This window comes from Canis lupus, chromosome 4 (genome assembly GCF_011100685.1).
Source record: "Canis lupus familiaris isolate Mischka breed German Shepherd chromosome 4, alternate assembly UU_Cfam_GSD_1.0, whole genome shotgun sequence".
Lineage (NCBI taxonomy): Eukaryota > Metazoa > Chordata > Mammalia > Carnivora > Canidae > Canis > Canis lupus.
Genome location: NC_049225.1, coordinates 49,861,512 through 50,005,690, shown reverse-complemented (window position 1 = coordinate 50,005,690; position 144,179 = coordinate 49,861,512). Strand labels below are relative to the sequence as shown.

The window sequence follows — 144,179 nt, the reverse complement described above, 5'->3', positions numbered from 1 at the left end:
TTCTTTATCTCTCCTTCTATTTTGAATGAGAGCCTTGCTGGATAGTGTATTCTTGGCTGCATGCTCTTCTCATTTAGGCCCCTGAATACATCCTGCCAGCCCTTTCTGACCTGCCAGGTGTCTTTGGAGAGGTCTGCTGTTACCCTAATATTTCTCCCCATATAAGTTAGGGAATCTTGTCTCTTGTTGCTTTAAGGATTTTCTCTTTATCTTTGGGATTTGTTAGTTTCACTATTAAATGTCGAGGTGTTGAACAGTTTTTATTGATTTTAGGGGGGATCGCTCTATCTCCTGGATCTGAATGCCTGTTTCCTTCCCCAAGTTAGGGAAGTTCTCAGCTATGATTTGTTCAAATACACTTTCTGGTCCTCAGTCCCTTTCAGCGCCCTCTGGAACCCTAATTAAATATAGACTTTTCCTTCTGAGGCTGTCATTTATATCCCTTAAACCTTTCCTCATGATCTTTTAATTGTTTTTCTCTTTTTTCCTCTGCTTTGTTCCTTGCCATCAACTGTCTTCTATGTCACTCATTCATTCTTCTACCTCGTTAACCCTCATCGTTAGGACCTCCAGTCTGGATTGCATCTCATTTAATTGATTTTTAATTTCGGACTGATTATATCTAAATTCTGCAGTCATAAAGTCTCTTGAATCCTTTATCCTTTTTTCCAGATCCACCAGTAACTTTATAATTATGCTTCTGAATTGGCTTTCTGACATCAGATTGTAATCCAAATCTGTAATTCTGTGGGAGAGAGTACTGTTTCTGATTCTTTCTTTTGTGGTGAGCTCTTCTTTCTAGTCATTGCTCCGTGCAGTGGCTAAAAACAAGTTATACTGGAAAAAAGAAGAAAAAGAAAAGAGGGGAAAAAAGGGAAAAACCAACAACAACAACAAAAAAACAAAGAATGAAAAACAAAAACAAAAACGAAACAAAGAGGGGTATCCTCTGGTTTTATATACTGTAAATCCCTCGACTTCCCTTGGATTTTTCCAGCGCTGCTCGGTCAAGAACTTGCTCTTCCCCTGTCCTTCCAGCTGGTCTTCTGGGGAAGGGGCCTGCTATGCTGATTCTCAGGTATGTGCACCTGGGGGAGCTGCCCCACCCCTTGCCAGGTGCACGGCTCAGTGGGAGCTGTTTACCCTGTGAGGCCCCTGTTCCCTGGCAGCTCCACTCCGTACCAGGCACAGGGTGACACCAGGAGAAACAACACTGGTGGTGGCTAGCTCTCCAGCCCTGGTGTCAGCTCCCGCAGTAACTACCACAGTATCTCAATCCGCACTGGCCTGGATGCTCCAGGGGCGGGGGGGGCGCTGATTTGCACAGCTCTGGGGCGCCAGCAGCAGGAGCATCCTTGCTGTCCTGTGCCTTCCTAGCCTCCGCCTGTCCTGAGGGGAGCGCAGGATCCTGGGCTGTGTCCCTCGGCGCCCTGGGCTCCAGGGCTGCGCCGCTGGAATCGTGCTCCCGGGCTGCACAGCCCCCTCTGCGCAGAGCCACAGCCTGAGCTGCTCCTGAGGCCCCACCAGGCGCCTGCTCCAGCCCTTTTCCTAGCTCCGCGCAGTGTGTGGGGTGCTCTCCCACCGGCGCACTTTCTGTTAGTGACCCCGGGAACCTGGAGGCTCCACTGCCCCTCCTAGGATTCTGCCTGAGTTCCCTGAGAGCGCCTTTCCCTCTGGGAAGATTGTTAAAGCTCCTGCCTCTCCGGGGCTGGGCTTTCCTGTCCTGGAGGCTCTCGCCTGCTGGCCTTCGCCCGGCTCCTCGCGGGGGCCCTCCCGCACCGGATTCTTTATTTATTTATTTATTTATTTTCCATATTCCTACCTTGTTAGAAGCCTGAACTCTTCTCTCTGTAGCATTCCAGCTGTTCTCTCTTTAAATCTCAGGCCAAATTCGTAGGTTTTCAAGATGATTTAAAAGTTATCTAGGTAAGTTGATGGGAGAATTGACTTGGGGACCCTACTCTTCCCCAGAACTTATTCAACTTAAAACTGAAAGGTTGCTCCCTTTGACCAGCATGTCCCCATTTCCCCTACTCACCACCCAACCCTTGGCAACTACCATTTTTCTCTCTGTTTCTGTGAATTTGGCTTTTTAAAATTCCACATATAAGTGAGATTATACAATATTGTGTCATTCTCTGACTTAATATAATGCCCTCAGGTTCCATCCATGTCAACAAGTGGCAAGATTTCCTTCCTTCTCATGACTGAATATAGAGAGTTAAACATATCTTCATCTATTTATCTGTAGATGGTCACTTAGGTTGTTTTCATATGTGGGCTGTTAGGAATAATGCTGCAGTGAACATGGGAGGGCAGATATCCTGATTTCATCTTTTTTAAATATATATCCAGTTGTAGGATTACTAAATCATATGGCAGTTCTATTTTTAATTTTTTGAGGAATCTTTATAATGTTTTCCTTAATGGTTGTACCAATTTACATTCCTACCAGTAGTGCCCTTTTCTCTACACTCTAGCCAAAAATTGTTATTTTTTAAACTTTTTGATAATTGTCCTTCTGAAAGGTGTGAGGTGATATCTCATTATAGTTTTGATCTCATTTCCCTGATGATTAGTTGTGTTGAGAACCTTTTCATATGCCTATTGAACATTTGTATTTCTTCTTTGGAAAAATGTCTATTCAGGTTCTCTGCTCATTTTCAGTTGTTTGGGATTTTTTGGTTTTTGTTAAGTTGTATGAGTTACTTATCTATTTTGGGTATTAACCCATTATCAGTTAGACCACTTACTGATATTTTCTGCATTTTGTAGGTTGCCTTTTCATTGTATTGATTGTTTCTTTTCGTGTGCAGAAGATTTTTAGTTTCACATAGTCCCACGTTGACTTTTGCTTTTGTTGCTTGTGTTTTTTGTGATGTATTCAGGTGATCATTGCCAAAACCAATGTCTGGGAGCTTTTTCCTCGTTTTATGCTAGAGGTTTTACATTTTCAGGTCTTTAAGTCTTTAATGCATTTTGGGTTTTCTTTTTAAGATTTTATTTATTTATTCAGGAGAGACATAGAATGAGAGGCAGAGACATAGGCAGAGGGGGAAGCAGTTGGGGAGCATGATCCCAGGAATCATGACCTGAACCAAAGACCGAGCCACCCAGGTGCCCCCATTAATGCATTTTGAATTAATTTTTGTAAGTGGTGTAAAATAGGGGTTCAATTTCATCATTTTGCAAATGCTTATCCAATTTCCCATTACTGTTTTTTGAAGAGCTTGTCCTTTCCCCATTAAATATCCTTGGCTCCCCTATCAAATACTAGTTGACTATATATACAACCATTTCTTTTTCAGATATTTCATTGTTGATATTCAGCTGTGCTTAAGTTAAATAATCCATATGACCAAATGGGTTTTTTAAAATAATAAATTTATTTTTTATTGGTGTTCAATTTGCCAACATACAGAATAACACCCAGCGCCCATCCCGTCAAGTGCCCCCCTCAGTGCCCGTCACTCATTCACCCCCACCCCCCACCCTCCTCCCCTTCCACCACCCCTAGTTCGTTTCCCAGAGTTAGGAGTCTTTATGTTCTGTCTCCCTTTCTGACATTTCCCACCCATTTCTTCTCCCTTCCCTTCTATTCCCTTTCAGTATTATTTATATTCCCCAAATGAATGAGAACATATAATGTTTGTCCTTCTCCAATTGACTCATTTCACTCAACATAATACCCTCCAGTTCCATACACGTTGAAGCAAATGGTGGGTTTTTGTCGTTTCTAATGGCTGAGTAATATTCCATTGTATACATAAACCACATCTTCTTTATCCACTCATCTTTCGATGGACACCGAGGCTTCTTCCACAGTTTGGCTATTGTGGACATTGCTGCTAGAAACATTGTCTACAGCTATACCACCCTGAACGCGCCCTATCTCGTCTGACCAAATGGTTTTACTTCTGAGAACCTCCGTTGAAACTGTTGGCCCTGGTACAGAGTTGAGGCCTTGAGATTGAGAAACCTGGAAGAGTCTCAGGGTTGGTCAGATTAAAATATATGCATGTTTCTTTAAGGTAGAAACAAACATGACAAACACCTAAATCCTGTTTTTTTGTTGCCTTTTTTGTTTTTCCTTTTTTTTTTTTTTTTAACATAAGAAAGTCATCTCTGCCTGAGGTAAACATTTGTTTATGAATTGCCTTCCTCCCCTTTGAAGTCTTAGACCCTCTCACCCCCTTCTCTTTAGTTCAGAATGGCAAATAAACCTCAATTACCTGTCAGTAAGCTTCTTGTGTCTTTATGGGACTCAGGTACACATGAAATTAAATTTACTTTCTCCTGTTATCTGTCTTATGTCAATTTAATCATTAGGCAAGCCAAAGAACCTAGAAGGGAAAAAAATAAGTTTTCCTCCCTACAATACCAAAGAGATAAAAGGACATTCCTGAGCCTTCAACATAAAGCACTTTATTCATGCAGCCTGGCACCAGAGGATGAAATATCAATTATTACAAACACATTCTGGGCACTGAGAGGCATTAGTCATTCTTTGATGTGGAATGGGAATTTGTGCTTTCAGGAGAAAAGAGGGAGTTGGCAGATGCAATGAAGGTGTTGCAGTAAAGCTTTCCCTTATGAAGAGAGATGATGTGTGTAGAGAATGTGTGCAAAACCTCCTGTATAACGTAATCCATTTCTCTTTGGGGTGGAGAAGCCAGTTTACATTTTCCAGTGAGCCATATCCTATGACGATTGCTTTGATTTCATTGTACAAGAGGCTTAACAAACAGCCAACAGATTTATGTTTTAGTGGAATGCACAGCATAACCTTCAACAGAAAACCTCCTTCAGAAAGAAACTATGTGCTTAGGCTGCCAAATACATTTAAATGTTGCAACAGTCTAAGAAAACAGGACATCTGTGTGCCATATTCACCAGGCTGAGAGTCCTCTGAAATACCCCCTTGGGGACAAGTCCACACACAATAGCGGTCACATGCTCCTTGATCTTAGCAACTTGTGCATCTCTGTAGTTGGTGCCACAGAGACTGGACAGAAACTATTTGATGTTAAGATTTTTTTCTCCCCCATGAGGAATTTATGCCTTTTAAGAGATGTTCTTATTTAACATACACATTTTGCTCTTTGTTGAGGACAAAAGCAAAACAATAATGCAGATGATAACACAATATATCATTTGAAAAGATCATTTAAAAGAAAGAAAAGAAAAGGAAAGATCATTTTCCCTGATTATAAAATTTAAATTGTGAATACTACAATCTTAACTGTTCTAGTGAGATATGATTAACATACAAAAAGCTGTAAATATTTAATTTCTACAACTTGATGTGTTTGAAGATAAATATACACCTGTGAAAACATTATCAGGATCAATGCCATAAACTTAATCCATCACTTCCAAAAGTTTCCTCTAGGCATCCCCCTATTTTTCCTTTTGTAGATAGAATGCTTAAAATAAGATCTATACTCTTAGATCTATTAATTCTATTCTATACTTCTTTGAGTTTGACTCTTTAAATTCCATATATAAATGAGATTATGCAGCAGTTGTCTTTCTTTGTCTGGCTTATTTCACTTAGCACCATATCCTCCAAATCCACCCATGTTGTCATAAATGGTATGAGTTCCTTTTCTTTTAAGGCTTAATAATATTCCACTGTATGTATATAGGACATTTTTCTTATCCATTCACCCACTATGGACATCTAGGTTTATATATCTTGTTGTTTTGATTATGCTACAATGAAGAGAGGATGCAGATATCTCTTCAAGATCCTAATTCCTTTAGATATGTACCCAGAATTGGGATTTCTAGGATCAAAAGGTAATTCTATTTTTAATATTTTGAAGAACTTCCATATTATTTTCCATAATGGCTCTACCAACTTACATTCCTAGCAAGAGTGTATGAAGATTCTTTTTTCTCCACATCCTTAGCAACACTTAATAGCCTTTGTGTTTGTTTTGTTTTTCTGAAAATATTCATCCTAATAGGTGTGAAGTGGTATCTCATTGTGGTTTTAATTTGTATTTCCATGATGATTAGTGATTAATCTTTTGGCCATTTGTGTGTCTTCTTTAGATAAATATCTGTTTAGATCCTTTTCTCATTTTTAATGGGGTTATTTGTTTTTTGTTATGGTATTGAGGAGTCCCATATTTATAGTTTCCATATTAATTCCTTTTGCAATATATGGTCTGCAAATATTTTTTCCCATTCTGTAGGTTGCTTTTTCATTTTGTTGTTTTCTTTGCTTCACAGAACCGTTTATTTTTATGTAATCCCACTTGTCTATTTTTGCTTTTGTTGCCTATGCTTTTGATGTCATAGTCAAGAAATCATTACCCAATCCAGAATCAAGGAGTTTTTCCCTAAGTTTTCTTCGAAGAGCTTTATTCTATCAGATTTTATATTTAATCTTTAACACATTTTGAGTTCATTTTGTATATGCTGTGAGGTAAGGATCTAGTCTCAATCTTTTGCGTATGGATATCCTGTTTTCCCAACACCACATTGAAGGGAATATCTTTTTTCTATTGTGTGTACTTGGCATCCTTTTCAAAGATCAGCTAACTGCAGGTTTTTTCTGGTCTATATGTTTAGAATTCTATATGTTAAAAAAAAAAAAAAGAATTCTATATGTTTGTTTTTATGCCATAACTATACTGCTTTAATTACTGTAGCTTTGTAATATCTTTTGAAACTAGGGTGTATGATACCTCTAACTTTATTCTTCTTGATTAAAATTGCCTTAGCAATTCAAGGTCTTTTGTGATTCTATATGAAATTTAGAATTTTTTTCTATTTCTGAAAAAAAAAGTGCCATTAAGATTTTGATGAAGGAGTGCACTGAATCTACAAGTCACTTTGGGGAATGTGGAAACTAAAAAAAAAAAAAATACTAATTCTTCCAGTCCATGAACAAGGGATGTCCTTCTATTTTTTTGTTTTGTTTTGGTTTGTGTGCGTGTGTGTGTGTGTGTGTGTGTGTGTGTTTAATTGCCTTCATCATTGTTTTGTAGTTTTCAGTGCTCAAGTCTTTCACCTCCTTGGTTAAATTCATTCCCAAGTTTTTTGCTCTTTTTGATGCTAATTAATGTAAATGAATAATTTCCTTAGTTTTCTTTTCACATTTGTTGTTAGTGTACAGAAACACAACTGACTTTTGTGTGTTAATTTTGTATCCTACAACTTCACTGATTTACTTATTAGTTCCAACAGGCTTTTCTTGTTTAAATGTTTGTTTTTTTGTGTGGAATATTTATATAGTTCATCTGCCAATGAACTATATACATTTGGAAAATGCAGAACAATATAAAAATACTCCAAAAGTTACGTATAATTTTACCACTAAAGATAATATTTTATTTCTTTTATACATGTATATTTGTCTATATATTTATATACTCCTATATAAGTATTTGTATGCAGATGCATGAGTACACATGTTTATAAAAACATACCACATTATAGCATGTTTTCTTTACTCTTATACCTTGCAAATTTTCTCTTGTCAATCTAAGTTTTTCCAAAGTTCATTTTTAAATGTTTTTATGCCATCACATCATATTGTGAACCCATATACTTATTTATGGATAAATATCTTATCTGTGTCTTTCCTAGCAGACACTGACATCCTCTGCTCCTATGTTTAAGTGTTTCTGTTAATAAACCATAAGAAAGAACAGTGGGCTGTGTTAATACTTTTTGTTCCTTTTATCCAGGAGCCTGGCTTGTTTTAGAGAATGCCCAGGTGACAGAAAATAACAGACCAGGGGAGAAAGTCAGCCTTTCTGACAGCTGACTAGAAAGTAGACTCTATCTTTCAGACTTCTTCCCTTAGGAGAGATACTCTTTGAAGGTCTTCTTCATCATTACATTCTGAATGAATTTTCGGGGATTTTAGATGTCTACCTGAGAGAGCCAAGCAAAAGTGAGGGAGTGCAGTCTACAGGCAACACAAAAGTGGAGTCCACTGAGAGCCTGTGAGGGGGCTGCAACTTTGGACTTACCAGAGCAGAGTGATCTGGTAGTCCCTTTGGGTATGTTTAATCATATGGATTCCACATCAATAATTTATTGTGTACAGGACCATTATAATGAGAAGAGGCAGAAAGAAGAAAGAAAGATCTAGCATTACTTAGTTGTGCAATGGACAGGGAAACTGTGGATGCGGTGCCTTGGCTAAGTTATCTCAGCAACTCATTCTAATAGCATTTTTGCTTGCTTGTATTATACAGATGGCATCATAACGATCTGCTTTATTTTTCAAGCAGGAACACTATCTTTGGAGCAATGTCAGGAAAAAAAATACAGAATCACATGTGTTTTCTGTGGATCGGTTCTATTCTATATAGGTTAATGCAGACACATTATTTTACACTCTATAGACAGAGGGAGAGGAAAGTTGAGGCAAAAAAACTTCTTAGTCCTTGATCTGATTTATAAGCCTTTGTATTGAAGGTCTGCTCTATGGGCATAATCCCAGCTATGATTATGATTAGAAAGTACCTGTTTTCTGTTCCTGCAATATTCTGATATAAAATATAGGAATAGACACATGACTTATTTATTTTATATTTGGCCATGTGTGAGAACTTTAAGAGAAAGACTTTTTCCTTTTTTTTTAATTTGTTTTTATTGAAGTTCAATTTGCCAACATATAGTATAACACCCAGTGCTCATCCATCAAGTACCCTCCTCGGTGCCCATCACCCAGTTACTCCAACCCCCCAGTCCACCTCACCTTCCTCAACCCTTTATTCATTTCCCAGAGTTAGGAGTCTCTCATGGTTTGTCTCCCTCTCTAATTTCCCCCACTCAGTTCTCCTCCTTTGCCTTATAATGCCTTTTACTATTTCTTATATTCCTCATAAGAGTGAAACCATGTGATGATTGTCCTTCTCCGACTGACTTACTTCACTCAGTATAATACCCTCCAGTTCCATCCACGTCTAAGCAAATGGTGGGTATTCATCCTTTCTGAAGATTTTTTATTTGTAAATAATTCTTAAAATTATTTTTTAAGTCACTCATTTTTCATAAGGCACCTTAGCATCTTCAACACATGGGCATTGTGTGTTGTAACTTTGCCCCTGCTGTTCCTTCTGTCTGGAACATTTCTTCAAAGCACCACAGGACTTTCTCCCTCACTTACTTCAAGATGTTGCTCAGCTATCATCTGCTCAGTGAATCTTCTATGGTCCCTCTACTTAAAATGTCACCTTCATATCCATATTTCCTATACTCCTTTTTTGCTTTATTTTTCTCTTTACCTCTTAATACCTTTTAACCAAGTATAGAATTTTTATATTGTTTATGTGATCTCTTTCCACTAGGATGAAAGTGCTTTGGGCTACTTTTTCACTTTTACTAACCAGCACCTAGGACACTGTCTTACACATAATAGGAATATATACAGGGATGCCTGGGTGGCTCAGTGGTTGAGTGTCTGCCTTCAGCTCAAGGCATGATCCTGTGATCCAGATCAAGTCCTGCATCAGGCTCCCAGCAGAAAGCCTACTTCTCCCCCTGCCTATGTCTCTACCTCTCTCTATGTGTGTCTCTCATGAATAAATAAATACGTAAAATTTTTAAAAAGGAATATATACAAATATGTTGAGTGAATGCTGTTAATGCAGAAAATTTTTCATGGATGAATTTAACTACATGCTTAGATTTAGTAAACTGCACATAAACAGAGACTCTAATAAAAGTGACAATGAGGATTTTTGTCTAAATACTTATATTATAATTACATATTTAGACAATGATTTAAAAATTAAATAGGCTGCATGAATTTTAAAATGAATAATTTATCATTGATTTGGGCATCAGTTCCTGAAATCTTTTAAAATTTCAGTTTTGCAAGTTATATTTTGGCTCTCAAAATGTTTTCCCAATAACAAAAGAGGATTTTTCTTCTTTACATTTTAAAAAGATCCAAAAGAAAATATCAGAGTTTTACTTAGTTTCATTCACTAACTCAAAACACCTGAAACCGAAAAGAGAAAAACAAATTACATCCTGAAAAAAGTAACAACATTGTAGTTTCAGATTTCATGACTTTTTTTTTTCCTTTAGCCCCTTCCCTCCTACCTGTGTTTATACACCTGTATTCACTGGCAGAGAATCTAGCTTCATAGGATCTGTTTTCAAAGAGACACTAGCAATCAAACCTGATCGATGAGTTTGTTTTCCACGTTAAACCTAACTAGGAATTAATTGCTCAATAAAGGGTAACACATTTAATTCATCCTTCATTTATTCATTCAGTATGTACAAAACACCGAACTAGGCTTTGTGTTTCTCAAGAAGAATAAAACATGGTCTCAGTCCTCAAGCAACCTACAATCTATGGGAGATAACAATTTGACAATCCCGGTAGTGTGTGGTGATACCCTGACACTTGGGAGCTGGGTGGTGCTTCACATTATTGTCCTCTCTACTAGGACCCTATCACTGTGAGGTGCACAAGTGGTCATAAGTATCCATAAGTCTTGGCCATCATGGAAACAACTTATCACATAAGGGGACTATGTGTGCCTTTACACAGGGGTGATCCATGGGCTGTGCTAGCGAATTCTGACCCAAGGACTGCAGAGTGGGAAGGTGGGTGGCAGAAAACTGCAAGTGATGGGAATTTTTTTTTCCAAAGTCGGGTAGATTATTTGGTTTAAGCAAAGTACTTGGACATGAAAGGTAGAAGAGATTTTATAGATCACTTCTATTTCTGTATCTTTGTTTTAATGATCAGGAAACAGGTTCGGAGAAAAGAAGGGGATGTGACCAAACTTACAGAGCTAGCTAAATGTAATGCAGAATTCTGACCTCATTTATTAACTGTTTCTTACTGTCAAATATTATTTTCATCCTAGAATCTTTTTTTACTTTTAAATGACACATCTTTCTATCAATCTCTTGATAATTAAAGTAGTCTTGGAATTGCTGTGTGATAAAATACGGAAAACTTAGATAAGATTGTATGTTAAAAATCTGCTTCAGGAAAGAAGACCGTTTAAACAATCTACAAGCAGTTTTCCTTAACTAAATGAATTTAAACTTATGATTCTGTATTTTCTTAGTTTCTTCTTATGCTTTAAAAAATGTGACCATCGCAGAAATAGCATATCTGAGCAATACTGAAGGGGACTAATTTATTTAGAGATTGTGAGAAACTATTTCCAACGAAATTAGGAATTTCTTTAAATCCTTTAAGTCTCCTGTGATAAGAATAAAGCTGAGAAAGTTTCCTCAGGAGGGCATAAGTTAGAATGTATACCTCCTTGATTTGGGTCCCATTTCTGATTTTATCCTCACTTTCCTCTCTGCATAGTAGCTTCATTAGGAAAAAAAACATGTCATTTAAGTATGATTTACTTAAAACTGGAAAAATAATCATAAAATTAAACATCATTTAAATCACCTTTTCAATTCAAAAGTCCACATTCAACAGCCTGCAGATAAATAGCCTTTGAATCTTGAATTTACATTTACCCATGTTACCAGGAGCTGAGAGTATTCATATTTTATAGGCACATGTATTTTAGAGTAAAACTTCATCAGCTCAATGTAAATAATATCCATTGATAATGCCAGCTTTTCTTCCTAGTCATCAAGAAAATGTTAAACCTGACTCATTAATCATTCAACAAATATTGTTGACCACATACACTGAAGAGAAGGTGCAGAGTGTGAGGCAGGACATATAGGGGGTGCTTTACTATATGCACCTGGCATTCTTCCTTCATTTTCATCAATTTCTCTCTAAATCCAGTTTCAGCTTGCTCTTTAAGTAATCAGTCTACATACTGCAAAATTACTTTTTCTGTCTCTCATTATTCCACATGAGTATACAATGTGAAGTATAGTACTTCAGGCCTGGAAACCATGTGGATAATGGCTCTTCTTTAGACATTATCACTGACTCCAGACAAGAAAATTCCCATTTCTGATCTCAGAAGCACATAGCATGTATTTCTATAGATGGAGGGAACAATCAGATTTCTGTTTGACTTATTTATTTTCACCAAGTCTAAGCAATGTCATATTATGTCACTACTTTGTATGTGCCTGTGTGTCTGTGTGTCTGTGTCTGTGTATCTTGCCTTATTCACAATGTAATAAGCATACAAAAAAGGACAATGTTCCATACTTAATAATGTGCATCTTCCTTGGCAAGCAGTTAAAACTTACCTGTTAAACTGAATTGAAAATGCCATTTGAAAAATATTAAAGGGCAGGGCTTACTAATCAAATCAATTTACATACCTGAAAAAAGTTATCAATCTGGAATATAAATGATAGTAACTAAATTTTTAAAAGATTCTAGTTCTGGTGAAAGCATGCTTGAAATCCAGAAGCATTATAAAAAGATTAAGTAAATAAAATCTTTTGTTAAATTGCTGCCTGCCTCACATGTAAATCCATCTCATTTAAGGGACATTGAATTAACTGTAGTGCCAGATTAACACACTGTTTATTACCTTGAATATGGATTTCCAAAAGTGTTCATTATTTTATGACATTAATGAAGAGGAAAACTATTAATTTCTATGTGTCATATTTATTTTTCTATTAAATACAAAGTTGAGAGAATGAGAAATAAAATATTAATGGCAGACATACTTGAACAGTAAGATTATCATTTTAATTTTTCCATGTTTCAATTACTTAAATTTTCACTATGTTAGGTTTAGTATGTGTTGCATCCATTTAGAAAAACAACCATAATTTTAAAATAGGCAAAACAACAATGAAACTTAAACAAGTGATTTCTGAAAACACTCCTTGGTAGATTTTTTTATTTCCCTCTATGTAATTTAGAACCAGATAGAAAGTTCCTGAGGATGCCTTGTAAAAAAAAAAAAAAAAAAAAAAAAAAAAAAAATTAAAAAAAGGCACAAAATAATTAAATAATTAAAAACTTACAATTTAATGAAACATTAATTAAAGATGACAAATTTAGTGACTTATTTGTACACTAAAATGTGCCAGCAACCCATTATGCCTTTGAGGCTTATGGGACCCTTAAGTATCACATGAAGTCTTCACATCTTAATCTAGGGGTTTGATGTCTTCACATCTTAACCTAGGGAAGATAGGAAAGGTGAGCAGTGATTCAGCAGATGGCACTCCTGTCCTTAGGTATAGATTAAAACAAAACCTAAAGATGTTTGTTTAACACTTCAGTATAGAAATAGTACTTAGAAAACTAAAAAATTTATTAATCATAATAGTAGCATGGACCAATGCAATCCCAATGAAAATCTCAGTAAGTTATTTTGTAGATCTCGACAAACTTATTCTAAAGTTCATGAAAAGAGGCAAAAGACCTAGAATAGCCAACACAATATTAAAGAACAAAGTTGGAGAACTGACATTCCCCAACCTCATGACTTAACTATAAATCAGCAGTAATCAAGACAGCATAATATTGGCAAAAGAATAGATCAATAAAACAGAATATAGAACCCAGAAACAGATCTACATAAATATAGTTAACCGATCTTTGACAAAGGAACAAGCAAAACAGTGGAGAAAAGTTAATCTTTTCAAAAAATGGTGCTGAGAAAAAAAAAAAAAAAAAAAAAAAAAAAAAAAAAAAAAAAAAAAATGGTGCTGAGATAACTTGGAACCTACATGAAAAAAAAAAAAAAAAGAACACAGACACGAACCTTACACTCTTTATGAAAATTACCTCAAAGTTGATAACAGATCTAATTTTTTTTGAAGATTTTACTTATTTATTCATAGAGACAGAGAGGCAGAGGGAGAAGCAGGCTCCATGCAGGGAACCTGATGTGGGACTCAATCCCACGTCCTCAGGATCACATCCCAGGCTGCAGGCGGCGCCAAACCGCTACGCCACCGGGGCTGCCGGATAACAGATAGAATTTGAAAGCACAAAAGTATAAAACTCCTAGAAGATAACATAGAAGAAAACATAGATGGCCTTGGGTATGGCAGTGACTTTTTAGATATCACACCAAAGGCATGATATATGAAAAAATAGTAAGTTGGACTTTATTAAAATTAAAATTTTCAGCTCTGCAAAAGACACTGTAAAGAGTGGGAATATAAAATGGCACAGCCACTTTGGAAGACAGTTTGATGGTAGGTTGCAAAACTAAATCTCTTATCATAGGATCCAGCAATCATGCTCCTGGGTACTTACCCAGAAGAGGTGAAAACTTACATCCACATAAAATTCTGCACATGAATGTTTACAGCAGCTTCATTCATAATTACCAAAACTTGGAAGCAACCAAGATGTCTCATAGCAAGTAAATGGATGAATAAACTTGGCGCATCCAGACAATGGAACATTATTCAGTGCTAAAGAGATATGAGCTATCAGCCATTAAAAGACTCGGAGGAAATTTAAATGCATACTATTAAGAGGGAAAAAAAGACCCATCTGAAAATGCTACATATGAACTTTGATTGATAATGATGTGTCAATGTAGGTTCAACAATTGTAACAAATGTACCACTCTGGTGGAGAATGTTGAAAATAGGGGAAGATTGTGCCTATGTGGGAGTAGGGGATATTTGAGAAATCTCTGTACCTTCCTCTCAAATCTGCTGTGAACCAAAAAAATAAAGTTCTTTTTAAGAAAACTACTATAATGCTAGCATGTGCACCAAGTGTTTCTAGGAAGAGTGGGATGGAATGGGTGAAGAAGCTCACGTGATCCTTAATAAGTAAATGGTATGGTTAAACTATATAAATATAAAAACTATAAAAATATAAAAGCCTGGAGTGTAAGAATGTTCCTTACCACTTTCAAGAACAACCTTCCACTGACCTTTATGCAAAGACAACAATTATCATAATTGGAGAAACTTACAGTCGACTGTGGTTTAAAAAATTTTAAAGATGTTGACATATTCAGAGTGACGCTTATTCTTCTTTCTCTAAAATATTCTCAAATGCCCATTAAAGAAGGATCATGTGAAGAGACACTAGAAGGTACAACATGAGGGCAAACATTTTTCTCTTTTTAAATGTTTTTTGTGTAGTGACATGGGATGAAATACTGACAATACTTTTCAAGGCATTAATCCTATGATACTATGATACTAGTTTCAACAAGTGGTTGGAAGCTATAGGAAGACCCTAAGGGAGAAAATCAGAATTCAGACTATTTCTAAAATACATACTTTGTATTGTTATGTCACAGTGATATACTTATGAAAGCTAAAAATATATGTACATATAAATTGCAGAGAGTTTTGTATTATTTGGTCAGCATTATGCAAAATTTGAAGTTTTCTCACTCATGTGGTACCACGCTAATACACATAATTTGCCAATAGATAATGTTTTTAAAGCAATCCAATAACTCTGAACTTTCAAAGTAAGAAAGGTAAGAGACATTCACTTTCTGCACCTTAATGCAACATACATTTACAAATGCTAGTGAAATAATTTCAGGAACAAGACTTGAGAGCTATATTTAAATTATGACAAAAACATTAGGTAACATCATTTAAATTTTTAGTCATCCAAATGTTTTGACTACACAACACTTAAAAGAAGGAAGATAAAGATTATTGTTGAATAATAAGAAAAATACTACATGACATCCTTCTTATTCAAGGGAAGAATTAATAGCCTAACCAGCACCTACAAAGCTCATGGTAGTCCTCCAGATCTCAGACACTTTGTCTGAGATCCTTCTTTACTGAAGAGAACCATATTTCCAACATTCAGAAATTAGCCACATGAATTCTGCAAAGAATTAGTATAAGGTTTGTGGAGCATGCTATCAAATACATGAAAGTCATCATAGCACAGTGATCAGGAGCACATAATCAAGTTCCCTCATTTAAAAGCCTCTTCCAGGAAAAGACAAAAAAAATGAGTGGGAAATATCAGAAAGGGAGACAGAACCTGAAAGACTCCTAACTCTGGGAAACAAACAAGGGGTGGTAGAAAGGGAGGTGGGCAGGGGGGTGGGGGTAACTGGGTGATGGGCACTGAGGTGGGCACTTGATGGGATGAGCACTGGGTGTTATGCTATATGTTGGCAAATTGAACTCCAATAAAAAAAATAAAAATAAATTTTAAAAAAGCCTCTTCCACATCATAGCTATGTGAACTTGGGCAGGTTGATTGTTCTGTGACTTAGCTATTAAGTTCCCTTAGCTATTAAGTGGAAATATATTACATAGTACCATTGTCCATAAATACCATAGTAAGTGGTACTTTTCTCTTTGTGTTGACATGAGAATTAATTAATAATTATAAAGTTTCTGGAACATTGCCTATACATAGTAATTGTTACATTGAACATGTTAAATAAAATATGTTTGAGAATGCTTATACAGTAGCTCTCTAGAGTTATAACATACAAGTCTATTAAAACTTGACAGCACAACAGCTGTGTTATAATGAACAGTCACAAAATCTCAATAGCTTATAATGACAAGCATTAATATTTCACTCATCATATGTAGACTAGTTTCAAATATTCTTTTTCAAATATTCTTATACTCATGTGATGTGACTTTGGACAAGTTACTTATCTGTACCTCAGATTCCTCATCTGTACAGTGGTATTAGTAATCATGTGAATACATCAGGAAGTGGTTATGAAGAATATATGTTAGCACATGTAACATACTTAAGCAGGCTGTAACATTATAGGCACATGTTAACTTTATGATTGAAAGTCTATTATAGGTAAGAAAATTATACCTCAAAAAGATGAGGTGTTTTAAACAAAAATCACATAACTAGCAAATGATGGATCACAGACTCATACTAAAATTAATTAGAATTAAATCTGTCCTTTTTTTTTTTACTTTATATTACTGGGAAATTCTTGTTGTTAGAAATACCTATCAATATCCTATTAGAAATATTATCAAGAATTTGGAAAGAAAGAACTTTTTTCTGAGAGGAAGCATATAAGTTTGCAAGAAATAACAGTGTTGGCCAACATCAGTGTGATTTTGTCTTTTTCTTAGTCCTCACTAATCCCAGGGAATACAAGGAGGGAAACTAACATTTATTGGTACTGATCAGGTTTCACACACTATGCTGCATATCTTACACTTCACTTAATTCCTAGAACAGCAACCTTGTAAAATGGTCTCATTATCTATAAATTTTAATCCTGAAGCACTCCAGTATTGTTTCTGGATTGGTGCTTGCTGACAGTCTTCTAATTTAACTATATAACATTTGTCACTTTGTTAAAATCTTCCTAAGAAAGACTTTATTGGTCAAGTTGTAGAAAAAAGACACTGCTTGAGTCATATCATGTATCATTGTCTGCAGTCTGTCTGCAGTCTGTCTGTCTGTCCATCATCAGTGGAAGCTTAAAAAATGCAGAGGTATTATCTGTCTTGGTCGCTGCTTAATCTGCACCGTCTAGAACAGGGCCTGCATGAACAAATGAATGAATTTGTGAATGCAAAATTGAATGAATGAAGCTAGGAGATTGTTAAGGAATTTATCCAAACAGTTACAGCTCGTAAATTGTACAACTGGAATCTTAACTATGGATTTGGTTCCAAGCCCTGTGGACATCCAATTGTGCCAATTGTTTCCATCCTGTTTCCAACATTTAATGTCACCATGGCCATGAAAAGCAACATTATGTAATATCAGTTTGAAGCATATGGATTTGCCTTTCAGAGTCAAGTGGCTTTTAATCTCTAAAATGAAGCATAGAACAGTCACTAGAAGGGAGGACATCTTGTGCAAAAGAATCAGTAAATTCAAACCCCCATATTTTAGGGAAGAGCACGGTTTAGTCTACAGACTGAAAAACAGCCAGCATGGTCGGAAATTTGTGAATGACAAGGAGAGTGTTTGAGAAGTAGGCAAGATATAGATACTGCATGGTGCTATAGGTTATGTAAAGGAATTCACATTTTATTCCAAGTACAGTAGGAATCTACTGAAAGTTTTATACTAGAGGAGTAAGATGAACTGATTCGAGTTTTTAAATAGTCACTCTAGCTATTGTGCGAATGAACTAGGAATAGGCAAAATATACATGCATGCACATATACTTTCACACCCCACATGCTGCCTTTGGATTTATAGGATGGGGAAAAAGGATTTTACACAGCACTAGGCACATAGTGCCACTGAAGTTAATGATTACATCCCAAGTCTCTCAACACCAAATATATCTCTGTTTTCCTGTCCAGCTGCTTGCACTCTGAAGCAGCATGAGCAGCCTCACATGGAATGGGATCCTACCATTCAGATGGCAACTCTAATATGAATGGAATATTGAACTAGATATAATTTCATATGCAAAATATTCAGTGTGTAACAATGACATATAATTTCTATTGTTAATATGTATTTTATTCCTGTATATTATAAAATTGTTAAGTGTGATTTTCTTTAATTTTTTTTCTGGAACTATGTGATTCTTCCATCTAATGTTCTTTATTAGCTCCCCCATTTTCTTTTATTTTACATGATAAAATACAGGCATTTAAAGTTCTTCATGATCTGGCCCCTATATTCCTCTCCATTCTCAGATTTACAAGCAATCCTGCTCAACCATTTTACAGGTATACATATTCTGTGCTGAGGCAGTAGCAAATATATTCATCAGATTCTATTATTTGTCCTATACTTCTATGTCTTTGGTACTTTCAGTTTTTGGTCTAATAAACTTCTATTTATTTTTAAAACCTTGGTTTGTTCTCTTCCCCAGAAAGCTATCCCTGGTACTTCCTTAATTAGAGAGTCACACTTTTTTCTAAATTTTCTTGACCCCTTATTTATGAATATATTAATGAATTTCTTGACTAGATTTTTACTATTACCAAAATGAGTTTCCAGTTGAGGGATTACTTTTCATTTGTTTTATGCTTCATGTGTATAGTAGCATTGGGTTTGAGATAGTTCAGCCATTAAACAAATATGTTCTAGGTTGAAATCTGCTTTTCATATATGCAGATGTTCTGAATAACTACTATTAACGTAGAAATAAAGTAAATTCACAATATGCAATAAGGAAACCAGGATAATTCTTATTAATCATTTGTCAAACTCCAGTGGCAAAAAGTATTGCCACTTAACCAAAGGGAAATAAAACATAGATCCTTAGTGAGATTGCAAACATTCTTAAGAATTTTAATAATTTTTGTGGTTTTGGAAGTCTATACTTAGATACAGAACAAAACAAAGAATAAATTAAAATCAATAGAAGTTTTATTGTCTAAAAAAATAGAATTTGGAAGAAATGTGTCAATATATTATAGTAATCACCTTCTTTATGGTTTTGATTTAAGCACTTTAAAAATAATGTTTCCACTGAGGGCCTCCACCACAATTTATAGGGGTTTTTGGTCTTTACTCTTTTATTCAGAATGCTGCTGACCTTTGAAGTGGAGAGATGGAAGGAAAGAAATACAGTATTTATTATTTGAGGAGGCAGCGTACTACTAGACTGCTTTCAACCCTGACAAACAAGATCATACTTGCAAAGGTCCTTGAAAAAATTTAAAAAAAAAAAGCAATCTCTATTCATAACACTGGTAACAATAATGGAAATGACATACCTTCTAGATTCAAGATCCCAGAAATTAGTACATTTGTTAAAAAGTATAGGCTTCAGTGGATATATTTATTATTCTGTTGAATATTATAATTTTCTGCTCACATTTCCTCACCTCCTTCCACAAGGCCACTGGAATATCTAAAAATAGCATAAATGACAGACCTCCATGGTTATATGAATTCCTGGAGTCTGGATTGTTTTTCTTGTTCCCTCTGTAAATCTTGCACCCAAAATAATGGGGCAAACAATGCAGAATCCCAATATTTGTTAGACTAATAAATGATATATTCATACCCACCTTAATTTTAATGGAAATAATTCCATTTTTCCTAATAGTTATGTATGCTTCAATATTAGTATGTATGTATCTACTAGATCTTCCAGTTGTTAAATTTTGCCAAATTTGTTTTGTCTCTCAATTGATCTCTCTCTGTATATGAATTTGTAGCCATTATCTTTTATCTCTTTCTGAAGTTTCAAGAGTAAGATGTGGACATAGTGTCCCCTCACTCCAAATGATACAATGTTTCTGTTCTCCAAACAAGCATACTTTCTTGAATAACAATCATATAACCTTCCAAATCAGGAATTTAAAATTAGTACAATAAGACCATTTAAGCCCAAATTGCCATTCAGATTTTGTCAGTTGCCCCAACAGTAACAACTTTCCCATTCTGGTTCTGATTCTGGTTCCTATCCAGGACACCATGTGACTTTTAATTGTTAGGTCTTTTCTGATTCTTCCATCCTGATTCAGTCCCTCAGTGTTTTGCTGTCTTTTTTGTCTTTGACAAGTTTAAAGGGATCAGGCCTTCCATTCTATATAGCATGACCTTCAACCTGGGTCCATGTGTTAATTTTCCTTCCTAACTAAGCTCATGCACTTTTGGCAAGAATTCCTGCCAAATGTTGCACACTTCTAGGTGCATGACCTCATGAGACACTTGTGAAACAATCTTTTCTCTGGTGACTTTAACTGAAACAGTGGGTAATATTGGCCTTTGCCAGTTTTTCTACTTTACAGTCACCATTTCCCCAGTTTAACTTACTAGAGTAATGTAGGGAAATATTTCAAAATAATTCCTAAGTCCATTCCTCATCAAACCACCACCAAATACCTTTTGTATCTATTGACAGCATCTACTTAATTAACCATGGTCTCTGATAGTTGGCAAATGGCAATTCTCTATTTCCATTATTCCTTCAAAAATTTTTGGCATTCTGTTGTAAGGAACAATTGTATCTCTACATATATTTTTGTATATAACTCTAATAGAATATACATTTATATAAATAAAATCCATCTATAATAGAATATGTAATAGAACCCATAATTCTATTCATTTATTCACTCACTTATTATCAGTATAATATCATGGATTCTTAACTTATTCAATGGATTGCAACCCATTGTTATTGCTACTTATTTTGATACCAAAATCATCCCATTCAAACTGGCTCCTATGTGCTTTAGAGATGTCTTCAACATTCATTGAGCATTACCTTAATTTCAGGCACAATACGATATACAAAGCTCATCTCCTACTCTCCCTGTCCTAGTCCTAGGAAAAGTTAATACTTTAAGAAGCCCTGGTTCCTTTTAGTGAGGTCAGCATTTAGAAAACCATTATCTTAGAACTCACTGTACTTATTGTTACAAGAGTATATATGCCTTATTAGTGGGCAGAGCTGGAAGTATATGTATGTGAATACAACTACAACTACAACTACTGTACATATAATGGCGTATATATGTTACAAAATCATAAGTCTATACCAAAATCTTTAATTTTAGTACAACATCTCATGTTTCTTTCCATCATTTTACCTTTCTTTGATAATTAATACCTTCTCTTGCATCCAGAGGCTTCTTTCTCAATATGTTTACTTATTTGCTCAACGTAACTGAACTGTAGCCATGCCAGCCATCTTTTCTGTCATCTCATTACTCCCATTATTGGTTATCACATTTTCTAGTCTGCTCAGCATCCCTGACCATCCATTTGCCATATGTTCTCCTCTACAAAGGGAAGAGGAAGGAAAGAAAAACTGGTAAAGAATTTTTAACAACATCTCTGTCCACTGATAGGTACTTCACAAAAGATTCATTAAAGAAATCCTATACTGCACCCACATGAAAAGAGAAAGGAAAAGAAGGAAGAAACAACTCTTTCTGGTTGCTCCATGGGTTACATATTTAAAATTGAGTTATCTAAATGATTCTAGGGGCTCCTGGGTAGCTCAGTCAGTCAAGCATCTGACTCTTGGTTTTGGCTCAGTCATGATCTTGGGACTGTTGGACAGAGTGCCATGTTGGGCTCCATGCTCAGTGCATACTCTGCTTAAGATCCTCTCCCTCTGACATTCCCCCAACTCATACTGTTTCTCTCTCTCTAAAATAAATAAATACATCTTAAAAAAAAAAGAAATGATTCTATACTTGTGCCTGAAATATTTCTTTGCAGTTCTACACACCACCCCCAAATTATGTTAAATTAAAGGTGTTTATTATAGAATTTAAGACATCTGCCATTTATAAACCCTGGTGTTATAATAAAAATGTTGTATTGTGGTACTAATTATATCAACAGTTCTAGATTTGTATCTAGAGAATATGCATGTAAAATTGTATGATTTTTTAAAATTCAGTAAAAACAACTATATTTTCTAAAAAGCATGGTCCTTATATGAGAGCATATATGTAGGTAGCGCATATTTACTGTCACCATTTAACAAAAAAGGACACTTAGGCTAAAGGATCAAATAGTTTCCTATAATCTCAGAAGCATCCAGTTCTTCAAATTTCACCATATCACGCCACTGACTTTACGAGAATATGAAGCATATACCTAGAGAATATTTTGCTCTTCTCTTCCAAAAATATACAGTTTTGTGACAATATCTCAGTGGATGATTTTAGCCATAAATAGTAGAATATCCCATTAAAAGGAGATTAATTATGGGGATATATATTACCTCACATAATAGGAATTTTAGTGTCAATCACTGTGAATGGTCTGAAATATTACTTTACCTATGAGCTAAAATAATTAGCCTGTAACAGTTGCATGAGTGCGCATGAACACAAAGCTCTGGGTCAGAAACAAAGGCTTTATTACTCACAACAGTAACAACAGCCAGAGTATCAATTTTTGCTGATTCCGTGAGTCCCATTTCCACATGGAAATTAAAAGAGCCAGGAAATCCCTGCCTATAAAGTTGGTTGCATTACCGGAGAAGAACTCTAAAGTTAATCTTTTTTTAATAGGCTTGCCTACTCTTTGTCTTGAAGGTAAACATTAACTTTATCATACCAAAAAGTAAACAAACTGGCTCTATTACTGGAGCAGACACTATCTCTATCTTACAAGCCTCTTCATTATACAAACATCCTTGAAAGTGTAGTCACAAGCAAAGGCAGTCAGTACCGCTGCTTGCAAGATGTGCTGAAATGCCAGAGACCCATGGAAAATTGGCTCTCAGTGCTTAGCTGAAGGTTGATTCCAGAAATGGTTTTGCAAGTCAGAAATATCATCATGGACCCAGGTGCTCAGTACATTAGTCCTCTGTTACCTTTGGTGAGTTGGAAATGTTTTTACTTCTGATTATGAGATGTTTATAGCAGTTTTGTGTTATCATCTTGACATATGGCCGTAGCTAGTGAAAAAGAGAGATATTTCCAATCTTTCATCATTTCATTTGTTTGCTTTTTTGTAAAGCCACATTGATAGATTTACCTGTCTATCCCTTTGGTCAGGATTGGGTCACAAATTCATACCTAATCAATCACAACCAAGGGGTTTGAGACCTATCATAATTATTGTCCTCTTCTTTTTTTTCTGAACCACGTGAGAGTGAATATCCAAACAAATGGAGGTTCTGTAGCAAAGAAGGCAGTTGGGGCAACCAATGACACTACCAGGCTTCTAGATGCCAGGGACATTTCTGTTTCTCTGCTCTATAAATTTTAAGCTTCTCTTTTGCAGCACAGAGGTGGAAAATGGTCTTTCTCTTTCACATACAATAATGGAATATGAACAATTACAAAGTGTTTACATTTTGAGAAAACCTTAACTGTGAAGCTAAGTGAGACACGTGGCTTCATCCTATTATCTGACAGTTTGTCCTCTTACTCAACTTAAAAAAGTTGTAATTTGGAGGTTTCCCTCCTTTTTACCCTGATGTTTAGAGACAATGAATTATCACCATTACTATCCCTTTCAGGAACCTTTCTCAAGCTTCCATTCTAAAGTGTTTCTTCCTATTTATAACTTGAAAAAAATTTAAGTGGGACTACTCTTAAAAATCAAACTTCCTTACATTCCCTTGAGAGCTCATCATTATTTTCTTCATCAGGAAGTCATCTCTTGAATTATCAGAGAGTCAATTAGCATGATTTTGAGAGCAATTTATATTTGAATAGCCTTTAAATGTGTATTTTATGGAAGGAAAGTGAAAAATATCTATTTGATTAATTTAATTACTAAAGGTAAAACTCCAAAAAAATAGAATACTTTTCCTCCACTTGATGGTTCTTCTTTTTCCCTAGTCTAAACTTTTATATCGAAGAGCTCTCAAACATGCATCCTGCTGTGGTGTGATGGGATCTTATGAAACTGGGTTAGTAAGTTATTTCCAGAAACCTAAGGAAGTTTCTTTAATCTTTTAACTGGTGGAGCCTCAACTGAATATAATAAAGACCTTTTTTATTATTTAAAATAAGGGTTCTGTTTCCCTTCCTTAAGAGAATTACATAAAGTATTCTCCCTAGTTTTGAAAATCTGATTTGAATTATGTCTACATTTAGTTTCTAAACAAGGGACCTTTCAGTCTGTGATCTCTGACACTGGCTCAGATGCTGTTACTTTAGGTGTTTTTTGTTAGATTTTCAAAAATTAGGATTGTACCTTCTAACAAAAATTCAGGAAGTTGATGTGTCCTAAATCACACACACGTTTATCTACTTTGTGGAAGGGAGAAAACCTGTGTCCTAGCCCAAGGCTTTCCCCATAGAATAAATTGCCTGGGAGCATACCACACAGTAATAATTTAGAAGTAGGTTTCAAAAAGCTCCAGATAGCCCCTATTACTACTATGTGACATTGCAAAAGTCACTTTAGTGCTCTGGAATGTTTGTTTCCTTATTGTGATGTTCAAGCATTGGATTAAATGCTCTTTAAGAATAATCATACTATAAACTGTTCTCAGGATCTGTGAGATTTCATGATTCTTACTAATTTTATAGGGCTGTAGTCAGGATGTTTTCTAGACATGAGGACATGCCTATAATTCTTGAAAAGATTTGCTCTGTAAGCACTTTAAAGTTTCACTACCATGATTTTTATTTCAATGTTTTCCTCTCCATTTGTGAAAAACAAAGACTGAGCCACATGACTCTCTTCCTAATTCTCAAACTATACTGCCTTTTCATTTCATTGAATATATTGCTTTTACAGAAATAAAAAAGTTGAATTTAATTTGAGTAAAGGATGAAGTACTATGTGTAACAATGTCCTTTCCTTCAAATTTGTCCTCAAGGACATCAGCAAAACTTTCAGTAGAACAATTAATAAAGCAAAAGTAGTGTATACCATTAGCTACTCCTACTTTTCTTTGGGAACTAGGTGAAGTCCAAATAAAAATTAACAAAAATATGCTTTTATACTTTTCTATAAGTAGGCTGCTTTCATGTAATGTATTTCTAGTTTATCTAATCATTGCTTTCTAAGTAAAATATTTATTAAGCATACTGGATATGCAACACAGTCACACAATTCCCCCCGCCCCTCAATCTGGATACTCAGCCTCTGACATTATCTGATGGGGTAGTGATGCTTTCTGTCAAAAATCCTTTTAAGTTTCTTGGATACATTCTTTTCATGAGATGATTGATTTCGGGATCCCTGGGTGGCGCAGCGGTTTGGCGCCTGCCTTTGGCCCAGGGCGCGATCCGGGAGACCCTGGGTCGAATCCCACGTCGGGCTCCCGGTGCATGGAGCCTGTTTCTCCCTCTGCCTGTGTCTCTGCCTCTCTCTCTCTCTCTCTGTGTGACTATCATAAATAAAATAAATAAATAAATAAATAAATAAATAAATAAATAAATAAATAAATAAATAAATAAAAGATGATTGATTTCATGTGTTTGAAAGAAAAAAAAATTCCTAAAGGAATGAAATCAGAATCAGGAGTCTTTGTAAAGGAATATATATGGTGGGCAAAAGCAGCATGGAAGAACTTGAGTTCTAATTCTTCACACACTGACCAGTTCCTCCCTGAAATCTGGATAGCAGCATGGAAGTGATAAGAGTTGTGGATGAGATAGAAATGACAGCAAAGCCACAATAAAGAAGGTAACCAACCTCCAACATAGATTACAAAAGACGGTAATCTATGAATCTCATTCAGAAATATTTTACAGCTCTTCCACAAAGGACAAAGTAAATACTCTATACTTTAGACGTGGGATTGTTCAAAAGCTCAGAGTCTCTTCAGGATTTGGTGTGGTAGAGGTTGTTTACAAGAAATCATGAAGTTGGATATGCAGTGTTGTAATTTTTGTTCTGTTGGGTTTTTTAAAAAAGATTTTATTTATTTATTTATTTGAAAGAGAGAGCATAAGCAGGGGGACTAGGGAAGGGAGAAGCAGACTCCCTGCTGAGCAGGGAGCCCAATGTGGGGCTTAATCCCAGGACTCTGGCATCATGACCTGAACCAGAGATCGATGCTTAATTAACTGAGCCACCCAGGCATCCTCGTTGTAGTTGTTTTCATTTTAGGGATGCTAAAGAATCCTAAAGGTGTTATTGTCTCCCATAGAAATGACTCTGAAATCAGGACTATGCAGGTTTTTATTGATGGTGCAGTCATTGGCTCTTACTATTGATACTAAGAGTGAAAATGATACTGGCTTTAGTCACAATGCTCCAAGCAAGTGTAGTGCTGAACAGCACAGTGGACAATTTCTCAGATCTTCTCAGAGCCAGAAATGGTGGGCCCTGGGAAAATGGAAACCTCCTTGACTACAGATATGAAGAGATGAGCGGACTGTGTTTTCTTACCCTGGGATAGTGAGATATCTGCAAAGTGGCAAAGAAATCAAAACCATATTCAGCATGGAGCTGAGTGTTAGTGGAAGAATCAGAGTAGATCAAAGACATATCTGCACTTTTGTGCTCTTTATTTTTTTTTTTTTTTTTTTTTTTTTTACTTTTGTGCTCTTTAAATAAAAGTTGTTCCTGGGGCACCTGGATGGCTCAGTTAATTAAGTGTCCAGCTCTTCTTTTTTTTTTTTTTTTTTCATTTTAATTTATTTTTTTGACAGAGAGAGAGAGAGTGAGAGAATGCAAGTAGGGGGAGCAGGGAACCCGATGTGGGATTTAATCCCAGGACCCTGGGATCATGACCTAAACCCAGAGCAGCTGTTTAACCAACTAAGCCACCCAGGCACCCCAAGTGCCCAACTCTTGACTTCAGCTCAGGTCATGATCTCGGGGTTGTGAGATCAAGCCTTGCATCAGGCTCCGCACTGGGTATGGAAAGAGAATCTTTCTCCCTCTCTCTGCCCCTCCTTCCCATGTGCTCTCTCTGTCTCTCTCAAAAAAAGTTATTCTTTTAATAAATTGGAAAATGGGACTTTTAAAAAAATTTAATTCATGGAATCCATTTTTTTAGACATAAGCTTTCTATTGGTGAGGAGTCAGGATTTCTTTATGAGATAAAGGAGTGATATGACTGTTGGTAGTTTTGTGGAATAGCATTGTTCCATGAATAAATACTAGTAGCCTTTTGCTAGTCAATCAGAAAGTTACTACTATGGTGGTTGATGTCCTCTTGAGTAGACTCCAATTTGGCTTTCTTATATCTGGTTTCATGCCCCACCTTGGCCACTTTCCAGTCAGCCTCCCTTATCCATTCTTCACAGTAAGGCCAGAGTGGACACTCAAGAACACAAAACTGATTTTGTTTCTCCTTGTCTAAAATTGCTTAATAGTGCCACATTGCCTGGGGTATAATGCTTAAGTGCCGTAGTAAAAAGCCTTGCGTAGTTTGGCTTTTGCCTGCCTCTCCAAATATGTAATTCTGCCATAGAACCATGTAGCCACCCAAAAGACCAATGTACTTCTGTTTCTCAGTTGTTATCAAAGATGCTGAAGTTCTCGGGACATACTGAGGTCTCTTTTTATTTATCACATTTCCTACCAGTCTTGTATTTCCATTTCTTCTCTATTTAGAAAACTTCTTTTCATACTTCAAAACTTATGTGAGCTTCTTTTGAAAAGATTGCCATGACATACTCAGAGTCAATCACTCTGTCTTTTAGTTTCCCACATCCTCAGCATTTTGCAGTGTCTGGCACAATGGTAATTTCTTAATAGTTGTTTTATTTATGAATGTATTATCTATAACATTAATTTTCAGTCTCTAATGAGTAAATGTGCCTGTAAACCTGTAATGAGAAGTACAATATTTGTGTGTATCAAGAATTGTTCCCAAGTGCTGGTAAGTAACAGAGGTCTAGTCACAATTGTTTAAACACATGAGGGTTTATATTTTCACCCCCCAAAAAGACTTAAGATGTAGGTACACCAGGGTTGATGAGGCAGTGCCACAGAGTAAGTTTCATCTATAAAATTTTTGTAGTGTAAGCTTCGACAGTTGGCTTTTCTTTTTGTGATGCAACCTGACTTAAGCTTTGATTGCTGAGACATCCATTTCAAAGGAGAATCCACTTCAAAGACGGCTATCTCCAATAAACACATTGCCAGCCATGGGACTAGAGAAACAGCCAGGACACCTCTCCCGGTATTCCTTTGTTTTAGAGAGCTTGGTTGAGTTCAATAACTGACCATCTGGCAGCTTGTTTTTCTCTTTCTTGCTTTAAATTTCCAGTCTCATGTTTTAAAATCACCAGTAGTGAGCTCACCAAACCATTGGCTTCTACCTTCAACCCCAAATAAAACTAAGAGTTCTTTCTGTTATGAAGAAAAATAAATTTGGATAAATTTTGCTAGAGGCTTTCCAAACAATGGAATCTTAATTTAATAAAATGTTGGTATTTCTAGAAACATGCATTCTTTGCAACAGTTTTGAAAACACTCATCTAGACAATCTGTTTCAGACATTTCCCCCTACTATAACATGTTATTAGTTACTAATTACCTAAGAAGTAAATTCCAGATATCTTTGGATTTATACTCTATTATTCTATTAGATCAAAACCTGTCTTTTTAGTTCAGATATTTTTTCCTGTTCCCTTACCTTTGACTTTATGCATTTATGAAACATTTTCTGTAGGATGATAATAATCCTTTCTCTTTAGAGATATATTCCAGAAACTCATCGTTTTTCTTCCAAAGGACCAAAGTCTAGAAGCACCTGGAATAAAGCATGGGTCAGCTATAGTCTCATGCTAGATGATCGATTTAGGCATTTTTGCTCATCTTATTGTATAGACTTTGCACATCTGTTGTCTGCTATGGCATCCACTGGAAAAAAAAAATGTTATGTGCTGTATTTCAGCCTCTGTATAAAGCCAGACTTTTCAAACAATGCAGATAAAAACAACCAATCATTTTGTTCCATCACTAAACCTAACAATCTCTGGGATACTACAATTCTCTATCAACTGATGACAAAGCTGCCTGCTTTATAAAGAAAGAACATCTTCAGCATAGAGATGCTACATTAGAATACAGGCTGCATATTTTGCAAAGTTCCTGGCTCTGGAGCCAGATAGTTCCAAGGTTCAAATCCTGGCCCAGGCATAGGCTAGCCGGAAAATCTCAGGCAAAGATTTCTTCCTTTCTGAGCTTGAATTTCCATTTTTGAAAGGAGCAGTAAAGCATTTTGCACCATAATTTTGAAGTTAAAAAAAAAAGTTTGTAAAGCATTGAGCATAATTCTTAACAATGACTATCTTTATAATTTGCTATTTTTCTTGTCTCCCTCATCCTTCTCCTTATCTTTATATTGTTATTTTTAGTAGTAATAGAAGTATTAGTTTTTTAATATTAATAATAGTAGTTAATTGAAACTATACTTTAGCTCTGTTCTCCAGAAGTTTTTAGGCAAAAGCCTTTATTTCCATTTTTTTCTGTCAATCCAAACACCTGCCTTACACAGCACAAATATATTCCTTTTTTTCTGAATACTCATAACATCAGTAAACTTTGTTATCTTTTTAAAACTAATGAAGAAAGTGAGCCAATTTAACTTCATAAAGGCAAAAAAACAGCATCTATCTCATCTGATTGCTTACTGCCGTCTATAATTTACAATATGATCTGGCTCCTGCAAATTGCTAAAATCATCCAGTATCACTTTTCCTCTCATTCATTACTCATGTTCCAGCAATACTGCTTTTATTTCTCTTATTCAAGCTTCCTCATCTCTACTCATGCTCTCTGTCTCTCTTTCTCCTTTTTCTCTCCTCACTTTCTTTCTCTCCCTCCCCTTTTCTCTATCCTCTTGGACTGTTCTTTCTTCAAATTCTAAATGACAGACCATATACCAAATGTTATCACTTCAGGAAGGCCTTCCCTTCGGTGGGGGTAGGGGGGATGGGGTAGCATTACTTAATGTAATGAGCTCTGGGTGTTATATGCAACTGATGAATCACTAAACTCTAATCCTTAAAAGGATACCTCTATCCTTTTTACTTGGCTTTAGAACTTTTATGACCATCTGAAATTTTAAAATGTATTTGTTCACCTATTTTTATTTGTCTCTGGTAATTAGTCATGCAGCAAGAGAGAAGAGGCATTGTCAGTCATAGTCAGTACTGTATTCCTGGTCCTAGAATAATACCTGCCCATTGGAAGGTGCTCAATTTATGAATAAATGAATTAATGCTAAGTGAACCTTTATTAAACATGAAGGAAGGGAATTGCAGACTAGTGTTTGCTCTTTTACCCTTCTAGATTTCTTTTATATGCTGTATTCCTTTATTTCTCTATATTCTGTCAAGAACTATGACATGTCTAATACTTTACCCTACTTGCAAGCTAACACTTTATTCTGCTGCAGTTTTTTGGATGCATGCAGAAGACATAAGACACCTGGGTCAAAGACAAAGGGCTTTATTATTCAAAGCACAACCAGCAGCATAATGTTTGCATCAGTCCTCCATACCCCAGTTTCCACAGGACAACATGAAGAGGGCCAGATGGCACCTGCATACGGAGCGTGGCGCATCACAGGAGAGGAGCCTGGAACTTAGGGAACCCACATCTCTCTTTTTAAAAATATTTTATGTATTTACTTGAGAGAGAGCAAGTTGAGGGCCGAGGCAGAGGGAGAGGGAGAAGAGACTCCTCCCTGAGCAGGGAGCCCAATACTGGGCTCCATCCCAGGACCCTGGGATCATGACCTGAGCTGAAGGCAGACATTTAACCAGCTGAGACACCCAAGTGTCGCCCACATTTCTCTTTCTCTTTCTCTAAGATTTGATTTGATTTGATTTCACTTATTCTGAATTGAGTCCATGCTCAACATGGACCTTGAACTCATGACCATGAGATCAAGAGTTGCATGCTCTAACAACTGAGCCAGTCAGGCACCTTAGGAGCCCACATCTCTTATTATGAGAAACACTCCCTGCCCTTTGCTCTAGGGCAATGTTACCTTTACCGTCTAGGACTGTTTGCTACAAAAACATCCTTGAAAAAATAATCTGGAACAAAGCAATCATTTTCTCTGCTTATAACATGCAGAAATGCTGGAAAACAATAGAGAATTGCCTCCCAATAAGTCCCTCTAACCATTATGCACAATTCAACCCAATGTCTATTTTGCTCTTCTAGATTCTACCTTATATATATATCTTATCCAAACTATTTGTTTACTCTGAATATTCTTGGCTTTCAGGTAACCTATAGTCTAATGTTAGTGAATAAGGAAATCCAGATTTTCCAGCTCCAAAACCAGCATTCCCTATCCCATCTTACTCCCGTGAGGACAGCCTCCTTAATAGCTGAAGTGGTTGCCACTGCTTCTTGGAGCTATCTCACTAAGTATGTTAGACAAAGTAGTCAACTCACACTTTCCAATGAGAATGGAGGGTTGGATGTCTTCTGAAGCACTTAGAAATATTAAATTCAGTGGAGAAGTTAAAGCATGATTGCAGTGAGAGGAACTACATCACGTTCATCACTAATACTGGAATTTTAGTAACCAGACTATCCCTAATCAGCCTGGCTGCAATACTTTGGAGTTGTAAAAGTACCTATCATAGCTTGGAATACAGTCAGTCTATATTTGTAGGGTCAGGATTAGGGGAGGGAAGTTTTTAGTCCAGTAGAATCCTAGCCATCACTACCTAAGCTGTCAAGTTTTTGCAAATGTTTAGTAAGCTCTTTGCCTTATGCATAAGGGATATATGGGCTGATATAATGGGAAACAATTTTCTTGCTTAATTATTGCAATAAGACACATAGAATTTCATATTCAAAAAGATACAGGGAAGAGGACTAGGGCTTATACAATTTGCAAACTGCAGCATCAACATATTTTTACCTATGCATAGAGTCATGGAACCAAGGAGAAGTAATTGTGCATTCTGATTGATTTAACATCAGTGTTCCTATAACCTGCATTTTTTAAACCTCTGTTATTCTAAAGTACAGTATTTAAGATAAGATTATCTAAAGATATGATTGCTCATGCTAATATACATTGGCATCACTTTTTCTAGGAATCTTGAATTCATCCATTATATCCTAATTGTACAGTGAATTAAGAGGGAATGTGTTCCCTGATGTGTGGCATTTACATGGCTATTTTGTGAATTCTCAATGATAGTGACATAGTAGTATTCCCTAAATAAAAACATTATAATGTCAGAGTTTCCAGTAATAGTATCTATAGTACAGTTTACTTTATTGATTTCTAACCTCACTGTGAAGAAGAAATATTAATCTCAATCCATAAATTTAGGAACTGAGTATCAGAAAGGTGGTTTTATAGTGATGATATGTTAATGAGTACAAATAATGTCAGTCACATTAAAAAATGTTCATTGAGCATTTCTCATGTTGAGCATTTCTCATGTTCCATGTACTATGCTAAGCCCTTTAAGTTACCTAATTTAGGACTCTTAGGGAAAAAAAAGGCCTCTTATTCCTAATTTTCAGGTGAAAAATCAGAAATACAAAAAAATTAAGTAACTTGTCTCAGTTCAGTAATTAGCTGAGCTGGGGCTTGACCCATGTTTCCCTGAAACTGCTCTGTTGTACTCCTCTTGGGCCTTTATTTCATTGAGTTTTGAACAGAACATCTCTGCCATCTTTATGTTCATCCAAGACTGGACACTTAGTTAGCTCCTACTGCCAACATCTAATATCATTTGATCTCAAGAGAAAAAAGGAAATCCTTCTGTTAACAACCAATCTGGAGACTGATGCATGCCCACCCTACAGGACTGTCAAATTTATCTTTGCTTATCTACTCTTCTGAAATGCACACTTATTTTAGCTAAGTGAGAAATAAATGCTAATCTCATCTACCACAGCTTAATAGTCAATGTAATGATAGGAGTTTTAAACTTAGAAATATTTTAATAACTGATCATCCTTTAGATAGAAAGTTAGGTTTTGGGGGTGTCTGGGTGGTTGAATGTCCCAACTCTTGGTTTCAGCTGAGTTCATGATCTCAGGGTCCTGGGACGAGACCCCACACCAGTCTCCATGCTCAGTGTGGAGTCTGCTTGAGGATTCTCTCCCTCTCCCTCTGCCCTTCCCTTCTCTGTATCTCTCTCTCTAATTAAATTAATAAATCTTTTTAAAAAAGAAAGAAAGATAGGTTTTCAATCCATAGAAAATAGATGCCCAAAGTCCAGTGCTATTCATATATGGGAGAATTGATTTTCTTTCTTTGTCCAAACATGCAAAGCAGAATTATACTTCTCTCTTGACCATGAGGCTGTTTCTTTAATGTTTCCATAAACACTAACTTATGATACTACTTTTTTTTAGGAGTGAAACAAAAAAAGTCATTTAAATTTACTATTTAAAACTTGCTCTTCTTGCTAAGGCTATGTGTGTGGCCGGGGGCAGGGGCAGGGAGTAGGGAGAGAATCTTTCAAATGAAAGAAAAGAGCATGCTTAACTAAGGGGTTTGGAGATATCTGCTTACATAACTGTTGTGCAAAACCACACAGCCAAACTTACACATGTTTCAACATAAGGGATAGGAAGTGATTCATTTAACAATAGAACTGTGAGAATTATGTGACTAGTGAAGAGTTCCAAGGTCTCTAGGCAGAGAGCTAGGTGAAGAGCTCTAGTTCCCAACAATGTGATGCTAACGTTTTTAAACATATGGTCCCTAGGGTATCCAGCAGGCACAAAATGAATTCTGCCTGAAACCAAACCAAAAAAAAAAAAAAAAAAAACCCAAGTGGCTGTAAATCTCCAAGTCTCCAAACTGGTAATATTGTAAAATGATCCGGGATTTATAGCATGCACCACGGAGTCTTTTATACTCAAGCATGTCTGTTTAGTTGATTGACAGCCTTTATCTTTTTTTATCATTTATTGTTGAGTTTACAGTAAGCCTATAAACATTTAATTTGGAGTAGTGCCTACGATTGTGAACTAAGTATCTTATTTCTGAAGGGAAGTTTTTCACCTGGATCACTATATAATTAGGGAGATGAAGAAAGTGAGTGTGAATTTCTAGCACTGTGCTGCCACTTCCTCTTCAACCTCTAAGACAAGTGAATGAAACCTCAGCAATTTTGAGAATCCAGCTCTTCCTAGGTGATAATTACAACAACAAACCTAGAGTCAGACTTCTGGGGCTTTAAGTGAACAGTAGAGTCACTGCTTTATTTCTTCTGTGTCCAGGAAGCTAAATCATATACCTTTCTTTTTTTCATTTTGTTATTGTTTTATAAAAAATTTTACAAAAGGTATATCTACCAAAAAAAATTATATATGGAAAGGATAAAATAAAAAGGTATGATAGTTGTTGACAGCTCTATTATCTGAAATGTGTACCATTTCAGACCTTTATTTTATCTTCTTATTATATGTATTTTGCAAAACAATAATCATACTATTTATATGTTTGCTTTTTTGATGTAGCAATACACTTGCAAGTATCATTTTATGTGATTGGGTCAAAATTTACTTCACTTTTTAAAGTACTACATATAATTTTGTGGTAAGAATATACTAAAATTTATTCAATTTCTCCCCTATTTTTGGACATTTAAGATGCCTCTAATTTTAGGGCCATTTACAGATAATCCTACATTAAGCTTCCATCTGCATCTGAGCCAGAACTATTTAGTTTATTTACTATAGTTTCTTCATGTACATTTTTATATCTGGTAGAACGATCCCTATGCCAAGATTTTTTTTTCCAAAAATTTTTTTTGATGATTTTGTACCTATTTACTCCTCAGAGGAACTTTTGAATTGATTTAAACAACCCTAAAACTAATCTGATTAGATTATTCAGTACATTTGTAAAGATTTTGTATGAAATAAATTCTGGAAATTCAAAGGCAGTAATAATAATGGACATGAATTTTGCAAATGGGTATGAGAAAGTGAAAGTAGTAGACCTGAGCAGGTGAGTCTAATATACTGTTCTGCTAAATGAGGAAATCTCAGATTTAGTTTTGAATTTGAAAACTAGATGAAAATAAGGATCTATACAAAGGATGGTTCCTGAGTCCTCTTTCAATAAAAATGGCACGAACAAATAACTACTTATTATTGCCCAGGAGTCTTTTTGTTAAGATTCTTTTTTTTTGTTGTTAAGATTCCTGTATAAAATTTCATTTTTGTGTGGTATTTGATGTGCTGACCTCTGAGAACTATACTTCTCTTTATGTCTTATTGTGCTTCAAAAGAGAAAGAAGTTTAGCAACTTTAGAGTTAGCATGATTTTCAAAGGGAAAGAATGATTAAATAGGGAGTTATAGTTTCAAATATTGCGAACACTTTCTCTACCTGTTCCCATACATTACAGGAGAGGAACTACTTGTACAGTTTAAACAGATTTAGTCCTAAAATACTTGGGTTTTCTTTTACATTTTTCTGGTGATTCACAAGCTCTTCTTATGGAAAATATTAGCCCTTCTTCTATTTGTTTTTTATTTACTTTTGTTCTTATATTTTACTCACAACTAAATCAAACAAAAAGTGTAAGGAGAGGTGGCCACATTTTGTAATGGATTTTTTTTTTCTTTTTTGGTAATATAGGGCGTTCCATGAAAGTATAAATGGGAGATAGATGCTGTTCTGTCTGAGAACAGGCTTTGTATTTGCATCTTCCTTAAGCCTGTGACAAAGGCTTCTGAACCTTGACTGACCTTCCCCAACTATGTTCTTCCAAAGCCAAAAGGCAATTCTCCTGAATTCGCTGACTTGCTTGGGAGCCTGACAAAAATTTCTCCAGGCACTGAAATCATGATTTAAACATATGGCTGTCAGACTAACTTAGGACAGTTCAATCCCTGAAATAGCTAGTTTTCCTAGAGGTATCAAGTATCTCAAGGTCACCCAAAGAGTAACTATAATATTTTAACATGGTTCACAGAACTAATAATGAAATTAAAGAACAGAATAGCAGGCTCCTGAAGCTGCTTTTCAAAAGCTTTTTCTAAGTTCTGCTTTTATTTCACTTTGGCAGTTTAAAAAAAACATACTTTTAACCGAAATTAGCTTATAGAAAGAATTGTAAAACAAACAAAATGCTCTGCATGATTTTCAATTCAATACTGGTTGAAAATTGTGTTTAATTTGAATTCTAAAACACTGTTATGACTCAAATGGTCTGTTACAGGAATGAACCTCCCCGATAAAATAAAATATTCCCATACAAATAAATAAAAACAAAAGCATGGTATAAAAAATGAATCTCTGCAACATTTTCCCTGATCCTTTCTTGGTCTAGTAAAATTTACTTTTTAATTTCAAAAGTTGCCAAATCCACAATAGATGACTTATCTTTCAGTGTTCCCTTCTAGAATTTCTGAACTGCTTGCTCCTTCAGGAGTATCTATCTACTCTAATTGTTAAAAAAAATGAGTAAGACATGATAAGAGTGGTAATTTTTCCCTAACTTCTAATTTGTTCACTAATTGTCATCCCATTTATTTCTTACTCCTTTTTATCTGATTTTAATATTAAGCCATCCTATATGTTGACTAAACCTACATCATCTTATTGGCAAAATAGTTGAGCAGAAGTTGGATAGAGAGAATTTTTCACCTCCTGTTGTGGGATCATGGTTGAGTCTTGCAGTTGCTTCTGCCTTAAGCATTTTATGTCTTATGTTCTACCACCTGCTGGGTCGAATTTCTCTGAAATAATGAATTCACTTTCCTTGTAAAAGCCATTGCTTTCTTGCTTCAGGCAATAACTATATGATGAAAAAAATCAAATGGTCAATCTGATATTTAACAAATTTTGGCTGAGTGAGTTGGTCCAACTGCAAAGCCTTAACTTAATTGGTTGTCATGTATAAAAACTTAATATCAATATTTGAGAAGCTAAGAAATGTTCTAGGGAAAGTTACATGTTATCACAGATTGTTACAGAATAAAGATTGTGTTAGTAATAACCATAGCTACCAAATTGTTGAAAATATCTTAATTTTTCAACAATTTAATAATTTGATTTAATATTACCTACTTTATAACTATTATGAATATTCATGTAAAATGAAATTATTAATCCTCTACTACAAAAAAAGAAGCAAATTTAGAGAAGTGGCTGAACAGTAACTGACAGAGAAAGAAAAGGTCTGACTCCAAATTCCACTTTCTTTTTTTTTTTCCAAATTCCACTTTCTTAAATATGTTATTCTGCTTCCCTGTACTAAACATTTTTAAAACTTTAATTCATATGATTACATTTCTTCACAAATTGCAAATCTGTGATCAGAAATATTTTCATCAGTCTCTCATGACAGTTTTACTCCCAGCCTACGAAGAAGGGACTTACCTTCAGTTACCTTATAATTATGAATTTTTGGAAGCCACAAAATCAATGTTTTCATCAATTTCAAATCAGGGCTCTGAATTATGAGCCAAGTGAGTCTAGGAAAGTCCACTCTTCTTTTGAACCTAGGTTTTCTGTCTATAAACAGCATTATTACAAGAATGCAATGGCAAAGATTATGTGAGGAAAAATAAACACAGTTTCTGGTATACTTTAAGCTACTAAATAGGAGATAATCTCTTTTGGGGAGGGTGGGGATTGGCATTTTAGAATTCATTCTCTCATCTTAAATGAAATTTAAGAATGGTCTATTTTATGTTGAAATTCTAACACTGAATGTGAGTAGTGACAAATGGTAAGCCCACTCCATTGCTTTCAGAATCACATTTTACATCTTTCAAAGGCAATTATGTGCTGTCATCTTAAAAGCTGATGAAGAGTAGAACAAGTAAATCTAACTTTAGTTGTCATCTTGATCCTTTATGTTGATAATGGTCTATATGGTTTTTGATATTATATCTCTATCCAGAGCAATGCTTTCTGAGTTAAATCTCCAGTTCTCATGGGGGACAGTCTACATTCCTGAGATTTACATGGGCTGATTGTTTCATAAATGAAATTATTCAAAAGCAATTGTCATTCATCTTTAAAACTCTTTGTTCCCCCCCTACCCCTCCTCAAGATCATGTATAAAACTAAAATGGAAGTTGTAGAGTTTTCTCCAAGAGAAAGCATGGTGAATGTTATTATAAGCGAACTTGGAAAGGGGTTAGGTTAAGATTGTTTAGTTGTAGGTTATGGTAAGAAAAAAAATCTAATTGGTTCTATATTCTACATTTAACACAAGGACATTAGATAATTTGAGATATATTTATGAACAACCACAATAAAAAATGCACCCATATCTATAAACTCATTTTCATTTCACTCCACAGAACGCAATTATTGTAAACATCAAGAATTGGGAGCTACTGAACAGATGGGGCATTAGTGTTTTAATTCTTGATCTTTGTTATAGTAAATCCTTTCATTTCATATCCTTTCCATAAATCCTATGGCCATTCAGAATATGATGAATGATTTTTTAAATGCTGTTTTAATGTTTGTGTCACTTTTTGTGTTTTATGATTTCAAATATGTAAATGCAGCTGCCCAACAGGATGAGGCCACATTAAAATCTTCAAATATTCTAAACTAGGTGTATCCTCATCATGTCATTAGATTCTGCATAAGCTAAATGCAATTTCTTGGTACCAATATGCCTACTGTTTTTTTAGTATTTCTGGTAAGTAATCTTTCTAAATTGATTCCCTAACGCAGATCTTTATTTTTCCCTTCTGCATGCTAGACACTTAACTGATATTGACTGAATATCTATTCATTATATTCACCTTAACAAAGAAAAATAAGGGCAAATATACTCCTTATTAAAGGAGTTTACTCAGAGACTATGTATACATATACACACTTGAAGTTTACCAAAGAAAACACATCCTGAATGGCTTAATTTTGCCATAAAATTAGAGAATGCATGTTTCCTCAATTCAAGTCATATAGAATATATCATTTTTAAAAATCTGACTTAGAGTTGTGGCATTTTAATAGACTATGCTCAGTTTCTTACCTCCCTCCTGACTTGCATTGCGATCTTCACATTGCTAAAAGAATCTACAGAGTCTAAAATCTTCTGAAAGTTTCAAAAATTATTGATATTTGATATTTGAAAATAAATAATTTATTTCAACTATCAGCTTATTATCATTCCTCTGAACTCTGAATAAATCTGCATTTTCCTGCTTGGGTTGATAGATTTGACATCTGTGAAAAGACTAAAAGAAAATGACTGAATCTTGGGGCACCTGGGTGGCTCAATGTTTGAGTGTGTGCCTTTGGCTCAGATTGTGATCCTGGGGTCCTGGGATCAAGTCCCACATCGGGCTCCCTGCAGGAAGCCTGCTTCTCCCTCTGCCTATGTCCCTGTCTCTCTGTGTGTGTCTCTCATGAATAAATAAATAAAATTTAAAAAAAAAGAAAGAAAATGGATGAATCTGGGTTACATCTAAGTTGCTGGAAAACTGAAAACTGCCACAAAAGAAAATTGGACAATGTCCTCCTTGCGTGACAATTAAAAAGAGTCTGGCTCTCATATATATGTTTTATTCCTAAAGGGTATTGGTTGAGTTTTTCTTACAGGAAAATGCTGTAAAATATACATTGGGTGGGAGTGGGGTAGGGTGTCTGTGGCTGACTGCAGAAGCTGTGGTTGCTTCTATCTAGGAGCATTCTCTTCAAATCTTCCTGGTTTAGGGTCTATGCAAAATCCTCAATGCCTAAGGCAGGTATAGTGAGAAGTATTCTTTTTCTCAGAACACCTTCAAAATAAGCATATAGGGACACCTGGGTGGCTGAGCAGTTAAATTGCCTGCCTTCAGCTCAGAGTGTGATCCTGGAGTCCCAAGATCAAGTCCCGCATCAGGCTCGCTGCATGGAGCCTGCTTCTTCCTCTCCCTGTGCCTCTGCCTCTCTCTCTCTCTCTCTCTCTGTCTGTCATGAATAAATAAATGACTCTTTAAAAAAAAACAAAACAACAAAATAAGCATATGGGCCTAGGATTAAGCCCAGCATGTAAGCTAGCTTGCTGTGGCATCTTGTCTAATAACTGGGAATTCTATGTTTTGGTTAAATCTAATGTGTAATGTGGACAATAGAATAATAATTGTGAGTTACATGAATATGCTGTACAGAATGTACTATAGTGTTTGAAAAACAATGAATTTGTATTGAGATAAGAGAAAGAGAAGGAAAGTGGCATTCATTGGATACCTACTAGGTGTATGCTAGAGGACTATGGGATTCACAATTGTTTTCCTGTATCATGCGACAGTCAGCTAATGACGTAATATTACTTATTTTTTTAATTTATAATGTTATTTATTTTATTTATAATATTACTTTTTATTTTTTATATGTAATATTGCTTATTTATTTTTATTTATAATATCACTTGTTTATTTTTATTTATAGTGTTATTTATTTTTTAAAAGATTTATTTGTTTGTTTGTTTGTTTATTTATTTATTTTAGAGAGAGAATAAGCATGAGCAGGAAGCACAGAACGAGAAGGAATGGGAATCTGAAGCAGACTCTGCGCTGAGCATGGGGTTCCATGCCAGGCTTGATCTCACAGCCCCGAGATCAGGACCTGAGCCAAAATCGAGAGTTGATCGCATTACCTACTGCACCATCCAGCTGCCCCTAATATTACTTTATTTTAAAACTTCAGAAAATGAGGTTCAGAAAAGTTCATCAATAAACCAGTGGTCATGAAGCTGTTAGATACCAATGGCTTCAGAAATATATCCATGTACAATAATCACTGTGCCATGCTAACCTGAGTTCTACTTCTACAAAGATCACTGGGAGAATTACATAATCTTTGTGATCTGTTAAATTGATTGGGGCAGACAATCGCTAAATCCCTTTAGAGTACCAAACATTTATGACTCAAATATGAGAAAATTTAGATTGTTTTTATTATACATAACCTGTCTCTCACTATGCTAAGATGTCAAACTAGCCTTCCAGCACGGGAAAAAGAATTGGTCTAAGTAACCCAGATGACAAAGGTGTCTAGGTGTACAAATAGTGTACAAAAAGTACACTATTACTTAAATAGCAGTTCTTTCTCCCACTGAGCTATTATTTTGATAACAATTATAATAGAAGGGATAGGCCTCTGGATGTGTTCATATAATTCATTAGCAAGATGGTCTGTATTATATATAAAGAAATTAGAAAAGGAGGACTAGTTTAGTGAGTGTACAAATTCCATATTAATATCTAAGTATATATACATAAATGTAGGTGGCATCATGTTTAACTAGAACTATATATTTATTATTGCAGATTGATAACCATGTTTCATACATGTTAAAATGCACTTTCAGTACATATCTAAACCATGCACAGACATTTAAAAAAAACACTTTATTTTAGATTTCAATTGAAGCTTATTGGATATTTCATTATTTTTATTTGCCTCTTCTCCCTCACCCTATATTTTGTAAATGATAAAAACCCACACTGAATCGATGAGAACATTCTTGCTATTTTTTTTCCTCATTTGGTTTACATTTAGTTGGAGAAAGTAAAAACATTTCTGTTGAAAAGAATCAGTACCACTTCTTCAATTAGGTCAGGGCTTCCTGCCATTTAAAATTGACAGAAAAAGCAAAATGTACCAGACTGCAACACTGGAAATAGAGCTATTAGGCCTCCCCAGGATCTGTGGTCCTAGGTTTGACCTCAAATCCCTTCTGCCCAGAACCAGTGATGGTTTGGAGGTCCTCTGAGGGAGTAGCCTCATAAGACAAGAGGGAAATTGCAGAAACCTCTGAAACACTAAAGTAAGCTTGATACTGCGTTGCAGTTTGATGCACTAGACCAGCAAAAGAAAGAATCTTGTCTTGAACAAATATTTTTAAAAATGTTCAGAGGTAAGTTTTATGTAACTGATATGAAGATTGTTCAACATGGATGTAAGATGAATAAAACAGATTTTAACATGAGCCTACAACTATATGGTAATTAAAGAATTAAAGTAATATAGAAGGGGGGTTAAAAAATTAAGCTTTGAAGTCAGAAGATCTGGGTTTGCATTCTAGCATGAACATTCACTGCCTATGTGACCTTTGGCAAATCTCTCACTCTTAATTCATAATTGAATGATGTGTAAAACAGGTATATTAAGACTATCTCTCAGACATGTTTTGTGAATTAAATTGAATGGCTTATACAAATTTATTAGCACATTACTTGGCACCAAGTAAACACTTTAAGAATATTAAATATCATGGTTACTACTATCTCAAGAACTTACTTCAATCAGATGCACACATACTCTGAAGGGATTTATTCCCCTAGGTGGAAGAAAAAAACAAGTCTGTCACCAATTATCTAAAAGATTCAATATAAAGAGAAAATATAAAGTAATTATTTCCTTACCATTAATCTCTTATATTATTTCTTATATTTATTCCTTGGTTAATGATACCTTGATGGAAAATAATAAACAAACTGATAATTTAGTTGCAGTTGCTGTTTTTGGAGTAGTCAAATTATCAGTGTTCTAAACGACCACAATTTATTTATTAAAATCATTTATTAAAAACATATATGTCCAAAAACCAATCATACAAATATCATCTAGTAAAAACTGCATTGTTTTCTTAAATGGAGAATCATAGCATAGACATTTCTATTTCCATATATGCACTCTAGTTTTAAAATAAACCCAGTGATTATTTGTAAATATTTATTGTTTTAAATGTATGGAAATGCCATGCAATTGTGTCCTGCTGGATAGTCACATAACACTTTTAATCTGAAGAAAGATGTGATTGGCATTGTTTTCAGAGATTATTGTGCAAATAATAACATTTCGGTAACTGTGATTGAAAAAAAAAAACATAATCAGTAGAGTGGTTTGATTGTATAGCATTAGGTATATAGGATATAAAGTTACTCCCATTGGCAGAGCAGAGTAGAAGAAGCTGTGACAATTTTATCAGGAGACAAAAAAAAAAAAAAAAAAAAAGATGAAAAGATCACATTTCTAGAACTATCAGTCTTTGTTGAATGAAAACAAAATTATGGAATTGCATTTTATATTGTCAGGTAAGAAAACAATATTTTCTAATTGTTAAGCCAGGGTTATAAAACCTTAATAAAGTAAGTTTTGTTCTCAGAACTACTCAATAAATAAGTGAATTAATGGATAAGTACATAAATAAATAAAAATTGAGTAATGTCATATAGGGAAGCTATGATGATCCTCAGTGGGAATCATTGACCTTTGTCCTATCTGAGCAGAGTAGGCAACATAAGATGATCTTCAAATCTCTCTTCCTTGAATATTTACTCCTAAAATCATTTTCCCAGTAACATTTCCCTTCAAAACTCATGATAATCAAGCCCGATTCTGAAAGTGGTCTTCAATTTTATATTCCTGATCATCTCAATCACCTGTTATGTTTTAACCAAGTAAGCTGATTGCATTACAGCACAAGGTCAAGGAAGGCTTGTAGAATCAAACACCAGTGAGTGGTATAGACTGGCCATTTAGGTTTTTTTCTTCACTTTGCCAAGCTCCGCCCCTACCCACAACGTTTCCTCTGCTGGAAGTCTTCTAGAGCAAAATGACTAGGGAGCTCATCAAAGTTCAGACCTTACTCACCAGAAGCATTACATGGAGGCACCCTATCTTTTCAGCGCCTCCTACGTTGTCTGGCGCAAGTGCTGAAGGGACAGTTTCCAGGGCTTCAGGTCGTTTCAGAAGGCACCCATCTCCTCTGTGCTGCAAACACCCATTCACAAAATCCGAAGGGAGAACTACAGTCGCCCCTGGCTCCTTAGAAATTGAGTTAGATTGATGTTGAAACACACCCTCCTTCCCTAAGTGTATAATTATTCGTGGGTGGAGAGCCACTGGGGAGGGTAATGGAAGAGGGCGGGGGGGGGGAGGGCGGGGGGGGGGGGAGGCAGAGGATGGTTTGGGCCTGACTTCTAAAAATCTTTTTGTTAATCTTCTCTCCTCCCCCTCTCCCATTTTCCTAATCCGGAGGATGATGGAGTTGGAGTCAAGGGAATGATTCCGGAAATGGAGATATGACTCTCAAACCTAGAAATGATCTGGGTGATTTATTTAAAGTTAAATACTCCTCGTCCTGGGAACCCAGCACGATTCTGATTTAAAGGGGACCGTGTTTTCTCCTTTAATCACATAAACAGACAAACAGTTGCCTCCAGAGATTAAAAACCCGGCTCCGGAGCGCGCTTCTTGCTGTCCTCTAAGATACAGACGAAGGTGGGGTGGAAAGCGCTCACAACCTGCGAAAGTGCGAAAGCCTGGACACCTGGCGGCCAGTTCCCTACTGGCCAGAACTGTTGCCCGCCATCCCTCACCATTCGTGACTCTGCAAGACACAGGGACTCAGACGTGTGTGTGGGAGTGCGTGCGAGGGAGGGAGGCAGGCGAGAGGACGTGGCTCTCCACATGTGCAACCTTGCAGCTCCCTGCATCCATTCATATGCATGCAGTGGTTGAATGTTTGATCAAAGCTGCACTAGTTATACTGATCAGTTGTTATTTTGTTGTTGTTGTTGTTGTTGTTGTTGTTTAATGGGGCACACCTTAAAATAGTGCTCATGAATTGAAAGTGTGAAAAGGGTCTGAGTGGAGTCCTTATGTCTCTAACCCTTTCTCCCCTTTCCTCCCCCATTTATACTCCCCACCAAAAAAAAAAAAAAAAAAAAAAAAAAAGCAAAGCAAAGCTTGCAGCAGATTGTAGAAGGATTTGAGTCTGCAGCCAGAGAGAAGGGGATTAGGGCCAGAGCGGTGCAAGTTAAATTGTGCTGCATATAAAAAATGGGCGGATTGGTCTCCAGATCCAGAGGCTGGTACCACCTTCCTTTCTAAAATAAAATCTCTCTGGCATGAAGTCACCGCCTATTTCACATCCGGTTTGCCCTGGGACGTATTACTACTGTCTTGGTAAAGAGAAATCTTTTGTTGTATAGCTGCAGATCGGATACCGGGAAGCAAATTTGGGTGTGAGATCTTCAGCAGAGGAGCACGCAGAGTCCATGATGGCTCAGACCGAGTGAGCGAGGGGAGAGCGAGGCCGCCCCCGGCTCCGGCGCGCCCGCCCCGCGCCCAGCGCCCCGCGCCCCGCGCCCCGCGCTGCTCCCGGCTCTCCGCGGTCCGCGCTCGCTCGCACACTTTTCCCGGGTCTTGAGCGATCCTGTGCCCAGAGGGGGCCCGAGGTAAGTGCGGCTGCGGACCGCTGCACACACAGCTTGAACGTGGCTTTTCCCAGCCGGAGAGATGGGAAGGCTAGAGGGGAAAAAAGGGGGAAGAGGGAACAGGACAAGAGCCTGATCCCACAGCAGGTAGAAACAACGAATGTTTTTCTTTCAGGGTGAAAACCGCAGCGATATAGAAGCGTTATCCACCCCCACCCCCCCTTATCTCTTCCTTTCTTTCCCCCTTTCTTAGGCAGATATGAATTTATTCCGCGGGGTGGGTGGTGACATGTTGTTTTGATTTTTTTTTTTTTTTCCAAGAGGGAGCTGGGATGAGCTGGGGAGGGGCTTTGGGGGGCATCGTCTAAAGTTAAGATGCTGGGACGGAAGCCCCGTCTCTGTTCCCTTCGAGGGAAGGCGCTCTCACATTCTGGCTGCAGAAATGCCTCTTTTCTCATTTCCAGTGGACGCTGCTAAAATGCCCTCTGGTGTAGGGGTCTCTCTGATTCTGAACGTGAAAAACTCAACTTCTCATTTGATATGGGTGGCATGGGATACGGGTGTTTGAAGGGTGTGTGTCTGATGGGGGAAGGTTGAAGGTGGAAGAGGGTAAGGAGGCAGCTTAGCATTTCTTTTAAACTATTAGGTTTGTATTTGCAAGAAACTTTCTTACTCAACAACTCAAGTGCCATGATAGGTTTGTTTTCCTCTTTAAAATGCCAGAGGAGGACAAAAAGCTTTAGTACCTTGCCTCGGGGAATTTGTTTTATTCCATTTACCCCTCAAGAATCACCCCCTCTTTTTTTTTTTTTATAAAGACCGATACTTATTAATAGGGTAAGAGAAGTTGTTTTTCCTTCATAACAGATGCTGAAGATTAATGCAAGGGTGAATTCTAACTGTGCGATTTAGATGCAATCTTTTAACATACTGATATTTGTCTGATATCTCTGGTCATTCATGCCAAAACCAGTGACTAAATTAAGTAAAAACTATGAAGCTCACAGCTCTTATCTCTAGATCTAGACCATTTCACTCTAAACACATTAATTATGTTTCATTGCTTACATGTCTGTCTGTAGTGGTTTTTACTGATATAAATGATCCCCAGGAGTGTGGAAAGCATTTGTGTAGATGTACTTAAAGGCATACCACATTAAACCATAGAGTGGATAATGAAAAACATGCTTTAAAAGACATGCAATCCATTAATCACTGTACTAAGGAGTATAGATTCAGAAAAGTCCTAATAAATAAATACCTTCAGCATTTCTCATGCTATGATTGCCATTAATCATAGCACATTTAAAAAGTGTTGCCATATCTTCTCCGTAACCAGGTAGTGCACCGATCTTTAAAAATTGTTCCCACAAATAGATGATAATTTTGTGAAATTCTCTAAGCTTTCCATACTCTTCCTTTCCTTCCTCATCCCACTATCAAGTCTAAAATTTGACAATCAGATGGTGATTGATTGCACTTTACCTAAGAGGGAAAAAAGATTCCCGTATTCATGCAAAGCAAAGCACTCCAGCTTCCATCTGTCTGAGATGAAACATCTTCCTTCTAGCAGCAACCTGGCAGAATTTAAGAGGGCTTAAAAGACGTGTGGGCATGTTTGCATGCGTTTACGTGAGTGTGGCGTGTGTGTATGAGAGAGATCAGCACATGGCTTGACTATAAAGTGTGTCCTTTAGCCCCACAGAAGCATTAATGAGCACGTTTAACAAAGCAATCACAGAGAATATAAGCACGACTTCGGCATTCAACAGTGTGTTTCCTATGCCTTTTTTTTTTTTTTAAGATAAATACAGTTGCTTCTGAAATCAAGGAAAATCCAGAATTCAAAAATGAATTTAGTCATCGAAGCATATTGACCTACCCCATCTCAGCTCCAAAACACGTTCACCCCATTATAGACACCGGCTTAAAAATTTCAATGCACAGTTCAGGCATGGAAACTCCAGTCAGAAAGGTCAAGATTTTCAGATGATAAACAAGAAGAGTGTAATTCAAACTATATTGGAAATATACAACCTAGAGGAAAAAAACTCACGGGTTTTTTGTTGCGCAATACTGTCACCTGAAAGCATTTCAACTTGTATTCTTTTACAGGAGAAATTAAGATACTGATATATTGCTGAATGGAGAAATGGAAGGGAAAGTGGAGAATGGATGGTCCAGGTTTCCATTGCTTCCAATGAGGTGTCATATCCCAGTGAGGTCATTTCCTGACTTCAAAGCATTCATCCGAACTGCCTCAGTCAGCCCTAGTGGTTATAACCTGATGTTTCTTGCAAGAGACATTGATCTCTACTTGTTCTACTTTTCAGCTGCACAAGCCCGCGATGAAGAAAAGTCTGGGTCTCTCTGACTATCTTTGGGCCTGGACCCTCCTTCTGAGCACATTGATTGGAAGAAGGTGGGGGCACTTTATTTTAAATCTGCATGAGAATTTCTGTAACTTTTCATTTATTCTTTCAGGGGGAAGAAAATTGTCTTTGGATGAATTCATGACTAAGGGAATTCAAAAAACTTAACAGCAATAAAATCCCAACTAAGAATAAAGAAGAGCAGTATGAAAAAAATAGCCGTCTTATTTGCATGATGATTAGAATACACTTAGCACGCTTTTGTTAAAGGAATATATTAATTCAACATTTAAGTCTTAAATTGAACTTTTCACTGTTCAGTTGTAACTGAACAAAATATGTGGTTTCCTAATTCATAGAGAAAGTTACCCCAATTAATGTCTGCGTACTGTGAGTTGATTTTCCAGCAAGAACATTTCTAGGCAACTGTAAAGATCATAGAGTAGCTTGTGACTGCGTAAAAGTGGAAAGTTTAAAATAATACTTATAGTCTGAAAGTCCTAAGTCTCTATAAACGCGTGTGCACATTGTGTTTTGAAACCATTATTTGTATAATCAATAGAGGTAGAATATACTGAAGAAATACTTAAGAACATTACATAAAATCAAACTTCTCTATTTAAGTGTGACTACTGTGGAGAGAAGTTATGAGAAAAATTTAATAAAATGCTTAAGCATATTAAAAAATGTGCTAATGGTCAAATCAAACATATAAACATATTATAGTAAAAATGGTATAAATAACCAAATATTTCAGATTCTTTTTTATCTGCTCTTATGCTTCTTGCATGATCTACTCCTATGGCCCTTAAGAAAGTCTTAGACATTATAAAAACTAAGGTTCTTCAAAATGTAATGGAAAGTGAACTCTTAACAAGTTAAGGTGGAAAGAAAGAATAGTCTAGAAAGAAATGAACTTAGGAGGATTTATTTTAATTGAGAAGTTGTCTTTTTAGTTTTTGCTATTGGGTGTGGTAAATAATGACTACCAGATGAAGAGGGGACTCACTATTGCCAGGTACTCTTAATCTGAGGAGTTAAATGTTCTCCATTGCTTTTGAAAAATTATATGAAGTGTTACTATTGTAATGACCTGTAGATGGAGTTAGTGCACAGTGTTTTATTATATAGTGGTTCATATGGAATCAAAATCAGGTACTGTAACTGACATTTCTTTTCAAATTATATATTCAGTTTAGGAAACCTTACACTGGCATAAGTGTTTAAGAGCAATAAACAACCTTGATCTTTATCCCGGGGTTATTCTCTGACAGTTACAACTGGACATAATAAATTAGAAGTGGAGATGAAGAATAACCTCATTAGAAAATCACAGGAAATAAAGATTACTATTCCAGTTGGGATAGCAGAACTAGTTTTCTGGGAGGGAGGGAGGGAAAAGTCTCTTTTGGCATTTATATTCCAATGCATGCAATTGGTGGAAATGACATTTAGAAGCTAAAAACAGGGATGAAAGCTTTTCCTGAATTTGGTATAAGCTTAAACACACGGAAAATGCAGGAAAAGGTAATTAGTAACTACATATTCTAAAAATCGTATCCACAATCGAATTGTGCTCTGTCACTCACCCCATCTCATCTTTACCCCTTCTTATTTTACTGCTTTCTTCCTTAGACTACTTGATCAGGCCGTCCTCACAACTTAAAGTGTACTAGCATTTCTTTTCCACCTTTATCAAGATGACCTTCCAATATCCTTGAAAGATGCAGGCATGGCAGTTTGTTTTGTGACTAGTTTTTATAAATAATTGCATTCAGACAACTATTTTTACTTTATTAGTATTGCTAATGAAACATCCTGGAAGACACAGAGCTCAGTGAAAATTTGATTTCAAAAACTAGTGAGATGTTTAGTTTTCCCAAAGGAGAGTAAGCTCTCAATCGGTATGGTATTAATGTCGAACTTAGGAGAATAGAAAATTGTTTCATAGAAGTGTATTTCATATGCTTAATATCATAAAGAGCTTTTAGTTATAATAACTTTAATTATTAAATGAAATTTTATCAGAAATATGGCCATTAAATTTTGCCAAGATAAAATTTAAAAATGGTGTTTGTTTTTGCAATGATACTTTCATTATATTTCTTGTTCCTGGCAAATAAGTGAATCCTGGTTTCAGATGTTATTATTTTTTTACATTGATCAGTAATATAAACACAAATGACTGAAGCCAAAAGCATATTAAGTAGAGAGTATAAAAGTGATATTTTTGTGGCGTTTCTTAGTTTACACTCTGTATTCATTTCTTTTTTATTCAAGGTCGGAGTTATCATTGAAATATATCAGTGAGTGTGATCCACTTAGAGATTAAAAAAACTCTTCTCTCAAAGGATTTTAGAAGTGTCATCCTAATCATTACATAAAATATGATTCAACGACCATAAATGATAATGTGATTGATTTAAGAAATATGCAATATTTGAACTGTGGTCACTATGTGGTTAAAACTCAAAGAATAGTAATGGTAAGGGTTAAAACTATACTTGCAAGTAGGAGGACTTAAGTAGACACAATTTACTCCATTATAGAAGAATAGAATTAAAGTCTTACTAAAAGTTGAAGAAAACGGCCTTGTAGTTCCAGCTCTGCTCACAAATTGCTATGTTTTCTTAAACAAAATACTAATCCTACACTACAATTTAGTAAACCATAAATTAAGAATACTGGAACATCTCTTTTTCAAGGTATCTTTTATTTCAAAGATAGGAATGATGAAAATTTGATTAATTAAAGGCTTGAATAGACACATTGTAAAAATCGGTTCATAAACCTTAAGGGGAATGGAAATTACACACTGATTTGAAACTATAATTATCCTAAGAAAAAAGTTTTAACTATTTTTCTCATCTAAACATCCTGAAAAAATATCAAAAGGGCAAATACATATAAAGTAGATGAAGGAAGAGTACATTGGTAGGTAAAAGCATGATGCTACATGTTAAATGAAAGCAAAACTATTAATTTGATAGCTCATAAACCCCTTTTTTTTTCTATTTGGGAAGAAGTTTACCAGGCTTTTTTTCCCTAGCATGCATTAACATTCTTGCTTGCTCAGAGGAAACATGCATTATAGCATTGTATACATGCTGAGATTTATACACATAAGGAGACAGAACTCATTTCCTGTAATTTTCCTTCCATAGTTAGAAATATTAGAATAGTTTATCACTTATGAGAACAAATAGGAGAAAATGGTAAAAATTAAAATATGACTTTTTTTTTTTACTTTATCAGAAGGAATTTTCAAATTAAGATTCAATAGAAAAGAAAGTAGGAAAATCTAGGGAAGGCTTTATTTGGAAAATGATTTTAATAGAAATTTATAATTTAGATTATCACCTGCCATTATATTTTCTTTAGCTATGGACAACCCTCATTACAAGATGAACTTAAAGACAATACCACTGTCTTCACCAGGATTTTGGACCGACTCCTAGATGGTTATGACAATCGTCTAAGACCAGGATTGGGAGGTGAGTCGCATAATTGTGTTTTTATTTTAGAGAACAGTATTAAATCTTTACTAATGAAGCCTTGTTTTCCTTCTAAATGGTTAAGTAATAAGAATGGCAGCATGTAGTTTAAGGAACCAATCCTATTTTTAATAGATTGACCAATGTTAATTCAACTTATTATGGTATTTCTGTGCACATACCTACATGAAGTAAAAGGCAGATATAAACTTCTCATAATTACATTAAAAATGTTACATTTACTTGGCAGTCATAATGTTTTCTGTGCCATGATTTGGTTATCCAGAGAAAAAATGAAGTTAATATTTTTCCTTCCAGCCCAAAGACTACATCTACTTCATTTGGCATTGCTATGTTTGCATTGAATTCAAACAGATTATCTCTGAGCCGAATGTTCTAAACATTTATTTTAATGTTTAGAATATTACATACTGATGCACTATTTTGCATTAAATTAGCACCAACTCTGGGATAAAAGGTGAATGAGATATATGGTAATTTTTTTTAACAATGAACTTGAACTTAAACCCTAATTTTCTGTAGTAAAAATATATTTTTCTTTGTATACCAATTAATTAGTTACACTATGGGTTTCTACTTAGGAAGAAAAAAGCACTTACTAATACAGTATTTATAACAGTGAGAATAAATAGTGCTAGACATTACTCACTTATTTGAATAAAGTTTGAATAAGATAATCAACTGATCTTATTTAGTTAAACAGAGATTAATGAAGCCAAAACAGAATATTGATTTCAGACTAAAACAAGGGAAGCAAGGAAATAAATTATTGTTTAAAGTCTCACAGGAAACCAAGGTGAGAATCTATGATTCCCAGCTACAGCTAATGATGCATCTTCTCTGAAGCATTTGTTAGAAACTAAACTAAATAACTAAATAGCAATATTTAAATTGCAATTAAATTGCAAAATTAAGAAAGTCATCTCTTCTTCAATAGCAAATAAATACAAAAAATAAGAAGCTTAAGAAACAAGATTTTGTTTTTAAAACTGAATAGTAGCATGGATTTAGTCTTTTTTTGAAAAATATTTTGGGTAGTGTAATCACATGACGTGGATCATGGGTCTATTTTTTTTTTTCCGTGGGTCTGTTTTGAGGCTGCCAAACACCATTAGCGTCTCAGAGGTTTAAGAGGAACTGCTTTGTCAAAGACACAACTCAAATATATGTCAGAGGCCTTACCAGGTGTCCTTTCTTGTCAATTTCAAACATTCATTCTTGGACATACTATACAAATTCCTTTGGGTTTGAATTCCACCTAGTGTTCCTTCACTACATTCTAAGAAAAAAAAAAATCTTAAGAAACAGAATGTATTGGTCATAAAATGGAGTGCATAATTATGTATGTGATATATTGCAATAACGTTTGTGTACATCTAAACTTCTAAATTGGCTTAAGAAAAATTATTCTTAATTCATAGAATTCGAAATAAATTGCAAAGACTGCAAGTAAGGAAGGAATGTACAAAAAGAAGAAACAAGATAGTGATACAACTTTTTAAAAGTGAGACTTTCTAAAGTACTAATGGGCAATGCATTTAATTATTTTACATAGAGCTCTTTAAGCTCTATGCATAATTTTCATTTTGTTAAAGAATTTTAAACACACACACTCACACATGCACACACCTTTAATGATCAGCTATATGGTTGTATTGTTGTTTGGAGTATAAGTATTGGGTTTGACTGGTCCTTTACATTTACTTATATGTAATAATTCTTAAATACATATGTATGTTGACTTTTTAATCAAATATAGTGTAAACAGGAAGTATTTTACCTCCTTCTCATATACACACCTGGGTCCTGGAGAGCCACAGAACTTGAGGATATATAATTAGACTAAAAAGGAGTTGAAAGGCTAATTTTCAAGAATTGAGATAATGCTAGATCTGTTAACAGAATCAACATTGATTCAAACTGCAACATTACTATTTTGGTAGAATCTACTTTTCATATCTATTTAATCCCCCTAAGTAAGAGAAATAGGCATGTATCTAAAGAACAGAAATAGTAGTTGGCCAAATTTAGTCAGAGTGTATTCTTTTTAATTGAAATGGATATAGTGTGCTGTGATAATCAAGAATTCAAGTACTCAAGAAAATTTAAAAGAGTGGATGTGCTTTAATCTTTACTAAAGATGACTTTTCTGATATTCATGATTCCTGGAAACAGTGATTTTGAGGATATGATAGACAAAATAAATTAAAAAGTAGCTCAGGGATCCCTGGGTGGCGCAGCGGTCTGGCTCCTGCCTTTGGCCCAGGGCGCGATCCTGGAGACCCCGGATCGAATCCCACGTCGGGCTCCTGGTGCATGGAGCCTGCTTCTCCCTCTGCCTGTGTCTCTGCCTCTCTCTCTCCCTGTGTGACTATCATAAATAAATAAAAATTAAAAAAAAAAAAAGTAGCTCAAATATTTACGTCTGTTACTATTTTATGTGTCATCCTGGAATATGCTATGATTAAATCCGATAAATTTGAGAGTTCTGAGGAAGTTTTAATACTAACTTAATTTCGGTTAATTTTTTTGGAATGTATCTTTTAGCCCTAAAGGGCTAGCATGTGTTTATTACATGTATCTCCAGAGTCATCAATATTTTTACAAGCATTTTGAGAACATCTCTCCATCTTTAAAAAACTATACCTTAAAATATTAGTTTTTAGATATTTTCAAAAACACAGTCAGCTACAGAATTAGAAAAATATTACCACCATGCTTTCCAGATGTATAAACTGAAATTATTGAATAAATATCTCTCTGTAATTATTTCATTTCATTTCTTTACTATAGATTTCTGCTAAGTATGACATACATTTTAGTAGATCTCCATGGCAGAAATGCACCTTTGTTTTGTTGTTGTTACATGATCCATTTGTGTTTTTATCCATCCATTTTCTTTTTTTTTTATTTTAAAGATTTTATTTATTTATTCATGAGAGACAGAGAGAGAGGCAGAGACACAGGCAGATGGACAAGCAGGCTCCATGCAGGGAGCCTGGCGTGGAACTCAATCCTGGGTCTTCAGGATCAGGCTCTGGGCTGAAGGCGGCGCTAAACCGCTGAGCCACCCAGGCTGCCCCCACCCATTTTCATAGATGAAAAGCCCATGTAGAGCAAACACTTGAAAGATTATCATTAGTTTATAAGAGGAAAAAGGTTCTTCTTAGTAGCTTCATAACCACTGATATAATAATCTTCTCTTGCAAGAGAAATGGGCTCACTCTCTTCTCTATTATGACAAATGTCTAATTTTATAAAAACAGTAACATTCTGAAGAATGCAGGGATATTTTATTCTGAATGTTCTCAGAAGGTATAGAAATGTGATAAACTGAGACAAATGGAAGAGACTATGTGCAAATTCATCATGACCTGTTTTTCAGAAAAACGCACTGCCACCTGAAGATATAGCAATACTCTTTGGAGATACACACCCTTGGTACAATAACTTAAGAAACAACATATATAACTTGGTTCATCTAGATGATAGAAACCAGTTTGCAGATATTGTTACACTATTTAAAAAGTGTACCTAACTTTTCAGAGCCTAGAGAGGAATCCTGAGAAGATAAAAATGAAAAGATAACATAAATTCGGGGAAGAGACTTTTTTCTTTTTTTTTTTTTTTTTTTTTCTTTTTTGAGATAGAAAAGATACGAAGGAATACAATGTGTGGAATTCTAATGATGTAATATACTCTATTCAGGAACGAAAGAGAACAATGATTTGGCCATGTTCGTATTTTAAATACAAAGGTAATGAAGAAACCTTTAAATAGACTTGAATTGAAATAATCAGTGGCCAGAAAATACAAAACAAAATCATCAGAAATATTGTGGAATTCATTCTCATTTAAATTTTTTTTTTTTTTTTTTTTTTTTAGAGCAAGGTATAGAGCCCTCTTCTTCCTTGCAACCAGGTACTAAAGAATGTTTTCAGAAGGCTCGGCTCTTTTTTTTTTTTTTAAAAGGCTCGGCTCTTGTTTAAAACCTGGCCAGTACAGAAGAATAAAGTGGTTGGGGGATGGAAAAAGGTAAAAGCCAGAAAGAATGGCAGGATAGGAAAGAAAAAGTTAGAGAAGAAAGATGAGCAAAAGGGGAGCAGTGAAAATAAGGAGAGGGAAGTGAGAGGGATAGAAAAAGTGAAGGAGAGCAACACACAGAAAACGGTGAAGGGGCGGGATCTGTGGTCTAAAGATGAGTAGGCTCAGGTGTCTGTTCTTGATTAATCAGGATTCCTCTTCTCATTTTAAATCAGGACCAAACCAAGCACATTCTGAGACAATTCGTTTTCTGAAGGTTTCTGCATATTGACTGTGATTAAAATATACTAAAGAAGCCTAAATTTTCTCCAACTTACTGAAAAGTTAAATGATACAGCTCCTGAACTGCAACCATTGAGGTCAAATTTTGGCCACCATCAAACTGATAGCCCCTGCACTCTAGGTGGGCAAAAAAAGCAACCCGTAAACACAGATTCCAAACTTAATTCTGAAGGGAGATTTCAGGTTTTTAAGGATAAGTAATGCCCTTCCAGTGACATTCCTTTTTCTTAGCCTTATATACAGGCTACATTTTATTGATAATATGACGAAATCCCAGGGTAAGTCGGATTGATGTGTACAGTTTATTGTCTGGAACATACCATCAGGCTGAGGGCTTGCCATTCCTCCTGTTCACAGGCTTCTTCTTAAGCATCTTGCTTACAAAAGACATTTTCTTCTATAAACAATTTTATTTCACTCCTTGGAAAACTGATTACAGTAAAGCCATTCTTAAATGGAAACCAAATAGGATAGTGCCAAAGAAATGAGATCTTGGTTGAACCACATTTTCAGGGGACTACAGAACTTTTTACTCTCTCCCTCCCTGCTAATGGTACTTTCTGGAAATATTATTATAATTTCTAAATGTTGCCTTAGACTTAATCTCAATAAATAATAGATAGGATGATGAATGCTTCTCAAAGATTTTATCATCAAACCATAGAGATGAAGATGGTAAAGGAGAGTGAATGCATACTCATCATGTGACAAACCCAGGTGGATGGGAGGAGAAGTAGACAAGTAAATGAGTAGATAGGAATGTAGGTAGATAATGGACTTTGTTTATCCCTAATATATCTTTAATAGATATTTAGGTATGATTTTTTTCCTATAAGTTATATAGATTTAAGGTTTTTATTTGTTTGTGTCATATTTTACTTAAATGCACATATCAGGTGAATATTTGTAACTGGAGTATAATGGTGGTTTTCTCTCAAGGTATTTTAGCACTAACATAAAATGTTAACCAACAGTTTATACTTCAAAGCAAACTTTCTCCTTATCTTCCTGATTTTCCCAATTTTGGACTTTTTAAACTATATAACACTTTTTAGACCTCCCTTAGGCCAATTATTGCAAGAGATCTCAGCTTTAAGTTGTAAACATCTCCAGCTAAGCAAGGTGACTGGGTTGGATATGCATGAGACTGGCTAAGTGGTGTTGACTCCTTTGAGAGTTAGCTTGGGATTTTTGATTATGGGTTTTGTTTGTTTTTTTTAACGTCAAAATAAGTAAAGGTAGAAAACTGAGTGCTCTGGAAAAAAAGCAGATTAACTTTTGTAAAATTTTTTGTAACTTTGTAAAGTTTAGGTGACTAGGAAATAGAGTAAACAGTATCTTTTAATTATTTTTCAAAATAAAACTTTGTTCTATCTCAAGATTATAAAGTATTCGATATTCATGTAATTTTAAAAATTTTTATTAATTCATAATTAATTTATTTTTATTGTTTTATTATTTTTATTTGTATCCTGGGTGATGTTAAGATCAGAGGCAACCATTTTATTCATGTTCAACTGATTTGAACACACACATTTGATATTTCTATTAAACAGCTAGAATATTAAAAATTCAGAGGATAAGATATTGAGAGGACAATGTGATGGCTTTGAATAGAATAAAAAGATTCTAAATTACTAACAATGTCCAAAATTTTAAAAGGTTAGGTTCATCCAATATTTTCTGTTGGTGGGTGGTGGTGGTGTTATATTTACTTTACCAGATCATGGCTTTTAATATTAGCTTTTGAAATTTGTCTTGAGAATCCTTCTTTCTGAATTTGCTGTAACCTTATCTGGTGCTTTTGATACAAGGTGTGGAACATATACTCAGACTTTGGCATCATGTAATCCATTTCCACAGAAATATTATACTTAGACATTCCATAGTTCAGCTGGACTTTGGGAAAAAGCAGTTACCAAAGACCCAAGAGGAATTGTTAAAATAAACAGAGAACACCTTTTAATGTTTACTGGCTGAGATCTCCAGTCAGCCCCTGAAGCCAGCTTGCCTAATGAATCCAACCCAGATACCCAGAGGAATGTCGTAGCATGTTTAGAAACTTTCTACTCTCATTTTTTCCTGTTCTATATAAATCATCTACTGATCAGTGCCAAGAAGTTCCTGAAGTAAAATGTAGCCACAGAGACTATGCTCAAGTTATAAAGACCAAATTATCAGTAAACACTGCAGTTTATTTTCTGTGCAGTTACTTTTGAACTTTTTATAGTTTCCATTTCCCATCTTAAAAAAAAAAAAAAGATCTTATTTATTTGAATGAGAGAGAGAGAAAGAGAGCACAAGTAGGCAGAGTGGTAGGCAGTGGGAGAGGGAGAATCAGGCTCCTGGCTGAGCAGGGAGCCCAATGTGGGGCTCAATCCCAGCACCCTGGGATCATGACCTGAGCAAAAGGAAGACACTTAACTGACTGAACCACCCAGGTGCCCCTCATTTCTTGTCTTGATTCTAGAACCAATGTAGAATATTTTTTAAAATGTTTTCTGTAGATGATTTTTGTTGTTGTTTTCCAGATAGAATCTGAACTCCTTACTTGAAAAATAATGTTGTAGTGTTTCTGAGATGAGAAACTCTACCATTTTGGAAAACTTAGGAGAAACACAATTCTAAGTCGATGCCATATTCCTCCTAAGATTGCTATAGTATTAGTCTCATGTAACTAAAATGCTATAATGGAAACAGGAAGTATGATGCCTCAAAGCTATTACAGGTTATACAGTTTTGATCAAGACTTACATAGACCACATTCCTCTAACACAGCCATTATATTCTTTTCTACAGGGTCCCCCTCCCAATAAAAATCTGGCTATAATATAAAGAGGGACGGATGGAAATTCTCAATGGAAATGAGATTAATCTCTGCCACAGTAAAATTTACCTTTTTTTTTTTTTCCTGGTAGATGCTTTTATCATTTGAGTACTTGGAATCTGAAAACACAAAAGAATCAGTGATTGATTAGATATCTCAAAAAGTGGGTTTTTACCCCATATCCAGATTTAGTAGCTGAACACTACCACAATTAAGTTGCTTTATATATCAGCTAGGGCAAATTGCCAACTACTTTAAAGAATTTGGGGAATGTAAGTGAAGGACAGGGAGCAAAAAATGTTGCCCCAGGCAGATTGGCAGGGAGCGGAAACATTGTCCAATTCAGAAGTACACACTGATGGTTATGTAGGGAACCCAGAACATTTTCAATTTCCAAGCAGGACCATTTCCAAGTGAGGTTTTAAGATATACTTTATTATGATGAGTAATGTTAGTCCGCTTAGTCTCTATATAGTGACTGCCTCTGTGAATTAATAGATACAAAGTAACTTAAAGGAGGCAATAAACCTCCTTTCTAAATTATAAATCCACAGAACAGGGCCTAGTGAATATCACTCTGAGTTCCTCAGTAGACAGCAATTCCAGTGAAGAAATGGTCAATACCATATTAAATAAATTGTTGTGATAGGCATTCCTAATAAAACACCACTTATAATTCTTCACTGTTGATTCCCTCTTCCATTTTTTTTATTACACTCTTATAATGCATTATTCACACAGCATCAGCTATCATCTTAAACTGCAAGTAACATCATTTCACTTCATTACCCAGAGGTTTCTTATTGCATTAGAATAAAGGTCAACTGCTTAGTGAAATGCACAAAGTTCTTTAGGTGTGGCCCCACTTGCATCCAGAGTGTCATCTTGTACCATGATTATCAGCATCACCAGACCCCAGATACATTATTGGACTTTCCATTCCTTTATTTTTAAAAGATTTTATTTATTTGAGAGAGAGAGAGAGAGAGGAGAGAGAGGAGAGAGAGGAGAGAGAGAGAGAGAGAGAGAACATGCACAAGTGGGCAGAGGAGCAGAAGGAGAGGAAGAAACAGACTCTTGGCTCAGCAGGGAGCCTGATGCAGGGCTCCATCTGAGGACCCTGGGATCATGACCTGGGCCAGAGGCAGATGCTTCACTGACTGAGCCACCCAGGCGCCCCTGGACTTTCCGTTTCTTAAACATCACACATTTGTTCTTACCTCAGATCTTGTTCTTTCCTCTCCTCTTTTAAATTTTTTTTAAATTTTTATTTATTTATGATAGTCACACACAGAGAGAGAGGCAGACATAGGTAGAGGGAGAAGCAGGCTCCATGCACCGGGAGCCCGACGTGGGATTCGATCCCGGGTCTCTAGGATCGTGCCCTGGGCCAAAGGCAGGCGCCAAACCGCTGCGCCACCCAGGGATCCCTCCTCTCCTCTTTTAATTATCTTTCCCTTTGAGGTCATCCCTGAATTTTTCTCATTGAGGTCTCAGTCAGAAAAAAGACATTTTTCCAGAGCATTTATAGTGACCTGAAATTCATTAGTATAATTTGTGTATGTGTTGTAAATGACTATATATGTAATTATATCTGTCTTTCCTATCATTTACCAATCTGTTTCTAATTTATCATCTTTCTATTTATCTATCCTATTCATGTTTCTATTCTATCTAAAATAACTTTCCCTAAGACTATAAGATGTGCTACAGAATAAGAACATTTGCACTTTTGTTCACCAGTGTATTACTATTACTTAAAACAGTGCCTGTCTGGCACATAAAAAACACTCAATAATTAACATTTGTTGGTTAAATTAATATACCCAACAAATATATCTCAAAGTATTTTCGGCATCAAACCTTATTCCACCCTTACTCCAGTGTGATGTTGTCACTCTATGGGTATTATTTCTTCACTAAAAAGGCAAGAAAACAGGCTCAGGAAGATTAAAGGATTGTACCTAAAATCACACAGCTTGTTTTCTAGGAGAATCAGAGTTAAAATCTGAGTGTTTAGACTTTTAATCCAATATGCTTACTACTTACTATACTGTACTGCTTTTCTCATTTCTGCCTCAAGCACTAATCATCATTTTGAATTATCACTTCAAAACATCTGTTATTTCAATACTTATCAGCAGGATATCAACATTGTAAGAAATCTCTGATAAAAACAGATTTACTACTGTCTAGCAGCTATAGAGTATATAATATAGTATGTATACATATACATTTGTGTGTATATATAGAAAACATATAAATATATATAAATCATATAAAGCACATAAAGCATCTATATATGTATATAAAGTATATATTTGAAGGATATGCTTCTTTAAAGATTGATTTTAATTGGTTTATTTATCATCAAAAATTTTATTTACATTGATGTACTATTTTAAGATATCCCAAATCTTTATAACAATAATCATCACCATCATTATAATCTCACTTTACACAACTATTCCATGTTTATCCCTCTGGTACTCAAACATGTATATAAATTTATACAAATTTTAAAGACCGTTGATTTTTTTTACAATGGACAGGGAAGGATTATTGTGAAGAAAATACTTTAAAAATTACTTTCCAATTAATTTTCCCTTTGAACATTTCCTCCAACTGAGTTATTTTATTGATTTCCATTTTCAGACAATTTCCTAGTTACAGAAAGAGTTCATTCATGTTTAACTTTGGCTAGCTATAAAATCATTCCAGCTGAACTTCATTAAAAGTTCCTGACTCATGTTGTGTGCTCTTAAACAGAATATTTTGACATAAAAGTATCTTCACCTTTCATGTGATCCATAGAAAGGCCTTGAGTACTTTCTAGATATTTCTAATAACACCCTAATGTCCAGTGCTAGAGCACATGATTTAGATTTTAATGTTCTAATGTTCCTTAAATAACAAATAAGTTCCTAAAATTTGTATATGTATCCATAAACTTTTCTCCTTCATGAGGTTATGGGAATTTCAAATTAGAAAGGAGGGGGGAAAAGATGACTAAATTTTCCCAGAATTGTAAAAAGAAGATTCCTGAAGAATTCTCCTAGATATCAGCCAAAGTACATAGGTATGAGCACATCTTCTGCTTAAGCCTGGTCCTGGATCTAAAGAGGCCTTGATTTCAAATCATCATTTCTTTGCTGAAAGAGCAAGTTAACCATGTCACTTTTTACAATTTGACTAAAATACATTCATAACAGTACTCTGTCTTGAACCTTTGCATTCTGAGTTATAAATCTTCTGTCTAAAGCAGGATGACTTCACGTATCACTAAGGAAATTGCTGGTGAGCTGTAGTGAAAGACACGCTTTTGGCCAAAGGAACCTATTTCTTGTCACTGAAATTGTACTCAACTGAATAAGAATGTGGTTTGAGAATTATTTGAATAGAAAAAAATAAAAGAAGGAAAGGAATACATCAAGATATTAGCGGTGGATTTATGTGAATGATGGTATTCAACAGGGTTTAATTTTTTTTTATTTTTTTTATTTTTTTGGAAATTTCCAAACATACTATGAAGTTAAAACAATTTTTTAATAAACATATATTACATTAATCTTATAATTACAATAAGCTGTTGTAATATTTTAGAGTGGCATTCCCAGGTAAGTTTGGGAAATTCAGGGGTAAACAGGGTTGATTACATTTATTTAAAATATGTTTTCTTAGAGACATTGGCATGCTAATTTTCATGATGAATCTTCCAAAGGCATACATAATAAGCAGAGTTTTTCAGCAATGGAAACTGGCCACTCACAAATAGCTGATGACAAATCAAAGAAAACTGTTTGGATATGTGGCAAGGAAAATATATTAGAGAGAAAAATACAGAAAGTGTTACTCCCTTTCTTTAATTTTCTTATCCCAAGTTCCAGATGTTTTCCTAAATCTCATTGCACTGCACTCCTTCCTCTTCTTGGTACCATGGCCCACCTCTTCCATTCAGTAGTTGAGTGGTCCCTTCAGTGCTCTTGCACCCTCGTATCCCCCACACCAGGCGATCTTTAGTTTAGGGACTTGGAAATTTTGCCACCTTAACCTTAGAGGAGAAACAGGGTGAACAGAGAACAAAAATCAGAAACTCTTTAAGGACATCTTGTATGATTAGAGTGCATGATGAGAAGGTCATCTGAAGGACTCGGGTGAGGTCCTTGGGATATTACAATGGTGACTTTTGGGAACTATTAGAGGGAGATACCTAGTAGAAAATAAGATGAAGCACTTGGAGATGATGAACTGGTACGGTAAATATACTTAGGGGCAAGGACAGATAAAGGATTCAAGAAATAGATTTTTAAAGTGTGATTATAGCCATTTGTGTGAACTGCTTTGCATTTATGCCTAATCTTTCTATATAGCACACTAACAATTATGTGTGGCAATAAATGTATATGAACTTAAGCATGTTTTACATTCTATTTTATTGGTACAGTCATCTTTATAAATAGGCTTTTTAGTCTTTATAATTTGTTAGTTATATAGCATCATCATTTACTAACAATCTTAAAACAGCAGAGGGAAATAGCCCATAAATTTGGAAAGTGGGTATCTCACTTCTTTGAGCACTTTATCATGCTAGAAAAACAGATTGATTGTTCCTAAAACATCTGGAAAGCCAATTTTTGTAAAGCTAGCTACCTTGGTGAATTACCTTGAAGGGCAGATGTTATGTCCTCCCCACACTCAAGAAATAGAAAATGGTGATAAAAGAGTTCAGGAAAGCTGTCCCACACTGCCAAGACTTACAAGTGTGCAGACAAGAACTTATACATATCTCCCAAATGAACATTCACTTAATAGTAGATCCCTGAACAAAAATAAAAATGATAGAATAATTCTAGTTCTGTAGATGTCACTCAGATCTATAGGATATTCACCATAAGTCTGCCATAGTTATAATCTGCAGAGAATCAAACTTCAACCTTGGAAACAAGATTAGGTGAGTCAATGACTTCGAAAAGTGAATAAAATAACAGGAGGATCCAACTCTTTCAAGACTTATGTAGAAAGAAAATATAGATATTAATTCTCTCTGAACACATAATTTAGGGTGCTTTTAATTGCAATAAATTAATCTATATTATTGCAATAATTAATCTATATTATTTCTTATTAATCTATATTTATTTCTTAATAATAAGAAATAAAATTATTTCCAATAAGGAGCATACTTGGGACACTAGAAATTAGGATGGAAATATGCCCAATTCTCTATTATGTGATGTGTTTCTTCTTCTTCTTTTTTCATGGCAATAATCGCATATTTTATCATATCAAAGAAAGTCCAAGTGTGATGGCTCCTTTGCTTGAACTAGAAAGGAAAATACTGAAAGAGAAAGGATAAAAATAAGCTCAATTAATAAAAGAAATTCTAGCTTTTTGAAATAGATGGCATGCATTTTCTTTTTATTATTGTTTTAATTGAAAGTCCCGTCATTCTAATAAAATGTGAACTCTAGATTAAGTCTTAAGAAATAACAGATTTGTGTAACTAAGAAGAATTAGTCAAGTAAAGAATACATATGGAAAGAGAGTTCAGGAGAGAGGGAGAGAGAGAAATGTATGTACTGGGAAAATGACTCCCAAAGGGGAGAGGATGGGGATCGCCAGAAGAGGCCAATTGTTACTCCAGCTGAGACATTGCTAATGGCTCCTTTCAAGCTATACAGTTGCTGTAGAATATTAACACTGACTTTGGAAGGAAGTGAGTTTTAAAAACACAGCTCTATTTTCTTTGTCTTAAGCTATATCCTCCATTTTGAAGTTTTTAAAGAGTAAATCCCAGGTAATTATGTCAAGGGGCTCATTTAAGAATTGTTGGAGCCAAAGAAATTGTTGAAAGAAAGAAAGAAAAAAAGAAAGAAAGAAAAAAGGAGGAAGGAAGGAAAAAAAGAAAAGAAAGGGAAAATAAGCCAAAAAATGGTATATTGGTTATTGAATGGATTATCTCTACCACCAAATTCTATTAACATTTGTGTTACACATTATATATAGTGTATAACATGACCTTCTTGAGAGAAATTCATACCGAAGGTGTTAACTGTTTATAAGTGAATTCCCGAGAGATAAAATTCTTCATTTTCAAAAGAATTTATTATTGCATATATTACATCACCTTTTTAATGTCCTACCTCAGAGATATAAATGTCCCAATAAATAAAATGAATTGCTTAAGACACTGGACCGTTATTTCTCAGAGCTACAGTTTAAAATTACAGGGCCATCTTTTTTATTCTCACTTCTAAGCAGATTGTGTCCTTTTATGAGAGCAACATTTTTCTCTCTTTTTTTTTGGGGGGGGGGATGACTGAATTTCCTTGAAAATGTCTGTGTTGAGTTGTCACCCAACTACAAGGAATATGTTTCATTGGTTGATATATATGCCTCAGAGACTAATAAAATAAAATCACATTGAACTTGAAATGGAATCTATTAAATGAACTCTTTCTGTGCCCTAATATATTTATTCTTGTCCTCAAAATTGAAAGTCTTTATATAGGTTGTCAGATTTTTCTCAGGGAGTAATTTGGATAATTCGGTTATGATTTAGTGCCAGAAAGCAATCATTTACCAAACATACCCTTGAGTCCTTAAAGAGTTAATAAAGCTTGTTTCAGTATACTATATACTTCCCAAGAGTATCCTAAATACCTGGAGGATCTGGTGAGCTCTGTAAGAATATTTAAGCTTAAATCACACTCATATGCTAACATTTTTTTATTACAATGTGAAATGGCTTGGTATCATTTAGGAAAGTGTGTTCATTCTTGAAGAATTCATTAAGCAGCAGCTGACTTCTCCATAAAGTCTGCCTCCCAAAGTGACATATTTGGGCTCCATTCTCCATTGAAAAATATTAACTGTGAAATTTCATGTGTAAGCAGTAAATTATCAGGACTACACAGTGGACCAATTTTAGAAATAGCTAATCAAAGCCAATAAATTTCCCATTTGGGTGTGAGTATGTGGTGTGAGATCTAATAAGGGCTGTTGATAGACATTCACTGTCCCAATTTCCTGCTTCATCAGAGCGTGTAACTGAAGTGAAGACTGACATCTTCGTCACCAGTTTCGGACCTGTTTCAGACCATGATATGGTAAGTGACACTGCATTTTTGGTTTTCTTGGTGTGTTTTCTCATTTTAACTTTTGAAAGAAAAATACAGACCCAGTATTTAGAGAGTAAGTTGAAATAGCATGGCAATATCTTTGTATCTTTCTGTGTGTATACTATGTAATATATACCAATATTAATATTTATATAATAGAAAATACCCACTTGCTTTCCAGACCAAACCTATTTATGATATCAACCACTGCAATCATCTTTTTTTCCATCTCTGAAATGATTGTTTTGCCTTGATTTATGTTCTGTAAGCCAAATAGTTGATTTGCCTTACATTTTTATTTAGGAGGCCATGTTGATTCAAAGATGTTAGGTCTCTAGATAGCCAGCACTTTTTATAGAATAGCCATGAGCATCATGATTTCTGAATTATTCTTGGCTAAACAGGGGAAGTGAGTATAAAAGATGAATGAATACTTGACCAGAACTAGACAGAGAAATGGTTAAAATAAAACACACCGGTGGGAAATGTTCAACTTCATTCCAAAAGACATTCATTAAATTATTACCAAGAATGAAAATAAAATTAATATATACCTATTCTTTCTTTTCCTAGTCCAATAAATTAACATGAATTTCTCTTCTATCTGATTGGAATTGGTAAAAGAGTAGAGCTCTGAAGATATTATGTAATATTTGTGAACTCATAACAGCCAAGCTCCTATATAATCAGAAAATCATAGAAGCCATGAAGACACATCATTATAAAATATTTCAAAGATATATTTATTGAATATTATTTTTGAAAGGTCTTTTTGTTGACACCATCTTTACATAAAAGTCCTCTGACATCATAATAGTTCAAGTGATTGACAATAAAAATTACAGAAAATATCAATTTGGACCAACATTGCCAAAGTGCGGAAATTCACAAGTGTACCCACTTCAGCAGAGTAAAAGCTCTGCCAAATTCTGAAATAAGGAAACCTGTTTAACTGCATTTAATCTAGTGTTTTCCAATCATATTTGTGCAAAACCTTTTATGTGATACCTATTGACATTCTGTAGAGCTAGTGGTCTGTGAGTCAAACACTGGGAAATACTGGCTGAGGATGATTAGATATTTTAAATCTTAACACAAGTTATGAATGTACCGACTATGCAAATTAGAGTCAGCAGAGCATAAGAGAGTGGTAGGTAAGAATACAGATTTTTGAACCAGAACGCTGCCTGGGTTGATAATCCCAGCTTTTGAGCTCATAAGGGTGTATTGTTGGGGAAGTTCCTTAATATCTCTTTGCCTCAGTTTCTTCATGTGTAAGATGGGAGTGATGATAATACCCATGAGGTTATCACAAGTATTAAATGAATTCATACATGAAAATCATTTAAAAGTTCTTAGCATATAGGAAGATTCAATGAATGTTAACCATTATCATTATGCAAGAAATAGATATAAAAATTAGCCATAATTATGAATGTATTCCTTTGGCAATTTATTACAGCAGTTGATCTGTAGAACCCTTTCTTGAAATATTGTGTTATACATTATTTTTTGCTAAACTGATCACTCTCTGAGGACCTCTTGTGATTCTCCCATGTTGACACTCCATCTTACAAAATTATTCTCTCACACTACTTTTCTAATTAAGAACATTTAATAGATCCCAGTCAGATTTAAGTTCAAATTTAAACTCTTCTCCGTGTATTCCATACAGTCCCCAGATGATGTTACCACTCATCCTTACTTGTTCCTAATACTATTTATTTACTTTAGTCATTTGCTTAAGTACTGCTTTCTGTGAGGCCATACCACTTGGGGGTGAGCTGAAATTGTCTAGGATCCAGGCTGGCTGAATTCACATCTCAACACTACCAATAACATGACCTTGGGCAAATCACTTAAATGTAAGGATCAAAGTCTCTAAAACGGGTATAATATTGTAATAGGCTCTCCTTGTAAGATAGGAATTCTAAATGAGCTATGTAAATTAGGTGTCTCTAGATAGTGCTCAATAAATACTTTTTGCCTCCGAACCTCTGTCTCATGCTGTGTAATCTTCATGGAAAATTCCCTCTATTTCCCACCCATCTAAATCCTACATTTCCACAAAGGCCCAAATCAAGACCCAAAAGCTTAATGAAAACATTTTTTTTTATTAATCCAATAACAGATTAAGTTTTCCTTTCTGCATTCTAGTCACATTTAATGATTGTAAAATAACAACTCAGCTTTTGGCCTGATTGATAACACAACCTTGTACACTTATTTCTCTTATATAAATGTCTTATTTTCCTAAAGTGGTGCCAAAAAATGTAAAGACACACTTGTTTCACATCCTTCACAGTATCAGTGCATTGCTGGCTTACAGTAAGTATTGAATTACCACTTATTTAGTGATAGGTTTAGGAGTCGATATTGTCTTTAAAAACAGAAAGTCATATGGGACTCAATAAATAATACCCTCTTTCTTGAGTTCCAAACCTTTTGAGAAATAAGACAGTAGAGTAAGGCATTTGGAAAGTAAGAATATCATTTTTATTACTACTAATAATGGTACTGCAGAAAGTGGTTTGTATCTGCAGACAAGTGAGTTTCCAGAGAGTAAACATCAGATCAGATTAACCCACCCAGTCAACAGGCCTCCCTCTGTTAGGGCAGGGCCTGTCCATATAAAACTTCTAGCATGGAGAGACAGCAGAATTTGTGTCTTTTGGGCAGCAGGAAGAGGCTGAGATAGGCAAGACTGGTTTCTGCTTCCAAATTTACCCATCAAATGAAATTATTCTTCCCTCCTCCCCTCCCTAAATAGAGGAGTATGAGGGGTTGGAGAGCATTCAGAAGTTTTGCACTGGTGAAGCTCTCTTCTCATCAATGGAAACATCGAGAGGGGATGAAGCATTACAGACATCACACACTGATAATGGTATTCCTCCTCATTATTATTATTATCATAATTTAAAATGAATATTCTCTATCTCTGGCATCCTTCATAATGCCTCACAAAGAGTAGATGCTCAATAGGAGTTGTTACAGGGCAGCACTCAAATAAAGGCATATTTTCTCTGGAAAATATTTGGCATACCTTTGAGTTATAGGTTTAGATTGTCATTTAAGGAACCACTGATTTTTTTTTTTTTTGTCTTGTACCAAAGGTGTATGTTAGGGTTTTTGATACACCACTAACCCTATTGTTATTGTGAATTATTTTTCATAAATGGCTTTTGATCAAATATCAGATAGGAAGAAGGAACAATACTCCCTATTGCCTAAAACTCTTGAATGAAATAATGCTTGAATTGTTCTGTCAGAGAACCAAATTAACTAGGTTTACAACGGACATGCCAAGTGGCTAGCATAAATTACACCTGGCCAATTCATTTGAGAAGATTACTCCTTTAAACCACATTGTGGGAGAATTATGCATACAGGGCAGTATGATTTGGAGTCTATCAAAATTAGAAGGCCAATGACAAAGCTGTTTTTCAAGACAAGAAAATATTTGTCATTTTTAAAGTGAGAACTAATAGAATATCTAATACAGATAACCATAAGAATGCTTCCAATATGTCAAGCACCATGCTAAGAGGTTTATAGATCATATTTCATCTAGTGCTCGTACTATGCATTTTACCTCGGCATTATTATCTTCCGCATTTTCCAGAGGAGGAAAGTGACCTAGCTAGGTAGCAACTTGAACTCAGGCTGTGTGTCCCTAGAGGTTCCATAGCTCCCAAGGCATCTGACTTCATCTGGAATAGAAAACAAAATTAGGACAACTCTTTAACTTTATTCTAAAAGCCATTAATTGGCAATCAAACAGCACATTCCCAGGGCACTAGGTTCTGACACAAATATCCAGGCAGCACAGTCACAGAGCCATGTTCTCCATGGTGCTTAAAATGTATAAAGTCAAAGCACACACAGATGGTAATAGATGGTGCAAGTGGGAACACTTCAATACAATATTTGCTTAGGAACATAATGGATGTTTTGTCCCAGTATTCAGAGTAAGACTCACATTCTCCAGCAACCTACTCTATTGAACAGGGTAACACGGAGAAACTTCTCACTAGAATGGTAGGGGCTGGAACGCTGAACCTTGAACAGTTTCTTCACTTCTGAACTTTATTCAGACAGTCTTCTGTAGAGACTTTTCTTTTTGCCTCTGATTTTGCTTTGCTTGGTTATGACCACCTCACTTTCCTGAGGTTTCCTATGCTGCTACCGTCCAAAGAACACATTTCTCATTCCCACCTACATCGAAATCTGATATAAATTGGTGTTGATAAAAAAAAAAAAAATTGGGAGACAACTTCTAATGTTTACTGAGAACTGCCTATGTTTCAGACATTCTTGCAAGCTTTTCACTTGCATTGTTAACTCATTTCTCACAATAGAGAGATATGCAGTACAGATGAAATCAGTACTGCATGATCCCTGCTTTATAGATTGGAAACTGGAATTTAGAAAGATAAGAAAATGACCTAAAGTCACACATTTGGCAGACAGACAAAGTTAGCAGTTAGCAGGTTGAGAACTTATATCCCTAACCATTATGCTCCAGCTCTGCTATCCATCCTCCTTCTTATTCCAGCTTTCTGTAGAAGCAGTTCTGGCCTATCTGGTCTAGTGAACTAGGACCCCGAGGGTGAGGTCATGCTGAGAGCTGCCTGCTGCTACCATGGCAGTGTTGCAGGGGCTGTTCTAATAAAATGGGAGACCAAATATTTACACTCTTGGTTAGACAGGATCTGATCACTATCAAGTGTTTTTATTTCAGTTTTCATTTCCACTTCTAGCTGAAGGGAACATGGATACGAAAGCTTATCCAGTTACTTTTGCAGTGTGTGTGTGCATGCTTGTGTGGCCAGTACAATATTTGAAGGGAGAATATCATAAGTGAATTTGGGGATTTCAATGTCTGCCATTAGCACAGGTAAGTAAAGCTGGTTGTAAACATGACAAATACGTAAACATGAGGAGTTTGGCAAGTGTTGACATAATTTTTGGAATCATTGACTTTGGATATATTGTATCACAGATTTGGTAATAAATCTATTTTAGGTTTTTAAAATATTTAACATTTATTTCATTTTCAAAAATCTTAGAGCAAGCAAACAAATGAACAAAATAAAATTTTTGGATTCATAAGAATATGGTCAGTTCGGCATACTTGGCATCTTGATTTATAAGTGACTGTTCCCGCTACTGTTTGACAAGCTAAAGTAGTTCAGTTGGACAGAAAATAGAGCTCATGTGGCTGATTCCTGAGTAATAGAAATATCCTTATTATCATATCCCTATCTCATAAGCCTGTCGTCCAGAGAAAAGAACATACACAGCTCAGGGTAAATCCATCCATTTGCTTCTCTGGCAAGCACTGCTCGTCTGTATCACTTCCCAGTGTAGTCCATAGGCTCCCTCTCCATCTCTCTCCTCATGGAAACAACCATTGTATGCCCATCCTACTCCATAAGTTTTCCTTACAGCATCCAAGTCTAAACAGTTTCTCCCTCTGCTAAATTAAAAGATGCTTAAAAACTGTTTCTTGGTGAGTAAATTCTTACGTCATGTATCTCAGTGCCATTTCACCTCACACTTCCAGATATGGAAAAACCTAAGCAACAGACAAGGTAGTTTCTCTTGCCCACAAAAATAAACTGGCCTCATGTTACACTTCCTTGTTGCTCTCTCAGTCAACATTTAGTGCTATGCCTGGTGCACTGTAAACTATCCAGTAATAACTATTAGTTACTTGATCAGAAGGGCTCAGTAATACCAAACTTGTGGCAGAAAGGATAAACTTTTCCTCAATCTTTACCCAATCTTACTTAAAGCCTGAGAAAAAGACAGGTAGTTAAATTCATGCACAAAATGCCTAGACACAGACATTATTTATTCCGCATGTTCAAGATGATATGTATAAGATTAAAAAAAAAAAAAAGAACAGCTTTCTAATGCATCAGGGTTTAGGGGATTAAGAAAATGTAGCATGATGTTTTCAAGTTAGTCTTCCTTCCAGTTTGGAGCATGCTAAGATTAATGGAGAATGTGGGAATCTTTATTTCAAACCATTAAGTTCCAAATTTAGTGTCAGTGTAGCAAGTGCTGCAAGGAAGATGGATATTACCCTTTTCAATTTTAGGAGCTGGTAAGTCACATTGCTTGTTTTCAGATTAGCAGATGTTTGTCTCTGGGTATTGCCATAAGGAATTCTGTGTTTATTCAAATAAATAGATTCCCTGGCTGTGAATGATGATGAGCTTCACACATTTCTCATGTGTCTTATATACACATATACTCAAACACACACACACACACACACACACACTCGAATATTTTGAAATTTTTTTTTTTTTGGCAAAGATCCCAATTGACGGTGAAACAGATTATTTTCATAATCTTCTTTGTTGTGGAAAACTGAAAGTCCATATACATTATCTGTAAAATTTTTTTTTTACTTAGCCATAAAGGAGATGGGACTGTCATGCTAATATTAGAATCATGATGATTTGAAACTGACTGTGAGGTTTTCAGACTATGGAAGGGCCCCCCAAGATGCTATGATTTACCTTTGTAGCTGTCATTATGTAATTTAAACATCTTCCTATCTGTGGTAACCTCTAACATGAGTTTTGTTTTTATTTGTACTGTATCCTATTTTTTTGAGTGCTGGTGTAGTAGAGGTGTAGGGATTAGAGCATGATTTTATTTTCATATATCTGAAGAGATAATTGTGGAATTTTTCTGACCAAGAAATATTTCAGACATTTTAGATATTTTAAAAAATGATTATGCCGACCAGTGATTCACCTGACACCAATACGTACAGACCACCACAGTTTACTTCTAAAAACATCACCTACCTCCTATTTTGCTTTTAAAATTACAAAAATTATGCATTGTCTGTGTAAGCCATTTGCATTGCAAAATACAGCTCAGTGAACTCTCTGCCATTTTCCAAAATTACCTAGGAATATACAATAGATGTATTTTTCCGTCAAAGCTGGAAGGATGAAAGATTAAAATTTAAAGGACCCATGACAGTTCTCCGGTTAAATAACCTAATGGCAAGTAAAATCTGGACTCCGGATACCTTCTTTCACAATGGAAAGAAGTCTGTGGCACACAACATGACCATGCCAAACAAACTCCTGAGGATCACAGAGGATGGTACCTTGTTGTACACCATGAGGTAAGGATGACTGTGTTTCCATTTGTGATTCTTTTTATACTTTTTTGTCACCATATATATGTGCTTATGAAGTTGATAGGGCATGGTGAAATATCTGGCTTTCTGTTTACCTTGTTTTTCAACCTTAATAATTGCTCCAGTATGAAAAATAAACTGACTGAAGTATTATAGAAGTATGAAAGCATTAAGTAAAATGATTAGACAAAATGGGAGGGGAATTTATAATGTATATTAAGTAATATATCTCAAGTATCTATCCAACCTGTGCTAGTTCAGTATGAGGAATTTCTTCCCCCTACTACTAACCTAAAATATTTCTGCATCCCAATAAGGTCTAGATTAAATTTCTAGACGCTGTCTCAAGATATATATCTGACAATGTTTCTACATAAAAAGGAGGAAAAAATCCCCCGAAATTAGAACAGTTCATCTTAAAAACCATAGATTCATGTGAAAGTATACATTTAGAGAAGTATACGAATTTATAATGATGTTATTAGTTAGATATTATTAGAGAATATAAATATTCTTAATTTTGCTTAAATTGAAGAAAAAAATATAATATATATACATATATATATCTGCTTTATAAACACTTCTTCCATTTTGAGATTATTGGAAAACCTAGCAGCTAGATATTTTCATTCATTTACAGTTCAATGAAGGAAACACAAATCAAAAAAAGTTGTGAATACTTTTAAAGAAAAAAATGTTTAAAATATTCCTAATTTGAAGAAATTTAAAATTGTACAGAACTTATTCTTAAGGGAAGCAGTTATTTCATACCCAAGTGACTTGTTAGAATGTTGTTTTTATAGATCTGGACAGTACTTGGTAATTCAGACTGTCCAATTATTCCTTTGGCATGAAAAGATAATGGAGGCAAAATCCTAGACTCGGTGGATTTTGTTTAGTGTGGGAATAGAGGGATGCTTTGCTTTTGAAGAGAGCTGCCAGAATTTCTACCTTTTTATACAAAAATATCCAAATGAAAAAGAAAGAAAAAGCGCTTCAGGAGCTACTTTAGGTGTTGGACTCAACTAGTAAACATCTAATAGAATTAAAAGAGTGACAAATCACATGCAAAAATAAAAAAGAGAGAGAAAAAAATAGAGGATCAGTGGACAGACATGTCCTCTGTGTTGAGTGTCTATGTCTAACATAGACACTCAACATGTCTATGTTGAGTGAGACCTTTCCAGATCATCCGGGTAAAATCTATTTATAATTGAAACCTGAAGTATTTGCCCCTTGTAAAACACCCTATGCCCATTTTTTTTTTTCCTTTCCTACGCCTGTTTTTGAGCCTAAGTTCAGTATTTATTCTTCTCAGCTATCAATTTTCTGGGGCAGGATTTGCATCTACTGTGAAGTTTAGCAATTCATACTTTCTGATATGCACAGTGTTCTTCGTCAATAACTAGCCTGTTATTGCCGATCTCCTAAACTTACCACCTCCTTTGCTAATATATCATCACTTTCCTTAAAATTTGAATTTTAAAATGTAAGTTTGGTCATTAATTTACACATGTCATATTTGCTTTAATCAGCATTGGAATCACTTAATGAGTTTACTGGCTATAAAGACATTCCTACCCCATTTCTTCAGCTACTTAATAATATGGATAAATATATTTTATAAAAACTGTATGATGAATTTGGTATAAATTCCTAAGTCCACCAAACAAAATCAAATGTATTTCAGCGAATTATTTTCTTTACCATTTTTCAAATGTAAATAGAAATGAAGATAGGGACTAGAAAGAAGCACAGCAAAATCCTGGCTTCAATTAGGCAGCAGGTTTCTATATAAAACAAAATGGTTGGATTATAGTGGGATCACCCACAAACTCTCCTTAACCTACTCCTTTTTTTTTGTTTTATGCTGTCTGGTGCTGTTTTAGAGAAGGGGATGGGGAGAGCTGCACTGAGGAGAGGAGACATTCTCCTCTCTTCCTAGCTGTCCATGTCTTCTTCTCTGCCAAGTCTTTATCCAAGTATTTGCTTACATCTAATTATAGTCTCAAAAGATTTTCTGAGTCTAGGTGAATTAGGTAATGATGCTTGTCTTGGAAAACATTAAACATGCTTGTCCATCATACAAAATCTGGTGTCACCTATTTTATCAAAACAAATAAATGGATAGAATCTAGTCATTGTTGTAAATAATTCCTTTTAGATCTTTTGGTTAACATTAACAGCTCAGTATCATGCTGAAGTTTGAGCCTGCCTCTCTTGCTTTTCTTAATGTATTTGTTAGAGTTAGTGACAACCTAGTCAGGTTTATCAGCCAAGTATTTTATCTATAGGGCTCTTGTTTATGTCCTCTGTCTTCTTAATTGGTAAGGCTGACGGTGAGAGCTGAGTGTCCAATGCATTTGGAGGACTTTCCTATGGATGCCCATGCCTGCCCACTAAAATTTGGAAGCTGTGAGTAAATTTGTAATTTTAATTTTTCTTTATTCTTATAAGAGACCTCTCTATTTAATAGTTTTAAAGATTTATTTATTTATTTATTTATTTATTTATTTATTTATTTATGAGAGAGAAAGAGCGTGCACAGGGGGAGGAGCAGACAGAGAAGGACAAGCAGATTCTGTGCTGAGTGCAGAGCCCTATGTGGAGCTGAATCTCATGACCCTGAGATCATGACCTGAGGCACAATTAATAGTCGGATGCTTAACTGACTGAGCCACCCAGGCATCCCTGAGAGACCTAAGTATTTAAGCAAGAAACCTCCAATTATTAAAGTCTGTTGGGGGACAGATAAAAAGCATGAAGAAAGTTTAGTGATTTGCTGCAAACACTTTCTAGGAATGTCTGGATGGCTTAGTGTGTTAAGCATCTGCCTTCAGCTTAGGTTTTTTTTTTTTTTTTAAGATTTTATTTATTTATTCATGAGGGACACAGAGAGAGAGAGGCAGAGACAGGCAGAGGGAGAAGCAGGCTCCATATAGGGAGCCTGATGGGAGACTCGATCCTGAGACTCCAGGATCATGTCCTGAGCTGAAGACAGACGCTCAGCCGTGAGTCCCCTAGGTGTCCCTCAGCTCAGGTTTTTATCTCTAGGTCCTGGGATAGAGCCTGGGCCAGGCTTCCTGCTCAGGAGGGATTCTGCTATTCCCTCTGCCCTTCCCCCCCAATGCTCTCTCTTCCCTTCTCTCTCAAATAAATAAATAAAATCTTTTAAAAAATACTTTGTATAAGTAATAATCTTTTATTCCATTTTAAAATGTTATTTCAGAATGAGATTATTCCCTATCTCCTCAATAAGAAAGAATGGATTTAATTAATTAGTGGAAAAATTCTACTTTTGTTAAAGCTTTATTCATAGAAAAACAAGCAGAGTACAGATGTTTTTACCCCATAGATAATATCTCCCTGCCAATAAATGGAGATCATTGTGCTTATTTCGTATCATTGCTGACATTTGTTTGACCTTAAGAATATTTCAGGTTGTTTATCAGATGGAAATATTGGTAGGTGGCAACAGTGGATGATAATTGTTTCTTAATAATGAAGCCTACACCTAAAAAAATATTCCCTGATGAGAATTTACCCTAATCACAATCTTTAGAAAAGTTCTCGACTTGTTAGGATATCCCATGAATTCCATGTGCATATTAATGCTTTTGCAGGTATCCTAGAAAACTTTGTGATAACCCTCTGGGCTTCTGCTGTTCGAAAATATGCAGATAGATACACATAAGAGGAGCCAAGAGAAGAGTGGCCAGCAGAGTCAGCTCTGGTCTTTCTCTACCCTTCTGCTTTTGACTAGTATGCATATATAAAGGGTGTGAGAGCAATGTATTACTGGTTTCCTGTAGAAGAGGTACTTATAAGGACTGAGTCAACTCCTGGACTACCTAACCAGCTCTCTGTTCCCACTAGACAGACAGTCTAAGTAACTATTTTGGTGAAGATATGATTCATAGAAAAAAATAGTGGTAGTGTAGGAAGATAGCAAGCAAAGAAAATAGCAAAGGGCCTTCAGGCTCCTAGCAGCACTAGTCATGGAGAGACAAGTTTATTTATAAATCTAATTCTATACTGAAACCCAAGGACAAACTACTTCAAAAATTGTCAGCCAAACAGGCCTTTGGTGATAACTCCCTCCTCCCCACTCTTTTCCCAATTGAACGTATATTCTATATTATGGACTACTATGTTTTCTCCTGATTACCACTTCCATTTTTAACAATAATATTATGTATTATGTGTTACTTATATGCGAGACAGTATATTAAATATTTTATATGTATTAGTTCATCTCATCCACAAAATAATCTTATACTTGGGAAGATTGTGCGTTATACTTTGCCTGAGGCAGTACTTATTTATGCTGATTATCCTGGTGTAACTACTAATAGTGCCCCCTTTTATCTTCATTTATAACCTTGTTTTGGACAACGAATTACTTGTCTAACATACTAGTCAGGAATAGCTTTCAAGCAGTGAGTATAATTAGCTGAAAAGAAGCGTTTATATTTTCTATACAAGATGAATGATGGTGATTGTTGGTTGATTGTTGGTTAGTCAGCATCTTAACAAGGATGATGTTCTAAAATGCCCCTAGATCTTCCTGATCACAAAATGGCTGCTGCAACTCCAGCCGTTGCATCTGCTTTCAAAATAAAGAATTGTGGACAAAGAAGAAGGAACTAGCACCTGTATCAAAAAGATAAAAGCTTTCCCTAAAATCCTAGAAGGCATTTACTCACATCTCATTAATAATCAAAGATGTGTCCCATTGCCAATGCTGACTGCAAATGAAACTGGGAAGAAATATTCTTAACTAGGCACATTGTCAGTCTGAAGAAAATTGGAGGTATTTCAGGAAGGAGGAAATGGATAATGATTAGAAAGTAAATAGTGTCTCATATAAGAAAACTGAAGTTAAATAAAAATCTGTTTTCCACCTCAGAGCCTTTATACATGCTCTTTTCTCTACTTGGGTCACTCTTCCCTTCATTCTTCCTGTAATTGGCTTCTTTTACTTTTCCACTTCTCAGCATAAATGTCATCTCGTAGGCCTTCCCTAATGACCTTATCTAAATTTACATATAGTGCCTTGATTATAATACATGTTTAATTTAGATGTATCACACAATAATTACTAGTTTTATTTGTTGGTTGACTTTTTATTGTCTGGAGACGGTAAACTCCATTTAGAGCACAACCTATTTTGTTCAGCATTTCCTAGCACAGAGCCTACTATAATGTACACTCAATAAATATTTATTAAATATACAATAATCAGGTTTTAAATGCCCTTTAATGTTTAAATCTCAGAGAAGCCTCAGAAAACAGGATTTAAGACCTGTGGGGAATTAAACAAACAGAGGAGGCTTGATATTAAAAAGTAAGCATCTGAGCTCAGTGGGAGAGCACCATGAATAATTACCATTGCCTGCCATTGGCTTGAGAGGAAGCAGTGGGGGTTGATTTATTGTATAGTTAGTTCTCTGACCTGGCCTAATTAGCACACTTCTTAAATTAAGAAACTGAGGCAAACGTGGGCTAAAAATGCTTTGACCCAGTTTTTGAGCAAACATCTTGCCAAAATATCACAGAAGAAAATAAACAAGAGAGAAGCTACAGGATTTTGTAATAATTTAGTAAAACACTGTAATAAATGTTTATGAGGCAACCTCATCCATATGTTGATAAGAACTAACCTAAGAAAAGCAGATGTTTTCCTTACTACTTTCCATTAGACCCTGATTGTCAGTGTTATATCACACTTTTTGCTTATTGGTGATAGAGCCCTCTTCATAAGGCCAGATAACCAGAAGACAACATACATGATTCAATTGACATCTTTTAATTGCTTTTTGAAGAAAATACAAATAAGACTTTGATTCTAAGAGATTCAAATGATATTCTGACAATAAGATCTAGGAGAGTGTTAGACCTTGTAAGGACTGATAAGTGATGGTTTCCCTACTGATTATCAAGCATAGTGCCTTATAAATAAGGAGAGAGTGATAAGTAGAAATTTAAATGAATTTTGAGTAATAAATAACTTTAGAAATTATTTAGTGCGCCTGCTTCATACAAATGGAAAGATAAAGGCCCATAAAAGTGAAGTGATAGTCTGTATTAACAGATACTCTTCTGATACCAAGTCTATGTTCCCAGAGTTATTTCACCACAAATTCTTTCATAAGCCCAACCAAAACTTTCTGTCTTCTTGTTAATTTTTTTCTTTGGTAATCTGCTGATTTATTTGAAATCTGAGCTCAACATTTTGACTAAGTACCTGAAGACTCTTTTTAACCTTATTTTCTTTATGCTGAATAGTCTCAGATGAAGGAGGTTTTCATAAAAAGTACTTTCTAGATACTGAAATGAAGAAATAAGGTATATCACCTATTGTGATATACCTTAGATATGTCTTCTACATCTTAAAACACCAACTTTTTTTTTAAGTTTTTGTTTAAGTTCCAGTTAGGTAGTTGGGGCACTTGGGTGGCTCAGTCCATTAAGCTTGTGCCTTCAGCTCAGGTCATAATTTCAGGGTCCTGGAATTGAGCCCCAAGTTGGACTCTCTGCTCAGCAGGGAGTCTGCTTCTCCCTCTCCCTTTGCTCCTCTCTAGCTCAAGTGTGCACGGTATGCATGCTGTGTCTCAAATAAATAAATAAATTCTTTAAAATAAATAAATAAATTCTAGTTAGCATACAGTGTAATATGATTTTCAGGTGTACAATGTAGTCATCCATAAAACACCTGGTGCTCTTCACAAGTGCACTTCTTAATCCCCTTACCTATTTAATCATGTAGATCTGCTCTGCATTTTGGGAGATTTCCACTAAGAGACGTGAACAATGAGTAATCTCCCCTTTCACAATAGTTTCGTGTTTATTGTAGATTTTATACCCGATGGAGTTTCTAAGACATTACAAGTATGAGACATTGAATTATATGTAGTGAAAAGTGGATGGTAACAAGTTTTTTCCTCTAAAACTGTATTAGCAGCCCTTTGGCAACACATGATGAGGCAGGAAAAGGTAGAGTCCAGGCACTGTTGTTAATGATAGTGCAATACAATAGCAAGAGTGTTTTAATTGTTACAAAATGACACAAAGTCTAGAATTGGTTTCATCCCTAAATACTTGACCATTAAGTATCCCTGCTTGGATTTTGAGAATATAATATACAGTTTTTGCCTAGAAAATCCTTATTAATAGCAGTAGAGTAGAATGAATATCATTCTATGCTCTTACCTCAGTTTCCCCACTAAATAGCTATCTAAATATTTAAACCCTTAAATATGTCTCGTTTCTGTGGTTCAGTTTATCATCTGTAAAATGAGACAAATTATATGACCTCTGAAATCCTTCCATGTTAATAATCAGTGATTCTATGTTACCATAAACTTTGGCTGTCTTCTTAGGCAAGACCCTTCCATTAAAAAAGAAAAATTTATAATGATTGGAAAAATATTTTACTGAATATGGTACCTGCAAATTGTAAGCAATATGGTTCTTCTCAAGCTACTATGCTCTGCACTTCTTTGGGGGATTTTTAAAAATAAATCATGTTTTAGATGCTAATAAATGCATTTCTTCTCCTTAACAAATGCAATGCTGAAATGATTCAAAATTTTAAGTCAATGAGATGTGTTAACTTGACACATAACTTAACAAATAATAGGAATTATTTCACTATATATGTGTATCAAATTATGTTGTACACTTTAAATGTCTTATAATTTTATTTGTCAATTATACCTTAATAAAGCTATAAATACATACATACATACATACATACATACATAAAAGATTATTGCCATGAAAAAAAGTCAATGAGGGCAGCCATGATTAAAAAGTAAAATTCAATAAGAACAAATTCTAAAACCATTCATTTATCAATCTTACATGTTTATGAAAGAAGTAATAACCACTAAGTTAATTCCTAGTATATTCTCTCAAACTTCTGGAGAAATTTGATTACAAAAATAACCTGATTGTATGTTGGTCCAAAAGTGATGCTGGAATAGACCAGACACTGTAAAATCAGGAGAAGACTGGCTACACTTTTCTGCAAAATTCATCCCAGAGGCAAGAAGAAGCTTTGGTTCAGAGAATGAGAGGCATGGCTCTCATCTTTCTTATGGAAGCTTCACATGGGTGTAAAAATGCAACCATAACTTCACATCTCATAATATTTCAGCTTGGATAAAGAATTAAACAAAACTCTCAAGTTTGGTTACGTTGGGGCAAGTGTTGGGTGAAACAGGGACACATTATGATATTAACAAGCTCTAGGAACTTCCGTTTGTGAACAATTCCTTAAAAAAATGTATATTAAAATATATATTTTAGTTTCTAATTTTATATTTTTAACTTTTATATTTTATGACTATGTTGGTATAAAGATGAATAGAATTCAAGTTGGGTTATGCTCACTTTTTTTTATTTTAAATGAAATTAAAACATTGTTTGGTCACCTAGAAGTATTGCAGACCCTGGACACTATCTACTGTGCCTAATGCAGAAGTTGGCCAAGGAGTAAAGCTTTCACAGTAAAGGAAGCTTTTGCTATCATATCTGCCTGATATAACCCTGGAAACTTTCTGCTTTTACTAATGTGCTGTTCTCTTTATTTTTAATATCACTCTACATCTAAACAAAGGAGAGTATATACTATCATTCCACCCCATGTATAATGGTATTCTGTGACTAGAAACCAGAAAAGCTATAGAATCCCTTCTTCCTCACCTTCTCACTCATTCTCTACACCTCTTCTCCCAACCTTTCAGAATTACAGATCAGGATTATGACCTCACTTCTCATGTAGAAAGATGGCTGGGTGAAAAGTGACATGGTAAATGAAAATGATTGAGAAGTGTAATGAGCTAAATGGTGTATCTCATCAGCATATTGTCACAATAGTAAATACCATAGAAAGGAGAATTAATTTAAAAGGAAGTAAAGTCAGACTTCTTTTAAAAATGGATGCTCAGTAAAATTTCCAGTGTTACTTTTCACATTTATCATGACCTTCCCCTGACCCAACATAATCTGAACCCATGCTACTGCCTCTAACCTTATTTCATTTCTCATGTAGTTCAGATTTAGTCATATCAGTATTCCTGTTCTTCCTATAACATATAAAGCTTTTATCAGGGCCAGAGGAAAAAAAAAATTTGTTCACCTATCCAGCAGATTCTTCCCCAAGACTTATATAGCCTACTCTCATTTCTGTCATGCATAAAATGGTCATTTCCTCAGTGACCCTCTCTGAGTCTTTTCCTAAAATACGTCCATGTCTTTCATTCTCTACCCCCTCACCTATTGTGTACGGCATTGTTTCATTTAACGCTACTTGAAATTATATGTTTATTAGCTTGTCTATTTCTGTCCCCATTACTGCCATGCATGTTCCACAACATCAGGGAAACTTGTTTGTTATGTATTTTTTCAGCAAGGTACTTTGTCTTTTGTAGATGCTTAATAACCATTTGTTGTAAGAGTGAACAGATGACAGAACAAATCAGGAAAATGTGTTTCAGTTTTCCTAAATTAAGGGATATGGGCTCTGCTTTTGGTCCTGCCTGTCCTGGCCATGCAACTGAAAATATGAAACTGGTAGGACTCATCAGCTAATTAGGAGACTTGCAGTAGCATGACCCATGGACCATTTTCCTTTCTTTCCTTTCAGATGCGTATACTAGAGCAGAAGTTGTTTATGAGTGGACCAGAGAGCCAGCACGCTCAGTTGTTGTAGCAGAAGATGGGTCACGCCTAAATCAGTATGATCTTCTTGGACAAACAGTAGACTCTGGAATTGTTCAGTCTAGTACAGGTTAGTGCCACTTGATTATTCCAGATATGTCAGAAGAAATATAAACAGTTTTTGTGACAATGTGAGAATTCAGTAAGTTCTTCAATAACACAGATAGAGAGAAAATTTCACTAACCTTGAAACCAGATAAGCTAGGAATTAGTGTAAACTCTATAGATTTATGCCCTTGGATTCATCATTTAATGTCTTTTGGCCTCTGTTTCTTTGTTTGCAAAATAAGGTACCAGTTCTATGAGATCAGGGTAGCTGAGTATTTATAAATGTGAACTTTTGGAGGAGAATGTATGTATTAAATTCTTACACTTCCACCTTACTTGTTGATTGCGGTCACCTTGCAGGGTTGTTGGAAGAAATAAATTAAATCCGTGAAGAATACTTATGATAGTTTCTGGCACATATAAAAAATTCTTAATAAATGTTAGCTATTAATATCATCTAGGCCTGACTTATTGCAATGATTCAGTGAATCTTGGTGAATTTGTAGCAGTGATCATTATACATAAGATACCAAACACTAATTCCTTCTACAAATCCATTTGTATCTCAGCTATGGATCTTCCACAGTTAAATCCTACAGAAACATCATTACATTACTGACCATTCATTCCACTTTGGCATTAGAAAAAAGTGGGGTGCCATTCTTCTTAGTATTATAACTGTTTTACCAATGTAATACTAAGAACTGGAGCAAGTGCTATTAAGCAGCTGGACCCCAAATTTTAGACTTTTGAAGTTGTTTCAAGAAATAAGAGTTTAGTTATGTAAATATCCATTTTGCAACCAAATGGAATGTGATCATTGGGCTAGAAAATTATAAAAAGTTGAATTTTAACCCTTCTGCAATCTCAATAATTTTAATTATGTTCAATCATTAAAGCCTTAACAGAAGTCAGCAGTTTTTATAGCTGTCTTAAAAAATTTAGATTAGGGATGCCTGCGTGGCTCGGCAGTTGGGCATCTGTCTTCAGCTCAGGGTGTAGGCCTGGGATCCCAGGATCGAGTCCTGAGTCTCACATTGGGCTCCCTGCATAGAACCTGCTTCTCCTTCTGCCTGTGTCTCTGCCTCTTTCTCTGTCTCTCATGAATTAAAAAAATAATAATAATAAATTAGTTCACTAACTTTGGTAATTTCTAAAAAAAATACAATTTGGTAATAAATAAGGGTAGAAGTGCTATTTTTTTCAGAAAATTCTCTTCCTTAGATTTCAGGTTTTATGTCAGAACCCCAATAATTCTAAAAAGTCCAAGTAATAGGTCAATATATCTTATTCTGATTATTGGAAAATCCTTGCTTAATGGGCTCTGCCTTTTGCTTATTTTATCACAACTATGGCTACTCTGAAAGTTCAAATATTTATGTTTCTTGTTTTGAAAAATGGAGAAGATTTTTCCTCAGCTTTGTCCACATTAAAAATGCATGTGGAATAGTGGGAAGATTTTAGGCTCTGTAGTGAGAAAGATGTGCAATCAAGTCCTGGTCCTGCCACATAGAAGTCTAGTGACTTTGGGAAAGTCATTTTTCTGATTACAATTGGAAACTGTCTCTTCTAAAAAGTGGAGATTTTATACTTTTTCACTAAAGATAATATAATACACTAAGTAGAATATTACATATAGTAAGCATGCAAAATGGCATGTAGTAGTTATTGCTATAGTCTTAAAGATATCCCAGAACATGGAAAATCTGAAAAATTTTCTACCTCACAAGTTTTATGGGAAAACATAGGAAAATGAGAAGCGTTCACTTTCAAAAATAAATGCTATTATATGCTGGATATTGTGGTAGGCACTGTACAGTCAATGACAGACAAGGCAGAGAGCTTGCTGTCGTGGAATCTGAAGTCTAAGGGAAGACAAACACATGAACTATATTTATCAAAATGGGTGTTAAGTGCTGTGATTAACATTTTTGTGAGGCCAGAGACCATATCTGTCTTCTGTATCCCTATTATTTACTATAGTAGCTGAAACAGAAGAGGCACTAAATAAATATTGTGAATTAATGAATAAAACAATAAACGTATCCAGCCTAGGATAATCAAGGAGGGATTGCTTCAGGGGTTGCCTCTCATGTTGTTAATCTGTACTTGTTGGGAACCAAATAATCACTGTTTTAGGTCCAGAAGATTGAAAATAATCTTTCCCTCAAGAAATTCTCCATTACCATTAGAACGACAGTAACACAAGCACAGTGGCATACATTCAATACTAGAACTATATACAAATCCCAAGGGTTACTCAGAGGAAGAAGTGGCTCTACTCTAGTTCTAGTGCTAGTGACCTTGGCATGTCACTGCATCCCTCTTTATGACCAGTTTCCATGTCTGCAAGGTGAGTGGCTAAGTCTGATGAACTTGGAGACTTCTCTGGTTTCATCAGGATGTAGCCTACATAAATTCTAGTTATTCATAAATGATATACAGGCATAAATGGGGCTACGGGATGAGAGGCAGTGGCCTAACCCACTATCATCAAACTGTCTGGACCTCATAAGTTGGATCTGTTGAAAGTACTCATTCTGTGCTAAAGCAGCAAGCATTACCTGTACAAATAAGAGCTTTCTCTTATCATTCCCATAAATGAATATTGGTGGGGGGAAAGGGAGGTAAGGAAAATAGTGAGCAAATTCTCAGATGTAGGAGCTCAGGTTGGTGTACATTTTCAATATCAAAATAAAACACTGAACTATACTCCCTCTGGGTCTACTTTAGCTCATCAAAAATCCACTTTGGTAGATTGCTATGGGAAGAAACAAAGATCTTTTTAAGGTCTTCAATCCCATGTTTCACATATCCATGTGGAACCCTGAAAATATTAAGGTAAATAAGCATCAAGTACTTTACCTCCTTGTTTCTGTCAGAACAGTAGGACTGATAGCAGGAAAGACCACCACATGAAGAATGATTAGATAAAAACCATCTACTTCTACCTGAAAATTCTCTGTGGGGAGAGAAGCGATTCAGATCACCTCTTTGAAGGGGTTGCCCTACTTGCCTAAGCCAACTCACATGTAAACACACATTCATATGTACTACCTACCAGTGATCTCCTTCAAGTCAAATACCTCTAGATCACTTCGGTGACATAGCAGGAGGGAATATGAGATTTAATCCAATGCTTGGATTTTTAAATTCAGTGTAAACACATTAGAACCCCAGTATCCTTCCTGGTGTCTACCATAGATTTGGAGGAAAACAATAAGTTAGAGATTTAGTTTGAATACACCTACTCACCTGGCAGAGAAAAACCTTTACAGGCACATAGAAGGATGAGTCCAGTCAGTTGGCAAATCCAGAATGAAGTTATTCATTCATTTATTCACTAATTCTCTCAACCATTTGCTCACTTACTGTGTTTGACATTGCAATTGGGCCTAGGAAAGATAGATGAAGGACACATAATTTCTGCCTTCAATAAGCTCATAGTTGATTGATATAAGTAGCTAACATACACTTGGCATTGTTCTAATAATACAACAATCCCAGGATATAGGTATTAATGTTATTATATCCATTTTACAGGTGGAACATAATTGAAGCCAGAGAGATTTAACTGTTTTTCCTAGATCATACAGATAGGCAGAGGCAGAGCTAGAATTTGAACCTGGGTAATCTAGCTGCCGAGTGTTCTCAACCATATAACTAGTAACAGGCTACATAGACATGTGTGAAATGCAATAATGTGGTATAGCATGGATTTAAAAGTGTGGACTCTGGAATTATACTGTGAAGGTTTAAATGCTGGTTTTACTACTTATTAACTCTCTGACCTTTGGCAAGACATCTCTCTGTTCATCTTTCTCTTGTACTATTTGGGGATGATAAAAGAATCTATTTCATGAGCCACTGTGAGATTTAAATAAGAAACATGCATGCAACCTGCTTATTAGCAGAGTGTCTAACATGTACAAATTATGTAATAAATATTAGATATTACTATTAATAATAATAACAGAGCTAGTGCAAGGGAGCCACATGGCATAAAGAAGAAGTCATTTCTGCTTGAAGTATCAGGAAAGGCAGTTTGGAACTGGACACCAGAAATGGCCACCTATCTCATTCTACTACACCACATTATGTTTCCTAAGTAATTCTTTAAGGAGTGCCCAGCAAAAATTACAATGGTGATGAAAGAGCATGTAAATATGACTTCTACAAAAATTATAATAATTAAATTAGTCATCAGGCATAATAATAATAATATGGCCAGAAAACAATAAGAATATAATAATATGTAATGCCTTTTTAAAGTACATGGTGATGACTATAAAACCTTCATATTTACCTAAATCAATAGACAGATTTGATCTAAGGAAATTTAGGTTAGCTTTGCTGAATAAGAATGTTTCTTCTTTATGAATGACTTTTATCCTTAGACAAATAACCAAGAGAAATTGTAAGATCCTCTTTCTTAAAGATAGTCTTCTCTGGATGAGTTGATTTAAGGATGACACTGCAGGGTCAAAATGAATGAGGAAAGCACCCATTTTCCCTGAGTAGAGACAAGAGTGGTGATTAACATTCATCCAAGGAGCCTCAAGGCTCCCATTTATGAAGCTTAGCACATGATCTTCAGAGAAATCATTGTAGCCATGAAATATAAAAACTGGGGGTTGGAAGTAGGGCAAAAAGATCTCTATGGTCACCTGATCAAACTATTCATATTTCAGATGAAGGGATGGGTCTAGAGAGTCTAAGTGGACTAGAACTCTAATCATATTTTTAATTTTTTATTCCATAACTCTTTGATGCAGATATTAAAATACCAATTCCTCCCTCAATGATAATTTTTGATTCCTTATTCCTATTTAAAAAGTAGCATAGAAACTTAGGAAACATATAGCCTTAGAAAACACAAAGCCTAGAAGCACACTTGAAAGTAAAGTGACAGGTTTACAGAGGCCTAATTCACTACAACTTTGTTGAAGTGAATGGTTGCTTTTTAGAGCTGAAGAAAATATACTTCTATTGTTTCTGTCTTCACACTGTCAATCTCCATGTGACTCAATTTTTAAAAATAACTTTCATATCTATCATTTCATTTTATCCTCCCAGCATCCTAGGAAATAGTTAAATAAAGCACTATCATTTTAATTGAACAAATGAGGAAACTGAAGTCAAATAAAGTTAAACAAAGTATTTACTCTTCAAGTAAATGGAAGCCAGTTCTAAACAAATCCTTGAAGCTGCTTTATACAATTATATCCCTGCTTCTTTTCTTTCTCTCTCCTTAATTTTGTATGGTAATGTATCAGAAATATTGTCACATCTAATTTACAAGCTTCCCTGAGGGTTACATGATATGCAAGGATATTTGAATTACAATTCTAGACTGTTGAATTAGAGAAAAAGAATTTGACATGCTTAGTGCATGAGCACTTGATGTCTAGAGATACTCTTTCTATTCAATAGGAGATTGATTTTGTTGTTGTTGTGTTTTTCTTTTATCTTTAATCTATTACAACATGATTCCGATTTTGCTGTCTTTTCTTTTCCTTACTTAAATGTTTTGTGCCAAAACTTCTTAGATTTTGTTTAATTTAGGAAAATGATTTCAATAGATTTGAAGTCCTCTTATTCTCTCTCTAATTTGTTAGTGAGGAAGTGGTTTATATAACAAACAAAATGTCGAATAATAGCTCCTCCAAAATCATATTCTTTGCAGAATCTTCCTCAAATGTCACATTGTGAACAACAAAAGATGATAATGGAATATGTATAGACACTCATCTTTCTGACATTATATGAAAGATGGAATTTTTTCTTTGAGCTGATGACATTTTGTAAACCACAGTTGAATGAATGGTTAGAAATAATAATGCATACTCCTGAGAGGGTGAAATGTAACATGGCCATGTCCCCACAGGAGTATCTTTTCATAATGCTGGGAAAATTGGCTTTCTACATTTTTCTCAAATTTAAATCACTTATTTCTTTCAGATGACCTTGGAGTCATCACCCAAGGTATCTATAGAAACTGAAAAGAAATTAGTAAACATTGTATATACCCTCCCAAAGACAGAGTATCATGGATGTTAATTTGTGTGAGTGTCCTTAAACCTCAGTGCCTCCCTTTTCACCACACACAGATGTTGAATACTTAAAATATGTAAAACACATGCTATATTCAAAGAACTATCCCTCTTCTCAATTAGCTTTCAGTTTGATGAGACGGATAAAGCATGTAAATTAGCTAAGATAAGAAGTATGAGATTGTATTATAACTGTAAACAGAAGGTATAAATAAATTTGAAGTTACTTACCAGCGATCAATAAATGACAGTTGTTATCATTATTAACAATTAGCAATGAAAACACACTTGAGAGTGTGAATGATTTCCTCTTATAAAGAGTCAATGCATTTTCTTTTACCAATACTTTTACCAGTTCTGAATGGAGGGAAAAGAGAAGAAAATGGAGAAAGGAACTAAAATTTATTTTAAAACTCCTATACAGCATGATCTTAAATAGAGCCCTTATTCTTTATTCTCCCCACAATATACTTCTCACTATTTTACAGATTAGGAAACTGAGGATCAGAGACTATAAAGTGAATTACCCAAGGCTATCCAGAAAGAAAATAGCACATATAAGTTTTAAACCCAAATCCATTTGTTTCCAAGGCTAATAAACTTGCTTCTATGTGACATTTCTTCCTATTCCACCATGGACTGAGCCCAATTCATAGATGAACAAAATAGTCACTAATAATAGATTTCAAGTAGAGAATTTTGTAGGTCAAGATACTGAGATGTGAAAATGTGTGGTGAGACATGAGACATGATACTGAAATGCATATTACAGCTATGACATGGAGAGTCTTAAATCCAGGTAACAGAGTTTACTTGTCAGTAGGTAACACTGAAGACATTGTGGTCACACTGGGGAAGGACAGAGTGTTTGTTAGTGGCATCTGATGGATAGAGGTCAAGTAAAAAATCCAACAATATGTGGGACAGCCCCCACAACAAACAATTAACTGGCCTGAAATGTCAATAGTGCTGAGGTTTGAAACTTTAATGCAGATAATGGGAATGCATTAAGGTATTTTAAGATTTTATGTATGCTTTAAAAAGATTACTCTGACATCGAAATTTAGGGAAACTGGAGTGAGGAAGTGACTGGAAATAAACAAGGCAGTTAATAGATCTACAAAGGAGATAAGAGCAGTGACCATGAGATAAGGCATAGCCAGAGATACTGCAAAGGAGAAATTAAAATTGTGATGATCAACTGATTCCTTTCTCTCTCCCTCAGAAGCCCGACTTAACATGCAAGGTTTGATTCTAAGATTTTAGCCTGAGTGAGCAGACAGATGAGAGGACCATGAATTTAGAGATGGACTCTTAAGTGGTAAAGCAGCACAGCTCTACACTATTCATTATTTTTTTATGAGAAAGGTTAATGAATGTCAGTTTTTGAACATACTTAGTTGGTGATGTCAATGAGAAATCAGTATCTCTGAGATGTCTAGTAGATATTTGGGAGTACAGGTTTGAAATCAGTGTCACTTAGAGCTGTTGATTTGGCAGCCCTCTAGATACAAATAGGGCAAGGAGTGAGAAGGGAAATTCCTGGTTAGAGTCAAGAAAAAATGAGGAAGAAAGCTGAAAGCAGAACTACACCAGGAACCTCTACAATTACTTTGCAGAAAAGTGAAGGTTGGGATATTTAGAGATCATGGACAGTTTTATCCATATGTAGCTAAAAGTAGATGGCCAGGCCATGGGCTGAGATATAAATCACAGGTTGTGTGGGGAAATTTTTTAGATGAAGGGAAGGAAAAAGTTTGGTGAATACCAAAGAAAGTGATGTTTTCTTAGTATGAATACACATTTCTCTCCTGCCCACCCACAGATGGCTAAATATATATTGAGAATGGATAAAGCTAAAAGTTTCTACGATTTACAATTGAGGAAATATAACATCAATTTAAAAAAGAAAACTCCTATAATTCGGGTTGTATATCTATCACTTTGGATCTCCAAATGAAATCAGACTTTGATGTATACAAAGATCATGAAGTGTGCCCAGGTAGTCCACTGTTTCCTAACCCAAGCTAGGAATTGGGACAGGTTCAAAAGCTATATTGAAGTGGATTTTCCTTGGCCTCTCTTAGAGAGTGGTTTGTGTATCTAGGTGGGACCTGAAGAACCTTCCCAAGTGATTCTGATGAAGGTATTCCTCAAAATAAATTTTGAGAAACCCTAGGTTCTAACCCACTCTCCTCATTCCAAAGATCAGGCTAAATTAAATAACTTACCCAGGGCCACAGAGCTGCTAAAAGGAAGTGTGGTGTGAGAACTGGAATTCCCCTAACTTGGACATCAAAGCTACTTCATTAGATAGCCTGAATGTCTTCCGCTGTGGTAAACTGGGGATTTGGTCTGTTCTAATCCATTAGTATGTGTCATCAGGATCTTGCACATTGCCTTCTTGGTCATTAAAGCCAATCTGTAAATAGATGCTCAGCTATGTCTCATAAATGTGTGATGTACCAGGATAAGGATGCAGCAATATCCATGAGATCTCTGGCACCTCAGTCTCATCCTCGAACCCTTTTTGGTATTTTTATAATGTCTCCGTTCTTTCCTGGATAAATGTTTTCTCTTCAGGAACCAAATGCCACATAGAGAAAGGATGACTTAAGTCTAGGTTTTTGCTGCTGTTTGAAAAATCTGGAGATAACTTCTTTTCAAGGTCAAATTGCTCACCTTACTGTCTGTTTCACCCTCTAGGAGAATATGTTGTTATGACCACTCATTTCCACTTGAAGAGAAAGATTGGCTATTTTGTTATTCAAACATATCTGCCATGCATAATGACAGTCATTCTCTCCCAAGTCTCGTTCTGGCTCAACAGAGAGTCTGTACCAGCGAGGACTGTCTTTGGTAAGTGACAATCAGGACATGCAGGCAAGGGTCTGGAGGACAAGTTATATTGGTGATGTTGTAAATTGAATGAAACAATAATCATGGGTTAAAATCTGAAGTTAGCCCAGTAGAAAGAAGGTTCAAAGAATTACCATTTCATTTTCATTATGGTGTGATTTTTAAAAACTCTTTCTTTAAATAGCAAGCTGTTTTTAATGCATGTAAATAGATGCATGTAAATATCAACTAGGCCCACGCTATGTTTAAGACTCTTTACTACCGAATAAAAAGCTTAAGTTTATAATCTAAACTGAGGATTATCATGTGCAGAGATCCCTATGGTATCATTCTTTAATAACAGCCAAGGTCTGAAAAATCAGTTATCTCAGGGAAAAAAGCAAGACTTTGCTGCAAATGCCCAGAAAATAGTTTTTTCTTCTGAACTTAGCAAAGTGCTTCCAGGTTGGAAACCACATCTTTGCTCTCACAAGTAGTCTAGGAACACAGGTATATGAAGATCCAGAATGATCCCAGTTGCAGAGCAAAAAAAGTAGTTCATTTCAAACTCTTTTTTTTTATTACCATTTGTTAGTATTTACTAGTGTTGAAGACACTTACTAGAACTGAAGATTGAACTCTTGTCAAGATACGTGTTTCTGTATGCATATTCAGTGTGAACATTTTATTCACTGGAAATTGAAAAAAATAGCACATTTTATGTTTTATGTTTATTTTTGTGGAATGAATAATAGCACTATAGTGAAAAGGATTTTTTTTTTTTTAATGCTAACTCTTCCTCTCTTCTTACCCTAAAAAATCCTACCTTTCCTTTTTGGAAATTATCTAAAGCATTTTGAAATGTTTTATAAGTTAAAAATCTTGCTCTTAACATTTTCAACAATCGGATATCTCAGCCAACTCATGCCCTTTTGGTGAACATAAACTACATATCTGTAAACTCAATTGTGGCAAATATTTCCTTGTTTCAAGTTATATATTTCTAATGTTTTTCGTTCAGTACAATCACAAATACAGTTTCTCAAGGCCTTTGGCCTTTTAACATTTACTTAGTGCACATGTTTCTATTGTTTTTAGTCTCAACTCAGCACATTCTTCTGTGCTACGTTAGATGCCTGAGAGGGTCATATATACTTAAAGAAAAAATACACAAGGGAAAAAGAAAAAAAAAGTTGTACAGAGTAACAGCTTATTATAAGGCATCCAGAATGCAACAAAGCTGAAGTCTCTTATGTCTTCAAACATCATCTTCTTGATGGTCATGCTCTGTCATTTAGAGGCAATGTGATTATGTAATTTTGCTGCCAGGTAGATACAAGTTTTAGGTTCAATCTTCACTTTTCTAAGATTCAATTGAGAAGGCAATTAAAGTAAAATAGTAGTGTTTAAAAGATTAAGTGAGAAGAATAAAATATGTAAATTGTCAGGTTGAGTTCTTGGAACTCAGTTGATGAGCTCAACACATTTTTGTTCTTTTCCCTGTACTTATAGCAGGAATTGTAAGATATCACACACACACACACACTCTCTCTCTCTCTTCCCTTTATGCTATTCTTACTTTTAATTTATGGATATATTTAGTTTAAGAACACTCATTCCCAAATTACTTCTGACAGTTGCCTACATGAACCAAAATTTGAAAAAAAAAAAAAAAAAAAGGAATTCATCGTAGCAGAGATTTATTAACAAGGACTGAAGTTGTCAATAATAATAGCCATTAACTTTGTTCTTGGTATCAGGCTCAATGCTAAACACTTTATTACAGCATTTTATTTAATACTCAGCCCTCTGAGTTAGACTTATTAAAATTAATTTACAAAGAAATAATTTTTTGAAAAACCAACAGAAGTTCAGAATTGTGAGGCAATTTTCCCAAGGTCATTCAGCAATTACAGAGCTGGGATTTGAAACTGGGTTGTTCTGTTCCCCAAATACCAACATTAATTACCTTTGCTCTTTGCTCAAGTTAATATTGATATGTAAATTTAAGGGCTGTTTACCAGCCAATATTTCTTTAAACCATTTGTTGGTTGTATAATACAGATAATGCCCCAGACCTTTCTGTAACACCGCCAAAGTTTAAGTCTATTCCCTACATCTGTGACCATGTTTCCAAAATATGATTTAACAAAAGTCTTTGTGTTTCTTCTTAATCTTATCACTTCCTAACATAGTTACAAAGATCATCTACCTTAAAAATTCATGGGAAACTAGGGACTATTAGATGGTTTAAAGCAGCTTAGAAAAATCAACCACCTACCAGCTGTGTAACACTGCTGATTCTCTAAAAATTAATCAAAAAGGGTAGTTATAGATAAGAGTTTTAGATACATCAGATGACGGTATCTTCCACAGCAATAATTTATCATCTTTAAAATGCTTTTACCTATTAGTGCTAGGAGATGGTGAGGTTGGGACTAGTCACTGGAAGAGGTTAGAAGTTCTTCCATACTATGCAGCCTATTGGGTGAATTAATTAATATATTTTCAAATGGCTTACAAGGTATATTACAATATTCTATTATAATGCACACATATACTAATAATCTAAATAATCTAAAAGCAACTGACTTGAAAACTGCTTTGAATATTGATAACTTTAATCACTGGGGATGGATTCGCAGAATAGGGCCAGATGAGGCAGCATTAACAGAGAAAGGGAAAGCTTATGGACATTTGAATCAGAGAAGCTTGTGCTCAAATTTTTGTTTTGCCATTTCTGTGCCATGTGGCCTCAAGCAAGTGACATGCAACACATTTCAGGAGTTCTTTCAAAAAAGGAGCTGTGTCAGAATTAGGGGGAAAAGATAGTATAAAAGCAGAAGAATATATAACAAAATATTATCCTAAAATAATTCAATTACCTATCAATTATTGATTAACAAGAAGCTATGGGCTTCTTGGTTTATACATTTAGTATATACAGATAGAATATTAAACAGAGCTGAGGACCCAGCAATTTCTTGTGTTATCAGAGACAGTAAAGATCTACGCTTTCTGTTTAAATAGTTGGGGACAATGAGATAGTATAATTTCCTTTCCTGCTCAGGATACCCTATTCAATGTGCCCATTTAAAGGAACTCACAACATTCACAGCTTCTCAATAGCAGAGCAATCTATCCCTCCAAGAGGTCCCCCTCAATCCCACCACACTGTGAAATGCAAACGCATCCATCCCAAACCAAAATGGGATGAACTAAAAAACACAGTGTATCTGTGGTCCTGCTGGTTTCCCTTTGCACAAGTAGGCTGACCTCCAGTGATCAAATTTTATAGTGTGAACCTTACTTCATTTCTTTCTTTACAGGAGTAACAACTGTGCTCACCATGACAACTTTGAGTATCAGTGCCAGAAATTCCCTCCCTAAGGTGGCTTATGCCACTGCTATGGATTGGTTCATTGCAGTGTGCTATGCCTTTGTCTTCTCGGCTCTGATTGAGTTTGCCACAGTCAATTATTTCACCAAGAGAGGTTATGCATGGGATGGCAAAAGCGTGGTTCCAGAAAAGGTAAGTACTTTAATATCCCCTGTGGTATGTATCACCGGTATGTCTTACTAAACCTGTGAGATGGCATGTTTGGACCTCAAGGGATGGATGAAGAATGCAGAGACTAGGTAATGAGGATTCTATGTTTCTTAAATTGTAAGTGACTGTATGCTATGGTAATTTTGGCAGTGCTCAAGAGAGAGGTTGTTTAAGTGGGCCAGTATACAGAGTAGAGTGAAAGAGATAAAGGAGAGATGAAGGTAAACAGTCCTACTCAAAACTGCTTTCCTATGGTCTCTGAGAACAATTTTAATCAACTTGACATTGGGAGCAAATAAAGTTATGCCATTATAATTTGAACTTGAAAATCATTGTCTTTTGGTTGATTTCTGAGCCTAATCACTTTGGTCATAAATATTATTAATCTAATGTCTCAATTGAATTGAGTTTACAAAATGCATTTTCACCAATTTTCAGTTAAGTAAAGGACAAGGAATATATTTCCTTTCCAAATTAGAGGTTTGCTTTAAGGATCATACAAGGAAGTCACAGAAAAATTCTTCATTGTAGAAAATTATTAAGTCAAGCTCATTACTGCTTGCCTAAATTAGAACCTATTTTAGAGTGTATTTTAAAGCACATGTGTGGAGGATATTTCTACTCCTGTGGCTTGAAGGAAAAATATGTCAAAATGTAAGCGAGCCTTGGGATGATGGAAAGAAGGTCAAAGTCAGAGACACAGAGATTGTAAAACATCTAGAAATAATCTAGGAGGAATCACTCTGTAGCAGCTTTTTCCCAAATTCTATTCCTGGGAGTACTAGTCTTATGAAATAGTCTCAAAGAATAAAGTTCTGTGGTTGAATACACTTGAATAATGCTGCATATCACAGAGTCACAGGGTATTTAAGAATCTGAAAGTCTATAGTAAAGAAATTAATTTAATGGTGTTTTCCTCATAGCTCTACAGACATACTAAAAAAGAGAATCTTTTGCAGTGGAAACATCTACCATATTTAAACTAATTTATAGTGTGTTACTGACTATAAGATGAGCCATTAATATATGCAAAAGTAAGAAAGAAAATATGCTGCCAAGTAAAAGCTCCTTTAGATATACCCTTCAGGCACGGATGAATCAGCTAACACCCTGATAATCTCCTACACAAGTAAAAAGCAAAAGAAAGTTCTGTGTAGAACGCACTATGGCAGCCAACAGGAACCAAGCTCTCAAAATTCACTTGCCTTGAAACATACTTGCCAAGTATTTAAAAAAAAAAATCTGAATTTGCAAACCAGGACCTTGGCTCAGGTTCCATAGAGAGAAGAGACAAGACAAAGGGATTGCACATACCAGTTGGAGAGAGGAGTAAGAGAGTGAGGACAGAATGATTATCAGATGCTTACTTTAGCCATTGATGGTCTCCATTTGTCCTAGAGTAGAAGGACAGCCCAAAGGGGAGAGAACCATACATGGAGAATGGTTAATCATAGGACCAATTATAAGACATCATATAAAACTACCAATTATAAGACATAGCCCAGAGTCATAGATGTGAACATTTTTTATTATTTATTTATTTATTTATTTATTTATTTATTTATTTATTTATTTTAAAGATTTTATTTATTTATTCATAGACACAGAGAGAGAGAGGCAGAGAGGTAGAGACACAGGCAAGGGGAGAAGCAGGCTCCCTGCGGGGAGCCCGATGTGGGATTCGATCCCGGGTCTCCAGGGTCACACCCCAGGCTGCAGGCAGCGCCAAACCGCTGCACCACCGGGGCTGCCCCAGATGTGAACATTTTTAAATGCATATCTTAGAATCACTGAAATAGTCTGCTAAAGTGCTTCAGAATTGGTGATATCTAAACATGGTTGATATTTAGGTGGAAAGTGATGTGCCAACATTGGGGAAAATTGCTTTTCTATCTTAATATTTTCTTTGTTGCCAGAGGCCAGTGTCTTTCTGATTCTTTCTCATCAGTATCAGTTATTAGTAACTCGTTAGATGAATTTGGTCTGGAAAGCATAGAATTTAGGTTGAGGTATGATTGAACTCACCGTTCAATTTATATTTATCTCTGGAGTATTTACATCTAATGAAGGTGATACAGGTCAGACCCTGTATTCATGTCTCAAAGAAAATACTCTGATCTCTATTAATCTACAGTCCATGTTATTCAGTATAAAAATATAGATGTTAGGTAGAGTTGTATCATATATTATTTATCATTATCATTATCATACACATATATTATTTATCAATAATTCATCTATATCTCTCATCCTAATGAGAAAGATAATATTTTCTGTAAATTATGCCTCTAAAAACCTTCCCCAGGGCTTTACTGGTTTGATTTACTTATTATAGGGAGTGTGAGCACAGTGTGATCCAGGTCTCATGTTGACATTCAGAGAGTATGAATAAAATATGCTTTCTATGACCAGGTGAGTGTTTTCAGGAGAGTTAAATTTTCAATCTCTGACATGGTGTAACTTGAAAAAAAAATTTTTTTGTAAGGCATCACATTAACAAGTGAGCCTTCAGGAGCCTGCTTAAGATGCATTCTCGTATGGTAAATTGCTGAAAGAAATATCAGTTTTTTTAAAGAATATGGAGGAGCTCAACATTCTCAAAGATTAAAGAAGATTATTAAGTATTCTTTCCCAAATAAGCCAACCAGATATTTCTCAATATTTTATTCAACATATTTTGCAAATAAAGGCACTTAACTTGAGAAACTTTAGTACTGGAATATTATCATAATTTGGCACTGGGAGAAATGAAATTTATTAATAATACAAACTCTTCTCCAAGAATTATCCCTGCTGCAGATTATTCATTTCAATTTATCTAACAGGATGTCTGTCACTCAACAAGTTTTGGTTAGATTGGAACCTACTGCCTCTCTTCAGCAACGGAGTACATACCATTTTATCTAAAGGACATGTATGCTTTTTCATGTAGTCTGTAATGTTAGAAGTCTTATTTGTTAAAGGAAAATGGACTAATACAAGTTCAATTTGGCAGTTTAATTGCATTGAAATAAATCCTATCTATTTTTTTTATTCCAGTATAGTTGAGACAAAATGTTACATTCGTTTCAGGTGTACAACATAGTGATTCCACAACTCTATGCATTAATGCTGTGCTCACCACATGTGTCACCATACAGTGCTATTACAATATCATTGACTCTGTTCCACATGCTATGCCTTTTACTCCCATGATGTGCTAATTCCATAACCAGAAGCCTGCCTGTATTTCTCACTCCCCTTCACCCGTTTTGCCCATCCACCTCCATGCCCTCCCCTCTGGCAGCCAGCAATTTGCTGTCTGTATTTATGGATCTGTTTCTGCTTTGTGTTTATTTATTCATTTGTTTTGTTTTTTAGTTCCACATATAAGTGAAATCATATGGTATTAGTCTTTGTGTGACTTAGTAAACCATATCTATTTTTGACCTGTATAATTTTGACATTTGAAAGAATCATTTTTTCTTGCTTTATTTTTTACAAATAATTATGCAAATTTCTGTCAACTTCATAAAACTTAACCAAATCTGTCTTCACTATAAGATAGGAGTACACTTCGAATAAGTGGCCTTACTTTTAAAAATGTAATACCAGAAAGAAAAAATTCTGGGCTTTTTTTTTGTTGTCCTAATGTAATTCTTAAGGATTCAGAGAGGGGGAAAAAGGTAGCAGATAGATCACAGGGCTGGATAATAAAGAAATTAACCTGTTAAAATTCCTGACTAGTGTGCTTTGTGAAAAGCAGCAGATCTGGTAGTAATATTTTATTCTGATTCAATAATAAAAATACAAATTATTCAGAGAGCATTGAGCCTGGTTGGTCAAGTTTAGCTGCTCATAAGTATTTCTGTATACCCTTTTGCAGTAATCAGTAGCAAGGCTCTACTTCTGAGGAATTCCAATTCAAAATATAGCTGTGCCCAAGACATATTTGTTCTTAAAAATTTTAACTAGTGGTGTAGTGTGCACAAAAGAATGAGAACTACCCTCCTAGGCTAGTGCTGTCCAGCAGAAATATGTGAGCAATATGTAATCTAAAATTTTCTAATAACTTTGTTTTAAAGGTACAAACCAGTGAAGCTGATTTTTTCTTTTTTTCTTTCTCAGGTTTTTATTTAATTTCTAGTTAGTAAACATACAGTATGATATTAATTTCAGGTATAGAATTTAGTGATAATAATATGCTTTTAACCAACATATCAAAAATACTATACTTACAATATGTAAACAATAAAAAACACTATTAAGGAGATATATTACTTTTTTCTCTTTTTTTATAGTAGGCCTTCAGAATCCTATACATATTTTATACTTATACACATCTCAGACTAGCCACATTTGAAGTCCTCAGTAGTTGCAAATGACTGGTGGCAATTGTATCAGACCACATAGTTGTAAACAATGATTCACTTCATTTTTTAGAAATTTCCATATGACAGAAACCCCAAGAAATGCTGCAGTTGTGACTCATTGCACAGATAACACTGACAAGCAGCTGACGTTGAACAAAAATTGACTTCAGGATACCCTGAAAAACTCTGCTTTATCAATCCACTTGCAACATGAGGAGAAGGAGCAAATAACAGTTGACTCAGCAACTTATTGCTGCAAAACAAACCACTCCAAAACTTAGTGCCCTAAAGTAACCACCAGGCCTTTGGGTCTGGGAACAACCTGGTGGTACTTCCATGAGTAGGATATGGCTCACTAACATGCTTGCAGAAAACTAGAGGCTCCACCAGGGGGAAGCATCCACAATGGCCTCTCACTCATCTGGGGCCTGATACTGGCTGGTCTCTGGTCTCCCAGTCTCTAGTCCAGGCTTCTTCATGTGGCAGTAACATGTTTCTAGAGGGTAAAGGCTGAGGCTACAAAGCTTCTTGAGGATAGACTCCTAAACTGACATCACATTACCTCTTGATGGGAAATCCTGGAAAATACTGTGCCCTTCTTTTCCAGCTTTATTGAAATATGTGACACATGACATTGTGTGAGTTTGAGATATACAATGTGGTTGATATGATATTTATATGTTGTGAAGAGATTACTACCATAGCATCCATTACCATCTCTATCCTGTCACATAGTTACCATTTCTTTTTTGTGGTGAGAACATTTAAGATTTGGTCTTAGCAAGATTCAAGTCCAGGATACATATTTATTGTTAGCTATAATCACTGTATGGTTAGATGCTCTAACTTGTCAAATTTATAACTGGGCATTTGTGTCTGCATTTTTAATTTGTCTCAATAATACAGCCATACATTATATTTCTTACAATTTAAATAAAGCATAGATTTGGATTTCAAAGTAAAGGTCACTTTACTTAGCAACGTATAAACTTCCTTACCACAGTCTACTGAACGAAATGCTTTTACTCTTTCCTTCTACAGCCAAAGAAAGTGAAAGATCCTCTCATTAAGAAAAACAACACTTATGCTCCAACAGCAACCAGCTACACCCCTAATTTGGCCAGGGGTGACCCTGGCTTAGCCACGATTGCTAAAAGTGCAACCATAGAACCAAAAGAAGTCAAGCCGGAAACAAAACCACCAGAACCCAAGAAAACCTTTAACAGTGTCAGCAAAATTGACCGACTGTCAAGAATAGCTTTCCCGCTGCTATTTGGAATCTTTAACTTGGTCTATTGGGCTACATATTTAAACAGAGAGCCTCAGCTAAAAGCCCCCACCCCACATCAATAGGTCCTTTTATTCACATCCTGTTGTTCAGTCCTCTGCACTGGGAATTGCTTTCTGTTCTCAACGCAGTGATTCCCACCTGCTTTATTGCCTCTGTCTTAAAGAATTTGAAGGTTTCCTTATTTCCATAATTCATAGAAGAACAACAGACCCCTGTCCAGCAGTCCAGAGCAAAGCAGAACATATAGCTGAGAGACAGGATTCTGAGAGGAAGCAAAAGAGAAAAAGCACGACAGAAGGAGACAGAATGAGAGAGGAAAGGTATGTGAGTAGGTCCAGACTGTAGGGAAAAGTAGAAGGAAAATAAAACTTAACTCTATAACTCCAGGTCATTTGTAGATATATATTTCCAAATGTTCTAAAAAAAGATACTGTATATGTCAAAAATATTTTTATGTGGAGGTGTTTCAAAGAATAAATTATAAATGTTTAATGAAAGAAATTTTAAAAATCTATTGTCTTTATTGCACAAACTTCAGTGTGCTTTACATTTTGTTTTGTTTTTTAAACTGATGTATAGCTTTAACACTTTGTTTCCAAAGCTGAAGACCCCCAATTTTTCTCCTTTTAAAAATAGCTAATGCATTACTCTGTTGTTAAAGGCTATTTTAAAATTCATGGAAATGGCATACGCAAACGTGCAGTTCCTTACCGTTAAGCACATTTAGTCCAAAAGAGACAAATGCTTTAAATAGGCTACTTCACCATCATCTGACCTTTTATCACTAGATTCAATGAGGAATCATTTTAAGAGACATACACTCAATAAAAACTAAAAACTAAAAAAAAATTAAATAAAACAATTAAAAAATACTTTCTTTGCTGCCCTGTCTATATCCAGATAGCACATGGGTCCAATAATCACTTGATTCTCATTATAAAAAGATGTTCTTAGAGGGGCAAACATATTTTGCAAGCTCTAGAATTGTTGAATGTATTATTTTATATAACAGTACATTAAAAGCTTTAGATTGAAATTTATGACTAGTAAACAAATATAGAATATATAAATTATATATGTAAATATACAGCATGAGATTGTACATTTTTTACTTTTTTAAAGTTATGTTCTTAAAATATTGTGTAGGACTCACCGCTCTTAGCTGTTAGAATGTTGTAAAGTGCTATGGAAATACCTTTAGAGCCTGAATTAAAAACAGAACAGCCTGTGGGAATCAGATGGAAATTAAACAGATGGGTATAAAGTCCGCTTATGTAGAGAAAGCTTATAATTTCAAACTATCGCCCGGTGTACAGTAGTAAATCCGTTGCTCTCTGCTCAAGTCATGCCACATTTCCCTATCTGAGGCTCTTGTAAAATAGAAAGAAAATGGAAAAGCATTAGTTGGAGCTAGAATATATTATTGCTATAATTGCTGATACCAACTATCTCAATAAGTGTTGTACCATATGTAGCATTAAATATAAAAACACATGAAAGAATGTACAGGAAATAGCTTTTATTGAGTAACATTATTATATTTCATTTATACTGTAGCAATATATTTGTAGGTATACTATGTAAGGGCTTTAACAAGAGGTCCATTAATACTCCCTATAAAAATTCTGGTCTGTTTCATTACTTCCCAGATGTTTTAGAGATGAATATTTATTCAGAAGGTATTTTTGAAGTCTCCTTTTGTCTGACAGAATTTCAGAGATGTTTAAAATTAGCATCCAGAATCCACAGGTCATAGTCTAACCACATTTAGAATACTACAGCATAAACCTATCAGCATAATTGCCAAATAAGTCTGTTGGGATCCGTACCCAAGTTTTGAGCAATGTTTCTTTCAAAAAGCTGCTATCCAATGATGTAGGAAAAAACACAGTTTGTGTTTTCCTAAGCAAACTCTGGTTTTCTTTTTAAATGTGCTTTATTGTTTGATTTGGTCCTGCCTAAATTCAATGAGCTAGGCCAATAAAGACTGAACCAAGGACATTTCATCCTCTGGTATCATGTGTAGATATCATGTATAGAAAATAAAATAAAATATGGCTCTAACTTCTGTGTTGCTGTTTATATCTGTTATTTTTCGGCGTTAACCTAATGTGTTTATAAAGAGCATTTTATCTTCCAGGCTCCTCATGGATAACATTTGGTCTGTATTTTGCTCACTAGATGTGAATATTTCTTATTAGTCTGCTTTTTGCTATGCAATGATTGCATTTCTATCATTTCTTAGTTTGTTAGTATGTGTGATAGTATTCTATTGTATAAATTGATTGCACAGTTTATCAAAGACCAATTATTCTATGTAGCTTTTCTACAGTGCTTTGCTAAACCATGTAATACTAGTTAAGTCTTCCTTGAAAATAAAGATACACTCTTATAGAGGACAGTTCCTGTTTACTCCCAGGAACATTTTTTAAAAGATGACACTGAATGTTTATTGCACCTTAGTGCAGTGAAGTGGCAATAAAACCTAACATGAATCGAGGTTGTTTATGGCAGATGCATGTATTGCTTTACAGAGTTTAGCAAAAGCTCTTAATTTTATGTCATACTGTATTCTATTATAATAATAAAGCTAACATTATTCAATAACCAAATGGAATGCTTGACTCTCTTTTCATATTATCAATAGGACCTACCATTGATCTGTTTTAAACATTTTCACGTAGGAGCACCATAAGGTGCCAAGTGCTAGCAAGGATCTAAAGTACCAAGAATATTTTTGAAGCTGTATCAAAAGTATGACTAAGCTATGATTTTTAAATTAATCACTTTTAAAAAGAGGAATTATTAAACACCCAGTATCTGGTAACTTCAGCTCAAAATTTATAAAACATAAATAGAACAGAATCAAAATGCTGAAATGATAGTAGAGTATCTTGTCAACAGCAAATTTGCTTTCTGATCTACTGTGCAGAGACCTCATTTGTTTTGAGGGAGGAGTCTGAGCATAGTCATTTTAAAAGCTTCTCTGGAGCTATTATATTCCTCAGTGTTTCTATCTGAGGAATATAATCTGTCTCGTCTGTAGAAACTGACCACAAAGTCAGATTAAAGTACAAAATACTTGTAATCATTTGAAAGACAATAAAAAAATGATTTCTATGACAGACATTAAACTGTACCTGGTTTCTACAGACGAGACTATATGAGGCAAAATCTTTCCATGTCAGATGGTGGCCAGGCAAAAACAAAACAAATTATGTCTCTACAAATAATCTTCAAAAAATTTTTAAAAGATTCAGGATTTAGCAAAATTAATCGTTTTAAAATCCTCCAACCAAATTTCATATTCAATCCAAATAAAATGGTTCATATAAACTAGCTGGATCCACGTTCATTGATTTCTTGGCTCTCACAAAAAACGAATGTAGTGAACGATGGTAATTTTGGCTATCAAAATATATCCATGTCGGGGCTCACCACAGTAATTAGCTTAGGAATCAAAATCAGAATGGAGTTGGCATAATTGCTGACCATCTGTTTGAATTTCATTATACCTGTTTGTTAAGACCTTCTGTTGGAGTTTTTTAAAATATCTCCAACTCTAGTGACCAACAAGAACAAGCATCTGACTCCATTACATTATAGCCACACTTCAGTCAAATAAACTCCAAATGTTAATTTAATTAAACTAAATTCTTATAACATTCACTAAGTCTCTATTGTGTGTTAAGTATTGTGCTCTATGATAGGGATGTAGACATAAATATTTCATGGCTTTTTTTCCTTAAGGAAATTGCAATTATGATAGAGGAGGAAGAGAATCAGGAAAAGATAATAATATAAATACTGTAGGTAGAGGATGCTAAGGGCTAACTTGGCACTCTTCATAAGTTACATAGTTATATCTGTAGAAACTAATCCTGTCCAAGATAAAACTTGTACTGTAAGAAGAATTGAAGTGGTCCTGGACTATTTGTCAATGGCCCAGGGTTATAATGCCGGCCCTATGTATTGTGAACCATTGAACTACCATCTAACACGAGACCTCTTAGAATCCCTCAGCTACTGTGGTAGGTACTGAGATTATAGAAATGAAGATGACAAGATGATCTTGGAAAGCTGTAATTCACAAAGAATCCAAGTGAACATGAAGTTACAACACTTTAAACAAGATGTACATCTATCAATAAATGCACAAGGTATGGGGCATTTATAACCTGGAAAGTGGTGTAAGGGTAAGCTTCAAATGAAAGTGTTAGCTGAGCGAGTTTTTAAAAGATGACTCACTTAGGAGGCATCCGATTGTTGGGAATGGCTGATGATGATAAGGGACAGGTCTTTCATTGAAAGATGATAGTAATGTATTAGCACTTAACTCAGAGAGTCACAAAGTCTATTGCTAGAGAAATAACATATGTGTATGATGTAGACCAAATATGACACGAAAGCAAGAGCTAAGGCCTGTGAGAAACTGTCTCCTGAGCCTCAGCTGCAGCTATTTCGTGCCCTGTGGAGAAAGAGGCCATGTATTATTGCATGTATTCCAGTGTTAAAAACAAACAAACAAAAAAACTAAAAATGCTTTTTAACTCTACTTTTGAAACTATTGTATTCGTTAAATATATGAGCCAGCTGACTTCGGCTAACTCAACTGATGAGAAAGTCTTTTTCAGAAAATCTATACAGATTAATATATTTATTTGATAATCATTAATTAATCAGCTGTATTGTGTTTGGTGCAAGAATTATTTCACAGAGAAAGAGAAGGTGTTCCTCATTATTTAGTGAGAAAACTTTAAAACTGTATTTGAAACAATTCTGTTTTTCTACATGTTCTAAAGTCACATTATTTTTCAACAAAACATTTGTGGTCTAAAGAGAAGTTCAAGGGGCACCTGGGTGGCTCAGTGGTTGAGCATCTGCCTTTGACTCAGGTCGTGATCCCTGGGTCCTGGGAGTCCCACATCGGGCTCACTGCAGGGCTCATGCTTCGCATCTGCCTATGTCTCTGCCTCTCTCTCTGTGTCTCTCATGAATAAAGAAATAAAATCTTAAAAAAAAAGTTCGATATCTGCATGGGGCTGTAAAGTATTAAGATTCTTTCTGGTTTGGGTTGGTAATTTATCTGTATTTCTCTAACTGTAACATGTGGCACATTTATTATGGAATGATTTCATCAATAGTCCATCAAAATATAATTGTGGATAATATTTTTTTTGGTTCTTACCTTAAGCAGTGTAGTTATAAAGAAATTTATATAAGACTGTTGATTTGCCTAAAACACTATGTAAGTAATATTGCCTTCATTATAACACTGATGCTTTCAAAACTCATCTTTTAAAAAAATTTACACTGGATTTCCTTGACTAATGGTCTATGCTTATTTGAAAAAATAATAATCTTATAAAACATTACAAACAACGCAATTAGTCATTTCATATCAAAAGGAAAGTTCATCTGAAAGAAGCTAGAGATGACTAGGGTGTTCATATGGGCAGTTTGGTATCCACCTTAGCATAAAGAGCCCCTGAAGTCAGAGATCTCACTTTAAATATTGACAGGGACCATTGGGCAGCTCCTGCTGAGCCTTATTTATGCAGGAAACAGGAATTATAATAATTAATGTGAACAATGCTAGAATGGCAGAGTAAAGACCTGAACAAATACACCTACCCAAGATAAAATAAAACTTGACAGGTTCTCTAAAACAACAATTTCAGGGCTCTAGAAATCAATGAAAGCTATGCAACAAAGTAAGGAGTCTTTATTCAAAACAAAATAGGAATGAAACTTTTGCAAGAATGTTTGTATGCTATATTTTCATGGGGAATTACACTCATGAATCTTTTTATCCACAGTTTTGCAATAATGCTACCAGTGAAGGACAAGCTGTGTTAACAAACACTTTCCCTCCTGAAGAGATCCTTACTTAATTTAGGGCAAGGTATGCAGAAGTTCCATACCTGTGGATACTATTAGAAAGTACAGTAGCAATCTTATAAGCAAATGAATGGGAAGACTAATACTGAAGGTAATCATAAATTACAATCCCCCTAAAAGCAAACAGAAGACCAGAAGAACCAGAAATGGAAATTTAACAGGAAGGTGAGGAAAATAAAGCATTCAGAGTGGGCTGACTTCAAAGCAGTATAATCAGTGTGTTTGAAGAATCAAAAAGCTATATTCAAGTCATAAGAGTATTATGACACCAATACATTAAATAGAGAATCTCAATAAAGAGATAGAAATTATTAAAAAAGTAAATCTAAAGGGCAAATCTAGACTTGGAAATAAACTGAAGTGAGGGGCACTTGGGTGGCTCAATTGGTTAAGCGTCTGCCTTCAGCTCAGGTTTTAAGCCTGGGGTCCTGGGATCAAGTACCACATCAGGCTCCCCACTCAGCAGGGAGTCTGCTTCTCTCTCCCTCTGACCCTACCCCTATTCATGCTGTCTCTCTCTCTCTCTCTCTCTCTCTCTCAGATAAATAAACAAAAAGTCTTTTAACGGGATCCCTGGGTGGCACAGCGGTTTGGCGCCTGCCTTTGGCCCAGGGCGCGATCCTGGAGACCCAGGATCGAATCCCACATCGGGCTCCCAGTGCATGGAGCCTGCTTCTCCCTCTGCTTCTCCCTCTGCCTATGTCTCTGCCTCTCTCTCTCTCTCTGTGACTATCATAAATAAATAAAAATTAAAAAAAAATATTTGAGGTGGTATAGTTACTAGAGGAGCTCAAAAGCAAATTTGGATTATTATTTTATTATTTGCATGTGATATCCACATTACTCACAGCCTATGTTTGTGGGTTCAACAATTTTATTTAAAAAACTAAAGTAACAATATTTGGGGGTAAGGAGGAGGGAAAAGAGGATTTAAACAACAAAGGATGGCCTTACTACGGAAAGTATATACATTTTACTGTAAATGACAAGGAATTCAAAATTTTATTGAAATAAATCTTAGAGATTTTGTTTCATTCAATGTAAAACTAGTAACTATAATAAATTCCACCCACAAATGGAAAAGTGAGTACAAGTAAAATGAAGAAATAAAATTCAATGAACATGTTAAAACAGAGGATTTTTTTCTTACATAATAAAATTCAAATATTTTTGAAAATTAAATTGCATTTTCCTTTAAAGAGAAAACTCAATTTCAGACATTACAAACGAGACTATATTCCTCTCTCTATATTCTAGTACAGCTGTTTTTAAGTCATTCAGTGCCATTTGCTCCTGCTGTTTTCAGCTCTCTTCACTTGACCATGAGCTGCAGTTTGCAACTGATCTGAGAGCAGAAAAATGTCTGTGGATATTATAATTATTATAAAAGGGTATAATCTTGAAAGATGAAGTACAATCTATGTTCAAAATGATCTAGTTATAGAAGGTAGCAAATATGTACACAATAATGAAAGACTGCCTAGATCTTCCCCACATTGAAGGTTATGAAATGACACTGTTGAATAGAATTAGAATTTCAGGCATCACAATGAGTGCAGGATGAGGGGTGCAATAAAGGGTCTCTTCAAAATACTATTGAGCACTTCTCTTTAATGAAGTTATTCAGAAAAAAAAACAAAAACAAAAAAGTTATTCAGGTACTAAAAGGTTAAACATTTAAATTTGGTTTTATTAATATTGGTGATTCTCTGTTCCTCAGCAGTCCTATTTCTGCACAGATTACCATTGGGAGTTGATTAGTTGACATGTGGAAACTGAATCCACATATTTGGAGGTCAGCTGTCCACATTAAGTTCTGCTTCTTCCCTTCATGGCCACTGTAAAAATAGAAGAAACAGAAATAATGTGCCAAAACTGTTTTTTAAATTCAAGCCTTAGGTAGTACCCAGTAAAGAAGTATTCTCAGGAACACTTTTCATTCAAAAACAATCTTGAGTAAGAGATTATTCAGATAAGATTAAAATGATATGTGACCCAAAGAAAAGAGACTTTTTCTTTTCTTTTTTTTAAAAAAAAAGATTTTATTTATTTATTCATGAGAGACACACACAATGAGAGAGAGAGAGAGAGAGAGAGAGAGGCAGAGACACAGGCAGAGGGAGAAGCAGGCTCCATGCAGGGAGCCCGATGTAGGACTTGATCCAGGGTCGCCAGGATCAGGCTGAAGGCGGCGCTAAACCGCTGAGCCACCTGGGCTGCCAGAGACTTTTTCTTTTCAACAAATTTTGGCCAGTGCCCCAGGATAAAGTTAAATCTTGATGTTCGATCATATCTGTGTATTCCATGGATCCTAAACAAAACTCCCATAGAAAAATAAGCCATTGTATTATATAACAGGAATAGTCATCACTAATTACTGGTTCCCAATAATGAATTGCTTTCTTAGTGTCAGGGATTACACTATATTATTTTGATACACCATTTCTTTTAATTTTCATATTGCTGTGATGCACTAATAACAATTCTCATTTTACGGATGTGAAAACGGAGGCTTAGAAAGATTATAGAACTCACCAGTTGTTTTATAGCTGTAAAATGCCAAACCAGGATTAGAAACAAAATCAGAAGTAGGTCACTTTTAATGAGTTTAAGTGGACTTATCATCTACATTAGCTCCTTTATTTTATAAATAAAAAATATTTTGGAAACCATAATGGGTAAGTTCCCTGCTAACAGTGGATTCAAGACTATAGTATACATTTCTTGAATCTTAATAAGAAATAAAAATATAAACTTGTTCTTTTATGTTGAACTTCCCACTGTACTGTCTTAATCTTTAGTCATTAAACTTTACAGAGAAGAGAGATATTTAACTGAAATGATACCAAAAGAATGTTTAATCCAATCAAGGTGTTGAAAGCTATGGGTATTCAAGAAATCCATTCATTAAGCAGGTATGTGTTATGAGTCGACATGTAACAGGAACTGTGCTTGACACTGGTGTTGCCCTAGGAACAACTCTGATTTAAGAACACAAACATGGCATGCAGGGTAATAGAATAAAGAGGATTTTTTATAAGATTTCATTTATTTATTTGAGAGAGAATGGGAGAGAGCAAGCACAGGTGGGGGTGTGGATTAGGAAAGGAAGGGCAGGAGTGGGAGAGAGAGGCATGTTCCCCGCTGAGCAGAGTTCACATGGGCCTCATTCCCAGGACCAATAAAGAAGATTTTCTACGAACATACATATAGGGAAATGTAATCGGTTGAATGATGACCTACAAAAAGATATGTCCACATCCTAACCTCTAGAACCTGTGAATATGACCTGATTTGGAAAAACAGTCTTTGCAGACATAATTAAAGATCTCAAAATGAGGTCATTCTAGATTATCTGGTCTTAGATTCAGTGACAAGTCTTTTTATGTCATTATAAGAAAAGCATGAGGAGGGGGATTTGACACAGACAGAAGATATAGCATATACAGAAGAGAAGGCCGTGTGAAGACAGAGGCAGAGAACAGAATGATGCAGCCACAGGGAATTCTTGAAGTTACCAGAAGCTTGAAGAGACAAGAAAGACTTCTCTCTCTAAAGCCTTCAGAGGGTATGTGGCTCTGCTGATTACCTTAATCTTTTAACTTTGGCCTCTAAAACTTTGAGAAAATGAATTTCTGTTGTTTTAAGCCATCCGCTTTGTGGAAATTAGTTACAGTTGCCCTAGGAAAGTAATACCCGGAACATAAATGGATTTTCCTAGACCTAGAAGAAGACATGTTTTCTCTAAGCAACATTTTTTAAGTAGATTCGTCATTAAGCTCCTCCTCATGTGTCAGTGATCTAGATAGTGAACAGATATATCAAAACAAGGAAGAGTTAAAGCTTCCAATTCAAGAAACTTACTAATTACCTATTACACAAGGGATTCTGAGTCTTGAAGTATTGACAACTGTTGACTATGAACCATAGTATATTTATAAGATTTTATCACAGTAATATATAATTGTATAGTAACCTATTTAATGGTATAAATAGCTCTTCCATATGCCACCATTTGAAATCAAATAATTCTCCTAAATCCAAAAGCATACAAGCTTTATTTACGATAAATTTAAAAACCTAATAAAGGTACAATATAAATAAAAGCATTGTTTTCTCTTTAAACTGTGTCTCACTGAGAGGGAGATAGTATCATTTGACCAAACTAACATTCACACCATCTCCTTTTTTAAAAAAATCAAATCATTTTAGTCATCATCCAAAAATCCTTCATTTAAAAAAAAATCGTTCACTTACTGAAATCCTATGTCATGGATGGTACTGAATAAGAATGTCAACATATAGAAGTAACACTAACTTGTAAGAAAAAGAAGAAGAAACTCTCCCCCCAAAGTATTACATATAAACTTTAATGGGTTATTTTTAAACATTTGAATACCAGGAATTAGATCCACTTACTTTAAGAATGAAAATGCAAGACGTGAAACTTGAAAGCTACATTCTGGCCAATAGCCTCATTTCATAGACAATGTCACTAAAGCACAGAGACATGAATTACCCAATTTGCAGTTTATGGTAGAGATGGTATCTGAAGTATGATTCCAACTTCCCAGTCAATGCTATTTCTAAAATGTCCTATTTGCATGTTATTATCTAAACAATTGTAGTATCAGTGTTACTGAGACAACTAAAGCTTTATTGCAGGCATTTGTTTAGGGAGAAGATCCTTCTATTGTAAATGTCAACAAGTTTCATGTAACTACAACAAAATTAATATGCAAATAGTGGCCCAAATTATATTTAGCAATCATGGATATCTGGAAATGATTTTGATGGCTTAAAAAATAATATGATATCTCAATAAGCAGTATTTTCTATTAGATGGCATTAGGATATTACTAAATTCTTTTACTGCCCCATTGAAAGCACATAGAAAAGGGTTTCTAGTCAAAACACAGGTCTTATCTCCTAAAGCCCGCCAAGCTATTAAAAGATTATTTATTTGAATTACACTTCCTTGTCAAGTCGTATAGAGGTTGATGATTCTTTTATACGTTCTGTCAAAAGTAAGAATCACAATGCTAGCAATAGTCTTAGCAAGAAAATAATTACTCAAACTGTACTTGTAAGAATATAAATATTACACTCATCAGTACAAACTACTGTGTCATTCTCCTCATGAAAACTCAGTTTACAGAGGGCAGAGGCAGAGGGCACGATGGCCAAGAAAAATATAGTGTACTTTTTTTTCTTTCAGAAAGGGAAAGGTCTTAGTAAACATTTGAAATAGTCTTGCAAATAGTTAAGTTTTATGTAACTAACACAAACCTTCCTCTCTCCTTTACAAAAAAACCCTAACTGGATATTTACACACAGAATAATGAAATTGCTTACGGCATTGAGTGTGACAATGATTTAACAGGTACATACTTATCACCAAACTCATCAGGTTGTATACATTAAATATGTACAGCTTTTTGTATATCAGTCATACCTCAATAAAGTAGCTTTTAAGGGACACCTGGGTGGCTCAGTGGTTGGGCGCCTGCCTTTGGCTCAGGTCATGATCCCGGGATTGGGGATCAAGTCCTTCATCAGGCTCCCTGCAAGGAGCCTGCTTCTCCCTCTGCCTACGTCTCTGCCTCTCTCTATCTCTCTCTCTCTCTCTCTCTGTCTGTGTCTTTCATGAATAAATAAATAAACCTTTAATAAAAAGAAAGTAGCTTTTAAAAGTGAAATCACTGGGGCATCTGGCTGGCTTAGTCAGTTAAGCATCTGCCTTCGGCTCAGGTTATGATCCCAGGGGTCCCGGGATTAAGCCCTATGTCTCAGGCTCCCTGCTCAGTGGGGAGTCTGCTTCTCCCTCTCCCTCTGCCCCACCCATCCCCACTCATGCATGGGCACGTATGTGCACTTTCTCTCTCTCTCTTTCTCTCTCCCATCTTGCTCTCTCTCTCTCTCTCTCTCTCTCAAATAAATAAATAAATAAATGTTTTAAAAAGTGAAATCATTAAGATAATAAGTACAACGAACATTCACCAGTGTACATAATGCCTATAGTTGGTCTCTGTGGGAGATCAACACATGTTCTCAGACATGAATGACAAGGAAAAGCCAGAAATTGTTAATCTATGCCAGACAGAAGGTTGTATGGCTAGGAAAAGCTGGTAAAAATTCTAGAGGATAAATAAAAAATATATTCTGAAGTGTTGTGGGTAGGAGTTGTAGGAGATGGTGGATAGGTATGCGGGGATCATACCTTGGTGGGTATTGCAGACTATAAATAAGAGGCCAGAATTAATTTTAAGTTTATGAGACGCTGTTGCAGTTACTCAAATGCTACTGGTTAGGCTTCTTTGTCTGAATTAAAAATTCAGGTCCTTTCAATTCTACCAATATATCCCACATTGGTTTTCATAAGACAGCCAGCATGGGTGGGGAACATGTAGGGTTGACAAATAGATATCAATTGCTTCAGGGAAAAAAATAATTATCACACACCACATATTTTAGGAAAAGAAAAAAAGACAAAAAGGAAAGAAAGAAAAGAAAGCATATTTCTTCCAAAGGGAAGGACAGTTAGAAAACCTAGCCATGAGATTATTAGGTCTTTAAATAATTTACAGATTTAAACAATATATCTCTTGCTTGGATGTATATTGATATTCTAGTTTTATTCATTTTTTATTAAACAAGTAATATATGGAAAGAATGGACATATGAAAAATAGTAGGTACAGGTTGGAGTTTATTGTAAAATTAGACATGTAAAGAAAGACTGCCAATATAAATGAAAAAGGGCCAGTTGAATAATGAGTAAGGATGAGGTTGAGATGGGAGAAATACACATTCACAATTTAAGAATTTAAAAATTTGGGCGCCCGGGTGGCTCAGCGGTTTAGCGCTGCCTTCGGCCCAGGGTGTGATCCTGGAGACCGAAGATCGAGTCCCACATCGGGCTCCCTGCATGGAGCCTGCTTCTCCCTCTACCTGTGTCTCTGCCTCTCTCTCTCTCTCTCTCTCTCTCTCTCTGTGTGTGTGTGTATTTGTGTGTATCTCATGAATAAATAAAATAAAATCTTTAAAAAAAAGAATTTAAAAATTTTACATACACTTTTTTTTCCGGTTTTATTAGATATGAAAATCTGCCAACAATAAACCTGCATCCTGCAAGGCAACAGTGAACTAAAAGTGAGTGTCTGATGCCCCTTCCAGATTAGACAGAGAACTTCCAGTTCTTCACAATCCCACCACCCTCTTGTATGCTCTGTACCACCCAGCACAGATGCCTGGCTTCATTCACTGATGTCATTCTCGACTTTGTGGGCATTTAGCGGCCGCTAGCCTATAACACTGCACATCTCAATGGAAACTGAGCGTCAGACTCTCTGATATAGTACCTTCTTCATAAATCTAGGTATTTAACTTTTTCTCTCTTTTTTGGGGGGAAAATAATAACTATGTATATATGTGAATGATATGCAATGTAAGTATCTCTCTCTTGATACATATATAAATAAATAGAAAAAAGATGCACACCGAGGTGCAGGTGTCCCGGCGTTTCATTGCATTTGTATCTTTGGGGTAAATCCCCAACAGTGCAATTGCTGGGTCGTAGGGCAGGTATATTTTTAACTGTTTGAGGAACCTCCACACAGTTTTCCAGAGTGGCTGCACCAGTTCACATTCCCACCAACAGTGTATGAGGGTTCCCTTTTCTCCGCATCCTCTCCAACATTTGTTGGAGCCTCGGTGTCCAACGAAAGATGAATGGATAAAGAAGATGTGGTTTATGTATACAATGGAATATTACTCAGCTATTAGAAATGACAAATACCCACCATTTGCTTCGACGTGGATGGAACTGGAGGGTATTATGCTGAGTGAAGTGAGCCAGTCGGAGAAGGACAAACATTATATGTTCTCATTCATTTGGGGAATATAAATAATAGTGAAAGGGAATATAAGGGAAGGGAGAAGAAATGTGTGGGAAATATCAGAAAGGGAGACAGAACGTAAAGACTGCTGACTCTGGGAAACGAACTAGGGGTGGTGGAAGGGGAGGAGGGCGGGGGGTGGGAGGGAATGGGTGACGGGCACTGGGGGTTATTCTGTATGTTAGTAAATTGAACACCAATAAAAAATAAATTAAAAAAAAAAAAGAAAAAAGATGCAAACAGACACACACTCATACATACATACATTCTGAGTTATTATCTCCTCACATATTTCCTCCAATTTGCAGAACCTGGTAAAAAGAGGGTAAAATGCAAAACAACGATGGTGGCCACATGGTTTTTTTGGTCTAGAATTATAACAAGCCCATAGGTGATCTTGATTCTAAATGAACCTTCTCGACAGCTAATGACTTCTTGCGGTGCCAATGACACCTGCATTTTTTAAAGTAAAGGTCTGAGCAAATTCACTATATCAGCATCCCTGACTTTCAGGTACCTTTTTGTTTTGTTGTTGCCAAAGGTTATTGGGACAAAGCAGAAATGACAGATTGTGTGGAGACCATAAGGCTGGTAGCAGCCCACGGCAGTCCAGACAGCACCAGGGAACAAAACTTCCAAGACTGCCAGGCCCTGTGCTCTTTCATCAAGACTGCTAAAGGATGCAGGTGGCCTGGAGATCAGGGCACCCTCACATAACACAGGAGAAAGAGTGAATATTTCGTCCCACCTGTTCAATTTGGCTATTCTTCATTTGATACAAATATCCTCAGGAGCAAGGAGGCCTACTTTTAAGGAGAGGTCAAATGTCCTCTTTTTTTTTATCCATAAGATTAAAAAACAAATGCAAACTTATGGAAAAGCAAAACAAAATTATAACAACAAATAAACATGTTTGTAAGAAGCAGAAAAGGGCAGAGAAAACCAGAAGGTCAAAGATTTCTATAGATATTATAGATAGGGTGTGTGGTTTTAACCTTTTCCTGCCATGGAGAGGATTATCTCCTGCATTTGTTTGAACAATTCCCAGAACCAAAAATGTAACTTCCCTGGGAATATTTGCTTTACAGGGTATACCTCAATTGCTCCAAAGTCCTCTCCAACCTCTATGGTGGAACTTTTGATTTAGATCAATTTCTAAGTCTTATTTCCTTCCATTGAATGGTAGGTTTTCCCTTTCTTATTCTCCTTATTCTCTTCACCAGGAACCCAGGCTCCATTTGACATGCCCAGTTTTCACAGCCCCACTCTCTCTGCCTATCCCTGGATCCTGAGACTTAACTGGCCAACTGACCCACAGTGGAGGCATCTAACATCTAAAGTCAGCATTACCCCAAAGGCAAAGCTGTTATGCTGTTGAATTACCCACAACCTCAACCCTGATTGACTCCAGAGACTGTACTCCTAACCTCAGCAGAATTTCATTGAAACACAAGAAAAAGAATGAATGAAAGGGGTAAAATGCACTGTCCATTCAGAGGCAGGTGTATCAGCTGGAGTTCAGAAAATTAGGAAAGAATGTGACTTCAGCCACCCCAAACAGATAGTGTCCGTATAAACAGACCAAAAGGTCTACCAAAAGTAGACCAAAAGAGCCATCACCAGAGGGAGAACACAAGACAAAGGTGCCAATTCAGGGACATCTGCAGTGTGTTGTGAGAACAATGAAAAACGGGCTGTTTAAGCTATTTTATTTTTAACTAGGAGAGCAATAATGGAAACTTGCATTGTAAGATCATGTTCTAAAATCATGTGCTTGATGTTTGATTTATTTTCATTCATGAAGGGATCTAATAAAGTGCAGTGCTTATGAGTATAGATTCTACTTTAGAAAGATCAAAACTCAAATTTCCTCTGGCACTATCTGTGTGAACAAGGATAAATTCCATATCCTCTCTAGGTCTTGTTTTCCTAATTTAGAGTGAGAATAATATGACTTAGATGTCAGATTGACTAGAAAAATCGAATGAGGTAATGCAGGGAAAAAAATAAGTACAATGCTTAGCATATAGAATTTTTCAGGAATTATATTAATATATAGTATGCTAATAATTAATACATATTATATTATTAAATCATCCAATTCTCTTTTTGGAGCATCTATTAGGTTCCATTTGCTGTGCTAGGCACTAAGCATAGAAGGATGAGTGAAATTGATTTCCTGTTCTCACCTCATTATCTATTTGAAGAAAGTGGAAATTTAGCCAATGGTTTCAATACTATATCAGGCATAATGTGATTAAGGTAAGTACAAAAGCCCTGGATTTGCTGCAGTGGACTGAGCAGCCACAGGGGTTGAGGCGTTGAAGAACTTCCCTGATTCATTCACTCAGAGCTTGTGAGGTCAAAGCAAGGTTTCCAAGATTTAGAAGTGATGAGCTAACAAGATCCAGGAAAGTCTTCCAAGCTGAGGCAACAGCAGGTGCAGAGGCTTCACAGAGTTCAGAGTAGGCCCCGCCAAACAGTTCACCTGGAGCACACCCAGCTAGGACAGATGGGACTGGAGGATTTCCCAAGGATCTGCCTTTTGTTCATACTGATGTGAGTGGGGATGGTGGAGGATGTGATCTATTGTGTGAAAATCACAAAGAGAAAAAGGAGAGAGGTGAGTGCTTCATTTAGTTTGCTAGAACAGCTAAATGCATGGACTTGAGAAACACTCATGTTTTGTGTTTTTGTAGTTGGTTGTTACTTTTGTGACTTTGGGCACCTTAATAGTTATAAACCTCATTTTCCTTATCCATAAAATATGGACAGCTCTTGGGGTACCTAGGTGGCTCAGTGGTTGAGCATCTGCATTTGGCTCAGGCCAAGGTCCTGGGGTCCCTCATTGGGCTCCCCATGGGGAGCCTGCTTCTCCTTCTGCCTATGTCTCTGCCTCTCTCTGTGTGTCTCATGAATAGATAAATAAAATCTTAAAAAAAAAAGATGAAGACAGTTCTCATAGAAGTATGCGATTAACTGAGATAATGTGAATAAGCAATCAGCTCAGTGCATAGATTGTATTTTCTAGCTCTGCTTATCACTCATTATTTTATTAATGATAATAACTTTGAGTTAAGAGTGTTGGGCAGAGTTCCAAAGCTATGCTTGCTGCTGTCACCACCTTTGCTTGTGTCAATAAAATGTAATAATTCATAAAATTTATATGGAGAAAAGGAAAACTTAACCTTGAAAATGAAACACCAGATTACAAAGAAGAAAGAATTAGAGAAAACCTTGCTTAAATACCATGCATGATACCTTGGTTTATCTTCCATGTTTCTTCCTTCTCTAGACTTCCCTCCGTTCCCTAGTTCTCCTCTTCACTTTCTTCCATGATCCCCATCTTGCCCACAGTTTTCTAGACTGTCTTTATCCCTGTAACTATATGAAGTAGGGGGAAAGGTCTTATAAAAAAAGTCACAATGAAATGGGTTGTCATTTATGACATGGGAGCCTACTCCCTTATACAGCTAATTTTATCAAGGCTTGAAAACTGACACAAAATTTCTTTAAGAGATTTGGAAGTTGAGTCATTTGAATGTTATGTTAGAACTAAAATGTCACAATAGGAATATCCAATAGCACTTAATTTTTTATCATGTGACAAGTACTGGCTAATACCTGCATATAGGATAGTGTGATCCAATGGTTAACTATATCTTTCTTATTTAAAAATGGAGGGACTAAAGTAATTTGGTAAAGTCACCACAAGTAATAAGTGACTTTTATTAATTCAGAGTCTTTGACAACAAACAAACAAACAAACAAACAAACAAACCCAACCATGCGTATTTGTGATGGGAGAAACCACCCTCCCATTTCACAGTATTCTGTTCACGGAACTGCTAACTACAGTGTCTCTTTAAGGAGTAAGTACACGACCGAAGCTAGATCAATCATAACCTTTCAAGAATTGAATCCACGTTGTGGCCAAAAGGACCTAAGGTAGTTGAAGCTGAGTTAAAGCAGTGACTGTGCTTTAAAGAAAATGCCATGATTTCCTGCTACTGAGTTTCCTGGGAATCTCCTAATTCCTGTATTTCTTGGGATTTGGCTACATAGCTCCCCCATCAATTATGTGATTTACCCAGTTCAATAAGTTCCCTTATTTCAATTATGTAGCCTGAAAAGTCCAAACCAGAAAATAGAAAAAGTAAGTTTCTTGCTAACCAGTTGGTGGGCATTTACGGGCAAGACCTCTTCTCTCCAGCCATTGACTTCTAAACCTATAATATGAATAGATGTTTGACACATCTTAAAAATTTTATGTTTCTATCATTTTATATGAGTCTTTAATACATTTCTCAAACTGACATTTTCTACATCTCGCTGGGAAATTCCTGGAACCATTTAATTCAAAAAGGCACCTGGAAGATAATGGATAACACCAGCATGTGAATGGAAAATACCTATCACTCCTGTTCAAACTTTCTTATTCCTCTTCCAAGGCAGATATTACTAATCAATCACAATATTCATTCATGCCAAGCAAGAATGGATGAGGCCTCATTATCCTACTAAAAACCAAACTTACATGCGAGATAAAACTTATTTGTCAACATATCTACATGGTGCTGAAATGCTACCTCACAAAAAGCGACAGATTTCACAAGTACCTTTTTTTTTCTTTTTTCTTTTTTTTTTTTTTGTTTAGGATTTACTTATTTATTCATGAGAGACACACAGAGCAGAGACATAGGCAGAGGGAGAAGTAGGCTCCTCACAGGGAGTCCGATGTGGGACTCCATTATGGATGCTGGGATCACGTCCTGAGCCAAAGACAGACACTCAAATGCTGAGCCACCCACACATCCCACATGTACCATTTTGAATGCAAAGGTTGCAATGCTAGGGCCAAAATGTTCTTATGTCCTTCTTGCATCCATCCCTGGTAACCTACCTATCACAGATCTCTCTCACTCTCTCTCTCTCTCAATCCCTTTCTCTTTTTTTAATAGCCAGAAAACTCATTGTCCGGACCTTGTTTATATTCATTGGGAAACATGATTATACAATGTCTTGTAGAATTAAATAAGTTTTCTTATGTTCATTCTTTTGCTCATTATTCAACAAATACTTGCTAATTTGCTTTTATGTGGTAGGCACTGACCTAGGCACCATGAATAAAATATGAAGAAGATAGACACAGATTCTCCATTTATGGAACTTCCTCTTTCACAGCAGATAAGCAATAACTGAAAAGAGTGATAAATGGAGTATAGGAGCATATAGTAGAAGCATCTGTGATATAAATGTTTCTGGAGAAAATGCAAATTGAATTCTAGAAGATATGTAGGAACTAGAGTAGTACAGATAAGCATTTCCACAAAAAAAAGGGGGGAGGGAGGCATGGGGAGTAAATATCTAGTCAGATAAAAAACAACTGGGGCACTTTGTGAGAACAATGGGAAAAACAAGCTGATGAATTAATGGAGGATGGAGAATTCAGTCTCAGATGTAAGGTGGAGCATTGCAAGAAATGGTGTTGAATGTCCATGAAGGGGGTCTATTAATAAATGCTCTTGAAAGCAATCTAAACCATATGTGGATAATGTTTTAGAAAATAAGGGAACTTATTGAACTGGGTAAATCACATAATTGATGGGGGAGCTAAGTAGCCAAATCCCAAGAAATACAGGAATTAGGAGATTCTCAGGAAACTCAGTAGCAGGAATTCATAGTATTTTCTTTAAAGCACAGTCACTGCTTTAACTCAGCTTCAACTACCTTAGGTCCTTTTGGCCACAACGTGGATTCAATTCTTGGAAGGTTATGATCTAGCTTTGGTCATGTATTTACTCCTTAAAGAGACACTGTAGTTGGCAGTTCTGTGAACAGAATACTGTGAAATGGGAGGGTAGTTTCTTCCATCATAAATATGCATGGTTGGGGGGTGCTATGCTGGCAAAAGGAGTTATAAAGAATAGAAGGCAAAAAAACTCAAGACATGCCTACTACATCATGATGGGAAATGTGAATGCTAAACTGAGGACAGTGCAGTGATACAGAAGAGTTAATACAGGAGAATAATAAACAGGTCTGTATTCAAGGAAACTTGTAAGAACGGATAGGGGTGGACCATCCTGGGGACTGCAGGTAAGCAGGTCTGAGGATGGATGGAGATTTGTACAAAGGAAGAGTAGGAGGTATAGAGAGAAAAGAATTGGTTCAAGAGACATTAATCCTGTAGAATGAAAAGGGCAAGAGGATGCTATATGTATCATAGCAGCTAGCACATTTCCAGGAACAAAGCAGGAGCCCAGCAAATATCTACTGATGTGACTTATATGCAAACCCTCTGGCTTAGGAGGTGCTTAGTAAATTTTGGCATTTGTATACATTCTGTGCATCACAATATCTACATTTTTTCCAATTTGTTCTTCATTTTACATATCATTTACAATAATTATTTTTAATCCCACCATTTATAGTTTGTTGCCCAATTATAAGTAAACGCACACTTGTTCATAAGGAGAATATAACCATTCCATTTAAATGAGAATCTTTGTCTGAGGGCAGCCCTGATGGCACAGTGGTTTAGCGCCACCTGCAACCCAGGGTGTGATCCTGGAGACCCGGGATCAAATCCCACATCGGGCTCCCTGCATGGAGCCTGCTTCTCCCTCTGCCTGTGTCTCTGGCTTTCTCTCTCTCTCTCTCTCTCTCTCTCTTTCTCTGTGTGTGTGTGTGTCTCATCAATATATAAATAAAATCTTAAAAAAAAAACAAAAAAAAAGAAAGAAAAATTGAGATAAATATTCTAAAAATTTACATTTGTTAATGGTGGTGGCTTGTAAAAAGATCAAATTTCAGCTTCTCTCTCTTCCATAACTACACAGCATAACATAAACAGCATAAACTAAACAGCATAAACACAGCAATGTTCTTTTCCCATTTTTCTTTCTTCTTTTTTTAAAATTTTTTTTATATTTATTTATGATAGTCACACAGAGAGAGCGAGAGGCAGAGACATAGGCATAGGGAGAAGCAGGCTCCATGCACCAGGAGCCCGACATGGGATTCGATCCCGGGTCTCCAGGATCGCGCCCTGAGCCAAAGACAGGCGCTGAGCCGCTGCGCCACCCAGGGATCCCTCTTTCTTTCTTTTCTTTTTTTTTTTTTCTTTTTTTTTTTCTTTCTTTCTTTCTTTCTTTCTTTCTTTCTTTCTTTCTTTCTTTCTTTCTTTCTTTCTTTCTGAGAGAGCACAGGTGTGCACATGCACGGGATTGAGGGGCTTGGAGGGAGGGGCAGAGGGAAAGAGAGCCTTATGCATGCTCCTCATCCAGCATAGAGCCCAACACACAGCTGGCAGCTAGTCTCATGACCCTGAGATCATAACCCAAACAGAAATCAAGAGTTGGACGCTTAACTGTCTGAGCCACCCAGGCACCCCTACCCATTTCTGAGAGGAAGAAATAATTGACTCTGCACATGGACTTTGACAGCAATTAATTAGAAGATACAGATGTTAATGTTTTAATAGAATCTGATATTAATTAATGAATTATTTGTTACGTTAGTGTAACAGCAGCCCAAATTACAGATAATTTTATGTTTCTGGAACAGAGAGAGGTGACCAAAAGAAAAAGAAAATCAACAAAGTTCCAAAACAAAACAAAGGAAAACATTCTAGAGAGAAAGTTGCTGTAGCATACTGACTCCAGTAGGGATTTGGGAGTTACTGATGAAAATCTGTAGTCATCACCCTATGCATGACTGTCACGAAAAGAGGAAAATGAGAAAGCAGAGCTAGGGCTCAAGAGAGTCAGAATTGAAATATAAATTAAATGTAATCATGCCATGTATTACCACCTCAGCTCCTGCACAGCTCAAAAACCCATTTCACTATAAACACAGTACCATGCTGTTCCATCTGTAACAAGTTGACCTCAAAGGGGGAAAAATGATCTATTCTCACAACCTAAGCTTACTCTTGATTAAAGGAATATGATTGTAAGGGCAGTTTTGGCACCCCGTTGCAATTCAAATGAACTCCTCAAATTTAAAAGAATCTCATTGATCAAGCTGGTAGTAAACCTCTCCTTTTCTCCCCCTCTTAGTCTCTACTATCTTTTTTTTTTAATGTTGAGATATATGTTATAATATATATTATAAAAAGTTGCCATTCTACTCTCTGCTATCAATCGGCTGATTATTGAGGCTAACAAAACTATTAAAACCTAAGAAGATAAGACAAATAAGATAACAGAAGAAATAAATACAAGAAGACAGAGAACAACTATTATCTTCAAAACGCTGAAAAAAACACCCCAACAAACTAGAATTTAGCACGTATTTAATTATCATTTTAAAGTGAGAGAAAAAATAGACATTTTCAGACTTATAAAGAATGTGGGAGTTTACCACCAAATTAACTTTACTAAAGTAGTTATTAATCAATGTAATCCAGAATCCAGAAGGAAAGAAAACAATATAAAATAATGGAAAAACCTAGTAACTCCTAAACTCTATATAGTTTTAATTAAATCTACTTTCATTAGCAAAACTAAGTTCCATTAACTCCTAATTGTTTAAAAATAATATTTATAAAATTTATTTTGTAAAAGAACAATAGCTTCTGGCTATAATGGGATAACTAAGATCAAACATACTTTCTTATTGCAAACAATTAAAAAACTGGAATAACACAAAACTCCACAGTATTCAAACATTAAAAAACAAGAAGGATCATGATCACAGAGAAAAAAGGGAAGCAAATGAGGTGAGCCCTGTGATTACACCAGCTTTCTGTCTAGGTTCAATATCTTAATGTTTCAGCAAGATCCTGTTAAGTGGAGTATGGTAGTCTCCCTGAGTTGAAATGATGCTCGACATCATTAGTCATCAGGGAAATGCATATTGAAACCACAACAGGTGTGCTCAGTCAGTTAAGTGTGTGACTCTTGATTTCCTCGCAGGTCCTGATCTCAGGGTTGAGAGATCCAGCCACACGTTGGGCTCTGCACTCAGCAGGGAGTCTGCTGGAGACTCCCTCTGCCTCCCTGCCCATGTGTGCTCTAACTCAATCAATCAATCAATCAGTCAATCAAATCTTTTTTTAAAAAATCAAGCCAAAACAAATACCAACCCCTACAAACCCACCAAAGACGCTAAAATTAAAAATACTGAAGGATGTGGACTCACCATATGATCTTGCACTTGCTGTCCCAGGCATTTGCCAAGAGAAATGAAAACATGTCCATGTGAAAATTTGCACATGACATTTATAGAAACTGTATTTGTAATGATAACAAAAGAGAGAGAAACAACCCGAATGTCCAACAAGTGAATATGGATAAGTAGTCTGTAATTTCTAGAAAAAAAAAATCTAATTGAGAGTGACAGAAAGAAGGTTAGTATTTGCCTAGGTCCAAGAAAGTGAGAGATTAATGGAAAATGAGCTTTATTGAGATTAAACAGGCAAATTATTGCATAATTTGTAGAAACTGACAAAAGCAAAAATGAACTATTGGGACTTCATCAAGATAAGAAGCTTTTGCACAGCAAAGGATACAGTCAACAAAACTCAAAGACAACCTACAGAATGGGAGAAGATATTTGCAAATGACCTATCAGATAAAGGGCTAGTTTCCAAGATCTATAAAGAACTTATTAAACTCAACACCAAAGAAACAAACAATCCAATCATGAAATGGGCAAAAGACATGAACAGAAATCTCACAGAGGAAGACATAGACATGGCCAACATGCATATGAGAAAATGCTCTGCATCACTTGCCATCAGGGAAATACAAATCAAAACTACAATGAGATACCACCTCACACCAGTGAGAATGGGGAAAATTAACAAGGCAGGAAACAACAAATGTTGGAGAGGATGCGGAGAAAAGGGAACCCTCTTACACTGTTGGTGGGAATGTGAACTGGTGCAGCCACTCTGGAAAACTGTGTGGAGGTTCCTCAAACAGTTAAAAATAGACCTGCCTTACGACCCAGCAATTGCACTGTTGGGGATTTACCCCAAAGATACAAATGCAATGAAACGCCGGGACACCTGCACCCCGATGTTTCTAGCAGCAATGGCCACGATAGCCAAACTGTGGAAGGAGCATCGGTGTCCAACGAAAGATGAATGGATAAAGAAGATGTGGTGTATGTATACAATGGAATATTACTCAGCTATTAGAAATGACAAATACCCACCATTTGCTTCAACGTGGATGGAACTGGAGGGTATTATGCTGAGTGAAGTAAGTCAATCGGAGAAGGACAAACATTATATGTTCTCATTCATTTGGGGAATATAAATAATAGTGAAAGGGAAAATAAGGGAAGGGAGAAGAAATGTGTGGGAAATATCAGAAAGGGAGACAGAACGTAAAGACTGCTAACTCTGGGAAACGAACTAGGGGTGGTAGAAGGGGAGGAGGGCGGGGGGTGGGAGTGAATGGGTGACGGGCACTGGGTGTTATTCTGTATGTTAGTAAATTGAACACCAATAAAAAAATAAATTAAAAAAAATTTGTAGAAACTGCACACTTTCATTGTTTTTAAGCTATACTTTAATATAGTTCATTAAAATGTAATGATGAAAAAACTAGAGAAGCATTATATAGCTAATACACATATGAGAAGATGTTCAACTTTACCAGGATTTGGGGAAATGTAATAATACACTAGAATCAGATTTACAAAAATTAAAATGTCTGAAAATACCAGCTGTAGACAAAGATGTGGAGAATCATGGGATCTCTATACTTGGGATGTGAGAGTGTTCATTGATAAAACCGCTGTGGACAATCTCTTATATATTTGGGGGTATGCTAACCCCAGAGAGCTATGTGAACAATGACCTATAGTCAAATAGCCTGGGTTCAAATCCTTCTGATCTAATTATCATTAACTTTTGATTCCTTATCTGTAAAGTGAGGATAATGAGTAAAGCTACTTCATAAAAATGTTAACATTAGATAAGTTGATATATGTAATATATGTAAAGTCTTAGAACAATGCCTGATTTGATCTGGGAAAGTTACACAGGGAATTTTAATTCTTTCAACATTTATCTTCACTTTTTTCTTTGAAAAACATTTGAAGCAAATTGGATAATGTCACATTTTGTAAATCATGTGTTGAGTCACAGATGTTTATGTTACTCTAGTTGAACAAGTTCAAGATACTGGAGTTTTATCTTAAAATCATATTTCTTCATGTCTTTATAAAAAGTAAGAAAACAGGGGGATCCCTGGGTGGCGCAGCGGTTTAGGGCCTGCCTTTGGCCCAAGGTGCGATCCTGGAGACCCGGGATCGAGTCCCACATCAGGCTCCCGGTGCATGGAGCCTGCTTCTCCCTCTGCCTGTGTCTCTGCCTCTCTCTCTCTCTCTCTGTGTGACTATCATAAATAAATAAAAATTTAAAAAAAAAGTAAGAAAACAGAGGACAGGCCTATGAAATTAACAGTTTTTCTTACACTGGGGCTAATTCATTTGCTCATCATATTTGTGAGCCCCAGCAGCAAGTATGTTTATAGTCCCACCTCTAAAATAACAAGTCTTATTTTCAGCATTGTTTTCAAACATATTTCACATTTACAGACTTATTTTTCATCCACGTATACATATCCTTGTAGTTTTACCAGATATGGATACAAAAACTGAATTTATATTATTAAACATTAATGTAAATGTTTAGTTCTTTCACCATATTTAATATAATTTCTTTTACTAAGATTTTGCTTTCATTATTTTTTGATAACTTTCTGATTTTGCTTAATTCCTCTATACTCTGGTCTGGTTTAAAGATGACGAGCCTATCCTCAAGCATTTGAAGATAAGATGCTTTTTTAAATAAGTTTAACTGTTTATTTTACGCATTGCTCAGATATCATCAAGTTCTTAACCTAGCGGCCCAGATTCTATTATTGGTTATAATGTTTTAAAAGAGCATTTTATAATTATATCATAAAGTATTTCTGAACATTTTCCAGATATCAGTGGATGGTGGATAAAATTATGTTATTTCAACATTTTCCATAGAGGAAAATTGAGTTGTCAGACCAAATGATCTGGGAATTAATAAAACTAAATTAAAAATTGTTCTTTGCAAAAGAGAGAGAAAGGGAAAGAGAGACAGAGGTAGAGAGAAAGAAAGGGAGAGAAAGAAAGAATGCAATGAAACTAATAAAATATTTGTTCTTAACAAAAGGTTTCCTAGTATAGACTCTCATGAAGCTGAGATTTAGAGCATTTAGATCCATCACTAAAATAAACAATGAATGCAGCCAGAAACAAGAACAAGTATTTGCTAAATAGATTTAAAATAAAAATGTTTGTTGATATTTCCTAAAATATAAATAGTTTAAATGCTTGTTAGCTACTAGGATGTCATTTTCTTTATTTTTTAACACACAATTAATTACAGTGGTTTGGTTTGGTTTGGTTTTCCCTCCATGGTCACATTAGAGGTGATATTTATCATTTTTGAGCTACATGTTCTAATATAACATATATTATTTTTGGAAAATTTTATTGTATCTCAGAAAAACACAAAGCTTAGTATAAGAATTAGATTTTACAGTCATGGCATATTCAATATCTAGGAACATTCCAGTCCCTGAAATTAGCCAATTGTTGAAGAGAATAAAATAGTACACTGTAGACAACTTTAATGTGAAAGATAGAGATTTAACTTATTTTTCTGAGTAGCTACAGCATGTAATTAATCATAATTGTATACTGCAATGTGGTTAAGAATGTGAGTTCTGTAATTTGCATTTCTGAGTACCCATTTTCCTAGCTGGGTGACCTAGGGTGAATTACTACCCTTTGCTGTATCTCAATTTCCTCATCTTCTAAAAGGAAGATATTAAAAGTTCTTAGTCTCACAGGTTTGGTATAAGAATTAATAAACTAGTACATGTACAGCACAGAGTGTTATGGACTGAATGTTTTCGTCTTCCCAAAACTTATATGTTAAAGCCCTAATCCCCCATGTGTGGTGGTATTTGAGGGTGAGACCTTTGAGAGATAATTAGGTTTACATGACATCATGAAAGCAAGGCTGTTGTCTGTCTCTGTCTCTGTCTCTGTCTCTCTCTCTCCACCACATGAGGACACAGGGAAAAGACTACCATCTACCAGTCAGGAGTAGGGCCTTCATCCAGACCCCATGCTGGTACCCTGATCTTGGACTTCCCAGCCTCCAGCACTATGAGAAATAGTTACCATGGGTTAAACCATCTTGTCTATGGTATTTTGTTACAGCAGCCCATGCAGAGTGGTACACATAGAAAACTAGGACATAATATTCACTAAATAAATGTTAGTTTATAGTATTTAGTCTTCATTGCTGAGTATGTAATTTGCACTCAAGTTTTTGATTTAGGCACATTCACTAAAATATGAAAGCGGAAGAAAATACAGATGTTTAAAAGTCAACCTGGAACCATTTGCCCTCCTTCATTTTTGTAATTTACACCACAATTAGGATCCAATGTTTCATAGCTACACAAGTAGTCAGTGAATAGGGCCAGGATGGAATCCAGGGCTTCTTGCTCCAGGTTCAGCACTTTTTTCCACAACCTTTCTCTTACTGATCCTTAGATTAGATACATTTTGAGTAAATCATAGATCATAACATACTTCTAAGAATGTAGTTTAGAGGGACACCTATGTGGCTCAGTGGTTGAGCATCTGTCTTTGGCTCAGGGTGTGATCCCGGGGTTTTGGAATCAACTCCTGCATCGGGCTCCCTGTGAGGAGTCTACTTCTCCCTCTGCCTATGTCTCTGCTTCTTTCTCTGTCTCTCATGAATAAATAAATAATTTTTTTAAAAAAAAGAATGTAGTTTAGAGTAATAAATGAGAAATTATGATTCAGCTCCCACCTCCAGCCCACCACAGGTAGCGTATTGGAAGACCTTTCTCTTGAGAAATTTGATTGTACCAATGCAAAATCAAATATCTAAAGATACTAAGAATTTATTCTACAGAATTTTTGACACATGACCATTTCTTTCATTTTATTTTTTGTTTATTTTTGACATTGAAAGACAATTGGGAGACATTCCATTTGGGCATTTCTTATTTCTTATTTCTACAGTGTTAACTCTTTCAACCATTCTAGTTGTTCATTGGTCTGCTAAGTTTTCCCCATCCCCATGCCTGCTTAATTCAAGGAATTATTATTCCTCATTGTCCATGTCCTGATAGTCTCCTTAACTGGACTCCCAGGCTCCAGAATGACCTATTTTTGGGAACTTTGTGCACTGTAGCTACTGATTCCTTCAAAACTTGAATCCGCCTCTGCAATTGTGACATATTGACTGCCATTTCTGAAACACCCAGAAGGATTTTCTAAGTCCATACATATATCATTTGTCTCTACTTGATTGCTTGCTTTTTGTTTCATTTCTTTTCCTCATTTGAAAAAGTAATGTATGTATATTACAGAAATATAGGATGCAGATTATCAAAAGGAAGAAAGTAAAATCACCTATACTAGCATGATTCAGACAGAAGTGAATCACTTTGAACATTTCAGCATGCATTTTTCCAGTAAAGCCAGGTTTTGACATTGCCTTTCTACCTACAATAATTTGGTCATAAGGACATTCTTTACTATGAAGGCATTTTGATCTCATCATTCATTTGCTTTTCATTTTGAAAATAGCATGTACATGTCAAGTACAGAATTCAAAGTGATCAGAAATATATTAAAAAATACTATCACAGTGATAATAATCTATCCATTTGAATCACAGTTCCATACTGAAATAATGAAATAATTTGCTCAAAATTTTGTAAATTAGCTAAGAAATAAATACAAATCATAAATCATTTATTCAGTTCATAAGCCACATAACAACATACGAACATCAACCTAGAATGGAGTTACTAGGACTGCAGGCAGTTAAAATTTGACATAAATAAAAAAAAATTCAATACCATTTAGAAGTTACACTAACTGACACAGTAAAAATTAACTTTATAGAAACAATCAACAGAAACTTACAGTTTCTAAAACTATTTGGTAAAATTTGTATTGGTACAAGAATAAATTTTACAGACAAAACATGACTTCAACATGACTTCTCTGTGGTTTGTTTCCTTATCAGACTATTGTCCTATCAATTTCATTTTTGGAATAATGATACAAATAACTGAAAAGAAACAAAACCATAAGAACTACAGTTAGCAAGATTCAAAATAAACTGCACTAAATTAAGTAACTCTTCATTGTTAAAATGTGTCAGAAAATAACTTTCTCTTGACAGGTATCATAATATTGATCATAGAATTAGATTTGCTTAATTGCATTGATATCAGAATATACCTTTTGGTAAAAATCCATTAATATTGGTATAATTTGGCTAAAATGTTCCCTAATAAACTGAGACTTTAAAGGTTCTAGGTCAATAGAGCAGGAATAAAACTTCATATTTCATTTCATACATCTCTCATTCCCCATTCATGCTGAATAGAAAGCATCATGCTATACATTTTACTTGATCTCTAGTTTTCTTTTATGGAGAATTAGAAATAATTAAACATCATTAAATATAATTACACATCTAATTTATATTGTGTTCAATCTTACTTATTCTAGACTGAGAAATGCATATATATTTAAAATACTGTCATATTTGGCAACTTAAAAAACAAGAACCCCTTATAGCTTAAGAATGAACTAATGCTGTTGAAAGTCTCTGTGTCTTTCTGTGCTCACAATCCCATAATTTGTTATAAACAAAAGCTCCATCATATTCCTGTACATTTCTTCTACTTATAACTATATCCAAGTCTCTAGGCAGACTTGAGCTTAAGACTGACTCTGCCATTTATTAATGGTAAGATCTTTTTTAAGTTACTTAATCCTGATAGCTCAAAGCTCCTTTAGTGAAAAATTGAGGGAATAATCTTACCATACCTTTTGTGTTGTCGTGTGGGCCAATGGCATTCATAAAACCACTTAGCACTGTTCTTGGAGCAAGGGGCATATTTAATAAATATAGATTTTTTATTATGGTCATTACCTTTTTTTTTCTTTTTTTTTGGTCATTATCTTTAATAAAATTAAGATTAATTCCTAAATCCATACAATGTCCTCCTTTTGTGGTGGCTTTCAACTAGAGACTTAAGAATAAAGCAGTTGAAAGGTTAGGAATAAATATAAAACTTAAAAGCTATACTTTCCAAAAGCCACATAAAAATGCCAGGCAAATAGTGAATTATTTGTATAATAGTACAATAATATCTGTAATATATTTCTTTTTTTCAAAATGTAGAAGTAACTAGTTAACTGCATTTAAGGCAGTACAGAAAAATGTCTTCCAAGAAACAATGATGAAAATAAAATAAAATGCAACTTTCTATATTGGCATGGTCTCTTTACCATTTTAAGACAGCCAATGGAAATTCTTTAGCTCGTTGGTACTATAACCTGTATGCATGAAGAATAGGTGACATACTACCAGCATTTCCAGGATATCTACTTCATATCTAAATGTATTTCTGTTCATTTATTTGTTTTCACACATTCTCCTTGGTAACTAAATCTAATTACACTTAACCATGCCTGTGTTTACTCTGATTCACACTAAAGAATAACCTTAATCAAAAAAGGATCACTCACATTTTTAATCCTTGATTACGAACATTGAAAAATAACATATTAAAATTTCCAAATGCAGAATAGGTAAACGATTCAGAAACTGTTATCACATATGTAAACCATTCAGGAATTGTTATCACATCATCTAAAATAAACTACGTGTGGTATCAAGTGAATAAAAGAGGGCATGGGAGAATGCAGTGTTGAATCAATATGGCAAGAAAATTATTTTCTATTTTAATTGCACTCCCCAAGCAAAGACATAAGGTTAAAACATTTTCTATCATCAATTTATGTTAAATCATATGTATTTTTTATAAAAATTTAATGAAGTAAAATTGCTGTTTAACTTCCAATTGGCTTATCCTTCAAATTGTTCAAAGGAAAAAGTAGCAGAGTGTAATTTAAATACCATCAACCTTCAGGGTTATCTTCCAATACAACTGCTAAAATTGGGCACCTGTAAAAGATATCAGGAATATGTACATATCTCATCAAATACATCCTTAATGTAAGATATCAATATAATCAGTGCTACTGATCAATGCTCATCTCTTACTTGGTGAAAGATCAAAGACGTGGGAAAATAAAAATAACCAGAAGTAGAAGACTTTTTTTTCCCCTACTGTCTTATAAATAGCTAGTAGACATAGTACACTCTGACCTCAATATATTTAATATTGCAGTATTTTTATTCCTAACACAAATTTCATGGAATGGCAACATATATATTGGTCAAAATAAATGCTTATACTATAGCATTCTCAACCTCTTCATTTTACAGGTTTATTGATTCTAAGAGGTTCAGTCTAAAAATCACTTAATGTTTTAAAGTATATATATATATATATATATATATATATATACACACACACATCTATACAAGAATATTCTTTGCAGCATAGTTTATGATTACAAAATATTGTAAAATTCTGAATATCTATCAATATGGAATTGAGTAAATAAATTATGGTACATTAATACAATTAAAGAATATATCATCATTAAAAAAGAAGTATATCTATGTGATCTTGATGTGAGACAATCTCAAATATATATTTTTAAATGATAATAGGTAAGTTGTGTAAAAACAAGTCAAGTTGAATACCATCTGGCTAAAATATTTGTACTTAAGTCTTTCAAGCAACTATAGTATCTGAACAAGTTACCGGTGTAATCATGTTCAGAAAATAATTCTAAGCTGAACATCCCAAATAACTTCTACCAAAGACAATGGAAGATATATAACATACATAACACTATACTGCATAATTGAAATTTGCTAAGACAGTAGAACTAAATGTTTTCACTAAAAAATATGAAAAATGTAAATTTGTAAGATGATGGATGTGTTAATTAACTCAATAGGAGAAACCCTCCCAGTGTGTGTACGTATATACATCTATGTAGAGACATATATTGATATATATATAGCAATCAGATCATCACACTGTATTCTACAATCCTACAATATTATTTGTCAATTATATATTAATAAAGAAAAACATTCAAAAATATTTAAATGAAGATATATAACATCACAGACAGAAAGAGAAACATACCTATAATCTTGATAAAGAAGCTAGCTATTGAGATGAAGTTAGGAAATCAGCAATGCTGGTTATAAAATAGTGAAATATTGTCACTATTTTAGTGATAACTTTGATTATTCATATTGAAAGGCTACCATATGCAATACATTCATTATATATGAGGCAGGCAAGGATGCAGCCAAAAAGCTCCAATATGCTGACATGACCCAATTTATTCAAGGTCAGTCAACCAATCTGTGTTAAAATCAGAAATGAACTACAGCTCGTAATGGAGCCCTCATTTCACCAGACAGCACTGTCTGATAGAAGCAGGTGGCATTTATCATGGTGACACATTACCTGTAGGCTGTACCAATGAAGTGAGACATCCATAATAAAAGAAATGTAGTAAAAAAAAAATAGAGAAAGAAAGTCAATTTATTCATGTTAAAGGGTATTCCCCTTCTACCGTAGTTCCAGATTTACCAGTATACTCATCTTGTCCCATGGGCCTATTACAGTAAATAGGAAAAAGATGGAAAAGCAATATTTGGGGTTAAAAAAGTCATCTGGAGTGACATATGAGTTTTAGACTTCTCCTTCTCCTTTAGTCCTCTGATTGAATTTCCGGTCAACACTAACCAAATGCAAACATATTTTATAACGTCACTTTCTAAGCTCTCTACTGTTTGCTCTCCTTAGTTATTATGATTAAAATGTATCTTCAGAGGCAGAAATGTATAAAAGGTATTCAAATCAGACTTATTGTCCTCTAAATATGGCTTACACCTTCACTTATGACATTATTTATCTGCAAAAATCAAATGTAGTTTTATTAAATGGATGTATGTTTTGCAGCTCACAATATTTAAATAAGTTTGAACAGCAATTGCATTTCTCAACAGTCTCCTTGGAGGAATTAAAATATGATTTTTTCCTGACCTTCAACTGTAGGAAGATGACTTCATTATTACTTTCCTCTGGTTGTAATAGACTGTCTTTATAATCATTTACTTTGATATTACATAACCTGAAATACTTTTACAATAAATAAAAAAACATTTTCCTCCATAGATACATTTCTATACACACACACACACACACACACACACACACACACACACTCCCCAGAATGATAAAGTTATAACAAATCAATATTTGAAGACATAGATACAATTCTTCTGAACTGTCTCTTTTTTCAGGTCACTTCTTTTCAACATTTGGTAGCCCATCTATAGGTACATTGCCTTTATCAAACTATCTTGGAATGTAATATCCACTAGCCAAAACAAGAATTATTATTTATTATTTTATTTTATTTTATATTTATTATTTTATTAAAGATTTTATTTATTTACTCACGAGAGACCCATAGAAAGAGGCAGAGACACAGGCAGGGAGTATATCCCGCTCCCCATGGGGAACCTGATGCAGGACTGGATCCCAGGACCCAGGGATCATGACCTGAGCTGGAGGAGGATGCTCAACCACTGAGCCACCCAGGTGTTCCTCCTTCCATTTATTGTTACAAAGGAGATCACAACTACATTTTAATACTTTCTACTATTGGCCTGTATTGAATTCAAATTCCTACGTCTTTTCTACCTTTATTTCAATGGCTAACTAACTTGTTCTTGTGAATTTCCTTTTGGCAAAAAAGCATACATTTGTATTGTCACTTAATATTTTTCTTCTTAAAATGGACAATTATTTGTCCTCTCAAGGACTTCTTTGTATCTGATACTGTAATTGATCATTTTTGTTTCTTTACAATATCTGTCACCTCAAAATTAGATTGGCAAGCTATCAGTGTCCTCATCCAAGTCATTAATAAAATTTTGAATGTGCCAGAGCCAAAGAAAGTGCCATCACATGACAACTTGACATTGACATATCTCATCACTTTCAGGCTATGATCCACCCCTCTACATTATTAGTTATGATATATTTCTATACCTGGTCCAATAACATTTCTTAGAACTCTGTCAAATGCTTCACTGAAATGCAGAAGCACTATGACTTCTAGTCTATGAAACCTCAGTTTGGGGACAGGTGCAACAAATAGAATATTCACCTAGGTTACAATAGATAGCTCAAGATGCATGGCTATCACAAAAAAATTATGACTAATTCTAAGCATTATTATAAAAAAAAGGGACACCTGGGTGGCTCAGTGGTTGAGCATCTGCCATCGCTTCAGAGAGTGGTCCCAGGGGTCCCGCATTGGGCTCCCCATAGGGAGCCTGCTTCTCCCTCTGCCTATGTCTCTGCCTCTCTCTGTGTCTCTCATGAATAAATAAATAAAATCTTTTTTAAAAAAGATACCATATATCATTATCCTTTTTAGAGCCTCTTTCATGCTTACTTTTCTGTGTCATCTACTTATGTCCTTATTTTTATGCCTCATTCTATTTCCACTAGAATTTTGCATCTCATGTATTAGTTAAATAAATTTTAAAAAATAGAGATCCCAGTAGTAGAAGTTGCCAGCTTTTTAATTTTCTAAGTAAAGAGAATATAAATAAACTAACCATTTATTATTGCTTTCATTTAATTAAGGAAATAATTTTTTTAAAGATTTATTAATTTTTTTTAGAGAGAGAGTACATAAGTAGGATGGGCAGAAGCAGAGGAAGAGAATCTCAAGTAGACTCTATGCTGAGTGTAGAGCCTGACACAGGGCTTGATCTCATGATCCCAAGATCATGACCTGAGCTGAAACCAAGAATCAGATGCTTAATGGACTGGGTCACCCAGGTGCCCTAAAGGAATAGTTTTTATCATTAGAATAAGAAAAGCACATCTCAGAAATTTAAAATAATAATAATTACACTTATCTTTATGAAAACTGACCACATTTTCTTATTTACTTTTTTTCACTGGCTGAGAAAATATTTCCACAGACCATCTTTTAAAGGCCACTGATCTGGAGCCTGTTCTCAGTAGATTATAAAAGAAGCATTCCATTTACTTAATACACATACAGAAAAAAGTGCTATGTGTCAAATTGTGATTGGTGCCTCAGGGATGGAACATTTTTATAAAATATGCTTAATTGAGGAGAAATGACAGGCCAGCAAACAGGCAATCAATTATAGGACAAACTGGTGGGTCAGTATAGAAAACATGGAGTGAGGGCTGCCATATTGATCTAAAATGACCTAAAGAAGGCTTCCCAGAGAAAGTGAGCATTAAGTTAAAAACTAAGTAATTGATAATGATAATGATTATGATTTATGATGATGTTAAAGAGCAGTAGTAAGGAAGGAGGAAAAGACAGAGAGGAGAAGGTTGTTCAGATTCTGGAAGCAAATAATAAGGCCAGGCATTGAGAACAAAATTAAAATTTTACAGTAACTAAAAGTAGTTTAGCACAAAGTACAAGAATCTAAGGACAGGAGTGATCAGACAGGAGAATAGAGATATAATTAGATTTTGAAGATAACAATGCCTAGTTTCTATTTAGTTTCTACTTGATGCTTTATAGTCATTTATTTAAATTAATTTAATTGTTATATTTTTATTATATTTAACAAACACTTTTAAAGCACTTATATTTACCAGACTTTCTTCCAAGCAAGAGAAAGGAGAGAGACTAATCCTCAAAATATCTAAGCATGTATATTATTTTCCCCATAATATTTATGGAAAAACCAACACCCATAGATGCTACATAACTCGGTCAAGTGATAGAGCTTATCAGTAGCAGAATTTGGCTTCATACATGTTTTGTTTTGTTTTGTTTTTGTTTTTGAAAGGGTATATTAAGGACTTGTAGGCATTAGTTTTAGCTAATGGGAAAACTAAAGAGATTCTTTGGCTCTCTTGCTGAACCTTTTTGAGAACTGGCTTTCTGTTCAAGAAGAAGCCAGTAAGTCCAATTAGAATGGTATCAGTGGAATGTACTATTTGTTGATTTCCACAATAAGATGCCTAAAATTGATTTTTTCTTTATTTTAAGGCTCCATAAAAAGTTAAATACAACAGAAATTAGGCTGAAATTTAATGGGAAAATAAGATGGATTACTTAAAATGAAAATGAAATCTTCAGGTATAATCAATTCTCTGAATCAACCTATAACAGGAACTGCCATTAAAGAATATTTCATAGTATTGTAGTAGTTCACCCTTCTTTTTATCTCTCCAAAACAATTTTTTTTCAAAACAATTTTTTTAGAAAGTATTTCAAGATGACTTTCTTTAAAGAAAAAAAAAAAGATGACTTTCTTTTTCAAAAGGAGAAACACAAAAGCATCTAAATGAATTAAGGGGATAAATAATCGTTATCCATAAAGATGGAAATCTAGATATGCCATTTCACTAATCTTAAATAACATCCCTGATGCCAATCTAGAAGAGAAATAGTTCAACTTAAGACTGTGTTTGCCCCTCTACAGAGTTAGTAAGTGGAAACATGCATACTGCATTTGACCTGCAGTAAGATAGGAAATCCTGAAGTTTTATTATGAGTTCCACATCACATTTAACAGGACAGTCTTTTATGTTTAAATTGAATGTATATTTCTGAATACAGATTTTAACTTTGAAAAGGAATATTTTATGCATGAATTGCTATGGGATGTCTTAGGCAGTTGAGAAAAATACTGTGATTATCTCTTTATTTTATTTTTTTACTGTGATTATCTTAAGATGACATTCAATCAGCTGCCTTTCTATTAAAAGCAATTGTGTTTCTATATCCAGAGGATTAACTGGATAGTTTTCCTCACTCATTAGAACTGGAAATGTTCTCTCTCATATTACAAAAGAAATGTTGGTCTTGCTTTTAACCATTTCACTAACTGCAAATAGGAAGTGATGAGTTTTTACTAGTTACTTAGTTTAACCTCCATTCAGTTACCTCCATTAGGAGGAGCTCCAGCAATATTTGGCCCAGCTGGCTTTAACTTGGCAAGCCTCAGAAGCTAGTCATTTTCACAGTGCTATAAAACATAGTGAACACATGCATTTTCTGTGCTTTCCCTGTCTATGTAACAGCAAAGTCTTTGTGGATTTTTTTTTCTTTGAGAGGAGTTGTTTTGTTTTAATGTATAACATCTTAGAGTCTACACATTCCTTTGGTTCTGTTGATACATGCAAAAGGTCTCTTCAAGAATATTGGCTTCAATAACCAAGTCCATTTTTCTGAAGCACTAAGAGATGGTGCTAGAAGTATCACAGGCAAAAGAAATGGTAGAAACCTGAGTAGCCAATTAAGGAAGCAAATTACTTCACTCAAATTCTTACTTAAGTGTAATTCAATAATCTAACAATTAATTTCAGATTTTTATATTATATAATAATAACTACAATATTTTGAACCCTTACCATGTACTGGGACCATTCTCAGGATTTGCTAGAACTTATATAATTTATTTATAAATAACTTATGATGTAACAAACAGACAGTTCAGTAACTTGCCGGGATTATACAGCTAGTAAAGGGAGAAATCTGGCTTTCATCGAATGGCATTATTTATTATTCAAAAATGTTCACAAAGATTTTTTTTTTGCCCAGACCTCTCCTACCACTCTAATTATTTTTTACCACTCTACTAATCAAATGAAATTGAAAAAATTATCTTGTTACTATTGCTTTCATTTCTGATGCTAAGAGATATCTGATTTTATTGTTGTTGTTGTTGTTTCCGGTGAAATTGTCTCATTTTTTAACATCCCAAGTTGACTATGAACAAATATTTATGTTCCTTAAGCTAAGTTTCAAAATTCCTAAGCGTAGGTTTTCAGGTTCATAGTATAATGGCATATAATTACATTAAAATCTGTTTTTCAGGTACAGACAGATCCATAAGAAGAGATTTCAAACAAAAATAGAAAAAAAGAAACCGATTCATACTGCTCAATTTCTGTGTAAGTGGGAAGACAAACTCCTAAGCTTGGCACACCCTTCTCTCATAGAGCCCATGTTGAGTGGGGCCCAGTGATAATGAAAGACAGGTGAAGGCACTCCCTATGAGAACAAGACACACCAGAGTGAGGAAATAATAACAGACCCAAGATAGCACGGAATCCGACCATAGTCTACAGGGCAATCAACAGAAAGGGCCTCAAAATGGTCAGAACAATAAATGACCTTTTTGAAAGGGTAGTGCTTCTAACATATCTTAGAAGTTTGTGTTAAAGGGAGTGAATAAAACAGGTACTGGAAATTAATCTGCAGAATAAGATGAATTACAAGCCTCATCAAGGAGTTCAACTCTTGTAAGTATGAAGTTAGTCACAGGCTCCTGGAATATAAAACTCACACAGCTCTACTAATCCCATAATGGGCATACATGCTGTTATAATCTTAAAAGTGGAAGGAAAAACGAAGAAGTAAATGCCTTGTCTCTCCTAAGATGATAGAAATATTTTTCTATTAGACATTTGCTCGAATTAAATTATACATTGGTAAGTGTCTTAATTAACTTATAGATGAGTCTTAAGTCCATCTGGCTCTTTACCTTAGGCTCTTTACCTTGAGTTACCACAACTACCCCTTTACTTCATCAGGGTTTCCTCAGTTTATGAACAAACACATGAAAGCACTCAAAAAATATATGTTGCTAGAAATTTAGAATTAAAAACAGCTCCTATAGAACAAAATTGAATCACAAAATCAAACAACCTACCAAATATTCTCTACCAAAAGAAATATTGCCTATTAAAGATACTGTACTTTCACTACACAGCAGATCAGGGCACTTCTAAAATAAGAAACCTAGTAAATTACCCTAACTCTGGCATCCTCTCTACACATACTTGTTTGTTTTTCTAATTCAAGAAAATCTGTTGTTTTAAAATTGACAGAAAATATTAGGCAACATATACACAAAGTTACAGTAAGAAGGAAACAGAACCTAATGCAAGGATTTAGTTGCAAGCAATTTATTTGAGATATGATCCAAAGATGACTAAAAAAGGGAAAATGAGGCTCTGAAAGGCTGTGTGGAGTGCATATTAGAATTATCCCACTGAACAGTGTAGGAGCTGATTGATGTTTTCACCAACTCGGCCCCTCACTGGTGTAGGGTTACTCCTGGGACAGTAACTTTTCTAGCAATTCCATTCTGTTCTGTGTCCAGAGTGCACATACCTATAGTCAGTGAACGTTCTCAGAGAACATTCACTGGCTTATTGCTAGTTTGGATTGAGGAAACAAATGTATTTAGAAAGAAGAAATAAGAACAAAGCTGTTCTGTAGACCTTCCCATAGTCCTCATATTTGTGCTTTGTATTTTCCAGCTACATGCTATCGAGTCAACAACAAAATTATCTTTCTCTTTCTCCATGTGTATGAGTGTGTACCCACATACTCAAATACACATACACAATTATTAACTTGTTTGTTTCCAAATATGATTAATATTACTTCTTTTTCCACAAATAATCTTATGACCACTGAAGCAGAGGGCATAATAGATACCATAACACATCATCTTTGAACGTCTGGGACACCATTGACAACTTTTAAGCCTCTTCATTCATATTTAAACATTCTTAATGTCTTTGATTCATGTCTAACTTCTCACAAAGTCAAGTAATTCTTGCCATTCTCACTGCTATGTATTACTACCATAGCCTTCGGATGCCACTCCATGTTGCTGACCTTAACTTCTCCAGCTAAAGCTCAAGATATTATTTGTTCTAAACTCCAAACCAACCAGACGTCACCCCTCTCTTTATAACATTCCAGTAAGTATTCATTGATGGACAGTTTATTGTTGTTTTTGTTTTTACCTCTAGGTCATCATGCATACTCTTCTCGAAGCCTGAAACATTTTCTCCACTTTCTCCATATAGAAAACGTATCTTTTGATATCAGCCCACTTACCTCTTTCTCTACTCTCCTACTGCCAACCTTAGTCCAATGACCTTCCATGTGCTTCTGTGGTATCCTCTATTTCCCCATCATAGTTCTTTTAACACTGCATTGTAACTTTTATAAAAAGCACAATTTTTTATCTCTCTTTTCCCGGTAGACCACAAGCCCCTCGATGGTGGAAGCCAGTCTTTCTTATTTACAGTTTTGTTCCTGATGCTTTGTAGGAATGTTGAATTTTGTTTGGAGTAATCATGATGTCCTGAATGAGTATATGATTATCCATTTAAAGACTGAGTGATTATTGAATATCAAGTACTGGGAAATCCAAGTTTCAAATGTCCAGGGAATGTTTGGTTAAAAGTGTAGATGGAAAAAAAAGTGTAGATGGAAGAGCTACTGAACTAGAAAAATGGCATATTAAAATTTTTGTTCCATATCACTGAAAATTTACTTGAAGCTAAAAACACGGTAGATAGTATTAAACTACTTCCTGGCATACTAGAGTTTAATTACATTTTTTTTTCTTGTCTGATAATGTGTCCTATTCTATCATCTTTTTCTTCCCCCAATCTTTTTGCTACCTAGTAACCATTACACAGTCCTCATTAACTTAAATGGGTCTTGTGATACTAAATTTGAATTTAATAAGGCTGTATTATGGAACATCTTTAGTTAGATATTGCTCACTTTAGTGACTGGGCATATACAGAAAATCAAACATCTGGGAGAAAAATGTAGGCCTTTTAAATTTATTAAAATGAAATGCACATGAGAAGATAACTGTACTCAAACCCCAAAACCTCCAGTACTACATGCAGATATGACACCACAACCCCAATTTTGGAAAAAGCAATTCTTTGTTGATTTTGCTAGAAAGTTTTTGCTAAAAATCCTCATTGGATGTCTTAGTTGTGATGATTACACAAATCATAGTAGCATGCCCTTTACCCCCAAATGTCAATTTGCATTGTAAATATTTCAGCATTTTTATTTACTACCTGTACCTTAGTTCTTTTTTTAAGAAGTATTTAGAGAGAATGTGTGCATGTGTGTGCACACACACAAGTGGAGGAAGGTGCAGAGAGAGAGGGAGAGAGAATATCTCAAGCAGATTCCCTGTTGAGCATGGAGCTGGATGTGGGGCTCCATTCCAGGACCCTGAGATCATGACCTAAGCTGATATCAAGAGTTGGACACTCAACTGACTGAGCCTCTCAGATGCTCCCCTTAATTCCTTTTTTAATGTTTTATTTTGAAATAAATATAGATATACAGAAAGTTGAAAAATAGTACCAAGAGGTCCTGTGTGCCTATCACCCATTTTCCCTAATATATAATATAATATTAAAGCCAGGAATTTGACATAACTACAATGTGTGTATACAGTTGTATGTAATATTATCATATGTGTAATTTGTGTAACCACCATCATAATCAAGACACAAAAGTATTTCAGCTACACCAAGATCTCTTACTATCCTTTCACAGTTACACCGAACCCTTTTCTCCACTCTTCCTAAACTATGGTCACGACTCTGTTTTCTTCTATACGATTTCGGAATTTTGAGAACATTATATAAAGGAAATCATATTTGAGATTGTCTTTTTTTCACTCAGCACAAATTAAATAATTTATTCTTTTTTCTTACTGAGTTGTATTCCAAGTAATGGATGTACCAGAGTTTGTTTAAATATTCACCTATTGAAAGTATTTGTATTATTTTCAAGTTTTTACTATTATATACAACTACTAAGACAATCTTGCACAAGTTTTTGAGTACATGTAAGTTTTCATTTTTCTGGGATAAATGCCCAGGAGTGTTATTGTATTGGAAGAGGATGTTGTGATCCAGAGGATGTGACTTTCATTTGACCTCGGATCTGGACCTAGGCAGCTGGGGGCTCCTCCTCCCCTCTCTGTCCTGGGAGGGTACTTCAGCCCTCCGTTCCCACAGCTGAAGCCATTTTAAGGAAGTACCTTTGAAAGAGTAAGGTGTTGTTGAGATCACCTGGAATGGTTACATAATTAAAATTCATTAAGATCTCTATATAAACTTTAAGATTCCGGCAGGCAAATGTGGAGATCTATCTGTGGCTGCCCAAGACAAATCTCATATGTAAGTTCCCTTGCTTATTAAACCTGCCATCTACCAATTTGGAGTGGTCTACCTCTTTCTCTGGTCTCTCTCTGCTCTGTGTTTAGAAGTTAATTTTAGATTTCATCTAGGAAATTCCTGAGATTGATAACCAACAATTGCAGAGCCAGCTTAAGAGACCACAGAAATGGGGCTTGGGAAAAAGCTATCGGTGAGGAAAATCTTGAGTTGACCACTAAGCTCCAGGTGGAGGGGGTGGCATGTGGGGGGTGGCCCCTATGCTTGTGTACTGGCTACCAGGTGAGTAAGAGGATGCCTCCCAAATGCTGGCCTGTTTAATATGTTTGCTTGAGAAACTGTACACAGAAGTTGATACAGAAAAACAATAAAAGCATCTTTGAAGAGATAGTATCTAAGTTTAAATTTGAAAGATGAAAAAGAGATAGTCATTTGTGGATTTGAATATGACCCTGAGTTGGAGAAGTAGGTCAGTTTGAACATGATCATGTCTTAGGCTGAAAGAATAGCAGTCAGAGTATGAGGCAAGGCAGGAATCTTAGAATTTTTGAGGAAAAGAGAGAAGGCCAGTACTCTAGAACAATATTGCATTAATGTGGCACGGGATGATGCTGGAAAAGGAAACGGAATCAGACCTTACACAAGGACCAGTGGAAAGCCATTGACAATTTTTAAGTTAGGGTAATATAAAACAGTTTACATTTTAAAAGATCCGTTGTTGCTAATGTGTAGATAATAGATCATCTGAGAGAAAGACTGAAATAAAATATCAGATGGATATTGCAAGAGGCTCTCAAGGTGAGAAAGGATGTTTTGGTCACAAAGGATTACAGATTTATAGAATCAGATGGCAAATATGTAGAGGACCTGGAGAATCTTTGGATAAATGGATGTGGTAGGAGGAAGAATCAGTATTACAATATATACCTTTTTCATGGCTTGATTTATCTTCTAAGTTATAATATCTGTATATATATATATATTTAATATTCAATTTATTTATTAGAGTGAGAATGAGCAAAGAGGAAAAGCAAAGGGAGAAGCAGACTCTCCACTGAGTAGGGAACCTGAGGCAGGGCTCAATCCCAGAATCCTGGGATCATGACCTGAGCCAAAGGCAAATGTTTAACAGACTGAGCTACCCAGGCATCCCTGTATGTACACATATTTTTATAACGTACAGTTGAGTAGATGGTGCATGCAGTGTGGACAAGAGCATCCTTTCTGGACTTGGTCCATCTGGTCTAAAATCCCATCTCTAATATTTATTGCTCATTGGAAATGAGGAGATATGCTTCATTTCCTCCTTGGGAAAATGAGTGTGCTAAAACCACTATACTGTCATGTGGGTTGTAGATAGGTTTAAATGATAATACAACTGCCAGTGTCTGTATCTAGTGAAGTGATATAGAGTGGAAAGCGTTTATTTAACTTATGGGAAATAACCATCAATTGTGCCTGTGCAAAATCAGGAATAGGGTTTGTAAAAAAGTGGTACTTTGACTGAGGCTTGGAATATCAAAACACCTGACCAGGTGAACAAAGCAGATAAGAGAGAAATGAAATCTATTGATTTAATTGAAGGGAAGAAAACTAATCCTGCCAATAAATAAACATTAATCTCAGTGTGAAATGTCTTTAGCCTATAGGACAGTCTTGTTATTTTCCAGTAATACAAATCAAACTACAAGTTTCTTTGCCAAAAAAACATTTTGAATCCACTTACTGGATTTAATGTCGATGCATTTTGTGAAGATTTTATGTTGTTAGTGATGCAGTGTTCTTCTTATAAATCAGTCTGAGAGCCCACCAATATGTAAGGCTTATCCTGTGCAGCGTAGTTCTAAACTGTGAAGCTGGAATGTGTCT

General features: G+C 35.3%; 1 protein-coding gene across 1 annotated transcript; it reads left to right on the top strand.

Moving 5' to 3' along the window:
* Positions 1-44,840: 44,840 nt before the first annotated feature.
* On the top strand, positions 44,841-103,078 carry GABRA1 (gamma-aminobutyric acid type A receptor subunit alpha1). Its single transcript, XM_038534838.1, has 10 exons — positions 44,841-45,297; positions 47,610-47,698; positions 51,030-51,142; positions 65,358-65,425; positions 72,373-72,593; positions 74,941-75,023; positions 82,261-82,404; positions 91,142-91,294; positions 94,603-94,805; positions 100,217-103,078. The coding sequence occupies exons 2-10, from the start codon at positions 47,625-47,627 to the stop codon at positions 100,526-100,528; spliced, it is 1,371 nt and encodes a 456-aa protein (XP_038390766.1). The 5' UTR covers positions 44,841-45,297; positions 47,610-47,624; the 3' UTR covers positions 100,529-103,078.
* Positions 103,079-144,179: the final 41,101 nt, after the last annotated feature.

Excerpts from the sequence above, each read along its gene's own strand:
- GABRA1 (XM_038534838.1), top strand. The coding sequence starts at position 47,625 with ATGAAGAAAAGTCTGGGTCTCTCTGACTATCTTTGGGCCTGGACCCTC. Across the intron at positions 47,699-51,029 it reads AGCACATTGATTGGAAGAAG|CTATGGACAACCCTCATTAC; the intron begins GTGGGGGCACTT and ends TATTTTCTTTAG. Across the intron at positions 75,024-82,260 it reads CCCACTAAAATTTGGAAGCT|ATGCGTATACTAGAGCAGAA; the intron begins GTGAGTAAATTT and ends CTTTCCTTTCAG.